Consider the following 125426-nt stretch of genomic DNA (forward strand, 5'->3'; position numbering starts at 1 on the left):
CTTGTGAAGAGTCAACCATCAATATCTTCAAAGGAGTATCAAAACATACCTGTTCTTTCAAACAGATTATACAACAAGTAGCAAAATGCAATTTCAGACCTAACTCTAAAGGAAAGCCTTTACAAGTAACACTGTACATTTAATTCTTGCTTTCCACCCCCTTGCCATATCAATATACATAGATCTTTTTGTCATTGCTTAAATGGTATATCAGTTGTTAAAACAGGTCATGCCTGAAAGAAGAATACCATTCTATGCAAAATATTCATCACAGAAATACTTCACAATAGTGACAATTTTATAATAACAGTCCTTTTTAATTTGATTCCATATCTTAGCATAATTATTTTGAAATAACGTACAATTTAAATTTATTTTAAACCCAAGTATTTTATTATTTTCTCAATCTTAAAATGAATTTTCTCCATCAGTTCTATTGGATCATTTCAATTTTTTTTGTTAACATCTTTATCTTGTGATTATTAATTTTAAAACCTTTAACATGTCAACATCATGTAAAAATATAAACGCAGCTTGTTTTTCATTATACTGCTGAACATCAGGGATCCCCAAACTTGGCAACTTTAAGATTTGTGGACTTCAACTCCTAGAATTGTCCAGCCATCATAGCTGGAGAATTCTGGTAGTTGAAGTCCACACAACTCTTAAAGTTTCCTAGTTTGAAGACCTCTGATCCAAAACATTTCTAATATTCTACTAATTGTCTAATATTAATTATCTTTTTGGTAGGAATTCACATTGATGTTTATAAATAAAGACCTGTAAAATTATCTTCAACTTTTTAATCAAAATCATGCTAATTTTTAATCATGATTCATTAAAGATATTGGTCAATAATCTGTTAAATTTTGTGCCTCTTAACGTACTAATGCTATATTAACCTCTTTCCAGTTATCAGGAATCTTTCCATTCTGTAAAATAATATCCATTGTTTGTTGTAAAGATTTAAAAGCTTATCATCAAAACATTTATAGTAAGACGACAGCAACCCATCTGGAAGAGGTCCTTTCCTATTTTAATATTTTTTAAAAACTTCACACAGTTACCTTGCATAGGTTCATTCAAAATTTGCCTTTGATAATCTATAATTTTTGGAAAAGTCTGTTTATATAAAAATGCATTCACTTTTTGTGAGGTATGTGTTTGACCTTTATATAAAGTCATATGATACAGTTGAAATGTTGTTCACATATTTGCATTATCTGTTATTACAGTATTTCCCTCTTGTAGGTTTAATATTACTTTGTTTTTATAATTTAGATGCAGACCATTTTCCTGGTTTATTTGCAAATGCAAAACTCCTTTGTTTTGCATAGTTCATCTTTAATTACATCTACTTCACTCTTAACATGAATAATTGCCCCTGGAAAAGCTTAATTTGGTGCGTAATAATCATAATCTCTGGGGATTTTTTAAAAAAATCATTGTTCCTTTTTTTACCTCATCCAGGTATTTTCTTTTTAAGTTCAGTATTGCATTGTATAAAATATCCTCTTATGTAAGATATTTGCATCCCAAAAACCATCCTTTCCTCTATACCTTTATTCAGATTAGTCTTTTAAAAAAACCCTTTTATCTTCTTTTTGCAATACTCTGCAATCATTTTCCTTTGTAGCCTCTCATTCAATTTCCACCTAAAAGTTCCGTTTTTCCTTTTAAAAGTTAAAGGCACTGAATTTTGATCTGAAAATGTCTTTGATAAAGTCTTTATTTTATGAATATTAATAGCTGACGTTTTAGAAATCCAAATCATATCCATTGTTGAGAAAGATCAGACTTTCAGAAAAAGAGATATTGCCAAGACTGCCATCCTGCTATATCAGCAATGCTTCACCAGATACCAGTCTGCCATATACAACAGGGGCGAGGTAACTGTGGGGAGGCAAGGATTTGGGATAAGGGGAATTGAAACTATTCATTGTGCTGTCCCAGGAAAGGCGGCAGCATGAGAGCTGGTTACACCATGGAATACAACAATACAATGCCCTTCACTCCTCCACTCGAAACAGAATATCCTACGAAAATAGACTAACAATCCTGGGCCTAGAAAGCCTAGAACTACGGCACCTAAAACATGATTTGAGTATTGCCCACAAGATCATATGCTGCAACGTCCTACCGGTCAATGACTACTTCAGCTTCAACCGCAACAACACAAGAGCATGCAACAGATTCAAACTTAATACGAACCGCTCCAAACTTGACTGTAAAAAATATAATTTCAACAATCGAGTTATCGAAGCATGGAACTCATTACCGGACTCAATTGTGTCAACCCCTAACCCCCAACATTTCTCCCTTAGACTCTCCATGATTGACCTCTCCAGGTTCCTAAGAGGCCAGTAAGGGGCGTACATAAGTGCACTGGTGTGCCTTTCGTCCCCTGTCCAATTGTCTTTCCTTTCTCTCACTTATCATATATATTTTCTTTCTTTCATATATCCTCTCCTCTAAGTTCACTTTACCCTTATATATATTACTACATGTCTATTTTTCTTCCTATGTATTTGTGTATTGGACAAATGAATGAATGAATGAATGAATGAATGAATGAATGAATGAATAAATAAACAAACAAACATCCTCCAGATCGCAAAGACAGGGACTGTTATAAAACACTTTAATGTATTGTAATTAGACAAGGGGAGAGATTGGGGGTGGGGGTGGGGAAGTGGTGGGGAAGAAGGAAAGAGTTAAGCAGATGTTCAGGTGCAAAAACACCAGATTCGGTTTTGCTATGCTGTAACCACTTGGCTTTAGTATAGGGTACTTTCCTGAAGGATGGAATTGAGATTCTTTCTTTTTTTAAATGACCAAGTTGGGACACCTGACAGTTAGTGATGGGCAGCATCCGGTGTGGTCAAATGCTCCGTCCCGGTAGGAAATTCTGGGATGTGTTCTGCAGGGCTCTCTGGTAGAAGCCTCCCGAAAATTCACAGGTACAAATTTCAGACACACACACGTTTGAAAATTCAAAACAATGTCCTTTATCACAAAATTCAAAAGAAACAAAGCACCCTTTTTGTATTGCAAAGAGCACTCTTTCCCAAAACAACCTTGTCGGCTGTACAAGTCCCTTAATCAGTCCTTAAGTACTTAGCTAGTAGCTGTGAAGAAACGTCACAGCCCTCCTTCCCACGAAGTGAAACACACACACACACTTTCCTCTGCTTTGGTGTCAAAGGCGAGAAAAATCCATAAACAAAGTTCAGACACAGCGAGGCACGATCCTGAAGAACTGCGATCAGATAATCTTCCACAACGGCCAAACTAGCACGCTGCTATTTATAGCAGCAGCTCTAATTACTGGCGCCCCACCCAAACACAGGTGGCCTCTCTTATCTCCTGTAATATTTCCTCAATTGGTCTCTTCGATGCATAAGTCTGCGCCTGCGTGGGTCTAATACTTCGTCATCCGAATCGACCAAAGATAATGGAGATTGGCTTCCTGGGCTGTGTGCCTAGCCCCCCTCTTGCAAGTCACCCTCACCTTCTTCATCCGAGGAAACAGCACTCCCTGACTCTGCTGGCAACAAAACAGGCCTAGGACATGTTGATGTTTCCCCTGCCTCCACCTCCACATTCCCTGGGGCAGGAGCTGGGCCAGAGCCAACACAACAGGGATGTGTATGCAGTGGTGCACCCCCGATGCACGCCCCAATGCATCCACGCAAGATTTGGATTCTGTGCATGTGCAGCAGGTGAAATATCACCCAAGCAAGATTTTGGCAATTTTTGCTGATTTTTTTGCTTCTGAGCATGCATGGAAGCAATAATATTGGCAAAAATCGGCAACATCTTGCTCGTACGCATGTCCTCACATGAAATTTTGCTTGCTGAGCATGCGCAGAAGCCAAATCTCATGTCAAAGTGTGTGTGCGCGTCGGCCGGAAGTGTATGCACCCACGACAGCCTTGGAGGGCATACTGGTAGCACCGAAGATGAGCAGCCCTTCAAAAAATTAATTCTTTCAACATGGAATTTTCTTTTATTTAAGTGTGCCTGAAAAAAACATATTTTTTCTTACATGGTATTCTTATCAGAATTTCTCTAAGTACAATTACATCTGTATTATCCATCTTCGATCTATATTAAAATATTGCTGCAAAACCTGATCTCTGTTTTTCTTCCTGATGAAGTGCACAACAATGTTCATTGGAACATTTCTTAATTTGAAAAACATGTATTTATCCCATAAATTTATTTAATTTTTAATTTAATTTAATTACTTCTTTTGAATTTTTTTTAAATTCCTCAAATCCTTCTTCTTATTTCTGTTTTAAAATAATCCAAACAATTGGCAACCGTTGCAATCATTTTTTGCTAAATTCTTCAAACATTTTCTACAATAAATCTAGTGAAAAGCCCTTATCCCTAACTTGTTCTAGTAAATCTTTCCATCCTTCAGCGGCTTTCTTACAGATGCCATTAAAGTGTCCATTCTCGTATTGTATTGCTTCAGAATAATAAATAAGTTTTTCATCCTATTTAAATTCAGAAAAATCAAAGTAACAATCATAGTAAGAAAGGCATAGCTGTAAAGATGCATGCTCTGATTTTGCTTTGTATTGTACACATACTTTATTTCTAATATCACCTGGGATGTATTGATTGGAAGAAGAAATATACTTCTTCCCATCCTGATTACTTTTCTTTGAATGTATATAGTCCAGAGAGAATAACAAGTCAATAGGCTCTCTCTAAATTTACGCTTTGTTAATGCCAGTGTCTCAAAATATTAATAATCCACTCTCTAAAATATACATATTCATAAAATATTTGACTTTTAATTTGAATCAGAGATCAATCCAGGCTTGCAGTAGAACAGCTGGGATGAGTGATGACAAGATAGGGAGAATTCTGTTCTCTTGTCACCTTTTAGTGTTAATATTGTTCTCCTCCTACACACCAGTGTCATGATGGACTAGGATCAGGGGAGACCAAGGTTCACGTTTATCTTCAGCGAAGAAACTCATTGGAGGATTTGGGACCAGTCACTCTATCAACCTGCAAGAGAAGAGCAGGCACAATTGGGAGGCAGAGTTAAACACATCAGTTTAGAATTTGTGTGCTGCTACAAGAGATTTATTATTATTATTATTATTATTATTATTATTATTATTATTAATTAGATTTGTATGCCGCCCCTCTCTGCAGACTCATGGCGGCTCACAGCAATAACAAAATACAATGTACAACAAATCTAATATTTAAAAATATCTAAAAACCCCTATTTTAAAAAAAACAAAACCAGACATACACACAAACATACCATGCATAAACTATATAGGCCTGGGGGAGATGTCTCAATTCCCCCATGCCTGATGGCAGAGGTGGGTTTTAAGGAGTTTACGAAAAGGCAAGGAAGGTGGGAGCAATCCTAATCTCCGGGGGGAGCTGGTTCCAGAGGGTCGGGGCCGCCACAGAGAAGGCTCTTCCCCTGGGTCCTGCCAGATGACATTGTTTAGTTGACGAGACTCGGAGAAGGCCTACTCTGTGGGACCTAACTGGTCGCTGGGATTCATGCGACAGAAGGCGGTCCCTGAGATATTCTGGTCCGGTGCCATGAAGGGCTTTATAGGTCATAACCAACACTTTGAATTGTGACCGGAAACTGATTGGCAATCAATGCAGACTGCAGAGTGTTGGTGTGACATGGGCATACCTAGGGAAGCCCATGATTGCTCTCGCAGCTGCATTCTGCATGATCTGAAGTTTCCAAACACTTTTCAAAGGTAGCCCCATGTAGCCCCATGTAAACCCAGTCCTCCTTGAATTTCATTAACTGCTATTCAGCACCAATTTAGTGCTGCTTGTAAGTTGGCTAGATTCTTCTGTGTAGTAGGGTTCAATGAATCTTCTATATGGCCACTGTACAAACCATCCTGATTCTTTGCACCTGACAGAGCCCACACTTTGGAAAGTAGCAAGGAAGAATTGGAGGAGGAAATGTGTATGCTGTCTTGAGCTCCTGCAGAAAAAGCAGGATCTAAATCTACCCCATAAATAAAATAAAATAAAGCAAGAGTAAAACAGGGAGGTTGTTAAATAAACAGATGCAGCCAATTTTCTCCTGCATATGCTGAGTGCAAGAAAGCAGGCATGTTACCTTGCCTGACAATGATTCCAAAAAAAAATCAAATCTTGCATACTCTTCTGTGTTAATATGTTTGGACCGAATAAAAGTATTTTCCAACTATGGATTTTAATATTTTCTTTCCTCAGGGATCAACACTTAATTTTATTTTTTTCAATAGAGGCGAGGCTTCCTTTGATCATCTGGCAAAGCTCCATGTGCAGGGAAATCCTTCAGGCTATGATTATTTTTGAATTGACAAGTGTGGCTATACACCATCAAAAGATGATTATTCTTTTTCAGAGAGTCAGCCAACAGTCCCCATGTTCTCAGAAACAGTGTAGCTTAGCTGCTTCATGTTATGATCACATTCTAAATGTATCTCTTGACCCCATGGCTAATGTTTTGCTCCTCTGTGATGTAAACATTTGAAGAATAATTTAAGAAAGCGATAAGGAACTTCCTATTTAAAGTTTTTTTATTTGTTTGTTTCATTGGAAGAAGTAAGATTATGATTCTACAAATGGACCATGAACAGATGGGCTCTAAACTTTATTCAATACAATTCAGCAATACAAGAAAGAGATTTCTTTCTTGTATTGCTGAATATTGCTGAAAAGAGACGGGCTACAAGAATGGTGGAAGGTCTTAAGCATAAAACGTATCAGGAAAGACTCAGTGAACTCAATCTGTATAGTCTGGAGGACAGAAGGAAAAAGGGGGACATGATTGAAACATTTAAATATGTTAAAGGGTTAAATAAGGTCCAGGAGGGAAGTGTTTTTAATAGGAAAGTGAACACAAGAACAAGGGGACACAATCTGAGGTTAGTTGGGGGAAAGATCAAAAGCAACATGAGAAAATATTATTTTACTGAAAGAGTAGTAGATCCTTGGAACAAACTTCCAGCAGACGTGGTAGATAAATCCAGAGTAACTGAATTTAAACATGCCTGGGATAAACATATATCCATCCTAAGATAAAATACAGAAAATAGTATAAGGGCAGACTAGATGGACCATGAGGTCTTTTTCTGCCGTCAGACTTCTATGTTTCTATGTTTCTATTTCCAGAGCCTGTCAAAAGTGCTTTGTATATTTGGGGGGAAATGATTTCCCTATTATACATGCTGGGAAAACTAAGCACTAGCTTCCATTATTTCCGTAGAAATACCTCCCACAGGTATTTGCCTACATAAGAAAAACAATTTCCCACGCACCATTCCGATAGTTTACAGTAAGAAGGCGCCTCGAGCAATGCTCCTGCTGCTTTTCCTAATAGGAAGAAAGCATGGGAAATAGCAAAAAAAGTGTGAGATCTTCAGCAACACACTTTGAAGAAGAGATTAGTCTGGGAAAAGACCTACAGGTAAAACTTAAGAAATGTAGGCACGTAGAGCTCATGACATTAACGATGATCACAAAAGCATCAATCAAAAAGAATGATGAACATGTTTTGGAACATTTTTAGATGCCCGGAATTGACCTCAAAATTACTTATTTTTTTTAATCTTTCTAATTTATATAGCTACCCTTCTCATAGCGGGTGACTCTAGATAGCATACAACAAAACATAAACAATGAATATCTAAAATCATTATCATCCGCAGATATTAGAAATGCTTAAAAATTATAATAACAGCTAAACGTTTACCTATCCCCTCAGATCCCCAGATCAGCTGGCATAGCCAGGTTTTGAAGGATCTTCAGATGCTTGGAAGCACTGAATCCATCCTCAACTCGGGGGTGGAGAGCCAGAAGAAGAGATTCCCCAGTGCAGGGGCCACAGCAGAAAAGGTCTACTGATGAGGGTCCGCCAAATGTATCTTCTAGATGACAGAATCCACAACATGCCCATTCTATTCATGGTCCATTGTAAGAGATATTCAAAAAAGGTGTAGATGAAAAAGGATCAAGCAATGAAGCACATTGCACATTTGGGTGGCATGCTGTTACATTTAATAAAACTGAAAAATGTTTTTTTTTTAAATACCCTGTTTCCCCCCCCAAATAAGACATTTCCTGATAATAAGTCCAATTGGTCTTTTGAGTGCATGGCAATAAAGCCAGATCATGCAGAATGCCGCTGCAAGAGCAATCAGGGGCTTCCCTAGGTATGCCCATGTTACACCAACACTCCACAGTCTGCATTGGTTGCCGATCAGTTTCTAGTCCCAATTCAAAGTGTTGGTTATGACTTATAAAGCCCTTCATGGCATCGGACCAGAATATCTCCGAGACCGCGTTCTGCCACACGAATCCCAGCAACCAGTTAAGTCCCACAGAGTTGGCCTTCTCCGGGTCCCATCAACTAAACAATGTTGTTTGGTGGGACCCAGGGGAAGAGCCTTCTCTGTGGCGACCTTGACCCTCTGGAACCAGCTCCCTGCAGAGATTAAAATAGCCCCCACCCTCCTTGCCTTTCGTAAGCTCCTTATAACCCACCTCTGTCGTCAGGCATAGGGGAATTGAGATATTTCTTCCCCCCTGGCCTATACAATTTATGTATGGTATATTTGTGTGCATGTTTGGTTTTTAATAAGGGTTTTTAGTTATTTTAAATATTAGATTTTCTATATGTTGTTTTATTATTGTTGTTAGCCATCCCGAATCTACAGAGAGGGGTGGCATACAAATCTAATAAATATCCCAGGGTTCAAAAAATATAAGACAGGCTCTTATCTTTGGGGAAACACAGTATATATGTTAATGATACCCTCAAACTAACCTCTTGATTTCAAGATTAGTTCAAAGACCATGCCCTGCCCTTGTCTGTCATTTAGCAATGAATGATTTGCATTTAATGAATTTAATCTTCCTCTAAATGTCAGTAAATCTGACGTGGAATTAAGTGCTTGGGCAGGTAATGAAATAGCGTACATGTCATATTGCACATATGTACTTCGATACATATCACAATGTTCCTTTCAAGTGAAGCAATCTTATAGAAGGCATTGAAAAAGGCTAAAAACTTGTAAACCCAAGGGAAAATTTATTCTCTATCACAATGCACTGTTTTATAATGCTTATTCACTTATGTATTTAATCTGTGTTCATTATTTGCTCTATCTCTTGTTTTACCACACATTTATTAAGCATTTTTTGGCCTGGATGTTTAATTTGCAATTGCTCACTTGATTTTTATTGCCAAATATAACTACCTTGTACGTACTTATATGGATATATTAATGTTCATCTTCCGCCTTCTCATTGCATCATTCGACTACCTAACATACTCTAGAAATCATTTGGGTTCTCAGCCAAACCATGGCATAATTGGCATACAAAAGTAAACATCCATATCTTAATCAACATGTCTCTAACATTACCACAACATTGCCTATTCATTCATCCATAAATATATTAGATAATCAAAGGTACATGACACATCCCTTTTCTTATCCTATATTCAGTATTGAATCATTCACCAAGTATTCTCTTTATTTCCCAAACATGCTTTACTTCCATCATAATTTATTTCTCAGTGACATTCTGAAGAGCAAAAAAAAATATGCTCTTTGCACACTCTTTTTGGCATAAAAGGGCACTTTATTTGCCAAATTTTGAACACAGTCACCTCCTGTACCCTTTCAAACTGAATTATAACAAATAATATCTGGGTGTAAATAGAATACAGTGGTACCTCGTCTTACCAACTTAATTCGTTCCATGACGAGGTTTGTAAGGTGAAAAGTTCGTAAGATCAAACAATGTTTCCCATAGGAATCAATGTAAAAGCGAATAATGCGTGCAAACCCAAAACTCACCCCTTTTACATTACGCCGCTGGGAATCCCCGCCTCCAGATTTATGTTGCCAGCTGAATCGCTTGTTCTTGCACTGCTGGGATTCCCCTGAGGCTCCCCTCCCTGGGAAACCCCACCTCCGGACTTCCATGTTCTTGTGATGCTGGGATTCCCCTGAGGCTCCCCTCACTGGGAAACCCCACCTCCGGACTTCCATGTTCTTGTGATGCTGGGATTCCCCTGAGGCTCCCCTCCCTGGGAAACCCCACCTCCGGACTTCCATGTTCTTGTGATGCTGGGATTCCCCTGAGGCTCCCCTCACTGGGAAACCCCACCTCCGGACTTCCGTTGCCAGCAAAGCACAGTAAGCAGATGAAAATGAGGAAAAATCAAGGGCATCAAATGATACAACCAAAGAAAGAAAGGGGTAACATTGAGGAGAGAGGGAAAATTGAAGGGAGAATTGGGCAAGTAAAAAAAGAAAGAAAAAATTTGGAGAAAAGGAAGATGGGGTTATAAATGCTAAAAGAAGAAAAAGGGGGAAAAGAGTTAAGAAAAGTGGGATGGGAATATGAGAATGTATTATTTAATGGAAAAAGGAATTGGTCTTTTTTTTCTGGGCTTGTTTTTCTACTTTTTTCCCTTATCTGTTATAATCTTTTGAGTTACTATTGTTGTAGATGTTGGTTAAAATGTGAATGATTTGGGAATTAGATATAATTCAATCAAATTAGTGAATTAATAACAAGGTGGATATATGCATTTTCTATTCTTTCTTTTACTTTTCCAGATTTTATTTTAGAGTAGATAGAGGGATTTTTATTAAGGGAATTCATGATATAATTGTTGGAAATAAGTATAAACTGCACAGTCAACATGTTTATATATAAAGTCTTTATGATTAGGATTTGAACAATGTTTAAATGTGAAACCACAATGTAAGATGCTATTGCTGTAAATTAAGACATAATAGAACAGTATTACTGCTAATATGAGATCACAAGATAAGTTAAAAATTATATTTTGACTTATTAATGGGTGCATAGAAGTGGTGAAAAAGAACAATAAAAAGGTGAGTCAAGATATTAAAGAATGAGAGGAAATAATGAGGCCTAAAATTAAGAAGCACGAGAAATAATAACTAGCTGTATAACTTAGTTGTAGCAATTAATGCAGAACAAAATTGAATTGGTCGGTGGTAGTCCCAGGAGACGAAACTAGGATAAGGAGGCAGCATGTAGTAAAATACATATACCGATAGTTAAGTTTTAAATATATTGGATAGTAGTTTTGAAAAAAGAAGGATGATTACAATGGGTAAGATCTAGAGGAATATCTTAATCTATTAGGTAATGGATATAAAATTATCCACTTAGGGAAGGAGTTAGAGGGTGGATGGGAAATAGGAAGGGAGAAAAGAAAGAAAGGAGAGAGAATAGAGAAAGAGTAGGAGAAAGGAGGAATGAGAAGGGATGGTAGTAAGGTAGTAGGAGGAGTAAGAAGGAGTAAGAAAGTAGGTAGTAGAGGTGGAATAGCAGCCTGAGATAGAGAAGAGAAAGATGGATACAAAGGAAATAATATAACATAAACCCAAAATATGATTTAGTCTATTGTATTTGAAAAATGATATATGTACGTTAAGACATATTGAAGGTATCTGAAATAGTATGTCGAATATGGAGAAAAATTTTTTAAAACTTTTTTGGGAAAAAAAGATGGTTCCATCTTTTCCTTTACCCAGGGGAACAATAATGCCATTCTTCCAATGGTCAGGCACAGGTGCACTCTTCACTCTTCACATATACATTCAACAAAAAGCCACTCAGTCAAATCACATCCATAGTTTAAACTTTAGCCTGTCCCATTATTTACAGTTGCAGCATTACTATTTTTCAACATTCTTAATAGCATTTATTTTCATCACTGCAGTTTTGGATGCTAACATTTCAATTCTACATTGTTTGCTATCATTCCCATATCTCTGTAATGCTTGTTCCAGCATTCATGCACTTTAGTTTCATCCCAAATTATTTTATCACTTCTATTTTCCCTTTCAGCTCCTGTTTGGGAGGCTCCCGGGTTAACCTTCTTTACTCTTCCTAGATTAACAATTATTTATTTTACTAAAAGATGTTTTGCACTTTCTTAGTTTATTAATGTTAACTATTATTCTCACAGACTCTGTTTTCATTCTGCCCTTAAATCTCTTATGGCACCAGGCTTCAAATTTTGGCCTTGGGCAATCTGGAACTGCGCCCCCTGCAGTCTGATCTATGCATAGTACACAAAATTGTCTGCTACAACGTCTTACCTGTCAATGACCTCTTCAGCTTCAACCTCAATAATATGCAGGTAAACAATCAATAGAAACTCAAGGCAAATCACTCCAAACTCAATCACAATCAAAAAATATGATTTTACAACAGTGGTCAACACCTGGAATGCTCTACCTGACTCCGTTGTTACATCCTCAAACCACCAAAGCTTCAACCTTAAACTGTCTACGTTGGACCTCACCCCACTCCTATGGAGGTATGTGCCTGTCATCCCTGTCCTACAGTCCCCATTTATTTGTATTCATTTTCTTGGTTCATATTCATACCTGCTATCTTGTATATGCTTGACAAACTAACTTTATTTTGCACAAACCTTTCTCTTGCACTTCTTTCTCAACCCCAGTTACTTCCACTTATACATTCTACCAGACATCCTTTTTTTTTATACCACCTACTAGCATAATTTAACACACTTCTATAACATAATTCTTTTAGGTTCTAATCAATTATCACTTTCTCTTTCTTTATATCCACTGAACTTTCTTTTGTTGGAAAAATGATGTGTCTTCTAATAGGTTTTAACACAACAATAATATTTTCTCTTCTTATAATCACTTAACTTTGACTATACTTGTTTTTAAAATCCTTCTTTTCTATCTTAAAAAGGATTCCTTGGCAGTCACAGCCTCTTATTTTGAAATATTTAGAATGTAGACCTGTAGGAGGTCTAAAAGCAAGCCTGCCCTCATCACCTTGAGGCTGGATTACTGTACAATTGTAATGTACAGTAATGTGCTCTACATGGGGCTACCTTTGAAGAACGTTTGGAGACTTCAGCTTATCCAGAATGCAGCCACGCGAGCAGTCATGATGGTGTCACACCCATGTAACACCATCACTCCATGAGCTGCACCAGCTTCTGATGGATCTCCAAATGCAATTCAAAGTGTTGGTTATTATCTATACAGTCCTACATGACTTAGGACCAGATTACTTGAGGGACCTTCTGCCTCACAAATCCCAGTGACCGATCAAAGCCCACAGAGTTCGCCTTCTCCAGGTCCCATCAGCCAAGCAATGTTGGTTGGCAGGGCCGTGGGGAAGGGCCTTCTCTGTGGTGGCTCCATTCCTCTGGAACCAACTCCCCCCGGAGATTCGCATGGTCCCCACCCTCATTGCATTTTAAAAGTCATTAAAAACACAGCTTTGCCGGCAGGCTTGGGGCCGTTGAGCGCTATACTCTACTCCAGCCAGTAGCTATGAATGAATGATGTATGAATGTTTAATACTGGGGTTTTAAATTGTATTTTTATCATTGTATTTTTTATTGTTATATACTGCCCTGAGTCCATTTGCAGAAGGGCGGCCTATAAATTTAACTAACTAACTAACTAACTAACTAACTAACTAACTAACTAACTAACTAACTAACCAACCAACCAACCAACCAACCAACCAACCAACCAACCAACCAACCAACCAACCAACCAACCAACCAACCAACCAACCAACCAACCAACCAACCAACCAACCAACCAAAAATATTCAGTTTCCTTGACTTGCTCTATACATTGGGTGTGCATTCACCCTTTAAAATGTAATATAGTACAAAAACAACCTTAGGGAAATGTGTACCATACTATGGATTTGATAGGGGACGAGGACTGCTGCATCCTAATATCAAAAATCACTGAAAAGCAATTTGACAGGTTGCAGCTCTGGAGGCTAAGCTTTAGCTATAAATGCAAATGGATTATTTGGGAACAACTTGGGAAAGCTTTGGAAGAATTCATCAGTAACCACAAGATGTTATCACAGAAGCCACTGTTGCCAACAATGAGCTCATAATTCATTCTATGACAACTAATCCTGCCTGGAAATTTTCCTTTTCCTTCCCCCCCCAAAAAATTGCTTTCAGTAAATGGAGAGCAAGCCACACCTTTTCTATATGTTTTCCCTCCTGACCTAAGTACCTTCCTAGAACTGATAAGCTTTCCTCCATTAGTTCACTGAATAAAAGATCTATTATTACATAATGTTTTTCCATCTAAAAATTCTTTAATTCATTCATATGCCATTTCCTTTGCCTCTGGGCAGCTCTCAAATTTCACCGCGTGTTCATGTTGTCCAGAACATCTTCTGCAACAGCCAGACATGTTTCTAAGCATCATGAGCTCATGCCCAAAGCTATTGCATATTTTGGAAGGTTCTCTTATTTGCATTTTTGAAACACTAAGGAATCCTTTCCGCTTAGAGATTTCCCCGACACCAGATATGGGCGATCTCCGTAGCATTGGCCACGGTCTCACTCATCAGTCACTGCTGCTGTTTTTCTCCTTTTAGGTATTGTGTACATGATGGCAACCTTCAAATCTTCATGATGAATTCAATAAATTGATTAATTTACTCCATTTGTAAGAAGAGGACGTAGTAGCTATCGCTTGTCTGCTTCAATTTTTTTTAAATGTGTGTGTGGAGGGGTTTTGTTATTTCATTTAATTTCATTCCATTTTATGCCCATCTTGCTGTCACACGACCCTGGATGGTTTACAGTCTGATAAAACAATGTAATGAAAAATTAAAACAATAAATATTACATTAAAATGTAATATCTAAGATGGGGAAGGTATATAATGGAGTAGAAATAGGTTCTGTTTAATTTGTCTACCTTTGGTAATTTTCATGCTGGTTTTTAAACTTTAAAATCTATAGAACAGTGGACAAGATAATTCTTTTGAAAATTGTCAAGGTAGTTAAGAAAGTTTCTGCATTCTTCAAAAGAAAAGATTAGATGATAGATAGATAGATAGATAGACAGACAGACAGACAGACAGACAGACAGACAGACGGATGGAAGATAGATAGATAGATAGATAGATAGATAGATAGACAGACAGACAGACAGATAGACAGACAGACGGATAGAAGATAGATAGATGGATAGATAGATAGATAGATAGATAGATAGATAGATAGATAGATGAAAGGCAGATAGATAGAATACATATGGTGTAACAGCTGTGTTGTGTATCTTCAAGGGCTTCCCCCCCCCCTTTTCATATGGCAGCTAGCAAATATTTATGGAAAAGTGATAAATGAAATTTTTCTTAACTTTGAGATTTAGTAATTATAGCTAATGGCAGATAGTTTATCTGGGAATATATTTAATCAGTCTCAAAAGTAACTTTTGTGGTGTTGAACATGCTTGCCTGTGTGAATTCCAATTCATTTATTTATCTGGTGTATCAGTTGTCCTAAATCATTTCATTTTTTACAGGATCAATATATAATAACAGTAATTATAAGTGATAATTTAAAGCCAGGCACAAAATAATGGAGAATATTTTTAAAAAGCAACCATTAAAAATATGTTTTTCCTTAGGGCCAAAAGTCACAGATAGACCCACAGTGAAATGTCCTGAAAGCTACTACAGTAGTCCCTCACCTATCGCTGGTGTTACGTTCCAGACCCGGCCGCGATAGGTGAAATCCGCGATGGGGAATTTATCGACTGATAGTACTTATTTAAGTATTTATATTGTAATTGTTTGTTAAGTTTTCATTGTTTTAAGTGTTTATAAACCCTTCCCACACAGTATTTATTTTAGATACAGTATTTAAATACAGTATTTACAATTTTAGATATATTTTTTAAAAAAACCTGCCGATCGAGTTCGGCGGGCTGTTTAAATCTGCCGATCGACTTCCTCAGAAACCCGCGAACCAGCGAAGATCCGCGAATGATTTTTCTCATTAATATTTCTTGAAAACCCGCGATGAAGTGAAGCCGCAGTAGGTGAAGCGCGGTATAGCGAGGGACTACTGTACTTGACCTTGTTAGATGAAAGAACCCAGAAGTATTTTTTCATAAACTGACATTTAGTGAAATTCATATACTCCTTAGGTCTAGCCGGTAAGTGACACGTGGAAATTAAGTGCCTTGTACTACACTTAGAAATGTATGGGAAGGCCATAATTGTATTTAAAAAATGATGGGCTATGACTTATATGGTCCTTTTCGATCAAAAGTATAACTGTGCAAGTTTAAGCTAATAGAATTTTTGAAAGTCTTAAAAACAGAAAAAAAACCTAGCATGCCAAACTAATGAAGCTTACAAGTGATCACAATATAACTAAATTATATTCAGCAAGGATTCAAAGATCAGCTGTGAACTTGATCCTCAAGTGATGGAATATATTACTATCTAGAACAGGGGAAACATAATGTAAATCATGTGAAAGATGATTGCAATTTGTAGTAACTATCATGATAAAAATTCTGTGCATGCACACAGGATAAAAGAACCCAAATGGCTGTGTCCGGACAGGTGGGTGGAGCCTCGCGCTCCCTTCACAACCTGCTCTCTGACAACCGATAGGCACAAACCGGGAGCATTTAACCCCCTGACTCCAAGTAACATAACCTCCAAGCAGTACAGTGATACTTTGTCTTATGAACCCCTCATCATACAAACATTTCAAGATACGAACCCAGGGTTTAAAATTTTTTTGCCTCTTCTTCCGAACTATTTTCACTTTACGAACCCACCGCTGCAGCTGGGATGCCCCGCCTCTGGATTTCCATTGCCAGGTGAAGGCTCCCCTTGTTGGGAAACCCCACCTCAGGACCTTCCGTTGCCAGCCGTAGCGCCCGTTTTTGCACTGCTGGGATTCCCCTGAGGCTCCCCTCCATGGGAAAGCCCACCTCCGGACTTCCGTGTTTTTGCGATGCTGCAGGGGAATCCCAGCAGCGCAAAAATGGGCGCTTCTGTGTGCTCTTATCGGTCTCTGGGAGGTATATGGTAAGAGACGGTCCTGTAAATTAAAATAAATTTTATTTTAAATAATTAAATAGAATTGTTACATTGTCCAATAGTGAGTTGTCCTGAGGCAAATTGGCCATGGCATGTTGGCCATAGTGGGTTGTGGTACAGCACATTGGCCATAGTGAGTTGTCCCATTCCCCCTTGAATTACTGCTCTTGCTTTCTGTTCTGTTCGGGTCGTATGTGACCCGAAGCCAAGTTTGAGTCCCTGTAAAAAATGTTCCCTGCATATCTGAAACTTGAAATTTCATGACTTTTCATCATTTCAGGGGTTCTCTCTATGAGAATTTTTTTTTGGGGTGGGGGGTTTCTTTCTTGCTGAAAAAAAAACCTCCCTAATGTTATGTTCCCGGGTCTATTTGACCCGGACTGCAAATTGATCATTTTAGGTACTTATATTTGGTCTTTTTGAAAGCTTTTTTCACCTGGAAACAGGTTTGAACATTTCTGCACACAATGGAATGAAAATTGAAGTGAAAAATTTAATCCTTATTGGTTTATTTTGCACATAAATGTGCCCCCCCCCATTTTTGTGAAAGTTTTTTTCAATTCATGGATAGTTCTGCTTGCAAAATGCATTCTATTTTACTGGAGTTGGTGTGGGATTGGTAGCTTGAACATTTCTGAATATAAGAAAAATATAAAGGAACTGAAAAAAATGATTCTTACTGGTTTTTTAACATCAGAAATAAGCCCCCCCCCCCTCGGCTGCTTGCAACCATTTTCACTTTTTATTTTTCTATGCTCCAAATCCGAAATATTCTTTAAAATCATAGGCATTCATTTACTCAATTTAACAATGCTGATCATCAAAAAATATTTTTGGGGTGGTGGCTAATTGTTTTCTGGGCAAAAAAAAAATCATCACTTCGAGTCTGTTTCTGTTCGTATATGACCGGACCAAAAATAATTTTTTTAGGTACTTGAATTTGATCTTTTTGAAAACTTTTTCAACTGGAAAACTAGTTTGAACATTTATGAACATAATGATATGAAAATTGAACTGGAAAAATTGAGACTTATATTTTTATTTTGATCAAAAAGCCCCTCCCCCATCCTTTCTGAATTTCGTGTCAATTTATATTTTTTAAGGCTACAAATCCCTAAGGAATTTCCCCCCAAAAGGTTTGATATACTAAATTGAACAATCCTGAACATAAGAAAAATATAAATGAACTGAAAAAAATGATTCTTATTGGTTTATTTTTGAATATAAGACCATATTGTTTTATACTCGAGTATAAGCCTACTCGAGTATAAGCCTATTTGAGTATAAGCATGGGGGGCCATTTATGAGCAAAATAAACCAATAAGGATCATTTTTTTCAGTTCAATTTTCATATCATTATGTTCAGAAAGGTTCAAGCTACCAATCCCACACCAACTTTAGTAAAATAGAATGGATTTTGCAAGCAAAACTATCCATAAATTGAAAAAACTTTCACAAAAACGGGGGGGGGGCACATTTATGTGCAAAATAAACCAATAAGGATTAATTTTTTCAGTTCAATTTTCATTCCATTGTGTGCAGAAATGTTCAAACTTGTTTCCAGGTGAAAAAAGCTTTCAAAAAGACCAAATATAAGTACCTAAAATGATCAATTTGCAGTCCGGGTCAAATAGACCCGGGAACATAACATTAGGGAGTTTTTTCGAACAGAACAGCAGGGTTACAATGTTTTAGCCCTCTTTGTCTCTGTCCCATTTGTTGCATAATTCTGTCAAGTTCATCTTCCTTACTCTCTATATCCCTTTGTGTTAATAATTTATTTTTTGCCAAGGTATTCTTTTCTTTGCAATTTTATTTTTAAGATTGCATGCAGGTTGTTAAAGTACGTTAATTGATTCATTGATTGGCTGATAATGTGCCATCAAGTCAGTTTCAATTCTTAGTGACCACATAGATCAAACTTCTTTAGAATGATCCATCTTCAACCTGGCCTTTCAGTCTCCCGGTGATGTACTGGATGTATAGTGATGTACTTCCAGTGATGTACATTGCTGTTGTAATTGAATCCAACTATACTGTTTGCTATAGAGTTGTTCTCTCTTTTGTTCTCTCTCTCTTTTCTGGGATTATGGACTTTTAAAAGGAAAAAGATATTTTGTATCTGCCTCAAGCATGAATTATGAAATTGTTTGTTCAATTTGTTTCATTCTCTTACCTATCCATAGTATTCACAGTAGTCTATTCCAGTGATTTTCAACCTTTTTTGAGCCACGGCACATTTTTTACATTTACGAAACCCTGGGGCACATTGAGCGGGGGGGGGGGGGGGGGGGGGGGGGGCTAAAAAATGTTTGGACAAAAAAATTCTCTCTCTCTCTCTTCCTCCCCTTCGCTCTATTTCTCCCTCCCTCTTTCTCTCCCTTCCTTCCTCTCTTTTTTGCTCTCTTTCTCTCTCCCTCCCTACCTCCCTCTATGTCTTTCTCTCTCTCTCCTTCCCTCCCTCTCATTCTCTCTCTCTCTTGCTCTCTTTCTTTCTCTTGTTCTCTTTCTCTCTCTCTCTCTTTCTCTCTCTCTCTTGTTCTCTCTCTCTCTTGCTTTCTTTCTCTCTTTCTCTCTCTCTTTCTTTCTCTCTTTCTTTCTCTCTTTCTTTCTCTCTCTCTTTCTTTCTCTCTCTCTGAGCTTCGCGGCACACCTGACCATGTCTCGCGGCACACTAGTGTGCCACGGCACAATGGTTGAAAAACACTGGTCTATTCCAACACTAGAAGTCAATAGACCTTCTGTCTTGTTTAATCAGAGTCTCCAGTTTTTTCTTCCTAACAGTATAACAGGAAAACTATTTGCAGCTCTGATCTTTGCAAGTATAGACCTCATAGCATCTGGATATTTTTTTCTAAGGCCTTCATTGCTACCCTGCCTAGTAGCTAGCCTATGGTATATTTCTGGATTGCTGACTCCTTTGCTGTTGAAAGTCAATCCTATAAAGTAGAAACTACCCACCACTTCAACTAATATAGTCGTTATCACTTCTAAAGCTGGTTACACGCTAACAGTAGTTTGGTCTTCTGTATGTTTCATCTTAGTCCCATTTTTTCCACTGTGCTCCTGGACCCTGACTTTCATAACTACATCTTGCAGATCATTTGCATTTTCAGCTATTAGAGCATAGCACTGATTGATGATTCTTCCTCCAACTTTAAAATTCCAACAATCCAGCCTCTTCCCATTTATATTAGGAATGTAAGTTGAATAAAGGATTGAATATATAGCCTTGTTACATTCCTTCGCCATCTTAGAGCCATTGGCCTCATCATGTTCTATCCAGAGTGTGGGTTCCTAGTATATCTATAGGTTTCACATGGGAACAATGAAATGCCATGGATTCCCTGTTTCATAGAAACATAGAAACATAGAAGACTGACGGCACAAAAAGACCTCATGATCCATCTAGTCTGCCCTTATACTATTTCCTGTATTTTATCTTAGGATGGATATGTGTTTATCCCAGGCATGTCTAAATTCAGTTACTGTGGATTTACCAACCACGTCTGCTGGAAGTTTGTTCCAAGGATCTACTACTCTTTCAGTAAAATAATATTTTCTCATGTTGCTTTTAATCTTCCCCCCAACTAACTTCAGATTGTGTCCCCTTGTCCTTGTGTTCACTTTCCTATTAAAAACACTTCCCTCCTGAACCTTATTTAACCCTTTGACATATTTAAATGTTTCAATCATGTCCCCCTTTTTCCTTCTGTCCTCCAGACTATACAGATTAAGTTCATTAAGTCTTTCCTGATACATTTTATGCTTAAGACCTTCCACCATTTTTGTAGCCCGTCTTTGGATCCGTTTCCCAAGGATATTCCATGGTTTGCAATACAATCAAGGCCCTTCCATAAATAGTGAAACCCATATTGACTTCTTTTAAATCTTTTTTTCCAATTATCTATGATAGTCTGTGTCTGAGATAATGTCTCTCAACTTTTTTCTAAAACCATTTTGAACTTTTGGTATCTCCTATGTAAGGTTTAAATCTGCAAGGATGGTCCTAAGCATCATTTTATCATCATGCAAAATTAAGGATATTACGTGATAATCTGCACATTCTGTTAAATTTTTATTCTTTGGTATTGATATGTGAGCTGTAGATATTCCATCAATTGTTGCAGCTTTCTGACTTGGTGAATGACCAGAGCACTGTTCTAAGTGCATCTTCTGGTATTAGAGTATATCGTACATAAAGATTATCTTCCAATATATTTTTGGATGTGACATTTCTACTATATGGAATTTCATTATATTCCTTCCATCTTAGTTTTATTTTCTTTGAACCAGTCATTATCTGTTCATTGCCATCCTTTAGCATACTAATCTGAGGTTGGAACTTTCCAACTTGAGGTTAGAGTTTTGGAAGTCTTTGTATTCCCTTGTCTGTTTCCATCCTCAATGACTTTATACATGTCACTGCAATAGCATCTAGGCTTATATACAATTTACAGTGCTTTACAGCCCTCTCTAAGCAGTTTACAGAGTCAGCATATTGCCCCCAACAATTTGGGTCCTCATTTTACCAACCTCAGAAGGATGGAGCCAGGGTGAGGCAGCAGGTAGAGTGCTGTACTGCAGGCCACTGAAGCTGATTGTAGATGTGTAGGTCAGCGGTTCAAATCTCATCACTGGCTCAAGGTTGACTCAGCCTTCCATCCTTCCGAGGTGGGTAAAATGAGGACCCGAATTGTGGGGGCAATAGCCTAGCTCTGTTAAAAAAGTGCTATTGCTAACATGTTGTAAGCCGCCCTGAGCCTAAGGAGAAGGGCGGCATAAAAATCGAATAAATGAATGAATGAATGAATGAATGGAAGGCCAAGTCAACCTTATGCTCTGCTTGTCTCTTCTACCAGCTCTTTGAAATTCTATAAGCTCCTTTCTGAGATATTTTTTCTTGGTTACCATCCTCTGTTCTTGTTACATATGGACCAATATTGTAAATTTAAATAGCCGCCACTGACTGAACAATATAACGGCGGGAGTTTTAAACTCCTGTCAGTGGCTAGGTGCCTCCAGGGAAGCCCTAAAAGGTAGGGTTCTTGCAGCTTGTTGGCATTCCAAATCTAACAGTTCTTACAAGCAGTTTGATTCTTTTCCCCTGTTTCTTCATCTTTTGCAGTTTCTTTCCACATTTATATTTAACAGTTTCTTTGAATTTATTCCGTAGCTCTCAGCTCCTTATGATTAATGTTCTTCTAGAAAATGGTGGGTATGTGCTCAAAATCATACTGTGGAAACCAGCTGACTGTATTCTCGCATTTTAGCTTAATTTGGGACTTGTATATAAGCAATTTGTAATCTGTTCCACAGCCAAGCCCTGGTCATATACAGTGATACCTCATCTTACGAACGCCTCTACTAGCGAACTTTTTGAGATACAAACCTGGTGTTTAAGATTTTTTTGCCTCTTCTTCTGAACTATTTTCACCTTACGAACCCGAGCTGCCGCCGCTGGGATACCCTGCCTCCGGACTTCCATTGCCAGCCGAAGCACCTATTCTTGCATTGCCAGGATTCCCCTGAGGCTCCCCTCGCTGGGATTCCCTTCATTTTTGCCGGCGCTGCTTTGAATCCCAGCGAGGGGAGCCTCAGGGAAATCCCAGCAATGCAAGAACGGGTACTTCGGCTGGAAACAGAAGTTCAGAGGTGGGGATTCCCAGTGGTGCAAGGCAAAAGAGGTGACTTTTGGGATGGGGTTGCATGCATTATTTAATAATAATAATAATAATAATAATAATAATAATAATAATAATAATAATAATAATTTATTAGATTTGTATGCCGCCCCTATCCGAAGACTCGGGGCAGCTCACAACAACAACAATAACAATGTTACAATGGAAACAAATCTAATATTAAAAAACAGTTAAAAAACCCATCATTTAAAAAAAGACATGCAACACATGCATACCATACATAAAATGTAAAAGCCTGGGGGAGGTGTCTCAGTTCCCCCATGCCTGGCGATACAGGTGGGTCTTAAGTAATTTGCGAAAGACAAGCAGGGTGGGGGTAGTTCTAATCTCTGGGGGGGAGTTGATTCCAGAGGGCTGGGGCCGCCACAGAGAAGGCTCTTCCCCTGGAGCCCGCCAAACGGCATTGTTTAGTCGACGGGACCCGGAGAAGGCCAACTCTGTGGGACCTTATCGGCTGCTGGGATTCATGCGGTAGAAGGCGGTTCCAGAGGTATTCTGGTCCGATGCTATGTAGGGCTTTAAAGGTCATTACCAACACTTTGAATTGTGACCGGAAACTGATCGGCAGCCAATGCAGGCCACAGAGTGTTGGAGAAACATGGGCGAATCTGGGAAGCCCCACGATAGCTCTCGCGACCGCATTCTGCACAATCTGAAGTTTCCGAACACTTTTCAAAGGTAGCCCCATGTAGAGAGCGTTGCAGTAGTCGAACCTCGAGGTGATGAGGGCATGAGTGACTGTGAGCAATGACTCCCTGTCCAAGTTTAAGTTTAAGTTTTATTAGATTTGTATGCCGCCCCTCTCCGAAGACTCCAAATAGGGCCGCAACTGGTGCACCAGACGAACCTGGGCAAATGCCCTCCTCGCCATAGCTGAAAGGTGATGTTCCAATGTTAGCTGTGGATCGAGGAGGACGCCCAAGTTGCGAACCCTCTCTGAGGGGGTCAATAATTCCCCCCCAGGGTAATGGACGGGCAGATGGAATTGTCCTTGGGAGGCAAAACCCACAGCCCCTCCGTCTTGTCAGGGTTGAGTTTGAGCTTGTTGACACCTATCCAGACCCCAACAGTCTCCAGGCACCGGCACATCGCTTCCACTGCTTCCAATGTATTTGCTTTTACATTGATTCCTATGGAGAAAATTGCTTCTTCTTACAAACTTTTCTACTTACAAACCTGGTCATGGAACGAATTAAGTTCATAAGACGAGGTACCACTGTATATTTTTTTGGTTATATCATTGTCCACTTCCTTCTGCTAATAATATAGCCAATTTGATCTCTGTGTGGTCTGCCTGCTGTTGTCCAAGTTTGTAAATACTTTGGCTGTCTTAAGAATGTGTTGGCAAAGAAGAAATTATTGGATTGGCAGAAATTGGTAATTTTTACTTTGCTCCATGTCTCTTTCCTAGGGCATGCAGTCCAACTATGTCTTCTTCTTTCCTATATCTAACTTTGGCATTCCAATCTCCAGCTGCAAGTGGTACATCATGTTTCCTTAGTTGTTGATTCAGATTGAACCTGCTAAGTGGTTGGAGCATAAATGTGGATAACTGTTATGTTAAAGACAGTCCAAAAAGTCTAATAAATATTATTTAATTACTGACTGCAATGAATGCTCTCTTTGTTACATCCTTCATATCTATGAAAGAAATGCTATCCCTTCCCTTTCTTCATGTTTTGAATAGAAAATATTACCATTTTTCTGACTGGGTGTGTAATTTCAATCTGTTCTGATACTCCGTTGCCCAAAATGTTAATATATGGTCACATTGATATTTCACTCTGTTGAGCTTTCCTATTTCCATGTTTCTTATGCTCCACAATGCCACTGCAATTCTTTCTTTGCAGCTTTGTATTTTCTTTCCCTGCGTGACAACATCAGCAACTCAATGTATCAACGGAGAGAATCGACCATCAAGCTGTGGGATTGTGAACACGACGCTGTGACATAAACATGAGAAATGAAACATAAATATTACAAAAGAACCTCAGCTATTTCTCAGTAGCAGATTGAGTGCTGCCTGATCTTAGGAACCCATCATATGACACTACTACAATCAATCATTTTGTATTATCAATTCATGTGACTGTTTGCTAAAATGCTGAAGTGGCTTATCATTGTGGTTACTATTGACAATTAAGAGGTCATCTGCCCCCAGCATTTTCCTCTATTGCTTGATCTAAGGGCCTGCCTGCCATAGCTGGGTAGTTGGGATGACCATCATGCCTTGGGTAACTCTGTTGGGAGTACAGTGTTCCCTCGACTTTTGCGGGGATGCGTTCCGAGACCGCCCGCGAAACTCGAATTTCCGAGAAGTAGAGATGTGGAATTAAATACACACTATTTTGGGCTATGGACAGTATCACAAGCCTTCCCTTAACACTTTAAACCTCTAAATTACAATTTTCCATTCCCTTAGCAACCATTTAGATTATTACTCACCATGTTTATTTATTAAAGTTTATTAAAAAAATTTTTATTAAAAGCTGATGAAAGTTTGGCAATGACATATGACATCATTGGGTGGGAAAAACCATGGTATAGGGGAAAAAACTACGAAATACTTTTAATTAATATTTTTGAAAAACCGTGGTATAGACTTTTCGTGAAGTTCGAACCCGCAAAAATCGAAGGAACACTGTAATGTATTCTTGTCCATCTTTATTTATCTTTCCCACTGACAACATTCCCTCCACCTCAATGCACTGCAGGACTTGTAGAGCGAGGGTAGTGGTGACCATTAAAATACATGGATTACTAATTATGTAGAAGCATAATCAATTGTGCCCTGTCTCATTCCTATTGAAAGCACCAAGGCACTTCCGGGTGCAAAAGATGAGCAAGTGACATGAAAGAAGACTCCAACCCGATGTCCTCCAAGCAATGGGGATGTCACTTGCTCATCTTTTATGCCTGTTTATCTACTTGCATTTGCACACTTTTGAATTGCTAGGTGAATAGGAGCTGAAGCAAATGATGCTTCACCCCATCACACAGCAACACTCGGGTCTAGAATGCATTCTCATCATAGGAGCCACTGTTCTTTATGTACTAATACATAAATTATGTATTAGTATTTTATATAAAATACTCTATCTTTATAGTATTTTATAGTCACAAGCATGCAATACCAATTCTTCTATAATTCCATGCTGTAGGAATAATGTACAGGTTTGTTTGTTTGTTTGTCTGCCTGCCTATCTGCCTATCTGCCTATCTGCCTATCTGCCTATCTGCCTATCTGCCTATCTGCCTATCATCTGCCTATCATCTGCCTATCATCTGCCTATCATCTGCCTATCATCTGCCTATCATCTGCCTATCATCTGCCTATCATCTGCCTATCATCTGCCTATCATCTGCCTATCATCTGCCTATCATCTGCCTATCATCTGCCTATCATCTGCCTATCTGCCTATCTGCCTATCTGCCTATCTGCCTATCTGCCTATATCTGCCTATCTGCCTATCTGCCTATCTGCCTATCTGCCTATCTGCCTATCTGCCTATCTGCCTATCTGCCTATCTGCCTATCTGCCTATCTGCCTATCTGCCTATCTGCCTATCTGCCTATCTGCCTATCTGCCTATCTGCCTATCTATCTATCTATCTATCTATCTATCTATCTATCTATCTATCTATCTATCTATCTATCTATCTATCTATCTATCTATCTTGTCCAATACACAATAATACACAATGGAGGTAATAGAGGACACCTTTGAGGAAATAAAATTAGAGAAAGAATATAGGATAAAATAAATTGATGAGAGAATAGAAGAAAGATATAGGAATAGAAGAGAAGATATATGAGATACAGGACAGGGGATGGAAGGCACACTAGTGCACTTATGCACGCCCCTTACTGACCTCTTAGGAATCTGGAAAGGTCAATCGTGGACAATCTAAGGGTAAAATGTTGGGGGTTAGGGGATGATACTACGGAGTTCCACGCTTTGACAACTCTATTACTAAAGTCGTATTTTTTATAGTCAAGTTTGGAGTGGTTAATATTGAGCTTGAATCTGTTAGGTGCTCTTATGTTGTTGTGGTTGAAGCTGAAGTAGTCGTTGACAGGCAGGATGTTGCAGCATATAATCTTGTGGGCTATACTTAGATCATGTTTAAGGCGTCTTTGTTCTAAGCTTTCTAGGCCCAGGATTGTAAGTGTAGTTTCGTACGGTATTCTGTTACGGGAGGAGGAATGCAGGGCTCTTCTGGTGAAGTATCTCTGGATATTTTTGAGGGTGTTAATGTCAGAGATGCGATATGGGTTCCAAACAGATGAGCTGTATTCTAGGATGGGTCTGGCAAAGGTTTTGTAAGCTCTGGTAAGTATTTCTGTGAAGGAACATATGTGAAAGATAGAGGATGTTAGTCCTACTAAAACTAGGCCATTTAGGCAAAATCTTGCTCAAAATATTCCAATTTATGATGCATATGGAAAAGTACCAGAATGAAGATTTGGGGGAAAAATTCAACAAGTTATCATTCTCATGACACAGCATTATTTTCAAAACAACAGATGTTTGCCAGGCAATTGTATTTGAGTGGAAATATACCAAAAATTATCTGGATAGTGCTCTGTGGAACTAGGCAAACTGTATTAATTAAGTTTTTATGTCACCCAACTCCCAATGATACTAGGGGGTTCTCAAATAAAAACACACAAAAAGAAAAAAACAATAAAAGGTGACAAAGGTGACAAGAATCAGATCGGAATGGGGAAAGAAAAAACAACAACAACCGCGCAATCCAAGGAGTTTTCACTTACCTTGTCTAAAGGCCAGGGAGAAGAATCTTCAAGCCCCTTTGAAACAAAAGGGTGGGCTATCCAAATTTCATGGGGAATCTCATTCCAGAAGACAGACACAATATAGAATGAAACATAATACCTGAATTCAATTGGAACTTAGATCTACTCTGGTTTGTTGGACCAGTATGCATTTGCATAGGTGTAAATGACTGGAAATTTTTAGCTCAGGAAGTAAATAATAACATTGGTAAACCTGCGTTTATTTGTACATTTGAGCGTCTGGATAATAAGTTAAGTACTTTCTGGCCTCCAGTGCAACAAGGACTCCTCTTCACAGCAGTGTTATTGTGCATTCTTTTTGTCCTTGAGTCAGCAGAAAAGTATGTCAGTATGAATTGGTCTACCTTGACAGATGAGCCCTAGTCAGTGATACTTTTCAGTGGATAAGGCCAGTGACCGGTAGATTGGGACAGGTTAAGAAAAGTGACTGGGGGAAGAGGTGAGCTTTGACAAATAGCTATACTTAGAAGTGGGCTGCTAAGGTGGTGTGGTGATGTGTACTTGCCCCTGTGGCTCTGAGTGCTAGCGGAGTCCAGTAGAATTCTGCTACTGCAGCTGTGCAGGTAGCAGAATCGCGCATGGAGATTCAGGTGCGCCTGTGTTTCGGCGAGGCTTTTTGCTTCCATGCACACAAAAATCCGCTCTGAAACACGAGCGCGCTTGCATCTCTGCGCGCGATTCTGCTACCTGCACAGCCGCAGTAGCAGAATTGCGCTGGACTCCGCTAGCACTCAGAGCCACGGAGGTGAGCACACATCACCGTTCAACCTTAGCAGCCCACCTCTGGCTACACATTAGAATTGAGCCATCTGCTATAACCTGGTGCACAGTGTAGGTGGGAGCAATGAACCCAGAGAGGTGAGGCTGTTCTGCTTTACTTCATGGTGAGTTTGCTCGATATAGTAGGATTGCTTTACTTCATGGTAAGTTTGCCCTTCACTCCTCCACTCGAAACAGAATACCCTATGAGACTAGACTTTCAATCCTGGGCCTAGAAAGTTTAGAACTAAGACGCCTTAAACAAGATCTAAGTATTGCCCACAAGATCATATGCTGCAACGTCCTGCCTGTCGGCGACTACTTCAGCTTCAACCACAACAACACAAGAGCACACAACAGATTTAAACTTAATATTAACCGCTCCAAACTTGACTGTAAAAAATATGACTTCAGTAACCGAGTTGTCGAAGCGTGGGACTCATTACCGGACTCCATAGTGTCATCCCCAAATCCCCAACACTTTACCCTTAGATTATCTACGGTTGACCTATCCAGATTCCTAAGAGGTCAGTAAGGGGCGAGTACACGTGCACTAGAGTGCCTTCCGTCCCCTGTCCTATTGCTCTCCTATATCTCCTATACCTTTCTTCTATTCCTATATCTTTTCTTTTATTCTTTCATTGATATGTTCTATTACTTTATCTTCTTTTCTATTATTTCTTAGATATATTTTACTATGAGTATCTCCTCTATAACCTTCATCATGTATTTTATTATGTGTATATAGATATAGACCCACTAAAACCCTCATTGTGTATTGGAAAAAATAAATAAATAAATAAATAAATAAATAAATAAATAAATAAATAAATAAATAAATAAATAAATAAATAAATAAATAAATAGTAGGATTGCTCCTTCCCTGTCTTCTAATTTGTGACTCTCTCCTAACTTGGTTTGAGAGCTACTTCCAAAAAATCAGTTTAGTCAATGGAGAGGCTCTGAGATGATTGTGAAATGTACAGAAAGGGCTGCACTACACCATCCTAACTCATACCTCAGTGGTGCAGTGGTTAGAGTGTAGTACTGCAAGCAACTGCTGCTGATCACCAGATCGAATCTCAGTAGGCTCAAGGTTGACTCAGCCTTCCAAGGTCGGTAAAATGAGGACCCAGATTGTTGGGGGAAATATGCTGACTCTCTGTAAACTGCTTAGGGAGGGCTGTAAAGCATTGTGAAGTGGTATAGAAATGTAAATGCTATTGTTATTGCTATCTGCTCTTTGAGGGGTTACTTTTAAACATGGATTTAGCATTTTTTTCCCAGAAGAGTGGCTAATCTGTGTTTAATAGTAGACTGCCTTTCTCTTGCTATTTCAATGGGCATTGGGGTGTGATGAGCCACCTGTTCAGCTGAGAGGTCTCTGATTGCTGGAAGATTACTGGTGACTTAGCAAGGACAGGGAGAGAGCTAGTTTGGAAGAATTGGACTACCCTGTTTCAAAAGCACAATGCCCTTGGGAAAATAATGCCCATGGATTGGAGGATCATACTCCTAACAACGCGAGGCAAACAAAAAGGAGGCAGATCCTAGCCATTGACTTCATCATCCCCAGCATCATCAGTGAGATTGTTCAGTCAGCAAGATTTGTGCTGAGACACAAATGAGTGAAAGCATTCCTTTTAAACTTCGTAGTGGCAATACAGATAACCAGTGTTATTGCTAGGAGGTTGTTGTGACACTTTTTGATTTATCCGTATTAAGAAAAGTTTAGAAGTTTAGAGTTCATTCTGAGTTAGCCTTGCACTGGCTGCCGATCAGTTTCCGGTCGCAATTCAAAGTGTTGGTAATGACCTTTAAAGCCCTACATGGCATCGGACCAGAATACCTCCGGAACCATCTTTTGCCGCACGAATCCCAGCGGCCGATATGGCCCCACAGAATTGGCCTTTTCCCAGGTCCCATTGACTAAACAATGTCATCTGGTGGGCCCCAGGGGAAGAGCCTTCTCTGTGGTGGCCCTGGCCCTCTGGAATCAACTCCCCCCAGAGATCAGAACTGCCCACACCCTCCTTGTCTTTCGCAAATTACTTAAGACCCACCTGTATCGCCAGGCATGGGGGAATTGAGACATCTCCCCCAGGCTTATATAGTTTTATGTATGATATGCTTGTGTTGCAGCCGCCCCGAGTCTGCGGAGAGGGGCTGCATACAAATCTAATAAATTATTATTATTATTATTATTAGCCTGCTTATTGTTTTTATTCCTGTTTATTGAATAAAAGAGAAGCGTGTCTGTGTTTGTGTGTGTATGTGTATGTGATCTTCGCAAATGTCCAAAGCTTTTCTCACTGTGAAAGTCTCAGACTTTTGATTCCCATCCCAAAGTCATATGTCGCCCTGTTAGGCCTTTCAGTCTCCTGACTTTAGCAGGGCCATGATGTCATGGTACCAGTTTTTGATTAAAAAAACCCCCCAAAAACAAAACCTTGGGGTTGCTGCTATTTGTTGAAAGTTTCTGCATAGAACCTATCACTGAATACTGTAGGAATTGGCCCAGTGAAGGGCTGCAAATTTTTTTTACTACCACACTTGGGTGTGGCTTATTTTGTGGGTGTGGCTTGCTGGCCATGTGACTAGGTGGGAGTTGCTTGATGATCACGTGACTGGGAGGCTGGCTTAAAGGTCATGTGACTGACTTAAAGGTGGCCAACTTGACGTCACTCACATCAAGGGTTTGGGTTAGGGTTAGGGTGCCTGGCCTTTCCTCACCTCAAAGAGATACAATTTCCCTATCTATTTACTTTTAGTGTACATCCAAAATGTACTATTTAATTCTATGTATATATGCCATATATATATATATGCCATATACATATAACAAACAGGCACATAAAATATACATTATCTACCATATAAACTATATGTGTATGTACACACATACACACACATGCACAGCTCTTCTAAAATTATACACATTTAACCGCATTTACTGTGACAGGAAAAACATACCCAGAGCCCAGAAGGGAACAAAAGAAAAAAAATCAAAGCTTTTCTACTGGTACTGAGGACCTGACCAAAATTTTTCTACCGGTTCTGCATACCCGACCGTACCTGTAGGAGCCCATCACTGAACTGGTCACTCTTGAGGTATCTCTGTTATTATTATTATTATTTATTGGATTTGTATGCCGCCCCTCTCCGTGGACTCGTTCCTGCTAACTGGTAATAGATTTGGATATTATCTTGTTCGGTATGTGTGCTTTTTATGTTATGCTTTTAAATCTATTTGCTTGAGCTAATAACAAAGTCCCCTTTATTATCCTTTTTAAAATCCCTTAAAAACCCATTTATTTACTGGAGTGTCCATTGTCTCTGGATCCAAAAGAACAAATTGCCTGGGTACCTGATCACAGCTCTGACACTTGATGAAACAAACTGGAATAGTTAAATGTAACTTAAAAACTGCCTCTGTAATCGGGGAAAGAAAAGGGGGGGAAAAAGGCAAAGTCATGAGGGCAGGCTATTTACAAACAGGGGACAAATATGTGGACGGTGATGAACACAAGGGCAGGGACAAGAATGCATCCCTCGAGGAGATAGCATGTTAAACCTGTTAGATTTGCGCGGCAATGAAGAATCAAGACGTAGGATAGTTCAGCACCTTTTATTGGCTCAGCCTGAGCTGAAAATGGTCGGCCGACAAGCTGCAGGGAAGCCCCTTTTAAGGGCTTTCCTGAAACTGACAGGTCAGTGACAGCAGTTTATTTCTGCCGCCGCTACATTGATCAATCAGCAGCAGCTATGCAAATCCATACTCAATTTTTTTGGGGGAATGATTTCTCAATGGATTTTGGGATCTACTCCCTGCTAGATTTTTAAAAGACAGAACTACTTTGAAGAAGGACCTTCTCTTAAGCTTCTATATTTATTCTTTCTGCTGCTTTTATTATCTCTGGTTTGTGTCAGTTTTGATGGCCCCGTCTTTGGGATTTTCATCAGCTTGCAGATGTTTTAACTTGTTTTATATTCTACGTCAGTTGCGAGAGTCATTTGATTGCAGCACAATAGAAATTTGATAAATAAATGAATGCTTCCTTTTGTCCTGAATCCACTTCATTGAGTCATTCTGAGACCTATGCTTACAAGAAATGAAGAGGAAGGAATAGTCTGTCCATTTCCTTCATACTAATTTTATAAAAATGTGTCAAGAACCCACCCTTTTTAGTCATGTTTTTTTCTTAAACTGAAGAATCTCACACAAACACCCTCAGCTCCTTGGAGGGAATGCATCCCCCCCACCATTTTTATAACCCTTTTTTTTATCGTGCAGATTTTATTTATTTATTTATTTGTTTAACGTATAGCATTGACAGAGGTCATGCAATCACTGATATACAGTGTTCCCTCAATTTTCGCGGGGTATGCGTTCCGAGACCACCCACGAAAGTTGAATTTCCGCGAAGTAGAGATGCGGAAGTAAATACACCATTTTTGGCTATGGACAGTATCACAAGCCATCCCTTAACACTTTAAACTCCTAAATTACCATTTCCCATTCCCTTAACAACCATTTACTCACCATTATTACTGGTACTCACCATTGAATAAGACACTTAGTGATCCTGATATTTATAAACATAATTATTAATTAACAATATATTTTTTTTTTGTTATTTATTTGCAAAAATTATTAGTTTGGTGATGACATATGAAATCATCGTGTGGGAAAAACCGTGGTATAGAAAAAAACCCCGTGAAGTATTTTTTAATTACTGTTTTTTGAAAAACCGTGGTATAGGCTATTTGTGAAGTTTGAACCCGTGAAAATCAAGGGAACACTGTACAGGTAGTTCTCAATTTACAATTGCAATTGAGCCCAAACTTTATGTTGCTAAGTGAAAACTTTGTTAAGTATGTTTTGCCCCATTTTAGGACTTCTCTCACCACATTTGTTAAGTGAATCACTGTGGCTGCTAAAATAATAAAATGGTTGTTAAGTAAACCTGGTTTCCCCCAAAAGGTGATTACATGACCCCGGGACACTGTAATAGTCGTAAGTATGAAACAGTTGACAAACATCTGAATTTTGATGACATGATCTTGGGGAGGCTGCAAAGGTCATAACTGTGATAAATGGCCACAAGTCACTTTTTCAGTGCCGCTGTAACTTTGAATGGTCACTGGTAAACTCTTGTAAGTCGAGGACTACCTGTATGTCAGTGATTGCATGATCTCTGTTGATGCTATATGATAAATAAACAAATGAACAAATGAACAAACTAACAAACAAACAAACAAACAAACAAACAAATAAATAAATAAATAAAATCTTGTGGTATTAATAAAGTACTTAATAAAGAACAATTAGAAATGTATAGGTATATTCCAAATGTAATTGCATTGTGGGTATATACCATCATTTTCATGGCTTTATAATATTCCTCCCTCCTGCCCCATAAATCATCTCACTATGTACAGAGAGCTAGTTAGGTCTAGTAGTTGAGGAACCAGCTTAGAAACTGGGAGCCCCTGAGTTCTAGTCCTATCTTGGGCACTTCTCTCAGTGCTAGAAAGGATAAGGTAGCAAACCAGTTCTGATAACCAAGGGGCCTCAAACTTGGCAACTTTAAGACTTGTGGACTTGAAGACCGCTGTGATAAACCTTTACAAGAAAATTGCAGGGACCCATCCAGGCAGTCATCAGAGTCAACACTGATTGAAGGGTACAGAAGAAGAAGGAGGAGAAGGAGAAGAAGAAGAAGAAGAAGAAGAAGAAGAAGAAGAAGAAGAAGAAGAAGGAGAAGGAGGAGAAGGAGGAGAAGGAGGAGAAGGAGAAGAAGGAGAAGAAGGAGAAGAAGGAGAAGAAGGAGAAGGAGAAGAAGGAGAAGAAGGAGAAGAAGGAGAAGAAGGAGAAGAAGGAGAAGAAGGAGAAGAAGGAGAAGAAGGAGAAGAAGGAGAAGGAGAAGAAGGAGAAGAAGGAGAAGAAGGAGAAGAAGGAGAAGAAGGAGAAGGAGGAGAAGGAGGAGAAGAAGGAAGAGAAGGAGAAGGAGAAGGAGAAGAAGAAGGAGGAGAAGAAGGAGAAGAAGGAGAAGGAGAAGAAGGAGAAGGAGAAGGAGGAGAAGAAGAAGAAGAAGAAGGAGAAGAAGAAGGAGGAGAAGGAGAAGAAGAAGAAGAAGAAGAAGAAGAAGAAGAAGAAGAAGAAGAAGAAGAAGAAGAAGTGCCTGCACAAAGTTCAAAATCATTAGATTTATACATTAACTTAGAGAGGGGTTGGAATTTTTTTTGCATCAAACTGTTTTGTCTGAATTATACAACAATGTGTATTCCAGACTATTGCTAAATAGCTCTTCTGGACCTTCTCTCCAGTTTTAATTCAGAATTGAAGTAATTATCTCAGCAACAACTTTGAGTATTTCTATATCGGAAGCCAGAAATCTGATCTGAAGCTTATCTTTGAAAAAAAAAACCACTTAAAAAAACCCCCAAATTGACCAGTCTTCCAATTTCATTTGGTTACTCTCTCTTGGAGACCATGGATAGGTTGTCATGTCTTGTTCCACTTTGTCTTGCCTCACCCAGAAGTGTCCAAATGTTAAAATCTTTTATCTTTGGTCACATGTTTACTTCTTGTCCATTCCAGTTTCTTTTCTTGGAAACCCAGAATGATGTCAGAATAGGGGTGTGCTCACAAGCAAACAGGTAAGATATAAAGACCCTGGAAGGCAAAAGGTAGAGGGACAATTAAGAAGTGGGAAAGCACCTAACTTGGAGCAGGATGAAGCAGCGTGAGTAGAAGCTGCTGTAGGGCATTGTATGCTCTTCCTCTGAAGTGGAAAGTTGGGTTGTCTGGGTGAGCGACGTCTTAGGTTTAGATAGCTGAGGAAAAGGATTATTCAACCAGCTGGACTTTTAGGAAAGGGGAGATCAAAGACTAAGACTGATTGCTGTAGTGGCTTTGAGATGATCTGCACAGAGATTTGGGGATGATATCTATAGAGACTTTTGCAATGCAAGTTCTGAAGACAAATGTTGCTCAGTGCAATTCACTGCTGAGCTCTCACCAGTGGAAGCAGAGTTGCCAACAACCTCTACTGCTGAGTTGTGCTGAAAATCAGGAATCTTGTTTGGGTGCTGAAGGTTATTATGAAAACCGAGAAGGTTATTTTGTTGTTTTTATCTGTCCAAGATTCTTAATAGCTTCCCTTGCTGACTCAGGGGTGGTTTTTTTTGGTTGAACTTCTGTGGTATGCTTAGTCCACCTAGGAACAGAGGGCAGATGTGTTGATATCCTGTTTTGCCCACTATGGTAAGTAAAGTAAGAGAATGCCTGGGGCTTGCTAAAGTGTCAACAAGGCTGTGCATGCTTAGAATGGGTGAGCCCAGGATTGCCACTTGATTTCGCTTTCCTGGCAGGGCAATGGTAGAATTAAAATAGGTGGTGCTCCCCAACACAAGGATGTAAAACTGTAGGATCTGTGCCAAGAACAAAATGCTGTTCACCTTGCACTAGCAAGAATTTTTGGCATGAGGCAGAAATGAGAGAAACGGGGCATTGGAACTTGATAGTTTGGAGATATGTTTTCATGTCTATTGCTGTTGATTTGCCAAGGTGAAATTCCGAGAAGCCCACCCTTACAGAGCTTTCTTGGTTTAGATTGTTACAGAAGGAAGGGGCACATGTTAGTATTGAGTGTGGGTATGTGGGAGCTGTATGGATGAATTTACCAACAATTCATCATATTGGTTGCATGGAATATCAGTAGCATCCATTTTCAGACAGGTTTGCTTTGACCTTGAAAACAGCCATAAAAGATTTTTTTTTTTGCTTCTTGTAGTCCTGATTTAAATAGCTCATATTCTATTTTCCTTTCCTCCACTGAGTAGCTTGGGCAAGTCCCTTTAAACTCATTCTGCTCCAGGGTATAAATAAACAAAGTTTCCTCTTATTCTCAGGAAAGGAAGTAGCATATCACTCTGACGAGAGTATGTATGTAATCTCACAACCTTGCTGCCTGGCTCAAATTCCTACGGCAGGTGTGTGTGTCCTTCTGCTGCAAGATAGCTATCTCTAATGTCAACGAGGATGTCGAGTGACCAGAGGAAGAGAAAGGATTAATGGAAAGCATAAACAAAAATATGTCCCTATCCTGGCCTCATTCAAAATAACTTTTTAAGAACAAGTTTTAAATGTTTTTTTTAATTATTTCTGACTTTTAAAAATAATAATAAGTCAGAAATAATTTATAATAATAATAATAATAATAATAATAATAATAATAATAATAATTTATTAGATTTGTATGCCGCCCCTCTCCGCAGACTCAGAGTGGCCGACCCCTGCAAAGGTTATTGAATAGGCAAGTTACTAAATGATATGAAAACCCTCTTAACCAGATATTTAAATATGCAAGTAAGTCAAGAGACAAATGATAACCTTTCCTTTGCTAAAAATAAATAAAAAGGGACAACATAGAATGCTATAAAGCAAAGCACCAGTTCCTCCAAAAGAGCCTTAAAAACACCTACAGTATCCTTTTATAAAATAAAATAAAGAAAAATAGCTGCACTGCAGTACTTTCCTTGGAAAAATGGTAAGTTATTCAGAAAAGAATGTGCAATAGGTCCCATCTTGCAAAAAAACCCCAAACCCACTTCAATCTGGAGTATTACTTTTATAGGATGTAGAAAATATGTACCGTAACTGCATGGAAGTTGTTTTGTCAATTTTCTTTTTCTTTATTACAGCTAAGAGCCAGAAATAGAGGGTATAACTAAAAACAATTAAATAAAAGTAGACTAATACAGGCAAGTGTATAGTTCAGCGTTCTCAACCTGTGTGGACCTCTGGGGGCCCATGATATTGTCACAGGGGGTCCAGAAAAGCTTGAAGAAATTTTATGATTTAAAATGATTTGAATTAAGAGTTGAAGGGAAATGATTTGAATTAAGACTTGGATGGATGTTTGTGGCCATAGTTCATGGCCATAAAATGTATTTAAAGGGATCAATGGTGCAGAAAAGGTTAGGAACCACTGGAATAATTGATAGAAAAAGTATGTTACAACTGTGGGAGACTTACTCCAATTGATGTCAGATTTTCAGGGCTGCTGCTCAGTATTTTACTTTGATCTGAGTTACAATTTACAATGTGGGGAAAAAAAAAGATGACGATATAAGAAATGTCAGATTACCGAGGGCACCGATGTAAAAGAGAAGGGATATAGGCATCACAAATATCTCAATAGAAGGCACAATAAAATGACCCATTTTGTATGGCATGTTCCTAAAATAGGAATTTAAGAGTGTCCTCCCTGTAGTAATGCCAAAGGCAAAATATTACGCCTTGTCCAAAAGACGCCTATTCTTAGTTTGGGGGATGTCAAGTTAAGAGAGAGAATTGACTGTTTCCCAAAACCTCTTTGTCATCCAAGTCCTATTTTTCTCAGTGACAAGGTATTTACTCCTGTCTGAAATTCAATGACGTTAAATCTTTGGACAAGTTGTATTTGGTATGGTCATGGCCCAAGGTTCCTAGAGGCTCTGATGATAACCCATAAGTCATTAGGTTTTGTTCCATGATGCTGTTCCAGCTCAAGGGGAAACCATTGATTACTATTAATAGGAGTAGTCTTCAATGTACTAACCTCAATTTTTGGCATCCCTTGTTCTTGACTGAGGAGGGCACTGGAAACCCCACTGCAATTAGAAATCTTACAAAATTTGTTTGGAGCACTTCAGGCAGGACCCATTGGTAACCATTTATCAAGGGCGTCCACACAATTGTTCAATATGTTAAATGTCTTTTGGACTCTCATGTATTCTGAGAGAGCCTATTGGGATGGCAGATACAGCTGTAGCTCATTTTGCAGAGCATTTATTTGATTATCATTTATATTTTAGTCCCACAGCATCTCAAGACATCTAAGGTGGCTTTCAATCATACTAGGCATACTTGTTATTTTAGGAGACTTTGCCTCAGCAGTGAAATCTACTTACCGGTACTTACAAACCTATCAGTTCGGAAGTGCGTGCTTTGCATGTGCCTCTATCACACATGCTTTTTCACCCTGTGCGCATGCGCAGAGGGTTAAAAACAAGAAAATGGTGATGTCTGGGTGGGTGGGTAGAGCATCACATTGCCACTGCTATCAGTTCTCCAAATCATTGACAGAGGGTCAGGATATCTCAGTGCTGCTGGGGAGAGGCAGATATGGCGGGAGCCACGGAGCTAGCCGTTCCAGGGGAAGGAGGAATCGTTGCTTAATAACGATCCCTTGTTCCGGCTCCGTGAGCTCAACCCAGAATACTGGTGATGAGTGTAAGTCTGGCCCTGGGCTCAGGTTGCTGCTACTCAATGCCAGGTCGGTGGTAAATAAAGCTCTCCTCATCCGGGACCTGATCCTGGATGAGGAGGCCGACCTGGCATGTGTAACTGAAACCTGGCTGGGCCCAGAGGGAGGAGTTCCTCTCTCTGAAATTTGCCCAGCCAGGTTTCAGATATGGCACCAACCTCGACCCCGGGGAAGGGGGGGAGGAGTGGCTATTATAGCCAGGGAGAGCCTTTGCCTGCATAGACTCGTTGCTCCGGAGATTGCGGGTTGCGAGTCCCTCCTGGTGAAGTTGGACTTAGGGGTTCAGGTGGGCTTGTTTCTCACGTACCTGCCTCCCAGCTGTGTGGCACAAGCCCTGCCTGTGCTGCTCGAGGAGGTAGCCGGGCTGGCGGTGGGGTTCCCTAGACTTATTGTCTTGGGGGACCTCAACCTGCCGTCACTCGGTGAATCCTCTGGACTGGCACAGGACTCATGAGGTGGGGCACTCACTCGACATGGTATTCCTCTCTGAGCAACTGAGTAATGGTCTGAGACTAAGGGGCTTAGAAGTGTTGACTTTGTCATGGTCAGACCATTTTCTACTGCGGCTCGACTTCCTGGCTCCAATCCTCCCCCGCAGGGAGGCGGAACCAATTAAGATGTTCCGCCCCAGACGCCTGATGGATCCAGATGGTTTTCAGAAGGCGCTTGGGGTTTTTCCAGATACACTCGTCCATAGTTCGGCAGAGTCTCTGGCTGAGGCCTGGAACAAGGCTGCAGCGGAGGCCCTTGACCGAATTGCGCCGCTGCGACCTCTCCGTGGCGCTAGACCCCGTAGAGCTCCATGGTTCAACGAGGAGCTCCGGGAGTTGAAGCGCCAGAAGAGACGTCTAGAGAAGCGATGGAGGAAGAGTAAGTCCGAATCCGATCGAACACTTGTAAGAGCACATGTTAAGACTTAGAAAGTGGCACTCAAGGCGGCAAGATGCGCGTATCATGCCGCCTTGATTGCATCAGCGGAATCCCGCCCGGCCGCTCTGTTTAGGGTAACCCGCTCCCTTCTTAATCAGGGGGGAGTTGGGGAGCCCTTACAGAGTAGTGCCGAGGACTTTAACACGTTTTTCGCTGATAAAATCGCTGATAAAATCGCTCGGATCCGGGCGGACCTCGACTCCAATTGTAAAACAGAGTCGACTGACAACGAGTCAGTCCATCTGTCTGGGAGGAGTTTGACTTGGTGACACCTGATGAAGTGGACAAGGCCATTGGAGCTGTGAGTTCCGCCACCTGTTAACTGGATCCGTGTCCCTCTTGGTTGGTTTCGGCCAGTCGAGAGGTGACACGGAGCTGGGCCCAGGAGATTGTCAGCGCCTCCTTGGGGAGGGGGTCCTTTCCGGCCCTTTATAAGGAGGCACTTATATTACCCCAAAAAATCTTAACTCACTACATATTTCTCACAAAGGAAAGAAAATAATAAACAAACCAAAGCCCGGATTTTAAGTAGTGGGCTAATGTTTGTAGTATCTCCCTTTCCTTCTGGAGGGATTTTTGGATACCTAAAAAGATCTTTGCTCCTAAAATAAGTGAATCAGTTCACTAATTGTTTTAAATAGTGGGAAAAAGAAGCTTCCATAATCCAACTATTTAAAAAGGATAGTTTATTTAATGTATTTCAGTGCAGTAATTTATCAGGCACTTTCACACTTTCACAATTTATACTACTCAATCCCTCAGTTTGATGACAAGCCATATCACAATATTTTCACTTCCATTAACTTCCTGATCCTGAGAATAAAAATGTTTTTTTTTAAAAAAAACCCATTGTTTTAAATTGAATTGCTGCAGGGCCTGGAGAAACATTTCCCCCCCAATTCTTAATTTGCCCCAAAGAAACATGTATTAAATTATATCTCTTCTCACACACTTTTACATCTAATTCTTTATACAGTGATACCTCATCTTACAAACGCCTCGTCATACAAACTTTTCGAGATTTTTTTGCCTCTTCTTACAAACTATTTTCACCTTACAAACCCACCGCTGCCACTGGGATGCCCCCCTCCGGACTTCCGTTGCCAGCGAAGTACCCTTTTTTGCACTGCTGGGATTTCCCTGAGGTCCCCCTCCATGGGAAACTCCACATCTGGACTTCCGTGTTTTTGTGATGCTGCAGGGGAATCCCAGCAGCACAAAAATGGGTGATTCACTGGCAACGGAAGTCCAGAGGTGGGGTTTCCCAGCAAGGGGAGCCTCAGTGAAATCGCAGAATTGCAAAAACACAGAGGTCCGGAGATGTGGTTTCGAGGACTTCAGTGTTTTGCAATGCTGCGATTTCACTGATGTTCCCTTCACTGGGAAACCCCACCCCTGGACTTCCGTTGCCAGCGAAGCACCCATTTTTGCGATGCTGGGATTCCCCTGCAACATCGCAAAAACACAGATGTCCGGAGGTGGGGTTTCCTATGGAGAGGAACCTCAGGGGAATCCCAGCAGCGCAAAACAGGCGCTTCGGCTGGCAAAAGGGGTGAATTGCACCCATTAATCGCTTTTCCATTGATTCCTATGGGAAACACTGTTTCGTCTTACAAACTTTTCACCTTAAGAACCTCATCCCGGAACCAATTAAGTTTGTAAGACAAGGCATCACTGTATATTTGTTTGGTCTAATACAAAAAACCCCAATCTGCACAGTTCAAAAGAGGGTAGCAGGGAAAGTACAAAATTATCAAATTTTCTTTCCTTCAGAAAGATGTGCTTGAGTGGCTGAAGTTGCAGGAGATGGAAAGAGGAAGAGATACCTCAAAATAGGTGCATGAACCTACTACCACTAGAAAGCCTCCATATTGCAAAAAGGGTACTGCCATAGTTTTACCATGGTTCCAAATACATTATGCTAAGGTAGAATAAACCAGCTCAACTCTGTTATGGGTTGATGGCAGTGGTGGGTTTCACTTATCTTTGCTACCGGTTTGGGAATGGGAGCATGTGCTTCTGTGCATGTGCAGAACACCTATGATGATGTCTGGTCGGGTGGGCGGAGTCTCTCCCGGCTGCTGTTACCAGTTTGCCTGAGCCTGGGCGAATTGGTAAAAATCCCCCACTGGATGGTGGCAATCAGTAATTTCAAATTGTGGCAGAATCCTTGTCCCTCAACTAGCAATTCTATGTTGCGTTGTGTTATGACTGCCTCCATCACCCTACTCCTATCTGACAGCCTCTATATCCATTGGGATGAATGGAAAATTGAAGTTCCAATGTATCTAGGATGCCAGTTGAAGAAGACTAATTTTGATGTTGGGCTTTTTTGGTGGAAATGCTACCCTTTGAAAGCAAATCTGGTTGAGTCCATCTAAGGACCAGTACTCATGCAAGAAAGTTCATGTTCTATACTTTAATTAGCTTTAATGGCATCTCTTAATGGTTCAATGCTCACATCCTGTAGGACAGCAAAAATTGGTATTGTTGATGTCATTGATGGCTGTTGGCTGGAGTTTATCTCATGGCTGCCCCATTGGACCTGGACCCACCTGTTTGGAAGAATTGCCCAATGCTATCTCAATCGTCAATCGCTTGAAGAAGAGCCTGAAGGACTTTTACAAGACCTTAGTGGTACGTATAAGAGCTGCTGGTATAAGAGCTTCTTCTCCCATGAATTGTGCCTTCTGCTCGACTAAGGTTCATGTATTATTATTATTATTATTATTATTATTATTATTATTATTATTATTATTATTATTATTATTTGCATTTATATGCTGCTGAACTCGAAAACAGACTCTGAGCAGCTAACAATGGTTATAAATACAATACAGTGGTACCTCTTCTTACGAATGCCTTTTCGAGATACAAATCTGGTGTTTAAGATTTTTTTGCCTCTTCTTCCGAACTATTTTCACCTTACAAACCCAAGCTGCGGCCGCTGGGATGCCCTGCCTCCGGACTTCTGTTGCCAGGCAAAGTGCTGGGATTCCCCTGAGCCTCTCTTCACTGGGAATCTGCGCCTCTGGACTTTCGTTGCCAACTGAAGCGCCCATTCTTGCGTTGCTGGGATTTCCCTGAGGCTCCCCTCGCTGGGATTTCATTCATTTTTGCCGACACTGCTTTGAATCCCAGTGAGGGGAGGCTCAGGGAAATCCCAGCAACGCAAGAATGGATGCTTCGGCTGGCAACAGAAGTTCAGAGGTGGGGTTTCCCAGCGAGGGTAGCCTCAGAGGAATCCCAGCAACGCAAGAACGGGCGCTTCATCTAGCAATAGAAGTCCGGAAGTGGGGATTTCCAGCTCATTTAATTAATTAATTAATTAATTAATTAATTAATTAATTCATCATCATTCATCATTGAGTGATTTCACTAATGTGCATGCTCAGAGTCAGGAATTAGCCCGAAGCACAGTTGAGGAACTGATCAGCTGTGCTTCGGGAAAAGAAATAAAGCTTAGTATTAACCCCGAGGTAGGGGGGAGGGCTCTTTTTCAAGCAGCAGAAGAGGAAAAGCTGTCCACACACAGAGAAATTTGGCAAAAATTCCCCAAAAAAGATGGCAGTGCCCATGGACCAGCCCCATCCTAACCAGATGCGTGATGCCATTGTCGTGTCACCAGCACGTCACTAACGGTTCAGTCGATCCACCCCTGCTACCATCTGATTTACATACCTTTTTTGTTGAATTGTTTGCTTGTGATACAGATATATTGATTTCCCAGAAGATGCTTTCTGATCAAATGCTTGTCTTCCAAGAGATCAGCAATACCCCTGCCTACGATTTCCCTTCCAATTGTGTTTTTTTGCCATTTCCCAACTGGGAGAGCACACAAATGAAGCGGCATAATCAAATGAGAAATTCTGTCAATCTCTGTGGGAGTACTATCTTGACTGGCAGTTATGGATGGGGTTTTTGTTTTGCTTTACAGGGCAGTCCTCGATTTATGACTAACCATTCAGCCCCAAATTTCCATTGCTAGCCAAAAGAGTTAAATGAGCTTTGCTCTATTTTACAAGCTTTCTTGCCACAATTGTTAATTGACTCATTGCAGTTATTGTTCAGGGAATCTGGCTTCCCCACTGATTTTGCTTGTCAGAAGTTTGCAAAAGGTGATCTCGTGTCCACAGGGTCCCTACAAGCATCATAGAATACAAGCCAGTTGCCAAATGTTTGGATTTTGATCATGTGATCATGGGGATGTTGCAGTGATCCTAAGTTTGAAAAACAGTTATAACTCACGTTTTTCAGTGCCGTTGTAACTTTGAATGGCCATTAAATGAATGGCCATTCAAGGACTACCTGTACTCTAGAGCAATGTTTCCCAACCTTGACAACTTGAAGATATTTGGACTTCAACTCCCAGAATTCCCCAGCCAGCATTTGCTGGCTGGGGAACTCTGGGAGTTGAAGTCCAAATATCTTCAAGTTGCCAAGGTTGGGAAACACTGCTCTAGAGCAAGGGTCTCCAACCTTGGCTGCTTTAAGACCTGTGGACTTCAGCTCCCAGAATAGAAAAGCTGGCTGAGGAATTCTGGGAGTTGAAGTCCACAGGTCTTAAAGCGGCCAAGGTTGGAGACCCCTGCTCTAGAGCTATCAGTAGTTCAAGAGAATGACAGTCCCATAGACTTATAGCAAAATAACCACTGTAATAGGAATCATAATAACAGCGATCTTCTGACTGGTTGATTAGACAAGAGCAGGATTTAGATGGAAAGAGACATCCCTCTGCATACCAAGTTCATCCTAAACGGGATAATTAGTTTGTTTGTTTGTTTCAACATAGGAATATTGATCTCTGGCAGATCAATTGTATTTTTGTTAACTCAATCAAGAAATCTAGGTAAATGTCTGGTGGGACGCAACAAGAGCTTGGTCCTGGCACCAGTGATGGGCTCTTACAGGTACAGTCAGGTATGCAGAACTGGTAGAAAAATTTTGGTCAGGTATGCAGAACCAATAGAAAAGTTTCTTCTTTCCCCTTCTGGTCTCTGGGTATGTTTTTCCTATCACAGTAAATGAGGTTGAATGTGTATGATTTTAGAATAGAATAGAATAGAATAGAATAGAATTTTATTGGCCAAGTGTGATTGGACACACAAGGAATTTGTCTTGGTGCATATGCTCTCAGCATACATAAAAGAAAAAGATATGTTTGTCAAGAATCATGTGGTACAACACTTAATGATTGTCATAAGCAATGAAGAAACAATCAATATTAATAAAAAGTCTTAGGAAACAAGCAACAAGTTACAGTCATACAGTCCTAAGTGGGAGGAGAAGGATGATAGGAATGATGAGAAAAACTAGTAGAATAGAAGTGCAGATTTAGTATAATGTCTGACAGTGTTGAGGGAATTGTTTAATAGAGTGATGGCGTTCTGGAAAAAACTGTTCTTGTGTCTAGTTATCTTGGTGTGCAGTGCTCTGTAGCGACGTTTTGAGGGTAGGAGTTGAAACAATTTGTGTCCAGGATGTGAGGGGTCAGTAAATATTTTCCCCGCCCTCTTTTTGACTCGTGCAGTATACAGGTCCTCAATGGAAGGCAGGTTGGCAGCAATTGTTTTTTCTGTAGTTCTGCAGTTAGAAGAGCTTTGTGTGCTTGTCTGTGTGTACATACACATACAGTTTATATAGTAGATAATATATATTTTTGTATGCCTATGTGTAATATGTATATACACACATGGCATATATACATAGAATTAAACAGTATATTTTGGATGTTCATGTATAGTAAATAGATACGGAAATTGTATATCTTTGAGACAAGAAGAGGCCAGACACCCTAACCCTAAACCAAACCCTTGATGTGAGTGATGTCAGGTTGGCCACCTTTAAGCCAGTCATATGACCTTTAAGCCAACCCCTGGTCAAGCCACTTCCACCTTGTCACATGGTGGTCAACCACACCCACAAAATAAGCCACGCCCACAGTGCGGTAGTAAAATTTTTTGCAGGCCTTCGCTGCCTGGCACATATAAAGATCAAAGGGTGTTGCTTTCCTCTTTATTAGGATACTTTAAGTAGAAGGGAACAGGAAGCTAGGGAATCTACCAACAGCTACTCTGAAAATACCCTGCGTTGAATTTGTGAATCAAGCATCACTGACCAGCTTTGTGGTTGAGACACAGTGAAGCTTGGCTGTGTGAGATGTTTGCTAGCTTAATTTTCTGCTGACTCAATAAAGGGAGGAATGCATGGTATCCTTAAAGTGGTGGCGCAGTGTTACAATGCAGTATTGCAAGCTACTTCTGCTGAATCCCGGCTGCCAGCAATTCGGCAGTTTGATTCTCATTGGCTCAAGGATGACTCAGCCTTCCACCCTTGCAAAGCACTATGAACCATAGTTCCCTCTAAGCTGAGCAGTGACCAATCGCTCACTTAAAAATCATCATCAACTCAGAGTTTTCCAAACCTGCCCAGAAGCCGAGAGTGAAAGAGTGAGAGGGAAGGAGAGAGAGAGGAAGAGAGGAAGAGAGAGAAACAGATAGAAAAAAGAGAGGAAGGAAAAGAGAAAGAAAAAGAATGGGAGTAAGGAAGAGAGAAAGAAAATCAAAATCTAGTTTGAAACTAGCTCAACTATTTAAGTGGCATTTTGATATTGATAGAGTTGCCCTATTATGAGCTCACTGTTATAGACACAGAGTACAGTATTTTATTTTGAAATTATCTGAGGCAAAACAGGGTGGGTTTTTTGTTTGTTTGTTTGTTTGTTTGTTTGTTTATTTATTTATTTATTTATTTATTTATTTATTTATTATTTCTGTGCCACCCAGTCCCGAAGGGACTGCCGCTCAGACACTATACTTTTCCGCCCACCCGAAAAAAAAATTAGAGGGAACACTGCTGTGAAGTGGTATATAAGTCAGGAGACTTCCCCCACTTCTGTGTGGATGATACTGTTAGGAATATAAGATCGCTACTAGAAGATTATCTTTATCATGAACCAAAGGAATGAAAAGTATTCATGACTGTTTTACAACCGAAATGATTTAGGACCATTTTTTAAAATCCAGACTTTGTCATTCTTTTTCTAATTTGCAGGATGAAGGCTTTGGAGTTAGAGAGTTAAGAGGACCTGTATGTACTGGTGGTTTCAGAGACCAATCGACGGATATGGTAAGAAGGCATTTGAATAGATGCGAAGAAGCTGCTCCATTAGCCTGAAGGCTGCTTATAGACTTAGTTCAGAATTGTCTCTCCAGACTTCAGCAACTGACTTTGGTCAACACTCAAAAGCAATAAATGACTGAATGCTCATGCAGTTCAGCAGTGTGGAGAAGTTTAAAAACTTAAAAACTACAGTTTGGGCAAAAGAAATAATGAGCTATTTTCAATGTACCTGGGGAAAACCAAGTGCTTTGAGCCAAGTATTGTTGAGGTTCCTGGCATTTGTGAAGTTTGAGGCAGTTTTTTTTTAAAAAAAAAATACTGTATTTTTCTGAATATAAGGTGCATTTGAGTATAAAACACACCTTAGGGGGTTTTTTTGGGGGGGGGGGGGAAGAGGGGGAAAACATCTGCCTGCCAGGCTGTATTTTTCAGAATATAAGGAGCACCTGAGTATAAAACCCACCTTAGGGGTTTTTTTGGGGGGTGAACAGGGGGAAACATCTGCCTGCCAAGCATTCATCTTGCTTGTGTCCTTATTCTGGTGAGTTTTAGCATATAATTTTATCCCCTGGTTAGGGCTTTAAAAAAAACCTTATTTGAAGAGAGTATCAATGAAAAAGCCTGCAAGCTGGTAAGAGTTGGGAAGACTCGTTAGGGCTGGAAAAAAAGCTTTGAAAAGGCTACATTGAGAATATAAAATGCACCCAAATTTTCAGCCTCTTTTAGGGAGGAAAAAGGTGTGTTTTATACTCTGAAAATCACAGTAATCAGCTGAAGATCTGGATGACAGCCCCGTCTGTGAGTTATACAGAGTTCCCTCTCATCCACAGATGCTATTGAAATAAAGCAGTGACAACCTTGGATAGAGTTGCATTGTCACAAGCGAAAAATTTGTATTCTTGCAGCTCCAGAGTAGGACTTTATGTGTTCATGAAGGCCCTGGATTTTCTTCCCATCAAGGACCAAGATTTTTGTTCTGCTTGAAGATGTCAGTAAAACATTTTTCTCTAGTGGCTTTTAGAGTCTTCTATACTGTCATAAACCATCACTGAAAAGCATAAGCCTTGTCCTCATAACTGTTACACACTCACAGTGTTGAGATGACGCTAACAGTAGAATGGAATATAAAATCACAAACGAAGAAATGACCTGAGCCGGTAATGTCTTTGCTTAGTGTCTCTCTCTCCTTCCTCCATTTATATTACACAGGATACACGGTTGTGCCAATATAGCAGATGCTTCCAGCATTTTGCAGGTATTGTTGGAGAGTCCAGGGCACTGCAACCCAGCATTGAATATTGCCGGAAGTACCTCAATCAACTGGAAAATACTATTAAAAAAATGAAGGTAAGAGTGAGTCCTTTGGGCCTTTGGGAGCAATTAGTGGTTTTCCAAAATGAATTTCAAGCTCTGTGTGTTACAAAAGAAGAGCGTAAGAGGGAGATTGTGATCCCGCTGTATAGAGCGCAGTTGAGACCACATTTGGAATACTGTGTTCAGTTCTGGAGACCTCACCTACAAAAAGATATTGACAAAATTGAACGGGTCCAAAGACAGGCTACAAGAATGGTGGAAGGTCTTAAGCATAAAACCTATCAGGAAAGACTTAATGAACTCAATCTGTATAGTCTGGAGGATAGAAGGGAAAGGGGGGACATGATTGAAACATTTAAAGATGTTAAAGGGTTAAATAAGGTTCAGGAGGGAAGTGTTTTTAATAGGAAAGTGAACACAAGAACAAGGGGGCACAATCTGATGTTAGTTGGAAGAAAGATTAGAAGTAACATGAGAAAATATTATTTTACTGAAAGAGTAGTAGATGCTTCGAACAAACTTCCAGCAGACGTGGTTGGTAAACCCACAGTAACTGAATTTAAACATGCCTGGGATGAATATATATCCATCGTAAGATAAAATACAGGAAATAGTATAAGGGCAGACTAGATGGACCGTGAGGTCTTTTCCTGCCGTCAATCTTCTATGTTTCTATGTTTCTAAGAGTGGTCATAGAGCAAAATTTTGGGAAACTTTAGTAAGCTCCACAATGAGATTGCCTAACATTCAGACTTTTAAAAAAAATCACATTAAATAGGATTCCCTCCCACTTCATTTGCATGTATCACTCAACATGCTGAATCTGTATATGTAAATTGGGACAGCTCAATCTTTCTCTTGCACAGGTTAGAACAGTGATGGTGAATTTTTTTTGGTTCGTGTGCCAAAAGGAGTGTGTATGGGCGTGCTAGCATGTGTGCATGTGCTCACACCCCTTCCCTCCTCCCCATGCATATACAACCCCCCTGCGCTGCCCCATGTATGCCCACAATCCTCCCCGTCCCCGCGCATAGGCCTCACTGAAGCCTGGGATGTGAAAAAATGAATATGTTTGATAATAAGCTTGATTTTGTTTTGGAAACTATGTATTGTTTTTTACTTTATGTTGGAGAAGAAAAAAAAATTATGACTGGAAAAAAATGGCCCAATGGGCAAACTGGATGTTTAGAAAACTTAACTTCCGGTTTGCCTGTAGTGCTGTTTTTGGCACTCCGGAGGGTTTAGGGAAGCTTCCTGAAGCCCCGGAGTGCAACAAACAGCACAATGGGCAAACCGGAAGTTCAGAAAACACACTTCTGATTTGCCCGTTGCGCTGTTTTTTGCACTCTGGGGCTTCAGGAAGCTTCCCCGAACCCTCTGGAGTACAAAAAAACCACGCAATGGGCAAAGTGTATTTTCTCAATATTCAGGTTTGTCTGTTAGGCCTTTTTTTTTTTTTTGCATTCCAAGCCTTCAGGGAAGCGTCTGGAGAGCGAAACAACCTTCCCCAAGGTCAAAAATCAGCTGGCCAGCACGCACGTACACGCTGGAGCTGACATAGGGCATATACACTCTGATATGGCTTCATGTGGCACCTGTGGCACAGGTGCCACAGGTTTGCCATCCCTGGTATGGAATATTAAATTAGGACTCAGGAGGACATGAAGTTCATTAGATGATTCTGGGTCATGTGCTCTCTTTCTCAGTCCAACCTACCTCGTAGAGTTGTTATTGGGGGTTAAGATAGATGCTATTTTAAGCGCCTTAGAGCAGTGTTTCCCAACCTTGGCAACTTGAAGATATCTGGACTTCAACTCCCAGAATTCGCTGGCTGGGGAATTCTGGGAGTTGAAGTCCAGATATCTTCAAGTTGCCAACTCCCAGAATTCGCTGGCTGGGGAATTCTGGGAGTTGAAGTCCAGATATCTTCAAGTTGCCAAGGTTGGGAAACACTGCCTTAGAGGAACATTAGATAGTCACGTAATATATTTTTTTTCACTCTTTCTTCAGCCACACCACTCCGCTTTGTGTACCACCTTCTGCAGAATCTCCTGGTCCTCTACGGATTTCCGATGGGAGGACCTCATCAAAGGACCCCACCTGGCCCAGGAATTGCTTGCCTACTTGGAGCAGCTTAACCTTTCTTGTAGCTGAGTTGAGCAGCACTGAATGATTCCCGCCTTAGGTCATGCAGCTGAGATCAAAGTTTTCTTAGGAAAAGTTGACATCATTCGTTTTATACTTTGTTACAGAGAAAAGGCAGTTTTGAATACTGTTGAAGTAGCATTTTATAGAAGCAGAAACGATCTGTGATAGTGCAATACTGTACATATCTTTTTAGGAAGTCAGTCTCGTTGAATTCCAGATCTTTCTCATCTGGAATGGAGTAAATGCTTCAGCAAAGTTGACATAATGTGCAACTTAGAGATAAAAGCAGCTGAATTGATTTTTTTTTGCTATTTGATTATTTATATATAAATACAAATAATAATAATAATTAATAATAATAATAATAATAATATTTTTGTTTGGTTAATCATTATGTCCTTTTGTATTTGTAAGAATAGAATACAAAACTTTAACATTTTTTAAAAAATAAACTTGGATTCTTTTCTAAGTAGTTGACTGCACTGTATTTCTTAAAAGAATAGAAATTTCCTAAGACTGATCTGAACCTTCTTACTGACTATTCTATTCTATTCTATTCTATTCTATTCTATTCTATTCTATTTTTATGCCGCCCTTCTCCTTAGACTCAGGGCAGCTTACAACATGTTAGCAATAGCACTTTTTAACAGAGCCAGCCTATTGCCCCCACAATCCGGGTCCTCATGTTACCCACCTCGGAAGGATTTATTTATTTTATTTATTTATTACTTGGATTTGTATGCTGCCCCTCTCCGAAGACTCGGGGCGGCTCACAGCATGTGATCATAGTAATCAGACAGATTTAAGATATTTAAATATTTAAATATTTAAATATTTTAAAAAAACCCAGATACTAACAGACACACACACAGACACACCATGCATAAGGATGGAAGGCTGAGTCAACCTTGAGCCGGTGATGAGATTTGAACCATTGACCTTCAGATCTACAGTCAGCTTCAGTGGCCTGCAGTACAGCACTCCACCTGCTGCGCCACCCCGACTAGAAAAGTGATGGCGAACCTTTTTCCCCTCGGTGCTGAAAGAGTGTGGGTGCGCGCTATTGTGCATACACGAGTGCCCATACCCATAATTCAATACCTGGGGAGGGTGAAAACAGCTTCCTCTGTCCCCCCGGAGGTCCTCTGGAGGCCAGAAATGGCCTGTTTCCCAACTTCTGGTGGGCCCAGTAGGCTCGTGTTTCATCCTCCCCAGGCTCCAAAGACTTCCCTGGAGCAGGGGGAGGATAAAAACACCCTCCCCCCCAGAAACTCTCTGGAAGTCAAATACACCCTCCCAGAGCCTCTGTGCAAGCCAAAAATCAGCTGGCCAGCACACACATGCATGATGGAGCTGACTTAAGGCAACGGTTCATGTGCCAGCAGATTTGGCTCTGTGTGCCACCTGTGGAACCCATGCTGGACTAGAATAATGTCTGTACATTTCTGTGTGGTCTAATCAGTTGCTTTCAAGTGTGGGCAGCAGGCAGGACGGGGTGGAACGCAGTTCCTCCGGCGGAAATGAAGATGCGTGCACAGCTCCAGCTTATTGGTGGCTGTCACTTCCTGGATTACTGGTCTTGACTCGGCTCTTCTTTTTTCCCCTGCTGCTGCTGCCTCTGTGCTCCATGCTTTTTTCCTCTTTCCTCCTTCCTGGCCTCGGACGAGCTTCCCTCTCTCCTGCCCGGCTCCCCTCCAGCCTCACGCGACCACCTCCCGCCGGAGGTGCAAGAAGAAGGCGTGGGTGGAAGCGGCGCTGGCAGCATTTATGCTTCTGGCAGCACTCATTTGCCTAGCTATCCAGCCTGAGGTGGGGGGGTGACCCAGAAAGGAAAGTGCAGGAAACCTGAAGCAAATTGTCATCCCAGTGAGTGACAATTACAACTAAACAAGGTTGTAAGTCAAGGACTTAACAGTTCACTTGAACAATTATGATTGTTCAAGCCACTCCCACCTGGTCACATGGCCGACAAGCCACTCCTTCCCAGTCACATGACCATTAAGCCACACCCACAAAATAACCCACGCCCGCAGTGCAGCTGTAAAAATTTTGGCTGCCCATTACTGGTTGCTTCCATGTAATTCCATGAGTGATCCCACCTGTTACCTCACCATATAGTTTGATAGGGAAATAACTATTTATTTGGAAGTCTTGAAAGACTCTATTTTGAGGACAGACTCAAAAAACAGAAAGATCTAGACAGATTAACACTATGGGCCCACACTAACAACATTATGTTCAACGTCGACAAGAGCAATGTCCTTCACCTTGGTAAAAGAAACCCTAGACACACATACAGCCTGGGAGAAACCCCACTTAGCAGCAGTAACTGCGAAAGAGATCTTGGAGTCTTGGTGGATAATCAACTAAACATGAGCCAGCAATGTGCAGCAGCGGCCAAAAAAGCCAACATCATCCTAAGCTGCATTAACAGAGGGATACACTCCAAGACCAGGGAAGTATTAATACCACTCTACTACACCCTGGTCAGACCACATCTGAAGTACTGCATCCAGTTCTGGTCACCACACTTCAAAAGAGACATTGAAACTCTGGAGAAGGTGCAGAAAAGAGCAACCAAAATGATTAGGGGACTTGAAACCAAGACTTACGAAGAGAGATTGCGGGAACTGGGCATGGATAGCCTTGAGAAAAGGAGGGCCAGAGGGGACATGATAGCTGTATACAGGTACATGAGGGGTTGCCACAGAGAGGAGGGGGTCACTATTCTCCAGAGCACCAGAGGGCCGAACGAGGAGCAAAGGCTGGAAGCTGACCAAGGAGAGATTCAACCTAGAAGTAAGGAATAACTTCCTGATGGTCAGAGCGATCAACCATTGGAACAACCTGCCTGAGGAGGTTGTGAACTCCCCAACTCTGGACACTTTCAAGAGGAGATTAGACTGCCACTTGGCTGGGGTGATTTAGGATTTATTTATTATTATTATATTTATTTATTATTTAGATTTGTATGCCACCCCTCTCCGCAGACTCGGGGCGGCTCACAGCAAGATACAGCAATCATGACAAATCCAAATAAATTTAAAATATTTAAAAAGATTTAAAAAGAACCCCATTTATTGACAAACACACACACAAACATACCATGCATAAATTGTACATGCCCGGGGGAGGTGTTTCAGTTCCCCCTTGCCTGACGGCAAAGGTGGGTTTTAAGGAGTTTACGGAAGGCAGGGAGAGTAGGGGCAGTTCTAATCTCTGGGGGGAGTTGGTTCCAGAGAGTCGGGGCTGCCACAGAGAAGGCTCTTCCCCTGGGGCCCGCCCACCGACATTGTTTAGTTGACGGGACCTGGAGAAGGCCCACTCTGTGGGACCTAATCAGTCGCTGGGATTCGTGCGGCAGAAGGCGGTCTCGGAGATATTCTGGTCCAGTGCCATGAAGGGCTTTAAAGGTCATAACCAACACTTTGAATTGTGACCAGAAATTGATCGGCAGCCAATGCAGACTGCGGAGTGATGGCGAAACATGGGTATACCTAGGTAAGCCCATGACTGCTCTCACAGCTGCATTCTGCACGATCTGAAGTTTCCGAACACTTTTCAAAGGTAGCCCCATGTAGAGAGCATTACAGTAGTCGAACCTCGAGGTGATGAGGGCATGAGTGACTGTGAGCAATGAGTCCCGGTCCAGATGGGGCCGCAACTGGTGCACCAGGCGAACCTGGGCAAACGCCCCCCTCGCCACAGCTGAAAGATGGTTCTCTAATGTAAGCTGTGGATCGAGGAGGACGCCCAAGTTGCGGACCCTCTCCGAGGGGGTCAATAATTCCCCCTCCAGGGTAATGGACGGACAGATGGAATTGTCCTTGGGAGGCAAAATCCACAGCCACTCTGTCTTATCCGGGTTGAGTTTGAGTCTGTTGACACCCATCCATGCCCCAACAGCCTCCAGACACCGGCACATCACTTCCACTGCTTTGTTGACTGGATATGGGGTGGAGATGTAAAGCTGAGTATCATCAGCGTACTGATGATACCTCACCCCATGCCCTTGGATGATCTCACCCAGCGGTTTCATGTAGATATTAAATAGCAGGAGGGAGAGGACCGACCCCTGAGGCACCCCACAAGGGAGAGACCTCGGAGTCGACCTCTGACCCCCCACTAACACCGACTGCGACCGGCCGGAGAGGTAGGAGGAGAACCACTGAAGAACAGTGCCTCCCACCCCCAACCCCTCTAGCCGGTGCAGAAGGATACCATGGTCGATGGTATCGAAAGCCGTTGAGAGGTCAAGAAGTACCAGGACAGAGGATAAACCCCTGTCCCGGGCCCGCCAGAGATCATCCATCAATACGACCAAAGCAGTTTCCGTGCTATAACCGGGCCTGAAACCCGACTGCTGGGGACCTAGATAATCGGCTTCTTCCAAGGACCGTTGGAGCTGGAGCGCCACCACCTTCTCAACAACCTTCCCCATAAAGGGAAGGTTGGAGACTGGACGATAGTTATTAAGTACGGCTGGGTCCAGGGAAGGATTCCTGCTCAGGCAGGGGGTTGGACTTGATGACCTGCATGGTCCATTTCAACTCTAACAATAAATAAATAAAATAAATAAATAATAGTGTGAATAGTTCACAGAAACTTGCATCTCTCCTTCCATAAGAAAAAAAATAGTAGGAATTCGCTTTATTCAGGTACCTTCATCCTGCTGTGTTATCCTCATATTCATCCACAAATATCAGGCAGACAAGCACTACTTAACGTAGCTAATGCTCTTTCTCAGTAGGATTATGGAAATGATGCTTGCTAAATCTTAAGAAAGCTACATTGGCATAAGTGATAATACTTAAATCAGCCAACTTAGACAGTGTTCAAAATAAAACGAATGCTTTTGGGTTGGAAGATCGCAAATGGCTTTACAGTTTATTTATTTAGAAATAAAAAGGATGCTTTAAAAAAGCCATTGAAAACGTAAGAAACCAAGATTATAGCTAGGTCTCGGGCAGCATTGTTCTCTGATTGTTGCTAATTAATAATACTATATCAACAGTCCATTGCTAACAAGGCCCCAGTGACTCACTGAAATGGGAGAAATTATTATTATTTCCCTAGAAGACCATTCAGCTATACTAATGCCCGTTTGAACTCTAAACAATTTAACCCAGCTTAATCACACCTCCCACTTTTTTGGGTGATAACTAGTTTAGGAACACTTTTATCCAACACTGTTTCCACTCTCCAGTAAACCAATCAGAATGCGCAAACTCATTGTTCAATCAACTCTTTGTCTTCTCAGTTACTCAAGCAGCAATTCTCCTCTCTCTTACTTTGTGCCTTTAACTACAGGTGGGCAACAATGGCCCCTTTATGACCTGTGGATCAGCTTTCAGGAATTTTGGGAATTGAAGTCCACAGATCATAAAGGGACAATAGTCACCCATCTCTGGTCTATAAGGACAATTTTAAAGATGGCAGTACTCTCTGGCCCTCTGCTCTCCCTCCCACACGCTCCATGTTGCTGTGATGAGAGGTTAAGGGCAGTTATTATGGGAAGAGAAATATCTTTCGGCTGTGGCGAGGGGGGTGTTTGCCCAGGTTCGCCTGGTGCATCAGTTGCGGCCCTATTTGGACCAGGAGTCACTGCTCACAGTCACTCATGCCCTCATCACCTCGAGGTTCGACTACTGTAATGCTCTCTACATGGGGCTACCTTTGAAGAGTGTTCGGAAACTTCAGATCATGCAGAATGCAGCTGCGAGAGCAATCATGGGCTTTCCCAAATATGCCCATATAACACCAACACTCCGCAGTCTGCATTAGTTGCCGATCAGTTTCCGGTCACAATTCAAAGTGTTGGTTATGACCTATAAAGCCCTTCATGGCACCGGACCAGATTATCTCAGAGACTGCCTTCTGCTGCACAAATCCCAGTGACCAGTTAGGTCCCACAGAGTGGGCCTTCTCCGGGTCCCTTCAACTAAACAATGTTGTTTGGCGGGGCCCAGGGGAAGAGCCTTCTCTGTGGTAGCCCTGACCCTCTGGAACCAACTCCCCCCAGAGATTAGAATTGCCCCCACCCTCCTTGCCTTTCGTAAGCTCCTTAAAACCCACCTCTGCCACCAGGCATGGGGGAACTTAGATATTCTTTCCCCCTAGGCATTTACAATTTATGCATGGTATGTTTGTTTGTATGTATGATTAGTTTTACAATAAGGTTTTTTTAGTTGTTTTAGTATTGGATTTACATGCTGTTTTTTATTGTTGTTGTTAGCTGCTCCGAGTCTACGGAGAGGGGCGGCATACAAATCAAATCAAATCAAATCAAATCAAATCAAATCAAATCAAATCAAATCAAATCAAATCAAATCAAATCAAATCAAATCAAATCAAATCAAATCAAATCAAATCAAATCAAATCAAATCAAATCAAATCAAATCAAATCAAATCAAATCAAATCAAATCAAATCAAATCAAATCAAATCAAATCAAATCAAATCAAATCAAATCAAATCAAATCAAATCAAATCAAATCAAATCAAATCAAATCAAATCAATAAATAAATTATGAAGTAGTTTTTTTGTCAAAGAGGGTGGTGCTGCCTGATCTGAAGGAGGCCATTGGTGCACCCCTTTCTCAAGAGGTCATCCCTTGACCACACAATATAAGACCAGCTTTGTCCAATCTCCAATCTTCCCTTTTTAGGGAAGATGATTGAGGGTGCGATTGGCACAGAGGTACAAAGGGCCCTGGATAAAATAGATTATCTGGATCCTTTTCAAGCTTGGTTCAGGTTGGGGCACAGCCCTGGAATGGTGTTGGTTGCATTTGTGGATGATCTTGAGTTGGGAGTGTGGTTCAACCATTCTGGCCCTCCTGGAGCAATGACTTTAAAAAAATTCGTTCATTTATTTATCTGCCACCTTTATTTTTATAAACAATTGAAGGTGCTAACATACCCAGATCTTCTTCCTCATCCTATCTTCCCACAACAACAACCAGTGAGGCAGGCTAGGCTGAGTGAGAGCAACTACCCCAAGTCCCAGTATTGTTCTGTGGGGATTCAGAATGGGATGGTGGTTCTCCTTGTTCCTCCTAGGTACTTTCTGAAAAGATCAAGGACTAGGCTACTGCAACATGGGTTGCCTCCAGGCTTGAGCCTTTTGTTGCTCCTTTTAAACATAATGAAACCATTGTGTGGGGTTAACTGTTGATATCGTCCATCTCCTAGATGGACTGTGTTGTGGTTAGCTCTGGCCCAGCTCCTGCCCCAAGGACTGTGGATGTGGGGGAGACATCCACATGCTGCAGGCCTCTTTTTCCCCCGGTGGAATCTGATGATGAAGGCTCCTCTTACCAAGAAGACATAAGTGACAGGGAGGAGAAGAGTGTGGCAGACAGCTCAGAAGGAGATCAATTATCTAGCTCCTCCTTGGATTCAGAACAAGAGTTAATGATACAGCCACGCATGCGGAGAGCGATGCATAGGCAACAACAACTGAGAGATTATTATCAAAGAAAATGAGGCCACCTGTGAGGCTGCTATAAAGAGCAGCCTGTGGGTTTGGCCATTGTGGAGGATTATCTGATCGTGTTTCGTGACTGCTTTACTGACTTTGACCTTTTGTGTGCTGATTTTTCCCGTTTTGAAACTAAACCAGGGCAAAGTGTGTTTCACTTTGTGAAAAAAGAAGGACTGTGAATTACCTCACAGCTGCAAGCTAAGCATCACAGAACTGATAAGGGACTTGTGCAAATTACCAGTTTGTTTGGAGACAAGTGCTCTTTGCTATACCAAAAGAGAGCTTGGTTTAAGTGAATTTTCATTATAAAGAACATTGTTTTGAATTTTCAAACGTGTGTGTGTCTGAAATTGTATCTGTGCATTTTTGGGAGGATTCTACCAGAGAGCTCGACAGAACAGACTGTTGATGGTAGTGTTGGCCAAGGGTCTTGGTGGGGAGGAATTGGCTTTCATACTCAACCCTGGCAAAATAGAGTGGCTCTTGGGTTTGGGTCACTCATGCCCAGATTCATATATTTCATATTTGAACCAGTCCGAATCGGGAGAAACCCACCTCTGGAAGTGTTAGGACTTAGCAGGCAATGGCAAAACAGGGGTTCCCTCCAGTGAGAGCATAAAACATCCACAATCTGCCAACCACAGTGTTTTAGATGAAATTTCAACTTTGCTCCAATTTCAAATTCCGATATTGTTGAGCAAGGAAAAGGCTGATTCAGATCTCCAAATTAGCCAGTGTCATATATAATCATGCACACTGAGAGTTGGTTTTAAGGTTCTGAAGTCATCATGGGTAGACCTTGCTATATGATAATTACTACTGACAAAAATCCTTTACCCCAAATTCTCCCCAGCAAATCTCAGTCTGAGACACAGCAATAAGAGTCCAAGGAGGCAATACAATTATACTTTATTTCTTAGAAGACCAAAAAAGATAGAAGAGGTCAAATATACAGAGCTGGTGGAGCGCCTCTCATTTACTTCATGCCTGGCATAAATGAGATGGATTTCTCCTGGGCTCATAGATGCAAAAGAATATACAAAACAGATATATATATATTTTTTAAAAAAGATAAAAATGAAAATATAAAAGGACCTTTAATGGAAGAGGCTAAATAAATGTGCCCTGTGGAATCACAGTTCCTCAAACCTCTTGATTATATTTTTCAGGTTGAGCTAGCTAGGGCAGTGTTTCCCAACCTTGGCAACTTGAAGATATCTGGACTTCAACTCCCAGAATTCCCCAGCCAGCATTCGCTGGCTGGGGAATTCTGGGAGTTGAAGTCCAAATATCTTCAAGTTGCCAAGGTTGGGAAACACTGAGCTAGAGCAATCTACATTCTGGCTTTGTCCCACTAATAGAAGTTGGGAGGGAATGGAACAGTTATGATTCCAGTGGGTTGGTGACACGTCCCAGGAAGACTGGGAATTTGTGATCCCTCACAAACAAAAAGATGAACGGCTGTTGCACTTCAAAGACTGTGGCCGTACGTGCTAGGTCGATGACTGTTGCGGCAGCTCCTTCTACTCCCTCCTCCGAGATTTGTAGGACTGCCTTGTGCTTGGCACTGGACACGGCTACTGGTCCATTCTGAGTCAGGCCACACAAATCCGGATCATAGAAAAGCCCAAAATCTGAAAGGAAACATTGAAGGGATGGCATAAGAAATGGCTCAACATTTGAAAGAGAAACAGAACTAAAATAGATCTAAATCTGCCAAACACCATGTTCAGGTAATTTACGCATTACCTGCTTATGCATAGCTGAGGTGTGCTGCTTTCGCAGAATTATTCAAAGAAGGATTATGACATTTATTTGTACAACATTATTCTAAAAAACTGACAATGCCCTCCCTCATTGCAAAGTGTTAGATCCTTGCTGGAATGAAGGACTGCACTCTTGTGGTGAGTAACGGTTCTTTATTATCAACGAGTAACGGTTACAGAACTAAGCAAAAGACAACATGGCCGTGCCTGGCAGCTATATATATGCTGGGCTGCCAGGCTGAGCCAACCAATCACCTTGTAGTATTTTCCCGCCCAAAGAATATGGGGCGGGTACAAGGCCTAACTGTCCTCTGGACATAACACAAAGGTCTTTCTGCGACACATATTGGCAAGTCAATCCCATTCTACAATGTCTCCCAGTTAGAACAATTCCTATTTAATTAAACATTAATTAAAGGCTCAATACTATGCTGGCTAGAGAATTCTGGGAGTTGAAGTCCACAAGTCTTACAGTTGCCAACATGGCCGTGCCTGGCAGCTATTTATATCCCTTGCTGCCAGGCTGAGCCAGCCAATCCAAACCCTGTATTTTCCTGCCCAAGGGTAAGGGGCGGGCCACATTTCCTAACCGTCCTCTGGACACAACATCTGCTACATTCAGTCAACATCTATTACCTAATGTTTATGCATGTGATATCTATTTTGTATTTTCTTCTTCTTTTTCTCTTACAACCATTTTTCCAAGTATCCTCTCATAAGGGAGGCTAAAATTAAAACAACCCAAAAAATCTCAAAAGCGTTTTCCTTTCCCCAACTCTAATAATTTTCTATTATTCAAGAGGACTGCACTGAAAACAGAGCCAGAGGGAATGGAGTTTTTTCTATTTCCTCATAGAACCATAGAAGATTGACGGCAGAAAAAGACCTCACGGTCCATCTAGTCTGCCCTTATACTATTTCTTGTATTTTATCTTAGGATGGATATATGTTTATCCCAGGCATGTTTAAATGCTACATTCAGTCAACATCTATTACCTAATGTTTATGCATGTGATATCTATTTTGTATTTTCTTCTTCTTTTTCTCTTACAACCATTTTTCCAAGTATCCTCTCATAAGGGAGGCTAAAATTAAAACAACCCAAAAAATCTCAAAAGCGTTTTCCTTTCCCCAACTCTAATAATTTTTTATTATTCAAGAGGACTGCACTGAAAACAGAGCCAGAGGGAATGGAGTTTTTTCTATTTCCTCATAGAAACATAGAAGATTGATGGCAGAAAAAGACCTCACGGTCCATCTAGTCTGCCCTTATACTATTTCTTGTATTTTATCTTAGGATGGATATATGTTTAACCCAGGCATGTTTAAATTCGGTTACTGTGGATTTACCAACCACGTCTGCTGGAGGTTTGTTCCAAGCATCTACTACTCTTTCAGTAAAATAATATTTTCTCACATTACTTCTAATCTTTCCCCCAACTTATTTATTTATTTATTTATTTAGTAGATTTGTATGCCGCCCCTTTCCGTAGACTCGGGGCGGCTAATCTTAGATTGTGCCCCCTAGGTTCTTGTGTTCACTTTCCTATTGAAAACACTTCCCTCCTGAACCTTATTTAACCTTTTAACACAGTGGTTCTCAACCTTGGGGGTCGAACGACCATTTCACAGGGGTCGCCTAAGACCATGGGAAAAGACAAATTTCCAATGGTGTTAGCAACTAAAGCTTCTATTCTTGCATCTCGGAACATATATTTACAATCCAACCAATCAGGCATTTACAGGGGGGTGTCCCTCTGACCTCTTGCCAATCAGCTTAAAGATCTGTTGGAAGAATTGGCGCTAAACTTATAGTTGGGGGTCACCACAAAATGAGGAACTGTATTAAGGGGTTGTGGCATTGGAAAGGTTGAGAACCACTGCTTTAACATATTTAAATGTTTCGATCATGTTCCCCCTTTCCCTTCTGTCCTCCAGACTATACAGATTGAGTTCATTAAGTCTTTCAAAGTTACAGGAAGTCCTCACGTTACAACCATTTATTTACTGGACCATTTGAAGTTTGCAATAGCACTGAAAAATGTGATTTATGACCAGTGCTCACACTCACGACCACCGTAGCATCTCCATGACCATATAATCAAAATTTGGGTGTTTGATAACCGGAATGTATTTACAATGGTTGCAGTATCCCAGGGTTGTGTGATCACTATTTGCAAACTTCCCAACTGGTTTCCAACAAGAAAAGTCAATGGGGAAGCTGGGTTTGTGATTCAATTACTAACAATATGGATTTGCTTAACAATCAGGGCAAAAACTATCATAAAATCAGGTGTGACTCACTTAACATCTGTTTTGCTTAGCTAGAGAAAATCTACCCACAAATGTGGTCATAAATTGAGGACTACCCAGTGGTGGGTTGCTACCAGTTCACATCGGTTTGGGCAAACTGTTAGCGGCAACAGCGGGAGGCTCCACCCACCTCCCATTCCCGAACTGGTAGCAAAGGTAAGTGGAATCCACTACTGGGACTACCTATAATCCTGGAAGCAGATATGAGATGTGAGCCCTAATTAGTTTGACTTTTTCAAGAAAGAAGGAAATATGAGAAAGAGAGAACAAAATGATTTATTTCCAGTAGGTTTTGAGCAACGCCAGTGCCAAGTATGCTTATTGGGAATATCTGTTTTGGATGATGCCAAAAGACAAAAAGAGATGACGGCTATTTCTTCTCAAAATAAAGCTGTAACACTGAAGTGAATTCAATAGGATTGGCACCGAGAGTGCTTTTTCCTCCCCTCACCATTGACTGAGCCGACTGACTTGAAAGAAGCAAATATATTCTCCTCACCTCTAATGTTCCCACTGATTTAATTTCTTAATTTTTCCTTACCCATTTCTCCAATGATTGCCGCAAGATCCTGAGATGATTCCAGTTTAAATTTTGGTAGAGTTACTATCGTGGACTTCAAAGGCATGGCCTCCACCCTGTTCAGAGCGGACATGACGGCTGTCGCAGTGAGATGTTCCTCTATCACAGAGAGGTTTGAGAACTGGGAGTGAGGGATGAGGATCACCAAACTCAAATTGTTATGCAGCTGAAAACGGCCAACCTGGCAAAACAAATATCCATCAGCCACTAGTCCAGACGGTGTCAAACTCGATTACATCGAGGGCTGTATCAGGGTTGTGTTTGACCTCGGGGACATGCAGGGGGAGAGCATGGGCAGAGTGGTCACAGCCAGCTTGACGTCACTCATTGAGGCTCCATTTTCGGTGGTCCAAGTGGCCTCCTACAACTCTCTGCCAGTGAAAATGGAGCCCAGAAGGGCTGTGCAGATATCTTGAGCTCTGTTTTCACTGGCAAAGGGCTGCAGGAGGCAGTCACAGCTGAAAACGGAGACTGGGAGAGACGTGTGTGGCCCTTCTGAGCTGTGTTTTCACTGGCAGAGGCACTGTGGGCCAGTCCTTCACTGTTCCAGGGCGGGCCTGCGGGCCAGATCTAAGCACCCAATGGGCTGGATCCAGTCCCCAGGCCTTGAATTTGGCACCCCTGTTTGAGTCTGTCTCCCAAATTTCATTCTCTTTGACTTAGAAAAGCATTCATTTTCCTTTCTTTTCACTTTAATGCCTTACATTGTAATTGCTGTTCTCCATGGCTCCTGTTGTCTATGCCAGAGGTCTCCAACGTTGGCAACTTTAAGACTTGTGGACTTCAATTCCCAGAATCCCTCAGCCAGCTTAGGAATTCTGGGCATTGAAGTCCACAAGTCTTAAAGTTGCCAACGTTGGAGACCCCTGGTCTATGCCATTTGGAGAATGACAAGGGGCTTTGTGGGCTCAAAGACTGGAACAAACACAAATAATGCTTCTTTACAGAGAACTGTATTGAATAAGAGTTTAAATATATTGCCAGTTCAGCAGCGGGAATCTTGCATTGAGTAAATGGGCAGTCACAACTTGGTTAACCTGGTGGGAAAACAGTGGAAGGTGATCTCTTATGATTTCGGAGACAGCCTTCCCCTTATCTGGTGCCTTCCTGATGTGATGAAATGGGCAAATAACATGACTAGAAATTAATTCAGTATACTATAGTTTTATGATTGCACTCATTACCAATTTTAGCAGCCATGATTAGAGTGATTCCAAAGATGACAAATAAAGGTTCAAAAATAAGGTGGCTTTTGACTGCCCATCTCATTCCCAGTAAAATGAACCAAGTTCTGGCTAATGCAGAGGAGTGAGAAGATGTGATTATCTAGTTGTATGTTTATCTGTCTATTCAGCCATCCATCTATCTGAATGGCATGGTCAATAGACTATACCCTGTGACAATCATTGTGTTGTTCCTCATGATTCTTGACAAATGTATCTTTTCTTTTATGTAACATGAGAGCATATGCACCAAAGACAAATTCCTTGTTTGTCCAATCACACCTGGCCAATAAAGAATTCTATTCTATTCTATTCTATTCTATTCTATTCTGTTGTTTGAAAGTTCTGGATTAATTCTACCTTTTATGTTTATTGATTTTTTTTTTACTAGTGGTAATTTTTTATGTAACATGAGAGCATATGCACCAAAGACAAATTCCTTGTTTGTCCAATCACACTTGGCCAATAAAGAATTCTATTCTATTCTATTCTATTTTTTGAAAGTTCTGGATTAATTCTACCTTTTATCTTTATGGGTTTTTTTTTCTAGTGGTACAAGAAGGGTCTGCAACCCTTTGCTGCAGCATTTTTTATTCGGGCTTTTAAAATGCTGAAAAAGAAAGATCTCCTGCTTTTACATTAACAATAGACAATATAACCCTTATCTATTGCTGGAGTCAGCATATCTGGATTTCTCAACAATCTGAGTCCTTATTTTACTGACCTTGGAAGGATGGAGGGTTGAGTCAACCTTGAGCTGGTAAAGGATCAAACCCCTGGCAGTCAGGGGTTTGCATTTAAATGTATTGCTTTTGTTGTCCCCACGCTTACTTTTTATTTTTTGTTTTATATTTCTAAGCAGTGAAAATGTATTAAAATTTCAAATGTAACTGAACAATATATATACCTAATGGCAACAGAGAACCACATAAAACATCCAGCAGATGACACATCAATTTCCCAGAACCAATTAACTCCCCAGTTAATTGGGATAATAGCCACTTTTTAAAAGCTTTACAAAATGTCAGCAGGTTGGGACCAGCCAGGGATTCCAGAGAAGTCGTGATAGAAAAATCTTAACTTCCCAGGTCCTTGTTACAACTTATCTGTAGAAGAACTCGTGGAATGTGAATAGAGTCTTGGTAGTGCAGTGGTTATAGGTGCAGTACTGCAAGCTACTTCTGCTGATCACCGGCTGCCAGCAGTTTGAATCTCAGTAGGCTCAAGGTTGACTCAGCCTTCCATCCTTCCGAGGTGGGTAATATGAGGACCCAGATTGTTGGGGGGCAATAGGCTGATTCTGTAAACCACTGAAAGAGGGCTGTAAAAGCACTATGAAGCGGTACATAAGTCGAAACGCTATTGCTATTGCTAATACTTCATCGAAAGCATGGATCAGTTAAAAACGATTTAAAAGAGGCTGTCCCTGTCATGTGCACATTACCTTAGCCTGCAAATTGTAGTCAAAGTAGGAAGCCACTGGATATTTCTTACTGGTCATCATGGGTACCTTGATGGAAGGGAGACCAGGGCGGTAGAATTCTTCAAGGACTGTATTCTTTTTTCTAAATACAGTTTTCCATTTGGCTGAAAAGTTTTAAAAAAACTTGCATAAGAGGGAACGTATGTATGTATGTACTGTATGTATGTGTGTGTGTATGTTTCTGGGTATGCACACACACACACTAGAAGAAAATAGGAAGAGCACTGCTGAGTCTCTCTAAAACTTAACACAGTCTACTATGCAGACATTTTAGCTGCCATTCAGTCACTTCTAAAAAGACTCTGAGCAAGCTGTGTTGTGGTTGTGGCTACACGTTTGGCAACAGAGTCTATAAACCATATACAGTGTTCCCTCGATTTTCGCGGGGGATGTGTTCCGAGACTGCCCGCAAAAGTCGAATTTCTGCAAAGTAGAGATGCGGAAGTAAATACACCATTTTTGGGTATGGACAGTATCACAAGCTTTCCCTTAACACTTTAAGCCCCTAAATTACCATTTCCCATTCCCTTAACACAGTGTTTCCCAACCTTTTTTGAGCCGCGGCACATTATTCATATTTTCAAAATCCTGGGGAACACTGAAAGGGGGCGGGGCGGGGGGGGCGGGCTAAAGAAAAGTTTGGACAAAAAAACCCTCTCTCTTCCTCCCTTTCGCTCTATTTCTCCCTCTTTCTCTCTTTTCCTTCCTTCCCTTCTTTCTCTCTCTCCATCCCTCTTTCTTTCTTTCTTCCTCTCTTTTTTGCTCTCTTTCTCTCTCCCTCCTTCCCTTCCTCTATGTCTTTCTCTCTCCTTTGCTCTCTCTCTCTCTCTGTCTCTCTTGCTATCTCTTTCTTGCTTTTTTCTCTCTCTTGCTCTCTCTCTCTCTTTCACTGTCTTGCTATATGTCTCTTTCTTTCTCTTTGCCTCTCTTGCTATCTCTCTTTCTTTCTCTTTCTCTCTCTCTGTCTCTCTTGCTATGTCTCTCTTTCTTTCTCTCTCTCTCTCTCTCTCTCTGTGCCTCTCTTGCTAAGTCTCTCTTTTTCTCTTGCTATGTCTCTCTTTCTTTTTCTCTCTCTCTGCCTCTCTTGCTATGTCTCTCTTTCTTGCTCTGTCTCTCTTTCTCTGCCTCTCTTTCTTGCTCTGTCTCTCTTTCTCTGCCTCTCTTGCTATGTCTCTCTTTCTCTCTCTCTGCCTCTCTTGCTATGTCTCTCTTTCTCTCTCTCTTTCTCTCTCTCTCTTTCTCTGCCTCTCTTTCTTGCTCTGTCTCTCTTTCTCTGCCTCTCTTTCTTGCTCTGTCTCTCTTTCTCTGCCTCTCTTGCTATGTCTCTCTTTCTCTCTCTCTCTCTGCCTCTCTTGCTATGTCTCTCTTTCTCTCTCTCTTTCTTTCTCTCTCTTTCTCTGCCTCTCTTTCTTGCTCTGTCTCTCTTTCTCTGCCTCTCTTGCTATGTCTCTCTTTCTCTCTCTCTCTGCCTCTCTTATATGTCTCTCTTTCTTTCTCTCTCTCTCTCTCAGCTGACTGCAAGAGGGAGCCCTGATGGCGGCAGCTGGACGTGCTGCTGGCCACCGTATATGCCAGGCCCGCAATGCCAGCATGTACGACGTCTAGCAGCATGTCCAACCGCCACCGTCAGGGCTCCCGCTTGCAGTCAGCTGAGAGAGAGAGAGAGAGCGCTCCCTCTCGCCGCCGCCATCTCCCCGCGACTGCCTGCAGCTGCTGCGGCCGCCCCCCCGCTCCCATCGCCAGTGCCCTCCCGCCGGGCCACAAAGGACACTTGCCGTCGACGCCAGAGAAGCTCCAGCTGGGCGGGGCGCTGCCGGTACTTCCGTCTTGAGGCTCCCGCTCGCAGCTGTCAACCGGCTCCTGCTCGATGCCGCGGTTTTCGGCGCTCTCCTGCTGGGTCCCAAAGAAGGAAGGCGGGGAAAAGGCGCGAAGAATGGAGCTCTCCTTCTTCCTGCCTTCCTTCTTTGGGGCCCAGCAGGAGAGTGCCGAAAACCGCGGCATCGAGCAGGAGCCGGGGGACAGCTGCGAGCGGGAGCCCCAGGACGGAAGTACCAGCAGCGCCCCGCCCAGCTGGAGGTTGGCGGCACACCTGGCCATGTCTCGCGGCACACCAGTGTGCCGCGGCACACCGGTTGGGAAACGCTGCCTTAACAACCCTTTACTCAACATTGTTACTGGTACTCACCATTGAATAAGACACTTAGTGATCCTGATATTTATAAACATAATTATTTATTACCAATAATTATTTTTTTTATTTATTTGCAAAAATTATTAATTTGGCAATGACGTATGATGTCATCGGGCGGGAAAAACTGTGATATAACCCCCCCCGCAAAGTATTTTTTAATTAATATTTTTTGAAAAACCGTGGTATAGGCTATTCGCGAAGTTCGAACCCACGAAAATCGAGGGAACATTGTACGTCGCATAATGAAGAAATATTTCCCCTTGTTTGCTTTGAAATTTTGCTAACAGGTTTTATTAATTAGCGATATGTTAGTTTAAGTATAGGTTTGTGTGTGTGTATGAGAGGGAGAGGGAGTGTGTGTATAAATGTATACATTTCGTAGTATTGAAAACTAGTTTGCATGAACGAACATATGAATGTCAAAATAAATATATAAAATAAATATGCTAGTTTCATCCAAAGCTTAGCTGCTCCAAGATGGAACAAATTGGGAAACAATTCACACCATTATTTGTATAATGCTGTAAAGAAGTCATTTTTTTAAAGTATAAACTGACAGGCTTGGAATATGCATTTTCTTTTTCCAGCTGGGTTCATACATGATGCAGACCCAAGGGTTTGGGTTTTTTTTTTTACAATGGTGTGTTGAACAAAGATACTTTGTTCAGTAGATATTTACATGGAACCACATCAAGAAGGGGTGGAGTGAACTTATGGGGTTTTGTATTGAGGATTTTTAATTTTGTAATCCACCTAGAACAGTGGTTCACAACCTGGGGGTTGGGATCCCCTTGGGGGTCGAACAATCGTTTCACAGGGGTCGTCTAAGACCATGGGAAAAGACAAATTTACATGTATCTACTACATATTCTACAATGAGTGCGTTCACATATCTTGAACCCTAAAGCAAAGTAAGCACATCAACTGATGCTTAAATCTAGCCAATGAAAATTGTGCTGGATGAGTTTCAAGGGTTAGATAGATGCGCTAATTATTAGTAAAAACTGACCTGAAAGCAGGGCAAACAACTTAAATTTGTGGGCAAGCCTACCTTTCAACTCATAATGTTTAAAGTAGTGAATAAACTGAAATTAGGTGAAGTTTATATAAACACATAATATTGAAATAAAGTTTTAAAAAGGTTCTGCAAATGAGCTCAGTTCTTGATAACTTGTTGGTCATCTGGGCTGCTTAAAAAAAAACCCCAAAGCAATTTGTCACTACACTTTTCATTTGTTTTAACTTTTTTAACATTTAAAGTGAGGGGGGAGGGGGGTGTATCCAAAAATATAGATGCAAATATTTAAATGAAATTGTTACTTTCCTTCACCTGCTGTGGAAAGTAGGCATCCCTTGGTGTTTCACTGTTAGAGGGATGAAACATAATAATCTCTTTCCATTTCCTCTTCTACAGAATAATCAACAATTTGAATAAAATTCCATGTTATGTGGAACCACATCAGCAGAGGGTGGAGTGAGCTTATGGGTTTCTGTATTGAGGATTTTTAATTTTTTAATCCACCTAGAACAGTGGTTCTCAACCTGAGGGTTGGGATCCCCTTGGGGGTCGAACGACTATTTCACAGGGGTCTCCTAAGACCATGGGAAAAGACAAATTTCCCATGCTGTTAGGAACTAAAGCTTCTATTCTGATACCTTGGAACATATTTTTACAATCCGACCAATCAGGTGTTTACAGTGGGGGTGTCCCTCTGATCTTCCTGCCAATCAGCTTAAAGCTCTGTTGGGAGACTTATGATTGGGAGTCACCACAACATGAGGAACTGTATTAAGGGGTTGTGGCATTAGAAAGGTTGAGAACCACTGACTAACCACTGACCCATGTATATGTTGGGCAGCCACACAAATTCATTCAATAAATAAAAAGACAGTCCCTAATCTCATCATTCTGAGGAGGTGCAGCATGAATCAATTTTAAGAATGATCTCAAAATGACAGATGACTGCATTATGAAAGGGTTTGGGAACAATTTGTCTGGTAAATCAAATGATTTACTAGACAGATCTTACTTGATTTGTCCTTGGATTGGACTGGACACAGATAAGCATGACAGATATTTGCCCATACTGTCATGAATGTTGCATGATGTAACTTAGAATTTCAGTATGCATAGGAAATCCTTAGTGTCACCTCAATTATACATTAGCCACCAGGAGTAGTTTTCTATGGAATACTGAATGAAAGATTGTAATATTCAAGGATAGTGGCAGCAGTAGAGGGACAGATTTTCAAAAAGTCTTGGAAGGGGGAAAAAAAAAGTCCAAAGAATATCCTGAGGGACCAAGGACTAAAGTTACTTCTAGTATCAGAAAAACTGAAGGGAAATACAGTGATACCTCTACTTAAGAACGCCTCTACTTAAGAACTTTTCTAGATAAGAACCGGGTGTTCAAGATAGTTTTGGCCTCTTCTTAAGAACTACTTTCTACTTAAGAACCCGAACCCAGAAAAATTTCCCAGGAAATTTGAGAGCAGCATGAAGGCCCGGCCAGTTTTCTGCCATTTTTTTAAGCCTTAAAGTTTTTGATTTTTTTGATTCCCCTCACCTCACCGTCTTCCTTCGACAGCAACTCTCCTCCTCCTCTTCTTCCTCCTCCTCCCACCCAAATTCCGAGCTTTTATTTCTTTCCTAATGGGTCTGTTCGCATTATTTGCTTTTACATTGATTCCTATGGGAAAAATTGCTTCTACTTACAAACTTTTCTACTTAAGAACCTGGTCACGGAATGAATTAAGTTCTTAAGTAGAGGTACCACTGTAGTGTGCACAAATGACATTCCAGCATAGAGTCTTGAGAAGACAGTGCAGAAGAATCTGATGTGGTACGTGTGACAAAAGAAATTGCTACTGTTCCTTTGAGTAAAGCATTCTGAAGCCAAGAAGCTGTGTGAACCTTCATGTTTTATGCAAATGTAAACTAGGTAGGAATTAGGTTATAAGGATACAGCTTGGCTTGGCAATATTTAGGACATTCCTTAAAGAATTAAAGGAAGGTAATTAAAACAGCATGGAAAGTAGTATTGTCACAGTCCCCTCCCACCATGTTTCTCTCCTTTTGTTAGAATTTTTGTAAACGTAACTCAACAATGGGTTGTATAAAGCTTCAAATGTTTTCTTTGCTTTGACAAAACTTCACACAGGCCATTCTTTGAGAAGCAACATGCTCTGAGAAGCAATCTTCCTTCTCTGCTTACAAACGAGAAGCTAGGCTAACATTTGCTTCACTTCCTATTGCTCTAGATTTCATTTGGCAGTTTAGCTGCTGGAAGTACCAGATGAATCTTATGCAATACTGGTGAAAAAAGGCTTTTCGGATAATGGAATTGCCATATGAGGCCTTTGGTGTCATGAAGTGTGATATATTGCCTCTGAGTCATGAGGCACCATGCTGTGGCCAGCTACAATCGTCTTGCACAAGCTAACCAACACATGCCAACATCTGAACGTTTAATTTCTATATGTGTTTTAATAATCTAACAACTGTGTAACAATACTGTATTTATTTATTTATTTATTTATTTATTTATTTATTTATTTATTTATTTATTTATTTATTCATTCATTCATTCATTCATTCATTCATTCATTCATTCATTTATTTGATTTTTATGCCGCCCTTCTCCTTAGACTCGGGGCGGCTTACAACATGTTAGCAATAGCACTTTTTAACAGAGCTAGGCTATTGCCCCCACAATCTGGGTCCTCATTTTACCCACCTCGGAAGGATGGAAGGCTGAGTCAACCTTGAGCCAGTGATGAGATTTGAACCGCTGACCTACACATCTACAATCAGCTTCAGTGGCCTGCAGTACAGCACTCTACCTGTTGTGCCACCCCGGCTCATATATAACTGAGTTGTTATACACTGCTCAAAAAAATAAAGGGAACACTTAAACAACAGAATATACTGTAACTCCAAGTCAACCAAACATCTGTGAAATCAAACGGTCCACTTAGGAAGCAACATTGATTGTGTTGCTTTTCACATGCTGTTGTCAGCACATCCAACTTTGTACAGAACAAAGTATTCAATGAGAATATTTCGTTCATTCAGAAATAGGATGTGTTCTTTGAGTGTTCCCTTTATTTTTTGAGCAGTATATTTTTAATCCTTTCATGACTGCCACTGTTAATCCCAGATGCAGCAACACATTATGCACAGTAAAAAGAATACAATTATTTATTTCTCCCACCCCCAGAAAATGATGATGGCAGTGAATTCTAAATTAATTGACCCCCATTCTGTAGCACTTTTCTTCTGCAGGAAATCAGAGAAAGTCAGATGGCAAGGGCAGAATCCCTAGAAATATTTTACTTACAGTGGAAGTAGACAGCGTTGAGCAGCACCAGTTGGGTATCAGGATCTAGGTTATCCAAGAGTTTCTTGATCTTGTTGCCAGTACGTTCACTCACCCATGAGTTGATATCAGTCACTGCCTGTTGAGTGTTATCACTAAGGGGCTTCAGCTTAGTTTGATAGAATGTACTTGTTAGATTATGAAATCCATTGGCCACCTTAAGTGCTGTGTGTCAAAAATGTAGATGAAAAAAAATGAAATAGCAGGCATGCACTGTACCATTTAAGTTTAAGTTTAAGTTTAAGTTTAATCAGATTTGTATGCTGCCCCTCTCCGCAGACTCGGGGCGGCTCACAGCAATAGCAATACAATGTAAAACAAATCCAATATTTAAATTAATTTAAAAAACCCCACAAGTTAAAACCAATCATACACACTAGCGTACCATACATAAATTTTATAAGCCTAGGGAGAAGGAACATGTCAATTCCCCCATGCCTGACAACAGGGGTGGGTTTTAAGGAGCTTACGAAAGGCTAGGAGGGTGGGGGCAACTCTGATATCTGGGGGGAGTTGGTTCCAAAGGGTCGGGGCCGCCACAGAGAAGGCTCTTCCCCTGGGCCCCGCCAACCGACATTGTTTAGTTGACGGGACCCGGAGAAGGCCAACTCTGTGGGACCTAACTGGTCGCTGGGATTCGTGCGGCAGAAGGCGGTCCCGGAGATATTCTGGTCTAGTGCCATGAAGGGCTTTATAGGTCATAACCAACACTTTGAATTGTGACCGGAAACTGATCGGCAACCAGTGCAGACTGCGGAGTGTTGGTGTGACATGGGCGAATTTAGGAACGCCCATGATAGCTCTCGCAGCTGCATTCTGCACGATCTGAAGTTTCCAAACACTTTTCAAAAGTAGCCCCATGTAGAGAGCATTACAGTAGTCGAGCCTCGAGGTGATGAGGGCATGAGTGACTGTGAGCAGTGACTCCCGGTCCAAATAGGGCCGCAACTGGTGCACCAGGCAAACCTGGGCAAACGCCCCCCTCACCACAGCTGAAAGATGTTTCTCTAATGTGAGCTGTGGATTGAGGAGGACGCCCAAGTTGCGAACCCTCTCTGAGGGGGTTAGTGACTCCCCCCCATGTTGATGGACGGAAAGATGGAATTGTCCTTGGGAGGCAAAACCCACAGCCACTCCGTCTTATCCGGGTTGAGCTTGAGTCTGTTGACACCCATCCAGACCCCAACAGCCTCCAGGCACCGGCACATCACTTCCACTGCTTCGCCGACTGGACAAGGGATGGAGATGTAAAGCTGGGTATCATCTGCATACTGATGATACCTCACCCCATGCCCTTGGATGATCTCACCCAGCGGTTTCATGTAGATATTGAATAGTAGGGGGGAGAGGACCGACCCCTGAGGCACCCCACAAGGGAGTAACCTAGAGGTCGACCTCTGACCCCCCACTAACACCGACTGCGACCGACCAGAGAGGTAGGAAGAGAACCACTGAAGGACAGTGCCTCCCACTCCCAACCCCTCCAGCCGGCGCAGAAGGATACCATGGTCGATGGTATCGAAAGCCACTGAGAGGTCAAGAAGCACCAGGACAGAGGATAAACCCCCGTCCCGGGCCTGCCAGAGATCATCCATCAGCGCGACCAAAGCAGTTTCCGTGCTGTAGCCGGGCCTGAATCCTGACTGCTGAGGACCTAGATAATCGGCTTCTTCCAAGGACCTCTGGAGCTGGAGCGCCACCACCTTCTCAACAACCTTCCCCATAAAGGGAAGGTTGGAGACTGGTCGATAGTTGTTGAGAATGGCTGGGTCCAGGGAAGGCTTCTTGAGGAGGGGGCGCACAAGTGCCTCATTGTAGGGATCCGGGAAGGACCCCCTCCCCAAAGAAGCATTGACAATCTCCTGGACCCAGCTCCGTGTCACCTCCCTGCTGGCTGAAACCAGCCAGGAGGGACACGGATCCAGTAAACAGGTGGCGGAACTCACAGCTCCAATGGCCTTGTCCACTTCATCAGGTGTCACCAGATCAAACTCTTCCCAGACAGGTGGACAAGTACGCGCCCCAGTCACCTCAACTGACTCGTTGTCAGTCGACTCTGTATTCCAATTGGAGTCGAGGTCCGCTCGGATCCGAGCGATTTTATCAGCGAAAAACGTGTTAAAATCCTCGGCACTACTCTGCAAGGGCTCCCCAACTCCCCCCTGATTAAGAAGGGAGCGGGTCACCCTAAACAGAGCGGCCGGGCGGGATTCCGCTGCTGCAATCAAGGCGGAATGATACGCGCATCTTGCCGCCTTGAGCGCCACTTTGTAAGTCTTAACATGTGCTCTTACAACTACAGATAATTACAATTCTTGTTTTCTTAAGATTTTACAGTTTGCTATTTATTTAAAAGATAAAGATGGATGGTTGCCAAATGTGGCTCATTTACAGAGAATGTGTTATACTGTCAATAATTCATTTTCTTCAAGGGACCAGAAGAGTGCTTTTTAAGGAGATTCTTATATGAGAATTAAAATATGTCAAAGGGTTGAATAAGGTTCAGGAGGGAAGTGTTTTTAATAGGAAAGTGAACACAAGACCAAGGGGACACAATCTGAAGTTAGTTGGGGGAAAGATCAAAAGCAACATGAGAAAATATTATTTTACTGAGTAGATCCTTGGAACAAACTTCCAGCAGACGTGGTTGGTAAACCCACAGTAACTGAATTTAAACATGCCTGGGATAAACATAGATCCATCCTAAGATAAAATACAGGAAATAGTATAAGGGCAGATTAGATGGACCGTGAGGTCTTTTTCTGCCGTCAATCTTCTATGTTTCTATAATCAATTCCTTTGTAAGCTATAGAATTTCCTTTGGAAGTATCTATCTGGAAAGCATTAACTCATTCGTTGCATCTGTCTTTGTGCAAAAGGAGACAATAGCCCAACCTACCAAAAACAGCATTAAAGGACACAGAACAGAAATGAAACTCAAAACAACGTGGTAACAGAACCCTTATCCAATTAGACAAGCAACTGTGAGAGTCGACCATCACTTAAGTATGAGCTAGTAGTGTGCTACAGCTGCCAAAAAGGCTAAATGGAGCCTAAGTTGCATCAACAGAGGGTTAGTTTCAAGATCACTTGAAGGGATAATACTGCTTCCAATTCTGGTTTTACCACTATACAAAAAGAAAAAAGTTGAGACTTTAGAAAGAGTGCAGAGAAGAACAACAAAAATGATAAGAATGATCAATGCCTGGAATGCACTACCTGACAGTGGTTTCTCCCCCAAACCCCAAAAACTTTAATTTTAGACTATTTACACTCAACCTCACCCCATTCCTAAGAGGCCTGTAAGGGGTGTGCATAAGCGCACCATTGAGCCTACCATCCCTGTCCTACTGTCCTATTGTCCAAAGTTACCTATATCTACTTTGCTTTTGTTTATGTCTACACCACACCTGCTATCTTGTACATGTTTTGACAAATAAATAAAATAAATAAAATGAGTCTGGAGGCTAAACCATACGAGGAATGAACCAGGGAACTAGGTATGCCTAGTCTAACAAAGAGAAGGACTAAGGAGTGATATGATAACATTCTTCCAGTATTTGAGGGGCTATCAAAAGAAAGGGGGAGTCAACTTATTCTACAAAAGAACCTGGAGCCAGGACAAGCAAGAGATGTAAGATCTGAAAAATATTCAACCTAGTACAAGTTTCCTGACAGTGGAGAACACTTAACCAGTGGAATGGCTTGTTTCTGGAAATTGTGGGTGCTCCATCACGGAAGTTTTCAAAAAGAGACTGGACTGTCATTTGTCCGGAATGGGCAGGAGATTGGAATAGAAGACCTTCAAGGTCCCTTCTAACCCCATTGTTCTATGTTCTATGAACTAATATGCTATTTATAGATTAGCACTATGGGAAATGATCTGAATAATCAAATAAATTTGTCCGTCCGTCCGTCCATCCATCCATCCATCCATCCATCTATCTATCTATCTATCTATCTATCTATCTATCTATCTATCTATCTATCCGACTTCTATGCCGCCCAATCCTGAGGGACTATTAGCTCAAATCTATAAATAGCAATTACATATAATCCTGCTTATGGATCCAGGTAAAAAGTAGACTTACAGGTGCTCAAAAAGGAGAAAATCAGTAACAAAAATATTCAGTCATAATAACTCAAAAAATGTCACTAGAAGAAAGCAGAAGCATAATAGTTTATTTTACTGTGCCTTCACTTTTGTTCTGTTGCCATATTTTCTATTTGTATATTTTTAAAAACATGTTAAAATTATTTCTTGGACTAAGTTTATCAAAGGAGGAAAGAAAATTTAGTTACTATAATATTAAAAAGTTCAAAATTTAGAAATGCTTATAACGTACTTACTCACACAAACCTTTTTTGCAGGGCCTTATGAATATATGAATAGTTTTTTTAAAAAGAAATTATTACCAGTAACATTTATTAGCTAAAAATCCAATTATAAGAAGGTTTTTTTTCAAGCTTTAAAAAAACAACTCTGGCCCCAAAGGGCAACAGGTTAGAGTTAAAATAAACCTGCAGTTAAAATAAACCAACTGTTACTCACTTGGTTGGTAAAAAATCGCATTGGCTGAGGTCAGGGCTTCGGACTTGCTAAGTACTTTCAAGGCTCTATGCACACATGCAAATTCTTTAGGATAGGTCAGCAACTCTTCAAAACGATCTTTGGTTTCCCCACAGGCTCCTGAATGGGAAAGATAATGCGTACGGAGGGGGTTATATGTCATGGTGCAAAACCACAGTTTCCCCCCGCTACTTATTTAATCTTTCAATTCCCAAATTCTTGGATTTTATAACCTGCCTTTGTTATGGCAATTACATTGCTGCCAAATATAATTCACAAGCTTGATTCTGAGGTCTAGACAGAGGTCTATCTCTTCATTAATTTTACCCTTCACTTTAATGGACTTTCATGTCACAAAGCCACATTTGAATGTTCACATTGAGTGGATAACACCAGAGCCGGTATTTCTTTTGTTCATCAGGTAAAGGATATATTTTCCAGCTATATTAACACAGTTCTATTTTATTTATCTATTTCTTTATTTTGTCCAATACACAATGAGAGTTTTAGTGGGTATATACAGTGTTCCCTCGCTTTTCGCGGGGGATGCGTTCTGAGACCGCCCGCGCAAGTTGAATTTCCGCAAAGTAGAGATGCGGAAGTAAATACATTATTTTTGGCTATGAACAGTATCACAAGCCTTCCCTTAACACTTTAAACCCCTAAATTGCAATTTTCCATTCCCTTAGCAACCATTCAGATTATTACTCACCATGTTTATTTATTAAAGTTTATTAAAAAAAATATTTATTAAAGGCAGACAAAAGTTTGGCGATGACATATGATGTCATCGGGTGAGAAAAACCATGGTACAGGGAAAAAACCTGTGAAGTATTTTTTAATTAATATTTTTGAAAAACCGTGGTATAGACTTTTCGCGACGTTCGAACCCGCGAAAATCGAGGGAACACTTACAACATCAGCCTGATGATGGTGAATGTGATTTCACTGAAACGTCGCATAGACATGCAAAATATTACACGGAGCAAAACCCGAACTAAGAACAATCTACATACATATACCCGTGAAAATCTACGAAAACAAATATATATATATATATACACACACACATAGTAAAATACATGATGAAGGTTATAGAGGAGATACTCATAGTAAAATATATCTATGAAAGAATCGAAAAGAAGATATAGTAATAGAACATATCAATGAAAGAATAGAAGAAGAGATATAGGAATAGAAGAAAGCTATAAGAGATATAGGAGAGCAATAGGACAGGGGACAGAAGTCACTCTAGTGCACTTGTACTCGCCCCTTACTGACCTCTTAGGAATCTGGATAGGTCAAGTGTGGATAATCTAAGGGTAAAGTGTTGGAGGTTTGGGGATGAGACTATGGAGTCCGGTAATGAGTTCCACGCTTCAACAACTCGGTTACTGAAGTCATATCTTTTACAATCAAGTTTGGAGCGGTTAATATTAAGTTTAAATCAGTTGTGTGCTCTTGTGTTGTTGTGGTTGAAGCTGAAGTAGTCGCCGACAGGCAGGACGTTGCAGCATATGATCTTGTGGGCAATACTTAGATCTTGTTTAAGGCATCTTTGTTCTAGGCTTTCTAGGCCCAGGATTGAAAGTGTAGTCTCGTAGGGTATTCTGTTTTGAGTGGAGGAGTGAAGGGCTCTTCTGGTGAAGTATCTTTGGACATTTTCAAGGGTGTTAATGTCTGAGATGCGATATGGGTTCAAAACAGATGAGCTGTATTCGAGGATGGGTCTGGCAAAAGTTTTGTAAGCTCTTGTAAGCTCAGCAAAAAGAATGTTAAACTTATGCAGCATTGATCACTAACCACTGGATGACCTAGTGTGACCATGCGACCAGTTTCTCAGCTTGTTGCTGCTAGCATTGGAAATGTGGATTAAGTGAAAGTGCAGCAAGTATTTCTTCTGAGATATAGTAAGACTTTCTAGTACCTTTAGATATTTTGATCTTAGCATTATCAGCTCCAGCTGGTATGCCCAAGCCAACAGGCAAAAAATTGTTGGTACTATAGTCCATGATATCTGAGTGATATCTGACTGTTTGTTTTCTGAGGAGCAGAAAACTCCTTAGATCAGAAAACAACAGGTTTTCAACACAGACTTCAGAGGATAATCAGAACTGCAGAAAAAACAATTACTGCCAATCTGCCCTCCATTGAAGACCTGCATACTGCACGAGTCAAAAAGAGGGTGGTGAAAATATTTCCAGACACCTCACATCCTGGACATAAATTGCTTCAACTCCTGCCCTCAAAACGATGCTACAGAGTACTGCACACCAAGACAACTAGACACAAGAATAGTTCTTTCCCAAATGCCATCACTGTGCTAAACAAATAATTCCCTCAACACTATCAAACTCTTCACTAAGGCTGCATTACTATTACTATTAGTCTTCCCAGCGTTCCTATCACTCATCCCCTCCCACTTATGACTGTATGACTGTAACTTGTTGCTTGTATCCTTACGATTTATATTAATATTGTTTCGTGATTACTTATTTGTAGCCTATGACAATCATTAAGTGTTGTACCTTAACAAATGTATCTTTTCTTCTATGTACAGTGAGTGCATAGAATAGAATAGAATAGATTTTTTATTGGCCAAGTGTGATTGGACTCACAAGGAATTTGTCTTGGTGCATATGCTCTCAGAGTACATAAAATAAAATATACATTTGTCAAGAAACATGTGGTACAACACTTAATGATTGTTGAAGTAGACCCAGAGGCAGGGTTTGAGCAATCGGTACTTTTATTCAGCTCAGAGAACAAGTGACAGCTCAGCAAGCAAAGTGACAATTCAGCGAGTACCGACTGACTCTGCCTGGAGAAACCGCTCCTTTTATACATTTGCGGTTCCCGCCAAAGCTAGAGCCGGCCGCGTCTGAGCCAATCAGGAGCGACTTCCTGCTTGGGCTCAGACAGCGCTGGAAAGAGGAACAAGCTATTTACAGAGTTACAAGGTAGCCATTTCAGGATACAACACCCCTCCCCTCATAGTTGGACACATCCATCAAGAAAGCCATGTGACAAAGTCGTCCAATCGGTGGGGCCTCCGAGGAGCTCGCGCTGACCTGCGCAGTTCAATTTCTCCTTCGCCATCGACTGTGGAGGATGGCTCGCCGCTGTTCTCCCGGCGCGGCGGACTTGGCCTGGCGGGCCCAACGAAGGCTTCGGAGGACGAGGATGGCTCGGCGTCGCTGGATGGTTCCCCCTGGCCCGATAAGTCTCTTTGCGTGTTTCTTAGCTCGGGCAATGTACAAAAGTCTGTTGAAGGGGGAGAGTCCATGTCAGCGGTTTGTGGCAATTGATTTTCTGCTCGCTTTCGAATGTGGTCTATGTGTCGTTTCCACAAACGACCATCCTCCAGTTTTACAATATAAGTCTTGGGTGCATTTTGCTTAACAATAATTCCTTTCATCCAGTTTACATTTCCATCAAAGCTTTTTACATATACATTTTGTCCCAAATACATTTCTCTTTCAGGTTTTACACACATTTGGTTATTATTAATACAGAACCTTGGGTTTAGCCTGTCTAGTGGTGACCTCAACTTTCTTCCCATCAATAACTCTGCAGGGCTTACATGTGTGTGTGAGTTAGGGGTAATGTGCTGGGTTAGTAAGAATTGGTCCAAGTTTTGTTGCACATCCCCAGGGCCTGACCTGCGCAATGCCTCCTTTGCCACCCGAACGTAACGTTCTGCCAATCCGTTAGCCCAGGGCGAATAAGGTGAGGTGAGGGCATGCCTGACCCCTAGGCCATCTAAGAACAATTCGAATTGCCTGGCTGTTAGCTGAGGCCCATTGTCAGACACTAAGATATCTGGGCAACCATGGGATGCAAACAGTCTACTCAATACCTTGATGGTGGCACTTGTGGTTATATTGTTCATTGCTATTATTTCCACCCATTTGGAGAAGGCATCAACCGCTATTAAAAAATACTGGGACCCCACCGGGCCAGCAAAATCAATGTGGATTCTAGACCAAGGACCAGCAGGCTGTTCCCACTCAGCCGGAGTTGTTTTGGGGGGACTAGGCCGTGACTCTTGGCACGGGTCACACTTTGAAACCCAATTTTCAATATCAGCATCCAGCCCTGGCCACCATAAATGCCCCCTTGCCAAGCTCTTCATCCTGACAATCCCAGGATGACCCACATGTAACATTTTGAGTACCTTTTCCCTTAGATTTTTTGGGATAATCACTCTATCTCCCCACAACAGACAACCCTTTACATACGATAACTCAAGTCTTTTGTTTTTAAAATCACACAATTCAGGTTTCACAACATCATTTTGCCATCCCTTAAGAACACAGTTCACCACTTGTTTAAGGATTTGATCTTGCTGCGTGTGTGCAGCTACCTCTTTTGCTGTGGTTAGTGGGTTTTCCTCGAGATCTATCATTAACACATCTGTGGAAGGAACAGGGTCTTCCACTAAGTCTGTTATGGGGCACCTGCTGAGGCCGTCTGCGTGATTGATTTCCTTTCCCCCCTTGTGGGTGAGCTCATACTGATACCCTGAGAGGAAAAGAGCCCATCTGATTAGTCTTGGAGACATAAAAGGTGGAGTGGGCTTGTTGGGAGCTAGCAGACCTAGTAGGGGCTTGTGGTCAGTGACTAGCTCAAAACTTCTTCCAAAAATATAATTGTGAAACTTCTTTACCCCTGCCACTAATGCTAGAGCCTCCTTGTCTAACTGGCTATAATTCCTCTCTGTGCTGGTCATGGTTCTTGAAAAAAATGCTATCGGGGCCTCTGTCTTATTAGGTAGAATGTGAGCTAGGACTCCTCCTATGCCGTACGGCGAAGCGTCGCACGTGAGTCTAATGGGTAGCGAAGCACTATATTGGACTACTACGCTTTTAGAAGTTAATAAATTCTTTATTTGAGAAAAAGCTTCACGTTCAGTTTTCCCCCATGTCCAGCGGGCTTCCTTCTGGAGTAAACGATGGAGAGGCTCTGCTACTGTTGCCTTCTGCTTTAAAAAAACGGAATAAAAATTAAGGAGGCCTAAAAATGCCTGCAACTCATTCTTATCTCGTGGCTCTGGGGCTTCTCTAATTGCTCTCAGCTTCTCTGTTGTGGGGTGGATGCCTTCCTTATCTATTTTATATCCTAGGAATTCTATACTGTTGGTTCCCCAGACACATTTATCAGGCTTGATCCTTAAACCTTTGTCCTGCAACCTCTTAAGTACTTCCCTTATTCTTTTGTTTACTTGTTCCTGGTTTTCCCCTGCAATTAAGATGTCATCAAAGTATGGAATGGCCCCATTTACCCCTGACAATAGGCGTTCCATAATGCTCTGGAATATTCCTGGGGCTATGCTTACCCCAAACTGTAACCTCGTGCATTTGAAAGCCCCCCTGTGCGTTACAATTGTCTGAGCGTTTGCTGTTTGTTCATCGACCGGAAGTTGCTGGTAAGCTTGCGCCAGGTCGATCTTTGCGAAACTTTTCCCCTCCCCCAGGGAGTGTAGAAGTTGCTGCACAACTGGGATGGGGTAGGGGTGGTGTTGGAGTGCCTTATTCAGGGTTGATTTGTAATCAGCGCAAACTCTTAAAGAACCATCTGGTTTCAGAGGTGTAACTATTGGAGTTTCCCATGGCCCCTGTTCCACAGGGACCAAGATACCTTGGCTAATGAGTTTATCCAGCTGTATGTCTAGTTTGGGGAGAAGCGGAAGGGGGACCCTGCGAGGTTTTAGTCTGATCGGTGGGACCTTGGGGTCAATAGAGAATGATATAGGGGGCCCCTTGTACAATCCCAAGGTGGGGCTGAACACTTCAGGGAATTCTTTAACAAAGTTAGGCATATTATCACAGTTAACATTATGCACACCCGAAATCTCGATTCCCAACGGTTCCATCCACGCTAAACCCAGAAGAGAGTGCTTGGCCCCCGTTACAATAAGCATTGGAAGGGTACATTTAACATTCTTGAATGCGATAGGTACATTAGCTGTTCCCAGGACCGAGATTACCCCCCCTTGGAAGTCTCTGATTACCAAAGAGGTTTGATTTAGGTCAGTCTTAGACACATTAGGCATATACAGTTTAAATTTTTCCCAGGGCATGATGGTATATCTAGAGCCCGTATCCAGCTCCATTGAGCAAGGCTGGTTATTTAGTAACAATGAGATAACAATTTTAGCCCCCTTTTTAGTTGCCGTGTTATTCACGGAATATTGAGAGTTACCTCTATAGTAGTCGCGGTTAGCGTTTGGGTAGTTCCGTTGACCCGAGTTGCGGAACGGTCTCCTTTCTCGCGATTGGGGGGTCTGGTTTTGTGGTCGCTGGTATTGTGGCGTGGCGAAAGTGTCTTCCGGTGTTGTCGCTCTGCAAGCGATGGCGATGTGGCCTCTCCGGTTGCAGCGGCGGCATGTAGCGTCTCGGAAAAGGCATCGATGGCGCTGGTGATTTCCCCGGCAGCCCGCGCAGGGGGCTGGGTGAGTAGCTCTCAGGTGTCTTGGCTGGTCTTGTACCAGGAGGCAGTTGTCTCCGCTGTGAGTTGGTTGGTTGAGGTCGTCTGATTCCACGGCGCTGGAAGACGCGGAGTCAATTTTGGCAATGAGTTCTCGCCTTCCGTGCTCTTTTAATTCTCTAGCCGCTGCGTCGGCTGCTTCTGCGGTTTGCGCCAGTTTAATCACGGTTTGTAGAGTCGGCTCTTCTTCGGTGAGGAGTTTATTCCTCACTGTGCTGTTTTTCATGCCGAAAACCAAGGCGTCGGTTAGGCGAGCTTCCGGGTCTTTAAACTTGCATTGGGCAAGTACCGTTCGAAGCCGCGTTGTAAATTGGTTGATCGACTCGGTTTCCTTCTGAGCCATCATGGAAAATTGATGCCGAAAAACCATGGCCGGTTTTGTCGGCTTGAAGTGGCTCGCTAGCTTTTCCTGTAGGACGTCCCACGCTACGGTTCTTGCTTGCTCCGGTTCGGTGAGCGTTTGGGCCAGTCCACGGATTTCTGCGCCGCAGTAATTAAGGAAAATAGCCCGTCTGCGATCGGCTTCGGCGTCCTGTATTCCCGCCGCCTCGAGGAAGATCTCGAAGGTGGTCATGTATTCGTCCCAGGTCGTTTTCTCGGGATTGAAGAGTTCCGGAGCCTGGCCGATCTGGACTTTGTTCATTTTTGCACGCGATTCTTCCGTCCGTTCGTCGCCAGTGAAGTAGACCCAGAGGCAGGGTTTGAGCAATCGGTACTTTTATTCAGCTCAGAGAACAAGTGACAGCTCAGCAAGCAAAGTGACAATTCAGCGAGTACCGACTGACTCTGCCTGGAGAAACCGCTCCTTTTATACATTTGCGGTTCCCGCCAAAGCTAGAGCCGGCCGCGTCTGAGCCAATCAGAAGCGACTTCCTGCTTGGGCTCAGACAGCGCTGGAAAGAGGAACAAGCTATTTACAGAGTTACAAGGTAGCCATTTCAGGATACAACAATTGTCATAGGGGTCAAATAAGCAATGAAGAAGCAATATTAATAACAATCTTAGGATATAAGCAACAAGTTACAGCCATACAGTCAACATGGGAGGAAATGGGTGAAAGGAATGATGAGAAAAACTAGTAGAATAGAAGTGCAGATTTAGTAGAAAGTCTGACAGTGTTGAGGGAATTATTTGTTTAGTAGAGTGATGGCGTTCGGAAAAAAACTGTTCTTGTGTCTAGTTGTCTTGGTGTGCAGTGCTCTGTAGCGACGTTTTGAGGGTAGGAGTTGAAACAATTTGTGTCCAGGATGTGAGGGGTCAGTAAATATTTTCCCTGCCCTCTTTTTGACTCGTGCATGTGCACCAAGACAAATTCCTTGTGTGTCCAATTACACTTGGCCAATAAAGAATTCTATTCTATTCTATTCCATTCCATTCCATTCTATCCTATTCTAACAAGAATGAGATTGGAAGATAGAAATGTGTCTACTGTATAAGCAATGCTGTTTGAAATAGTGATACGTATAACAGGACGGGTGTTTCACAACTTCCTGGGGTTTCCTTTTTAGAGAAACAGAATATCTAAGAAATTATGAAAAGATACAAATATCTTTTTATACTGAAATGCAATATGGGAACCTTTGATGAAAAGGAAACATTTCATGAAAACATAAATCAAGAAGCTCACACATTTCTGGACGTCTCATAGCAGGAGATCCAGTCACACTGCACTTCAAAGCAGTGGTGGGTTGCTACCCGTTTGTCCGAACCAGTGCGAACTGGTAGCAGTGGCGGCGGGAGGCTCAGCCCACCCACCTGGATGTAATAAAAACCACTCTGCATGTGCATGAGCTTCTGCGTATGTGCAGAAGTGTTTACATGTGAGCAAAGCACTCTCTCATTCCCAAACCAGTAGCAAAGGTAAGTAAAACCCACTACTGTTTCAGATCCTCTAGGTAAGAGGGAAAAAAACGATGCAGAGGCCCCAGTCATGGTGTATTCTTACCTAAGAGGAGATTGGAAAGCGTTGTTATGATGCTCAGTGGTGAGAAAACCATGTTACCATCATTTTTGGGGACTGCTTTTTTATAGAACTCAAGTGAAAATCTGGATAGAGCCTCAGCCAACGTCTGTTCATCTTCTGGAGTGGATTGAGCACATGTAAGCCATGGTTTCCAGCGCTGTGAGCATGAATCGGGTGGACAAGTGGTCTCAGGCACTGTGGGAATGGGGGTAGTATTTGCTGTGGTTGGTCCTTCTGTTGCAACTTCATCAAATTCGTTTTCGCCATCTGAAAATTCTGGATTGGTTGTCATAGTATCATCTTCTCCATTTTCCTTGTGTATTGGTCTTTGTGTAATCTCATATGAAGCCTCCTACAAAATGTTGATGTTAAGTAATAGTGGGTTACATTTATACACATATGAAGTTGTGATTTTATATATCAGTAAAAGCAAAAATGATTGGCACTTTTTCCTGACTCCAAATATCTAGGTTTTAAATTAAAAATAAGCATATTTGGCAGTATATTGCATAGTAGTCACAATTAAATGTTTTGACATTTTGCAGTTTAGATGGGTTTGACATATAATCAGTTCTGGAAAACATTTCATATAAAATAACTTTAAAAGATTAAACTTCAATATCTTAATCCTTAAAACAAAACAAAATAAATTAGAAGTTTATGTTCAGCACAAGTTAGGTTTTTCAATAGGCTGACAGCCTGCTACATTGCTTTCATTGGTTTCTCCTGGGAAAAGTCGCAGGATAACGGATTTTCAGAATTAGATGATTAAACACTGATTATTGTTATGAGCAGATTAGACATTAAATGCAGGGGCGAAATCCAGCAGTTTGGACACATTTTAGAGAACCAATGATGGAAAATTTGAGTAGTTTGGACAACCAGCAAATACCACCTCTGGCTGGCCCCAGTGTGGGATGGGAATGGAGATTTTGCAATTTATTTATTTATTTTATTAGATTTGTATGCCGCCCCTCTCCGTAGACTCAGGGCGGCTCACAACAGCAATAAAACAATTCATTACAAATCTAATAATTTAAAAACATTTTTAAAAACCCGTTATTAAGCAGACATACACACAAACAAACATACCATACATAAATTGTATAGGCCTGGGGGAGATATCTCAATTCCCCCATGCCTGGCGGCAAAGGTGGGTTTTAAGGAGTTTACGAAAGGCAAGGAGGGTGGGGGCAGTTCTAATCTCCGGGGGGAGCTGGTTCCAGAGAGTCGGGGCCACCACAGAAAAGGCTCTTCCTCTGGGACCCGCCAAATGACATTGTTTATTCGACGGGACCTGGAAAAGGCCAACTCTGTGGGACCTAATCGGTCGCTGGGATTTGTGCGGCAGAAGGTGGTACCGGAGATATTCTGGTCCGATGCCATGAAGGGCTTTATAGGTCATAACCAACACTTTGAATTGTGACCGGAAATTTATCGGCAACCAATGCAGACTGCGGAGTGTTGGTGTAACATGGGCATATTTAGGAAGGCCCATGATAGCTCTCACAGCTGCATTCTTCACGATCTGAAGTTTTCAAACACTTTTCAAAGGTAGCTCCATGTAGAGAGCATTACAGTAGTCGAGCCTCGAGGTGATGAGGGCATGAGTGACTGTGAGCAGTGACTTCCGGTCCAGATAGGGCCGCAACTGGTGCACCAGGCGAACCTGGGCAAAAGTCCCCCTCACCACAGCTGAAAGATGGTTCTCTAATGTGAGATGTGGATCGAGGAGGACGCCCAAGTTGCGGACCCTCTCTGAGGGAGTCAATAATTCCTCCCCCAGGGTTATGGACGGACAGATGGAATTGTCCTTGGGAGGCAAAACCCACAGCCACTCCGTCTTGTCCGGGTTGAGTTTGAGTCTGTTGACACCCATCCAGACCCCAACAACCTCCAGGCACTGGCACATCACTTCCACTGCAATATCCTTCCCCCAGGAGTGGGGAGGGGATGGGTCATTTTGCAAAATCCTTCTTTTGGAATGGGGTGGGAATGGAGTTTTTGTGGTATAATTTCCCTGCCATGCCTATCAGGCCATGCTCACCAAGCTAAGCTATGCCCACCAAGCCATACCCACAGAACTGGTAGTAAAATAATTGGATTGCACCACTGCTTAAACGACTCTTTCTAAATTTTTGATTCTGAGACATAGAAAATACATATCTTCTCCTGCATGCTGACCAGAACACATAAATAAATGTTTTGTTTGATGGTTAATAGTTTTAAAGGTATCAATGTTTCTAAAACAGAATGAAAATGCTGCTGGCTAATAATATCTAAGATAGTAGAATAGCTAAAATTTTAAAATAAATTCACTATTACTTTCAAAAGAAAACTGAGTTAAAAATTCCTCTTTCTGCTCTCCATTAGCCAACACACCTGATTATCCAAGTTGTTCTCCCCAAAGTTGGTACTGGCGGCATCTGATTGTTCATTTCTCTCAGCGTATTGAAAGGGAGTGGGTGTTATAGCATCACTATTATCTTCTTTGATGCAAGGTGTCTTAGAAACACAAAATCTCATTAGATTAAATCAATGTGATCTGCTTCATCATAACAATAGCCGCCCCGAGTCCTGGGAGAGGGGCGGCATATAAATCCAATTACAGTAATAAATAAATAAAATAAATACATATATTTTCTTTCTGATTTAAAAGAGAAGTTAGTTATATTATCTTAATTTTTAGCTCAAACTTTGGAGGAAAAGTTAGTGGACATGCTTTTGAAGAGTTAACAAAATTGTGTTAGTTGATAGAATTAACACAATTGTGACCTGGATTTTGAATCACACCTTCGGTTTCCAAAATTGAAAAAATGACTTGATTTTCTGCCAAAAGGTTTTATCCTTGCATTTGACTTCTTTAGGTTCTTCAGTTCTCTCAACAGCGGTTTCTCTTGTAGATGCAACCTTGATGTAAGGTGTGAAGGAAAAATACATCCCTATTATTTAAATGCATATTCTTTATTTTGAAAATCCTAAATAGTAACCATGCATTTCTTATATCAACTCTTCTTTCTGATTTGGTTAGCAAATTGATAATTCAACTATTTTTAACAGCCAACACTCAAATCTTCAATTCTTGAAGAAAGAATATTATTCCACCCTAATAATTTATCCTGTTAAAAGACAGACTTAGATTTGCCGACAACAGGCTGAGGTTTTCTTGTTCATTCTTCCTTCATGAAGAGGATGGTGTTAAATTCAGACACTCTCCTTTGAGATAAATATTCTATTCTATTCTATTCCATTCCATTCCACTCCACTCCATTCTTCTCTTCTCTTCTATTCTTTTGCACTATCCTGGAAGACATTGAAAATCTGATTTGAACCACGAGATGGCAGTGTCAGGTCACAAAGGACCTGACCTAGGAATCCTATTGGCTTCTTGACTCCTCTCTAGGGAGTTAACTAGGAACTGTTTGTCTTGGGCGTGTTAATGTGCATTTCTCCAGTCTATGACTGGAAGACTGTGCTGGTATAAATGCCCCTGCTCTGATATCTGAGCCCTATTGACTTGCAATGCAAGGCTAGTATGTGTTGCTGCCGTTAGCAGTTTTAATAAAGACAAATTAAGGAAAGCAATTGGTGTTATTTTCCCTACCATTACCTACAATCTGCTAATGGGAGACCATCTAGCAATTGCTCTCTCTAATGTATGGTTGGATGGGTTGTGCAAATAAAGGTGAGTGCTTCGAGCAATGGGATTAGCTAGCTGCCTAGTAGTTTATAAACAACGTCCTTCCTGTCAATGACTACTTCAGCTTCAACCACAACAACACATGAGCACACAACAGATGCAAACTTAAAGAAAACCACTCTAAACTCAATTGCAGGAAATACGACTTTAGTAACTGTTGTGATTCAGTCTGAGGCTCCTCAGGGAACGGCTGGAACTCTGCCGGCTCCATGCTCAGAGGGGGAGGATGAGGAACAGGAGGAGGAGGAGGACCAGGCAGACGGGGAAGAGGAATGTCAGGACGAGGAGGAGGGAGAACAGCCTGAGACCCCCGGGGGGGAGCTCTCCCCAGCGAGTAGCCTGGAATCCTTAGATGAGAACGCACAAGCCATCATCGATATGAGGCAGAGAAGGGCAGCACAACGAAGGGGACAATTAGCCAGGTATTTCCATCCCTAATAGGCAACAGCTGGATTTGGATGTGGTTCTCCCCAGAAAGGTTGAAAAGGCAGGCCCGCCCTTCCTGTATTGTGGAGAGTTATCTTTTGGGAGTCCTGTGACCTTGCTTTGATCCTTGGCGTCTCTGATTCTGGCTTGTGGCCTTGAAGGCTGAAAACTTGGGGGAGGCGTGGGTTTTATTATCTACAGTGGTGTGTGTGCCAGCAAGAAACCTGTTGTATTGTCTGGCCGTCGTGACTCTTCTGTGAAGCTTCATAGCATTCCAGTTTGTAAGAACAGTTTTTGTTCTCTGTGTTTGTTTTCAAAGATATAAAATGACTTTGTTTTTTACCAGCGTGTCTGGATACTCTTTTTAGTTGGTGTTGACGTCTGGGGGAACCCAGACAGAACAGTAACTGAGTTGTTAATGCATGGAACTCACTACCTGACTCTGTAGTAGCATCATCAAACCCCCAAAACTTTACCCTTAGACTATCCACTGTTGAGCTCTCCCAATTCCTAAGAGGTCAGTAAGGAGCTTGCATAAGTGCACCAGAGTGCCTTCCATCCCCTGTCCTAATGTTTCTCTTTTACTAGTATCATGTATATAAATATTGTTATACCTGTGTATACTACCAATATGTACTTGCCAAAATAAATAAATAAAAATAAATAAAATATGCAGATGCCCCTCCAGTTTCATAATGGATACTTCCTTCACATATTCAACCTGTCGTCCAGGCTAGTTTTGGACACGAGTTTAGTGCTCTTTTAAAAGTAATTAGACCTGTGTTTGGAAGAGGTGACAGGCATGGAGGTGGGCTCATGAGAACCATTGGGGGGTCCTTTTCCACTCACCTCACAACTTTTCCCCACAACTTTTGTGGCTTATCAATTAGGCTCGGTGCAGAGGAGATGGAATGGGGAGTGGGGGGAGATGACATTCAAATCAATAATTATTTTTGCAGGAACAAGTGCTGCAAAGCAAATTCAGTGCTGGCAATGAACGATAACGGCATAGGCAAAATAGGCTGCTTAACCCCTTTACGGTTCAGGAAGTGAGATTAGCCTGTGCTCTGGAAAAGAGCTGCAGGGGGACAAAAATGTATCCCACCGCCACTTCCCTTATGCAATCATGCATTCGTTCCCAACTTTGCTCACAAGCTGCCTGTGATAATGGAGCCACACTCTGGTGTTTTCAGGGTGTGCTGATGTGTAGGGGCAGCTTCACCAGGCCCTTCCCTTTCCAAAGCAAATGCTAAGGCATGGGGAGAGGGAATGCATAAGAGGACAAGTGATAACCTAATTGCATACGAACAGGGAAGCAGAGGCAACATCTGGAAACTGGTAGCGATTACAAGCAAGCAGGAGGGTTCAATTGCCAGAATCACAAGCTACATTGGGGCAGAATATCCTGATAAGACTCCTGCCTGGAGCGTGGAACTTTGCTTGGAGTTTAATAGCAACCAGAAATTTAATTTAGTTTAATTTAGTTTAGTTTAGTTTAATTTAATTTAATTTAATTTAATTTAATTTAATTTAATTTAATTTAATTTAATTTAATTTAATTTAATTTAATTTAATTTAATTTAATTTAATTTAATTTAATTTAATTTAATTTAATTTAATTTAATTTAATTTAATTTAATTTAATTTAATTTAATTTAATTTAATTTAATTTAATTTAATTTAATTTAATTTAATTTAATTTAATTTAATTTAATTTAATTTAATTTAATTTAATTTAATTTAATTTAATTTAATTTAATTTAATTTAATTTAATTTAATTTAATTTAATTTAATTTAATTTAATTTAATTTAATTTAATTTAATTTAATTTAATTTAATTTAATTTAATTTAATTTAATTTAATTTAATTTAATTTAATTTAATTTAATTTAATTTAATTTAATTTAATTTAATTTAATTTAATTTAATTTAATTTAATTTAATTTAATTTAATTTAATTTAATTTAATTTAATTTAATTTAATTTAATTTAATTTAATTTAATTTAATTTAATTTAATTTCTTAGATTTATAAGCCACCTTTATCCAATCACACTGAAACAGCACCTTGTCCCAACCACTGCAGAACCTTAAAAAAAAGGTTAAAGGTTGTTTAACTACTTTATACATTTTAAGACTTTTCTTTGAACTGAACAGTATAGGGTTGAGTATTGAAAGACTGAGCATAAAGGATTGAGTGGCGGCAGCAACTTGCAAGTCCTGGAAGGGTAGAGTTGACCCAGAAGCATAGAATAGAATAGAATAGAATAGAATAGAATAATAGCCTGTTGTTGGGGAAAGTGTGCGGTGCATTATGTACGCATTTGATATGCTGTGGCATATCCAGTCCTTGGAAAGCAAAGAACCTTCGCACACTACAAGAACTGATAAACCAGAAAATGGGCATAAGAAGACCTCATAGTCAGAAGAAGACCTCCACCCCCACTCCTGCAAAGTATTTACTGGTGATGGAATCAGCAACACATAGATTTGCCAGAATGCAGTTTTCTCTCCTGTTTCAAACTAACTTCTGAGCACTACAAGGCTAGACCTTTTGTCACTAAAGCTGTGTGTGGGAAGAGCCTATATATAAAAAACCCAACAAGTATTATAAAAGCATTGGCAAAACGTTACATTGGTAAATGCCAGTGACAAAGTCAGGTTCTCTTTGTCTATTCTTTTCTATAGTCCTGCTGAAAAATGGGAATGGATGCTGGTGCTTAGAACGGAGTTTCCTATGCCAGCTTAAGGGGGCAAAAAAGGCAGGGCACATGCCAGCCTCTAACTGCACGATTAACCACATCAGCAGTATTTCATTCCCAGATGTTTGCCCCCAAGACCCTGGCTTTCTCCTGTGTTTGTGATCTCTCTCATTTTATCCCAACAACCAATACTAGGATGCTGCATACCCTTAGAAATCTAATAGAAGTTTAAATCTCCATTGCTCTTAATAAGATAAATAACAGGCACTCACCTGCTGAAGACTTGATACGGTCATAATGGCCAAACACAGAAGGATTAGCCAGGTCTTCATGGTGGCAGAAAGCCTACAAAATAAATGCTTCTCGCTTTTAATCCTGACCAAAGATAGGTAGAGTCCTCTCTCCTATTTCTCAGATCTTCTTCCTTGAAAAGGTATCAAAACAGTTTCTTGCTGGAGGAATTCTGAAGAGCAGCCACTTATTTTTCTCCCTGTCTCAAATAACTCCTTGTTGTTCTTCTCTGGCTGTTGGCAAGTTCCTCTCTCCCATTTTTCGCAATCTCTGATCACGTGATGAGCCCAACTTAGTTTCACTCTCTTTGGGGGAATTCCATCACTCCGGCAAATCTTGCTGAAAAGAAACAATTAGATAAATATGATGAAATAAAGAGATTTTTTTTTTCAAACAGGGCAGAGAAACAAGAAGTTCTCTGAATGGAAGGAAAACAAGAAGCAGCTTACTTTTTGCAAACTTCTGTAGATAATAGAACCAAACAGTTGTGACATGTACTCCCTTACCTTGAGAGAATGGCACAAGAGATAATGAAACCAAAGAACTATGAACAGTCCATTGGTTGGCTATAAACTTAATCAGTTAAAAATTAAAGATGATTGATTCTTCTCTCAATGAGAATTCCCGTAAATCAAGAGGGTGGGGATAAAAGAACAATAGTCATGGGTCAGCCTGTAGAATATTCGAACATGCAGAAAAAGGAAAGATAACATGGATAAACAATAACAAGCTGTGATTGCAAACTGCTTATTGTGTTCTCACAATTTATTTCAAAAAGGTGGCTTAGCCTTAAATTAAGTAAATGCTTTTGCAGAGTGTTCAAAAATTATTGTTCTTAAAAGTTTGTTTGAGAGGGCTCTATGAACTCTTCAGTAAATGACATTTTGCAACTGTAAACTTGATCTGGAAATGCAACCTATAGACTACAGGATTTTATACGGGAACCATTTCTATGAAGAGAAGTATCAGCACAGTTAATACACCCACCCACCCATCCCCGTCTCATAATCATTCAACGGTGTATATCCAGTTTGCACTTTATGATCCTCGGCTGCAAACATGTAACAAAACATCTAGCACCTGATACACATGTGATTTATATTCCCATTCAATTATAGGTATTACTGTAAATCTCTTCTCATGTAGCAAATCCAGCACCAGTTCTTCCTTTGCTTATTTCCCTGTGCAAACATGTCCTTGATCTGAGTTTTCACGTAACTTCCTCTGTTGGATTTCTCAACTTCTCTGCAAAGTCTTGAAGCCCCTTTGTTCTACTTGCACTTAAAATATTCCTGATAGGTACCAGCACCGATATCTATCTATCTATCTATCTATCTATCTATCTATCTATCTATCTATCTATCTATCTATCTATCTATCTATCTATCTATCTATCTATATTATTTATATTATATATTATATATATTATATATATTAGTATATATTTTTTATTTATTTATTTATTTATTTATTTATTTGATTGATTGATTGATTGATTGATTTTATGCCGCCCTTCCCCTTAGACTCAGGATGGCTTACAACATGTTAGCAATAGCACTTCTTTTAACAGAGCCAGCCTATTGCCCCCACAATCCGGGTCCTCATTTTACCCACCTCGGAGGATGGAAGGCTGAGTTAACCTTGAGCCGGTGATGAGATTTGAACCACTGATCTTCAGATCTATAGTCAGCTTCAGTGGCATGCAGTACAGCACTCTACCTGCTGCTCCCGGCTCATATTGTGCACAAAGTGTCAGAAATTATTTCTTTAGCAAGCTTGTGCCAAGAGAAGACAGAAAATGCTACTTTAAAACTGGAATGGCTAAGGAGTGCGTAAGGGAGGAGACAAAGATGAAAATTTAGGAGGACATTTCCTCTAGAAACGGCTAGCAGGTTATCTTGGTGCATTCAAGGCAGGGGTGGGCTACTGCCTGGATGGGGGGCGGGAACTCAATGGGGTAGCAAAAATGGAGCTCCACCCCAGAGCATCCAATTTGCACTGAAAGATGTTGAAAGAAAATGCAGGGCGTCTTGCATAAGCCACACCTACAGTGTGGTAGTAAAAATTTTGGTAGCCCTTCACTGATTCAAGGATGCACGTCATAAAGTGATTGGTTTGGTTTGGCTTTAACATGTTGTATAAATCCAGTCAATTGTGGATTATTAGACCATAAATAATGGTTATATGGCAGCGGTGGATTGCTGCCAATTCAGATGGGTTTGCCTGAACCGGTGATGGAAATTTCCTCCCGCTCAATGAACCAGCAGTAATGGTCAACTGGCTGCGCCCCCAAACTGGTCCTCCGGTTTCCACTCCTTGAAAACTGCTGGCAAAGAATCCTCTGCACATGTGCAAAGGTTTCTGCTCATGCACAGAGGGTTATTTCCCCGATGTGACACAGGGACGCACTTCTGACATGATGTGAACCGATAGGGAAAGTAAGTGGAACCCACCTCTGGGTGGGTTCCTCCCGGTTTGGACCGATTCGCCCGAACTGGTAGCAAACCGCTGGTGACATCACAAGGACATCACAGAACAAGTTCTGTTGCTGCCGGTCTGTGGACGCCACCATTATTGTTGTTGTTTTAAAAAACTACTTTTTAAAAAAAATCCCAGTTTCCCCCCCCCTTTTACACATGCACAGAAGCTGAGTTTCCAGCATTGTGCAAGCATTGTTATCTTGTTTTCAGATTTTTTTGGGGGGGGGATGCATGGTTTTTTAATTTATTTTAGCTAAGTATGTGGTATGAACCTAGCATTCTGCTTTAACCCATGGTTTGTGGTTTAGTATTTCTACTAATCCAACCAGGATTTAGTTTAGTATGATTTATGATTCCAGCCTCAGGTTCCCAGACTTCCATAAATATCTATCCTATATTTTCTGTGATGAATAAAATGCAATCACCTCCTGCTTAGTAAGCCATTGGTATCCAACAGTCCAAATGCCTTGTTTGATTGTTTTTACCTCTGAGTTATTTAATGAAATGATGAAATCATTATGATTCATGAATATGTGAAGAACTTCTTCAAAATCATTTTTTAAAAAAATCCTTATTGCCTATTTGCCTTTTTGTTTTCCATGCTGTAAGATCTGAATAACTGGAAGGACACATGGTTGCCTGGTTCTTCTTTATTAGGAATCGGCCCGTGTAAGGTACAATAAGTAACAAGTGTATACCGTGTTTCCCCGAAAATAAGACACTGTATTATATTAATTTTTGCTCGGAAAGTTGTGCTATGTCTTATTTTCGGGGGGTGCTTATATTTCTCAAATAAGACAAATTCACAGGCAGAAAAGCTGACACCCCCAAAGAAAGTGTACCGTACGGTACACTGATTACGGTACGGTACCTGTCAGTATGGCACCCACACACACAATCGACGGCACTTATATGGTACAACAGTATACTCCCACTATTTCAGCTTCCGGCCATCAGAGGAACTACAGTCTACGCACTGGAGTGGAGACTGTAATGGCGGTGAGACAGCAGCAGACTGTGTCTGCTGTACTGGACAGTACAAAACGATGGAAGGGGCCAGCAGGGGACGCCACATTATTACGGGACCGCTATGAACAGCTTTGAATGGTACCGTATGTTTTTCCACCGTACCGTATGTAAACTTGACTACGCCTTATTTTCGGGGGGGTGCCTTATATTAGCAAATTCTGCAAAACCTCTGACATGCCTTACTTTTGGGGTATGTCTTATTTTCGGGGAAACAGGGTAATTGTGGTTCGCAAACAGGCTCCTCTCTTTTTAAAGGGCTTTTTTCCCGTAGGTGCGGCTTGGACAGCCGCTTGGATTTTCCCACCCGCAGCTCGGCCAATTCGCGGCTGGCATGTAGATGAGCTAGTTTAAAAACGTATTTACACAACCTATTTACATAGATACATAACACATACCTATACTCTGTTTTTGTTAACTGCATTCAACCAAGTTTCTACTTTCTGAAATGATCTTTGAGTGTTTCCATGTGTCTCAGAGTTTTCTTGACATTGCTTATTAAACATGATCTCCTAGACTTCCCTGATTTGCATTATACTTCCTTAGTTCATATTATGTTGATTTAATGTTTCTTCCTCTCTGCTAATTTCCTCATTTTTTTTAAAAAAAAAACTCTTTTGGAACAAAATGTGACTAAAAGGTATTTGAGAAAGTTTTCAACCCTATCGCTGCCTTCTTTTTAACACTTCTGTCATTTCCAACTCACGCTAGGTCACAGGTCTTCAAACTTGGCAACTTTAAGACTTGTGGACTTCAACTCCCAGAATTCTCCAGCCAACATATAGCTGGGAGTTAAAATCCACAAGTCTTAAAGTTGCCAAGTTTGAAGACCTCTGTACTAGGTCATGCACATGACTTCAGGTTATGCACAGAATCGTTTTCCTCGAGGGGATGACCTCTCATCATATGGGGCAGTGTTTCTCAACCACGGCATCTTTAACATATGTGGACTTCAATTCCCAGAATTGCTAGTGTATCCCTTGCATGTCATGGGCTGTTTTTGACATGGCATGAAGATCTACATAGGCCTCTGCCTCGAAAACTACAAATCTTAGTTTATCCACAGGAGCACATTCTATGGAATCGGTAGTAACTTGGTGGTCTGGGTCGCTGGAATTGGCAGCAACCCAGCCTACCCAGCCACCAAACCAGTTCTCTCGTTTTTTGCTTCTGTGTATGTGCAGAACCTGGTTATTTTATTTTATTTATTTTATTTTTATTTATTTATTTATTTTGTCCAATACACAATGAGGATTTTAGTGGGTATATATCTATATACACATAGTAAAATACATGATGAAAGTTATAGAGGAGATACTCATAGTAAAATATATCTAAGAAAGAATAGAAGAGAAGTTATAGGAATAGAACATATCAATGAAAGAATAGAAGAAGAGATATAGGAATAGAAGAAAGGCATAGGAAATGTAGGAGAGCAATAGGACAGGGGACGGAAGGCACTCTAGTGCAGAGGTCCCCAACCTTTTTTGCACCAGGGACCGGCTTTAAGCTAGACCAGTTTTCCATGGCCCGGTGGGGGGGGGGGGCTTTGGTCTTATGGGGGTGGGGTTATGGAGGGGTGGAGCCAGGGCCGCCATCAGGAATTTTGGGGCCCCATACAGCCTAAGTGTCTGGGGCCCCCCCTCCCCGCCATTTTAAAACTACTTTATTTTGCAACATACCAATTATGTATGAAATTTACCTTCTTTGGGGAGGGGTGAAAGGGGAGAGTAAGAGAGGAAGGAGTGAAAGAAGGGAATGAGGGAGGAAAGAAGGGAGGAAGGAAAAGGAAAGCAAGAAATGGAGGGAGGAAAGGAAGGAAAGAAAGAAAGAAAGAAAGAAAGGGGGAAGGGACAGGAACAGAGGAAGGAAGCAAGGAAACTTATGAAAGGGGAGAGTAAGAGAGGAAAGACTGAAGGAAGGGAGGGAGGGAAGAAGGTAGGAAGGAGAAAGAAAAGAAGAAATAGAGGAAGGGAAGGTAAAAGAGAGAAAGAAAAAGAGCAAGAAAGAAAGCAAGAAAGAAAGAGAATGAAAGAGAAATAAAAATAGAGAGGGGGAATGAAAGAAATGGAAGGAGGGAAGGAAGGAGAGAAAGCAAGAGAAAGAAAGAAAGCAAGAGAGAGAAAAAAGAATGAAAGAGCAAGAGAGCAAGAGAGCAAAAGAAAGAGAGAAAGAAAGAGAGAAAGAAAGGCAACTTCAAAGAAAGGCTCACTGAGCATCTCTCACGCTCTTTCTATCCCTCTTTCTTTCTCTCTCTTCCTTTCTATCTCTCCTCTTCCTTTCTCTCCTCTCTCTCTCTCCCTCTCTCTTTCTCTCTCCCCTCTCTCCCTCTCTTGCTATCTCTCCCCCTCTCCCTCTCTCTTTCTCTCTCTCCCTCTCTCTCTTTCTCCCCCTCTCTCCCTCTCTCTTTCTCCCTCTCCCTCTCTTTCTCTCTCTCCCCCTCTCTCCATCTCTCTTTCTCCCTCTCCCTCTTTCTCTCTCCCTCCCCCTCTCTCCCTCTCTTTCTCTCTCTCCCTCTCTTGCTATCTCTTTCTCTCCCCCTCTCTCCCTCTCTCTTTCTCTCTCTCCCTCTCTCCCTCTCTCCCTCTCTTGCTATCTCTTTCTCTCTCTTTCTCCCCCTCTCTCCCTCTCTCTTTCTCCCTCTCCCTCTCTTTCTCTCTCTCTCCCCCCTCTCTTTCTCTCTCTCCCTCTCTTGCTATCTCTTTCTCTCCCCCCTCTCTCCCTATCTCTTTCTCTCTCTCCCTCTCTTGCTATCTCTTTCTCCCCCCTCTCTCCCTCTCTCTTTCTCCCTCTCCCTCTCTTTCTCTCTCTCCCCCCTCTCTCCATCTCTCTTTCTCCCTCTCCCTCTCTTTCTCTCTCTCTCCCCCCTCTCTCCCTCTCTCTTTCTCTCTCTCCCTCTCTTGCTATCTCTTTCTCTCCCCCCTCTCTCCCTCTCTTTCTCTCTCTCCCTCTCTTGCTATTTCTTTCTCTCTCTTTCTCCCCCCTCTCTCCCTCTCTCTTTCTCCCTCTCCCTCTCTTTCTCTCTCTCCCCCCTCTCTCCCTCTCTCTTTCTCTCTCTCCCTCTCTTGCTATCAATTTCTCTCCCCCCTCTCTCCCTATCTCTTTCTCTCTCTCCCTCTCTTGCTATCTCTCTCTCTCTTTCTCCCCCCTCTCTCCCTCTCTCTTTCTCCCTCTCCCTCCACTCACCCATCCTGGGGGTCTTTTTCGGACTTCCCAATCCAAGTCACGCAGCCTTGCGGAGCTCCTGGTGGATGTGTGCGTGCGCCCGGAAGGCGTCCGAACTTTGCCCGGCGGAGCTCTGCAAACACGAGGCAGGGAGGGAGGGAGGCCGTTGCCCGGCCAGCGGGCACCAAACAGGGCAGGGCTCCATGGGAGGGGAGGGGGCACCTCGCGGCTGGGGGCTGCCTGGCTTTGTGATTTTGGCTGGGGGGGGGGGAGTTAGGAAGGTCCTACTTCTCCCCCCCCAGCCAAAAATTCAAAGCCTATCTGCTGGATACGGGCGATGAGTGGGACAGAGCGGCGCGGAAGCCTCTTGCAGCAGCTGCCACAGCCACCGGCTTCGGCGCCGCTCGTCCCGTTCATCGCCCGTATCCAGCAGATAGGCTTTGAGTTTTTGGCTGCGGGGGGGGGGGGGAGAAGTAGGACCTTCCTAACTCCCCCCCAGCCAAAATCACAAAGCCAGGCAGCCCCCAGCCGCCAAAGGAGCCTCCTGATTCTCCCCGCCCTGCCCGACGCCACACCCTGTCCTGCATAATGTCCTCTGCCGGGAGGGCAGCGGCGCCGTGGACCGGCTGGAAAACCCCAATGGCCCGGTCCCGGTCCGCGGACCGGCGGTTGGGGACCTCTGCTCTAGTGCACTTGTACTTGCCCCTTACTGACCTCTTAGGAATCTGGATAGGTCAACCATGGATAATCTAAGGGTAAAGTGTTGGGGGTTTAGGGATGACACTATGGAGTCCGGTAATGAGTTCCACGCTTCGACAACTCGGTTACTGAAGTCATATTTTTTACAGTCAAGTTTGGAGCGGTTAATATTAAGTTTAAATCTGTTGTGTGCTCTTGTGTTGTTGTGGTTGAAGCTGAAGTAGTCGCCGACAGGCAGGACGTTGCAGCATATGATCTTGTGGGCAATACTTAGATCTTGTTTAAGGCATCTTAGTTCTAGGCTTTCTAGGCCCAGGATTGAAAGTCTAGTTTCGTAGGATATTCTGTTTCGAGTGGAGGAGTGAAGGGCTCTTCTGGTGAAGTATCTTTGGACATTTTCAAGGGTGTTAATGTCTGAGATGCGATATGGGTTCCAAACAGATTAGCTATATTCGAGGATGGGTCTGGCAAAAGTTTTGTAGCAGTGCACATGTGTACGTGGGAAGCGCCCGCATGGCTTTTCCCCCCCCCATTTCTGACCTTGCACCTGGTTCATTTCATCAAAAGCAACAAAGTATGTGCAGTATGTACATTGATTCAGGGACATGTTCTTAAATCTCAAGAGTTATCTACAGTTTAATTTTAGTTTTTCTCTTTCTGATCATGGCTGTGCTGAAATATACTGTTTCCTTTTCACAAGGGTCCAAAATTTAACAATGCTTTTATATTACCCTGTTTCCCCGAAAATAAGACAGCGTCTTATATTAATTTTTGCTTCCAAAGATGTGCTACGTCTTATTTTCAGGAGGTGTCTTATTTTTTTTCAATGAAGAAAAATTCATATTTATTGCCGAACAAAAAAAAAAAAGGAACATTTATTATACACTGTACAGTAGTTGTCATCACAAACCAGCATAACCAGACAAACTGGGAATCCTATCAATAATTCCTTACTACTACCGTACCATTATTTCCATGTACAACAATTAACGGTATGGTACATTTACCAATATTTATGGTTTAAACAGAAACGAAATGTCTCCTACGTCTTACTTTCGGGGGATGCCTTATATTAGGCAATTCTACGAAACCTCTACTATGTCTTACTTTCGGGGGTGACTTATTTTCAGGGAAACAGGGTATTTTGCCACCATGACCGGAAAAACTACATGTAGCTTTTCACTAGTTTAGGACTGGGATTTGTCTCTATCAGACCAGAGCGATTCCCCCCCCCCCATTCAGAATCTTTTGCAAACTTGGTCTCTCTGACTCATCTTCTGTTCTTGCAAAAATATGTCAAACATGCAAACCACACTTTGTCCATGCGTATTACTATTATGACATCTCAAACATTATGCAAGCTCTGAAAGAGATATTTTGCAGCCAGATTTCAGAAAAAGAAAGAAGTGCGAGAGGAAAAACTATGGGGTGCAAAAAGTGATATCTTCTATATAAATAATTAGGTAATTTGGAAAATAGATCATTTTCCCTTTGTCCTTCATAATTAAACAATTGAAGCAGGGTTGAAGCATTCTTTTCCAACACCTACTTCTACATAATATTACATATCCAGTTTCACTTTTCTCCCATCAAGAGAGGATAGTTATTTCTCTGCTGTGTATCTGGACTTTTGGACATTGGTAGCTACTAGGTGATTTGATAGTGGCATTCCTATCAATAAACACTTCTGGCCAAAGTACTTTAGAATGCTGGCATTATTACCTACCTGCTTAGGCGCTGTCGGAAAATAAAGTGGTTTGCCTGGATTGAGTTTACAAAAAAAGAGAACCTATAAATATTTTCAATTAATAAATAACAGTGGTTTGCTGGAGTCACTTTATTTCTACACTAATTATTTATTTATATTGTTTATATTGAAGTGATATTTTATTACATTGGTATTTTAATACAACAATGATTGCATTCTAGAAATGTGATAGTGAACCTATGGCACGTTCCCAGAGTGGCACGTGAAGCCATGTCACCAGGCACATGCGGAATCGCCCGTTCCTCTTCCGGGTTTCTGCTGCGCATGTGCAGCCTTCATGAACTGGAAGAGCTGGTCTTCTGTTTTCTGAAGTGAGCATGCTCTCTGTCCAGCTGATCATCACGCATGAATGCATGTTATTAACCAGAAGACTAGCTAGCAGTTCATTTTCTGGTTTGCTCATGCCCACTGGGCATCCCAGGTGAGCACTCGCGCATGTTCCCTTTTTGGCACTCGGTGCTGAAAAAATTCACCATCATTGTTCTAGAACAGAGGTTCTCAACCTGGGGGTCAGGACCCCTTTTGGGGTCAAACAGCTGTTTCACAGGGGTCGCTTAAGACAGCGTTTCCCAACCGGTGTGCCGCGGCACACTAGTGTGCCGCGAGACACGGCCAGGTGTGCCGCGAAAGCTCCAGCTGGGCGGGGCGCTGCTGGTGCCGACCTGGAGCTCCCGCTCGCAGCTGTCCCCCGGCTCCTGCTCGATGCCGCGGTTTTCGGCGCTCTCCTGCTGGGCCCCAAAGAAGGAAGGCAGGAAGAAGGAGAGCTTCATTCTTCGCGCCTTTTTCTTGCCTTCCTTCTTTGGGGCCCAGCAGGAGAGCGCCAGAAACCGCGGCATCAGGCAGGAGCCGAGGGACAGCTGCGAGTGGGAGCCCCAGATCGGAGGCACCGGCAGCGCCCCGCCCAGCTGGAGCTTCTTTGGCATCGGCGGCAAGTGTCCTTTGGGGCCGGCGGGAGGGCACTGGCGGTGGGAGGGTGGTGGTGGTGGCTGCAGCGGCCACAGGCAGTCGCGGGGAGATGGCGGCGGTGAGAGGGAGCTCCAGGCGGCGGCGGCAAGAGGGAGCTCCAGGAGGCGGCGGCGAGAGGGAGCTCCAGGAGGCAGCGAGAGGGAGCTCTCTCTCTCTCAGCTGACTGCAAGCGGGAGCCCTGACAGTGGCGGTTGGACGTGCTTCTGGACGCCGTACATGGTGGCGCTGCGGGCCTGACATATACGGCATCCAGCAGCACGTCCAGCTGCCGCCATCAGGGCTCCCACTTGCAGTCAGCTGAGAGAGAGAGAGAGAGAAAGAAAGAGAGACATATAAGAGAGGCAGAGAGAGAGAGAGAGAGACATAGCAAGAGAGGCAGAGCGAGAAAGAGAGACAGCAAGAGAGGCAGAGAGAGAGAAAGAGCAAAAAAGAGAGGAAGAAAGAAAGAGGGATGGAGAGAGAGAAAGAAGGAAAGGAAGGAAAAGAGAGAAAGAGGGAGAAATAGAGCGAAAGGGAGGAAGAGAGAGGGTTTTTTGTCCAAACTTTTCTTTAGCCCCCCCCCGCCCCCCCCTTTCAATGTTCCCCAGGATTTTGAAAATATGAATAATGTGCTGCGGCTCAAAAAAGGTTGGGAAACACTGGCTTAAGACCAGGGGAAAAGAGAAATTCCCCATGGTGTTTGGAACTAAAGCTTCTATTCTGGCGACTTGGAACATATTTTTACAATCCGACCAATCAGGTGTTTACAGTGGGGGTGTCCCTCTGACCTTCCGGCCAATCAGCTTAAAGCTCTGTTGGGAGAATTGGCGCTAGACTTATGGTTGGGGGTCATCACAACATGAGGAACTGTATTAAGGGGTCGCGGCATTAGAAAGGTTGAGAACCACTCTTCTAGAAGATGTTATAACTCAGTGGTTCTCAACCTTTCTAATGCTGCGACTCCTTAATACAGTTCCTCATGTTGTGGTGACCCCCAACCATGGTTCCTGATTCTCTGCCCTAATGACTGGCTGGATAGGTGTGGCTAGGGGGTCATTTGACTGGGTGGGAGTGAGTGACTTCAAGTTGGACACACCCACCCAGGTTTTCTGGCTCCCTTTTTTCTGTGGGGGAACAGGTCTAAATGGCTATTTGAATGTTTAAAGTCGCAGATCCCGAATTTAATTGTTACCTGGGGTTTTGGTTTTGCAGCTCAGATAGGCTAGCTGTAACCATTGGGCATCCCCCTGTATCAAACAACAGTTCCCATCTTCCTCAACCAGGTTGATGGAAGGCTGACATATAGACCCTGCTCCTGCCCCCCCCCACGAAACTGTTCGAACATTCCTCGAAGACCTTTATGAAAACGAAACACAGAGAAGGCAATTCATATGCAACAACGGAAAATATTTTTGACTTACCCACATCTCACTTTTTACCATGAGAGATTAGCATTTGGTCTCTGAGGAGTTAAAAAAAAAAAAAGGAAAAAGAGGCGGCTCTTATCTTTTCCACACACATTCAGTACAGAAGAAGCAGAGTTAGAAACTGCCTGAGACATAATCTCTTCTGTTTACAGTAGAATGCTTCTTGGGTCTTTCACTTTATTCCTTTTTTAAAGGTTTTATTGTATTGCCCTCAGCAACTGAGAGACTCTTAATATAGGACCCTAGCTGGAATTTAATTGAATCTGGTCTTGCAAGGAAGGACTGTGTTAATGAATGGGCCTGATGGACACTTGCCCATGGGCCTCATGAGCATATGGGCCCCATACTAACCTGTTGTGGTCCGTTCACGTCTGGTGCAATTAGTCAAATTAGTCAAATTAGGACAGTGGAGGTGCAGTACAGGCATCCTGTGTTTCTGGCACCTGAGACTGACAGCGAAGAAGACATGGTGTCAGACCCTGAAGAACAACTAGGGCCTTCTGCACTTCCTGAGATGAGTGACTCAGGAGAATAGGAGGAGCCACTTCTAGATGCTGGGATTCGCAGGGCCTCTAGGGGTCATGAGTGGTTACTCAGGAGATTTACTCATGAGTAGCACTGCTGACTCCTGGGTCACGCCCTCAAGGTATTTAGGAATGAGAACAACGTAGTTCCTTCTAGCATCTAGTTTGTAGCTATTGATTTTTGGTTTGTGATTAAAAAAAAACATTATTGACTTTCTAGGGAGCTCCGGGCTTACAGGTAACTTCTGAGTGTCTACTTGGTAATTATTATCGTGTTTATCTCTTTCTGGGACTCTGGCCAGCTGATAAGACTTTATAATCAGTACAGCGAAGCAATTGATAGAATTTACTTTCCTTTAGAAAAACTTTAAATGCAAATACTTTTTGTACATGGTAAAATCCTTTATTAATTAATCCGGTGGTGTGCATCTGATTCCTGGGAGGATCGACACAGGGACAGAACACTAACCTGCCTGTCCTAGCCCTTCAATGCATCTTGCATCATATAAATTCAGCAACTGTATGGCTTACTGAGTGTTATCTATGGAGAGAGGCGGCATACAAATCTAATTAATAATAATAATAATAATAATAATAATAATAATAATAATAATATTGTATTTTTCAAGCCTCGTGTATTGTTCACATGTTTATTGTGCAATTAGTTGTTGCTGTTTAAGTTTGCCAACCCCTGCCCTGAGGGGAAAGACAGGTTTCTATAGAAAGACCTCTGTAACTGTCCGGTTTGATTCTGCAACCCAACAGGACCGACACAGACTTCAGAGGGTAATCAGAACTTCAGAAAAAACAATTGCTGCCAACCTGCCTTCCATTGAGGACCTGTATACTGCACGAGTCAAAAAGAGGACATGAAAATATTTACTGATCCCTCGCATCCTGGACATAAACTGTTTCAACTCCTACCCTCAAAATGACACTATATAGCAGACCTGGGCAAAGTGCAGCCCATGGGCTGCATCCGGCCCGCCCACTGTCTGTAACTGGCCCGCCAGCTATCTGTGAGTCTCGGTTTTACCTAGCAGCCGGCGACTTAAACGCCGGCTGGACATTATTGGAGCAGCTTGAGAGCATGAGAGAGACAGAGAGAGAGGGAGGGAGGGAGACCTGCAGGCAGCTTGTTCTCCAAAGCGAATGCCACAGAGGAAAAAAGAATTGGGAGGGGCGTGGAACACCCGGTAAGTTTCCCTGCATGGTTTTGGGCAGCGAGTGTGTGTATGTGTGTGTGAAAGAGAGAGAGAAAGAGAGAGAGAGACCTGCAGGTAGCTTGTTCTCCAATGCACTGCTGCGGAGAGTCCAACATGGGTGATACTTCAGCCTGATTGGTTAGGAACTGAGTTAGATTAGCATAATAATTAGCTCCGCCCTGTAGCCACCCCCTTATAGCTCAGTCTTAAAAACTCAGTCGTAGTGATAGGGACTAGAGTTTACTTCTCTGTTAAATTTGTATATATGTTTCATGAGAATCTTTTAAATGTATTAAATGTATTAAATGCATTAATTTCTCCTATTTGTTTTTTCCCCTCTTTTTCTCTTTTTTACAGAAACAGAAGAGGACAAGAGGATTCAGGTGTCTACCCTCCGTGGGTATAACCTGCAACTCATTACCTCCTCAGGGCTCGCACCCTCCGTGGGAGCAGCCCAGAGGTACGGCTCTCCCTGGGCTGGGTCCCTGACCTCCGTGGCCAAACCCCACCATCATGCCCAGTGGTTAATCCCAGAGCCGTTGGAGTTATTTGAGGTCCCTAGCCTCCGAGGCCAAACCTCACCGAGCTCGGAGGGGCGAAGGTACAGCTGCCCCAGTGGCACCCCACCCCCCTCCCTCAACCTTTGGAGCTCACCGCTAGCGTTTTCCAAGCCTAAAGGGGAAATCCCCGAGGCTTCCCTCTTGCGTGCCGCAGGAAAGACCGCCGATTTCGGCGGCAGATTCAAAAAGCCGACTATCAGCTGTTCGTCGGCTTTTTAGGAGCGGCGCGCCTGCAGCTTCGGCGCTGAGGGAAAGAGAAGCAAATAACGCAGCGGGGAATGGGAGAGGCCAGCCAAGACAGCGTTGTCTTCGGAGAGGAGGCTAGGCATTAAAACGGGACGCCTGCCACAGATTCCTCCCGCTTGGTTGCGCCCGCCATTTTGGAGGGCTAGGCGTTAAGAATTAACCAACGCCCACCTGGATTTTCCCGCGCTTGGCTTCGCCCGCCATTTTCAGCAACGGAAATTACCTCACTTCCCAGCATCCCTAGAGGGCGACTTGCCCATTTCCGAGCTCCTTTGCGCCATTTTCTTGCGAATTCGGAGCTAAGTCGGTCTACATTTCTCCAGTTTAGGAGCAATCGAGAAACCAGATTTTTTCACCTTACTTACTGTGAGTAAATTAAAAATTGGGGATGGCTGATCAAGCTTCCAGCGCTCCTACCGAGGCTGCAACTGGGAGGGAGGAGGCCCCGAAGTCAAGCACCAAGGGCCATTCCTCTAGAGCCAAGACCAAAGCTTCCTCATCTTTAAAGGAAGCAGAAAAGAAGATTAAAGCCTTAGAGGCGCAGCTGGAGGCCACCCAAAGGCAGGCCCCGCTGATCCCTTCGCCTCCTGCACTGACTACTTGCCCAACACAGCCAACCTTGCCACAATGGCTTCCTAGCTGCTCCCCAGGGGCACAGAGAGATTCAGTGGCTTCAGTGCACAGCGCAGAATTATCTCCTGACAGACAGGCTTCGCAACTGCTACCTGAACCACAGAGGTCTGACTTTTTGATGCCTCAGACCCAATCATGGTACCAACCTCCTCCACCACGTTATGCGCCCCCTTCTGCAACATTCACCCCTTCAGCAGCGGGGCTTAGGGCCAATGAGACCTGGCAGTCTATGCCACCTGCCTTGCAAGACATGTTAACCACTGCATATACGCATGGCGTGTCCATTGGTTCCCAACAGAAGGATGGACCGCAAAACAGGCCACCTAGGAGGGACCTTTGGTCTGTACCTCATGCCTCCACTTTTCCACAAGAGGCTGAAATGGAGGAGGAGGAGGAGGAGGTGGACACAGATCACGAATGCGAACTGTCGGAGGATGAAGCCCCTCCACCAGATCAGCCTGTTTCAGTGATGCTTTTCAAACCAGCCCTTTACGATGTCCTTTTAAGGAAGGCGAAACTAGTAGCCACTGTGTCAGATGCTTCCAAGCCTCCCGTGGCAGCAGCAGGCTTACAACCAGCTGCGAGACTATTCAACGAACCGCAAAAGGAATCCCACCACATACCATCTTCACAGATATTTGTGGAAAGCGTCAAACGCCCATGGGAACATCCAGCGGCAGCACAGGGGCCTTCCATGATGGATCGTAGATTCTACACATTCGATCCGGAAATTGAGGACTTGCTATCCTTCCCAACCATTGATCAACCAGTTGCGAGTTTAGTCTCCAACGCGATGGTCCCGTCGGACCTGGCTGAAGGGTTAAAGCCGGAGGATAAGAGGGCAGAGACACTCATTCGCAAGACCCACCAGATGGCTTCATGGGCCTTGAGGGCGACTGCAGCCGCCTCCTTCTTCAACAGGACCAGTATCCTCTGGTTACAGGAGATGCAAGCCAGAGTGGGGCCAGAGGATGGACGGCTTAGACAAGACCTAAGCAAACTGGTCTTAGCATCCGAATTCTCAGCGGATGCCACCTTAACCGCAGCCAAATTCGCCTCTAGAGCAATGGCAGCGACCCTGTCGTCTAGGAGATTGCTTTGGCTTAGATCCTGGCAAGCCGACGCTAAGTCTAAATGGCGCCTGGCTTCAGCACCCTTCTATGGGTCAGAACTTTTTGGCCAGTCATTGGACAAGGTCCTTATCGAAGATAAGGACAAGAAAAAGGTCCTTCCAAAATCAGCCAGGCGAGCAGATAGGCGTCAGACTCCCTTCTACCGCCGCCAGCCCTTTCGCCAGGAGCCTGCCACGGCGGGCACACAAAATCCAAGACCTTACTCTGGCGGATACAACCAGAACACGTTCAGGAGTAACAGAGGTGGATACGGCAATAGAGGTAGACAGTATCAGCAATCCAGGAAACCCTTCGGAAACACCAACCAGAGGGGATTCCGTGGGCAGAAATGACTGGGATTTGGAGATCCCTATTGGAGGCCGTCTCCAGGCATTTGCCACAGCATGGAGCGGTACAACTACGGATGCGTGGGCCCTCAATACAGTCTACCAGGGGCTCAGGCTCAAGTTTCTTTACCCACCACCTCAACGTTTTATCCAATGTCCCTGGACCAGCTGCCCCCACAAGAGGGCTCTCTTGCAACAGGAGGTCCTTCACCTACTGGACATTGGGGCTGTAGAACCGGTCCCCCCAGATCAACGGGGGACGGGGTATTATTCGATAGTTTTTGTAGTACCAAAAGCCTCGGGGGGATGCAGGCTGATCTTGAACCTGAAACAGCTCAACCTGTACATCAAATATGTCAGGTTCAAAATGCATTCCCTCCGCACTATTCTTGCCTGCGTAAGAAGAGGCGATTGGATGACCTCCATAGATCTAAAGGAGGCATACCTCCACGTACCAGTGCACGCAAACCACCGGCAATACCTCAGGTTCTGCATCAACGACAATCACTACCAGTACAAGGCAATGCCATTTGGTCTGTCATCCGCACCGCGGGCTTTCACGAAGCTCTTGGACGTCTTAACGGCATCCCTCAGATCCAGTTCAGTGCGCCTGATGGCGTATCTGGACGATATAGTCATCTTATCGAGGGATCCAGAGAGGGCACAGTCAGACCTGCGGGTGACCATTCAAACCCTAAGGGACCATGGCTTCACAATCAACTTCCCCAAAAGCCATCTGACGCCTACTACGTGTATCCCTCACTTGGGAACAGTAATAGACTCCCAAATAGGCAAGGTCTTTCTGTCCCAGGAACGTCGACAGAAGATCAGGGAGATGGTGAATCTTCTTTGTCAACAAAAGCAGGCATCCTTGGCCTTCCTTTCTCAAGTACTCGGGACCTTTGTTTCCTGCATCGAGATTATTCCTTGGGCCCGCCTCCACACCAGGCCCCTACAGTGGTTTCTTCTTCCCTACCAACGAAGTCGATCCAGCCACTCTCATCGCCTAGTGTCAATACCGAGAGCGGTCAGACGCTCCCTCCCATGGTGGCGCTCGTCGGCCCTGCTTCAAGGTTCCACCTTCCTGAGGACAGCGGAACTGGTCATCACCACAGACGCCAGCCTCACGGGCTGGGGAGCACACTCGGAGACGCAAGTGGCGCAGGGGCTGTGGACTCCAGCGGATCTAGAAGACACCAACATCAATCTTCTAGAGCTGAGAGCGGTCTTCCTAGCTCTTCAAGCCTTCCACAAGGAGTGTCAGGCCAATCACATACTGATCCTCACGGACAATGTGGCCACCCGTTCCCACATCAACCATCAGGGGGGAACGAGGTCGGGCAGGCTAATGCAGGAGGCCAACGCCCTCATGTCCTGGGCAGAGTCAAACCTGCTATCCCTCAGAGCGGAGCATATCTCGGGGGTGGACAATGTGCAGGCAGACTGGCTCAGCAGGTCCACCCTACATCCAGGAGAGTGGCACCTGGGGAGGAAGGCGTTCCAGGCCGTGGCAAGGAGATACGGAAAACCGCTAGTGGACCTGTTTGCCACGTCACACAACACTCACCTGCAATGCTTTTTCTCCCGCTTCCCGTCACCGGGAGCCGAGAGGGTCAATGCCCTCAGGAGCCCATGGCCGGAGGGCCTATTGTACGCTTTTCCACCAGTATGTCTTATCCATCGGACAATTGCAAAGCTGATAGCAGAGAGAGCCGAGATAATATTAATTGCTCCTTACTGGCCACGCCGTCCATGGTTTGCGGATCTGATGGACCTGTCAATATCACCACCATGGCGGCTTCCAATCAGCCTTGTCTCCCTCAGCCAGGGGTCAGTCTACCATCCAGACCCCCAGTGGTGGAGGCTTGCCGCGTGGCACTTGAGGGGAACAGGATGAAGGCAGCGTCACTTCCAGAGGACGTAATAGCTACAATTCAGGCAGCCCGGAGACCTTCCACCACGAGGATATACCAGGCTACCTGGTCAGCCTTTTACCAATTCTGCAGGGCTAGAGGAGTGGATCCACAAACAGCATCAGTGGACCACGTGCTGTCCTTCTTACAAGTAGGTCTGGATAAAGGGCTTGCCCCGAATACCCTTCGCAGACAGGTGGCAGCTATCTCCACCATAGTCAAACTTAACGACTGGAGATCCATCTCCCATCATCCCTGGGTGAGAGATTTCCTCAAGGGAGCCTCCAATCTTCGGCCTCCAACAGTACACAGATTTCCATCATGGGACCTTTCCTTCGTCCTGGACACTCTAACAGCGCCTCCTTTCGAGCCGCTCCGTAATGTTTCACTTCAACTATTGTCTTTCAAAACGGCCTTCTTAGTGGCCATCACATCGGCCAGAAGAGTATCCGAACTTACGGCCCTTTCGGTCAGACCAGACTTATGTCGCTTCCACCCCAATAGAGTGGTTTTACGCCTGGACCCAACCTTCCTGACAAAGGTGAACACCTTGTTTCACAGGTCCAACGACATTGTCCTCCCTGACTTCTGCGCACAGGGGAACCATCCGCTGGAACTACGCTGGCACAAGCTAGACGTGCGGAGGGCGGTTAAAATCTACATCCGCCGGACGGCCACATTCCGAAAGACGGAGGCCCTTTTCGTGTCCTTTGCGGCATCCACGATGGGAGCCAAAATATCTCCCACAACGTTTAGTCGCTGGGTGACTTCCTGTATTGCGACTGCATATACGTCAAAATCACGGACAGTACCGGAGAATATTACGGCGCACTCAACCAGGAGTGCGGCAACTTCTGCGGCGTGGTCCACGCAGGCTCCCTTGGAAGACATCTGCCGAGCTGCGACTTGGACCACCCCAAACACATTCATTAGACACTACAAACTGGACTCATTTGGGTCCTCTGATGCGGCCTTTGGCCGAAGAGTGCTGCAGAGGGTGTGTGAATCGCATGCGCCCCTGGTCCAGCCTTCTCCCGCCCTGTTATCTTGATCTTGGGTATATCCCATGTTGGACTCTCCGCAGCAGTGCATTGGAGAAGGACCGTTGAACTTACCTGAACGGTCTTCTCGATGCACTGCGAGGAGAGTCCAATCCCATCCCGGCCATTTGGCCCAGGGGCTCAGTCTAGTTATCTTGTTGAGTTAATAAAGTTGTGTTGATTGCACTACTCCTTCGTGTTTTTTTTTGACTGAGCTATAAGGGGGTGGCTACAGGGCGGAGCTAATTATTATGCTAATCTAACTCAGTTCCTAACCAATCAGGCTGAAGTATCACCCATGTTGGACTCTCCTCGCAGTGCATCGAGAAGACCGTTCAGGTAAGTTCAACGGTCCTTCTCCAAGGCAAAAGTCAGGAAAAAAGTTTGGAGTTTGGAGTGGCTTGTAACACCCATGTTTGCCTGCATGGACTTGGGCAGTGTTCATACGGATGGGAGAGAAAAGAGCTGCAGCTTGCAAAAGCCAGTGGGGGGTGGGGAAGCTTGTTAAAAGCCAATCAGGAAAAAGCTTTGGAAAGGGGAAAAAGAGAAGGGAAAAGAGGGAAGAGAAAGAAAGGGGGGGGGGGGGAGAGAAAGATAAATGATACTACAAAGGTTTTTCTTTTTTATTAGAAGCTCTGTAACGGAAGTCTTCAAACTTGGCAACTTTAAGACTTGTGGACTCCCAGAATTCTCCAGCCAGCATAGCTTGGAGTTGAATTCTGGGAGCTGAAGTCCACAAGTCTTAAAGTTGCCAAGTTTTGAGACCCCACCTTTAGATGTGCTGGCAATATAACAGGACATTCCTTATTTATTAAAATAATTTATATTTCAATTTTCCACAATCAAAATGATTTGCAATAAAATATGAAACTTCCACTTAGAAAAGAAAAGGGAAGGAGGAAAGAAATGAAACAGGGGAAAAGAAAGGAAGGAAAGGAGAAAGGAAGGGAGGAAATTATACAGTATTGGGTAGAGTTGAGTTAATTATATTAGCCTGGCCCTCTAAAACCATCCCAATTTCTCATGTGGCCCCATGGCAAAATTAATTGCCCACCCCTGCTATAGAGCACTGCACACCAAGACAAGTAGACACAAGAACAGTTTTTTCCCCAAACGCCATCACTGTGCGAAACAAATAATTCCCTCAACACTGTCAAAATATTTACTAAGTTTTCACTACTGTTACTACTAGTTTTTTCCTCATCATTCCTATCACCCATCTCCTCCCTGATTGTATGACTGTAACTTATTGCTGTATCCTTAAGATTTTTATCAATATTGATTGCTTCTTTATTGCTTATTTGACCCTTATGACAATCATTCAGTGTTGTTCCTCATGACTCTTGGCAAATGTATCTTTTCCTTTATGTACACTGAGAGCATAGGCAAAGACAAATTTCCTGTGTGTCCAATCATCCTTGGCCAATAAAGAATTATATTCTATTCTACTCTATTCTTTCTACAGTGGAACCCCGACATAAGAGCTGCTCTACTTAAGAGCAACTCGAGATAAGAGCTGGGAGGGGAGAGATATTTTTGTTCTACTTACAAGCCCAAATTCGAGATACAAGCGCCAAGGAGCTGTCTCCTGAAGCCAAACGCTAACTTCCGCGTTCGGCTTCAGGAGACAGCTGCGAAGCGGCACGCGTGTTTTAAAAGGTTGCAGCCGGCCTGGGGGGCTCGGGGGGGGCTTGCAGCTTTCTTTCTTGCTCTTTTTCTTTCTCTCTTTTACCTTCCCTTCCTCTATTTCTTCTTTTCTTTCTCCTTCCCACCTTCTTCCCTCCCTCCCTCCTTTCACTCATTCCTCTCTTACTCTCCCCTTTCATAAGTTTCCTTGCTTCCTTCCTCTGTTCCTGTCCCTTCCCCCTTTCTTTCTTTCTTTCTTGCTTTCTTGCTTTCTTTCTTGCTCTTTTTCTTTCTCTCTTTTACCTTCCCTTCCTCTATTTCTTCTTTTCTTCCCACCCTCCGTCCATTCATTCACCCATTCCTCTCTTGATCGCTTAAAGCCGGTCCCTGGTGCAAAAAGGGTTGGGGACCTCTGTCCTACAGGATTGGGTGGCAGAGAAGTTGAACATATGTAAATTTAAAAGTTTAAGAAAGTTTACAAGTTAAGTGAAAGAAACTTCATTATTCATTTATATGTACATGTACATTTCTTCATTAAAAACATGTCTTTCTGCATAATTTAGACTAACTTTGTGAGTTTTTTGAGGGCTGGAACCAATTAAAATTATTTACATTAATTCCTATGGGGAAAAGTCGTTCGAGATAAGAGCTGCTCGACTTAAGAGCCCAGGTCCGGAACGAATTAAACTCGTATCTCGAGGTACCACTGTATTTCTATTTGGTGGTGGGGTGTGTTTGTCTGGTGATGGGCACTAATCACAAAATACCTGTTTTATGTTGTGTGTGTGTTTATATTTAAAAAAATCAATAAAAATATTATTTAAAAAAAATCTATTTCTATTTCTATTGTGACAAAGTCAGGGCAGCGCAGCAGCAGGAAGGGATCCTTTCGCGGCGCTGTTCCTTTCTCTGCCCGGCGCGTTCGGGGACCGGATCGAAGGAAAATGGCGGCGGCCAACCGGAGGGTGGCGAAGGTAGGCTGATGACGCGAGGATGAGAGACCTTTTGAGGGGCTTCGGGGCCATCTCGAGGAAGGCGAAAGAGGCGGGAAAGGACGGTTGTGCTGGGGAAAATAAATCGCAAGCCATTGAGGTTGATAAGATGCGCCTCTTTTGAGGTGGCAGCGACGGGGTCTCGAGCCCGCCGATCTTGGGGGCAGCCCCTCCAACAGGAAGGAGTAGAGCCACACCGTTCTGGAGGCTTAACCGCGAGGGGGTTGGGCAGCCAGGCAGTAACGAGTCTCCGGCAAGCCGCCCTTTTGACGGGCTTTATTGCGCGTCTTTTATTTTTAGAGAGAATTTTTTTCTCCTTAAATACTTTTAAAACTATTTAAATCCTTCGGTTTTTCAATACAGTACTTCGCTTCAGGTTCGGCTAGGGAGAGGGTAGCTTTAAACGGGATGCTCTCCCGATATACGTGGGTTAGAGGAGCGGCTGTCCGGATTGTCCTAACAATCTCCTCAGACTTCGGTGGTGCCATGAATGTCTCCTTTAGAGCCGGAGAGGGTCATTTTGAGCGGGTCGCCCTATTTGGAAGGAAATTAAGAAAATGCTTGAAATGATAGCGGGCAGAGGAAAAGAGCTCTCTTCGGGGCTTTCGGTTTCGTTTCCTGCTGGCTGGAAAAGCCATCCCTGCAAAGGAGGGAGGAGGAGGAGGAGGAGGAGGAAACGCTGTTTGCAGATACTGTACTGTAATATGAAGTGAGCTGTGACTCCCAAAAGCCATAAAGCAGATCTTTGCGCTGCTAGATATAAACCATTGCGGGTTTTTTGTTTTTACAATGACTTGAAAATGAAAAGAAGGAGACTTGAGTTTCTAGGCTTAGAAAACTTGGAGCTTCGTCATTGCCTTCAACACGAGCTAAGCATAGCCCATAAAATCATCTGCTGCAATGTCCTTCCTGTCAATGACTACTTCAGCTTCAACCACAACAACACATGAGCACATAACAGATACAAACTCAAAGTAAACCGCACCAAATTCGACTAGAAAATATGACTTCAGCAACCGAATTGTTAATGCATGGAACTCACTACCGGACTCTGTAGTATCATCACATAACCCCCAAAACTTTACCTTTAGGCTATCCACTGTTGATCTCTCCTAAGAGGTCAGTAAGAGGCATGCATAAGTGGACCAGCGTGCTTACCATTCCTGTCCTAGGTTTCTCTCTTATTAATATCCATCTCATGTAGAAACATAGAAACAGAAAAAGACCTCAGGGTCCATCTAGTCTGCCCTTATACTATTTCTTGTATTTTATCTTAGGATGGATATATGTTTATCCCAGGCATGTTTAAATTCCGTTACTGTGGATTTACCAACCACATCTGCTGGAAGTTTGTTCCAAGCATCTACTACTCTTTCAGTAAAATAATATTTTCTCATGTTGCTTCTGATCTTTCCCCCAACTAACCTCAGATTGTGCCCCCTTATTCTTGTGTTCACTTTCCTATTAAAAACACTTCCCTCCTGAACCTTATTTAACCCTTTAACATATTTAAATGTTTCGATCAGGTCCCCCCTTTCCCTTCTGTCCTCCAGACTATACAGATTGAGTTCATTAAGTCTTTCCTGATAAGTTTTATGCTTAAGACCTTCCATCATTTTTGTAGCCTGTCTTTGGACATGTTCAATTTTATCAATATCTTTTTGTAGATGAGGTCTCCAGAACTGAACACAGCATTGTTCAGCATATGTATATAAACAGCATATGTATATAAACAGCATTACTGTATATCTATGTATACTACCAATACGTACTTGACAAAATAAAATAAATAAATAAAAGGTTCATTGGATTTCAACTCACACAATTCCTCCTGAAATCCAGGAGGAGAGAATTTAGGTTGGGGGAAGGCTACCATAGAAACTTGCCAGCGTTGCTTGAAATGGGTCTGGCTACTTCAACATTGATCTTGGAACTACTTTGTGGTGTGGTTTTTTTTGTTGTATTCATTCATTCATTCATTCATTCATTCATTCATTCATTCATTCATTCATCCTTCCTCCCTTCCTTCCTTTTTGTCTTTTCAGCAACTTGATGACATTAAAAAATTAAACTTGCAATGCTTTCGGGATATTCAAGCAGATGTGACCAACATTCTCCTTTGGAAAGGACTTTTAATGCCGGTGAGTTCTAAGAGACTGGATAACTACACTGACAGCTGACTACACTGAGATTGACATCTTTCAGGAGATTGCAATGTACTAGTCAGAATAACCTAGCATGCTGTCACTTCAAAAAATGATTTGGGTTATCATGAAAACAACACAAAGAATCAAGAGCCTTTGTTTAAGTGGTGGTGGATTACATTTTCAATTTGGGGTACTAAACGGCCACACATATTCACCATTTGGGAAGGGACTGATATCTTTCATTTTAGTTTGGTCTGCAAGGAAAACTGCATTCCTTAGCCTCCTATGAATCATGATTGTTCCTGTCCTTATACCTAGGATAATCCTCCATACAACAAAGGGGCCTTCTGGATTGAGATAAATTTTCCATATGACTATCCACTCAAGCCTCCTAAAATAAGGTTCAGAACCAAGATCTACCACCCCAATGTGGATGAGAAGGGTGATTTCTGCCTGCCAATCATCAGCGCACAGAACTGGAAGGCTAATACATGGATGGACCAAGGTATGACATGGGCAGGATGGGTAGAGCTGAGGGTGCCAAGTGGCTTTCATTCAATTGCTGCATTGTGTATGTTTTTCTCTGTTTCAACGAAGTGTCACTTTTTATCTTTTCTGCAGTAATCCATGCCTTGGTAGAGCTGGTAAATAATCCTATAAAAGACCCCCCACTGCAACCAGATGTGGCCAAGGAGTTCGAGCAAGACTATGAGACATTTCTGCTAAAGGCAGAAAAGCACACCTGCCAATTCAGTGAGAAGCGGCCAAGCGAGTGACCTGTGCTCACTGACTGGAGTTCACCTTATATGTTGTTTTTTTAGCCTCACAAGTCTTTTTCTACCAATGGGATGGTAGAGAAGAGGGACCAGACACAAAATGTGCATGATGAAAAATTGGACTTTTCTGATTTAAAGCCAGAACTACTCATTTAGGGAACATTTATATGCTTGAATAAGCATAAATTCAAAGTTTAGGTACAGATGCATCTGAATTAAGTTAAAAACCTGTGTCTGTTCATGGAATGCATGAAAACCTGTGCTACTTTCCTCATCCTGGAGCTAATATCTATTACTTGAAAGGATAGTTCTCTCTTTGAAGTCAGTATTGGATTGCAATAAATTTCCAATTGAACTGAAGGGATGACATACCGTAGTTTTCTAAAACAATAATATTTTCCCTCAGAACAGCAGAAAAAATTAAGACTTTTGCAAAGTTAAAGGAATACATCATAGGAATAAAATTAACATTCCACAGAGAAAAAGTACTACCATAAGTTTTAGTACTTTCTAAGCAAAGAGTGATTTATCAGGAACAAACCAATAGGAATACTTCTGGAAAAAAGAATGTTACAGTTGATGCTTTGTTGCATGCCATTCTCTTGCTAGTATATCTTACCTTTGATGAAGAAAATTAACACATTCTTTTTAATTTGTTCTTCATATAAATTTCCACTTTCATAGTGATTCCTTTAGTACTTTAGGATTGTTTCTAAATCTTTCCTTTTCAATTCCAAGTTTACTTTACTTAATGTATTCTAGTGTTTCCCTTTTCTCTTAAAACTTAGTAATTGAATAGGTTGTGTTGCTTTTTAACTTTCCTCCTATCTGTTCTGGTTGTATCGCAGCCAGGTCTTTTGATAACAGACTTTGAGCCAGATGAACTGGGTCTGTTTGGGCATGGTCGGCCTGTGTGGCTGTCAGAGGAGTCAGATAGTGAGAAGCAGGGAGAGAGAGGGTATGAGGTTCTTGCAGAGGTTATAGAACCCCCAACTGGGGCTTTGCCCAAGTCTGATGAAGAAGAGGAGGTGAGGGACCCTATCTTGGATGCAAGAGTGAGAAGGATGCAGGGGAGACAAGAGCAGTTATGCAGACGCAAAAGGAGGACTTGAATACAGTTGTGTGCAGTCTAGAATCCTAAAGTGTATAAAAGGGGAGGAGATTGGAAGGTTCCTTTTGTAGAAAATCAACATTTGATCCTTCGAAGGAAAAGAACACGTTAAGAGTCTTTGCCTTTTGTACAAACCTATCTTTCTGCAGTTCTGAACAAAATAGTATTAAAAAGTCTGTGAATAATTTTGCTTTGGAAATTTTGTTTTGAAACCTTGCTCATCAGTTCTGCCACTTGTTTTGAATTTTGGCAGCTGAAGGACATTTCTTTGTTCTAATTTGTGTTTTTCAACAAACCTGATTGTACAATAAACTACTTCACTTCAAAACCCTGTGTCTGAGCCTTAATTGGAAGTTAATTGCTGCTCGTTTGCCGTGTTAGATAGAACACGATCATCCAGAAATTACCATATTTTTGGTGCATAAGACGCACCAGAGTACAAGACGCACCTAGATTTTAGAGGTGGAAAACAAGGAAAAAAGTATTCTGAACCAAATGGTGTAGTAATATATTATTTAATAAAATACATGTACCATTGTAGCAGAATATTTTTTAGAAACTATACTTTTTACAACCATATACACTTTTTACAAACTTCAAACTTGACAGTTTTAAGACTTGTGGACTTTAACTCCCAGAATTCCCTCCTCTAGTCATGCTGGATGGCGTAATTAGAAGGCAAAAACATCCCAGTTTTTGCAAAAGGTAGGCCATTAAAAATGAAATTGCCCCCCTGTGGGGCATGGGCCTCACATTGGGAACCAATAGTCTAGTTTAAAGAAAAGAATGACTAGGGAAGACATGATAGCAGGGCTCCAGTATTTCAGGGGTTGCCACAAAGAAGAGGGAGTCAAACTATTCTCCAAAGCACCTGAGAGTAGCACAAGACGCAATAGGTGGAATTGGAAACTAAACAAGGAGAAGTAACTTAGAACTAAGGAGAAAATTCCTGACTGTTAGAACAATTAACCAGTGGAACAGTTTGCCTCCAGAAAGTTGTGAATGTTCCAACACTGGAAGTTTTTATGACAATGTTAGATAACCATCTGTCTGAAGTAGTGTAGTGTTTCCTGCCCAAGCAGGGGGTTGGACTAGAAGATCTCCGAGGTCCCTTCCAACTCTTATTGGGAGGGGGCTGCACATGGCCCCTGTACAGCCTGGTTTTGGTCTCCTGCAGCACTTTGCTGGCCAAAATGGGGACACAAGGAAGTGGGGGGTGCATGTAGCCCCTCCTGCACCCTGTTGTGGCTAACATGAAATAACTTCCCCAGGCCTATATTTTTTATGTATGGTGTGTTGTGTGCATGTTTTTAAATTATGGGTTTTTAGTTTAAATTATTAGATTTGTATTACATATTGTTTTGCTACTATTGTTGTGAGCCGCCCCGAGTCTACGGAGAGGGGTGGCATACAAATTTAATTAATAATAATAATAATAATAATAGTAATAATAATAGTAATAATAATAATAATAGTAATAATAATAGTAATAACAATAACAACAACAGGGTGTTGTAGGAGGCTACAGTCCCGTTTGCCACCCCTTCCTGGCTGGCCCACAGAGGAGAACTGCAATGTTGATCCAGCCCTCAAGAAATCCAGTTTGGCACCTCTTTTATAGGGTTTCCTGCTTGAGCAGGGGTTGGACTAGAAGATCTCTAAGAACCCCCTTCCAACTCTTGTTATTCTGCTATTCTGTTTGAGGTGTTAAGAGAAGGTCATATCGTTCAGATTTTGAAATAGCTTAGTTGGGGGTGGCCATAGAAGACAACTATTGGAGCTCTGGTGGCATAGTGATTAGAATGCAGTACTGCAGGGCTAATCCACTACTGACTCCAGGAGTTCGATCCTGTCTGGCTCAAGGTTGACTCAGCCTTCCATCTTTCCGAGGTCAGTAAAATGAGGACCCATATTGTTGTGGGCAATATGCTGATTCTGTAAATGACAGGGCTGTAAAGCCCTGTGAAGCGGTATATAAACCCAAGTGCTATTGCTATTGTACATAATAATAATAATAATAATAATAATAATAATAATAATAATAATAATAATATAATTTATTAGATTTGTATGCTGCCCCTCTCTGGAGACTCGGAGCAGCTCACAACAATCACAACAATATACAAATCCAATATTTTAAAAAAACAAAACATTTTAAAAACCCATCATTAAGAACCATTCAATACAATCATACCATTCATAAAACTATATGTGCTCAGGGTATCTCAGTTACCGCATGCCTGGCGACAAAGGTGGGCCTTAAGTAACTTGCAAAAGGCAAGAAGGGTGGGGGCCGTTCTAATCTCCGGGGGGAGCTGATTCCAGAGGGCCAGGGCCACCACAGAGAAGGCTCTTCCCCTGGGGCCTGCCAGACATCTTGAAAGAGGGCTATTTCGGAGGCAAAGCAGGCCTCATCTCCTGGTCCATAGGCCAGGATACAAGCAGTGATTCTTAGTCAATGCAATGTGTGTGTGTGTGTATCCATGCTGTTATCCAGTTAAATCAGTCTCATAGATCACAATGATGTGCACCAAGAATGTCCAGTGTCTCCAAAGATAGTTATCAATTATTGATATTGCATATCAATCAAGAGTATATAAAAAAGTAGAAGTTAGAAGCATTCAATAGTGCTTGTTTCTCACTTTTTTGGGTGTCTTTAAATAATAAGTAGCGGAAACTCTGGCACTCAGTGCAAAGATTCAAAAAGATGTCTAAAATCCTTTTCCTTATTATTATTAAAATAAGAATAAAATTGTACAGTTAGTGCTCAGTATATCATTGATGAAGAATTACCAGTAACCATGAAAAATATATTTAAATGGTTAATTCTTCATCAATAATATACTGACCCCTAATTGTAGAACTTTTGTAACTTCCTTGTCCACTTACTGATACTATATTTTTGCATCAATTCTGGTTTTTTCTTTTCTATTTTTCACTTGCCCAAGAAAAACAGTTTAAAAACATCCTCTAAAGTTTATACCACTTTAATTTTGTTTTATTTATTTATTTTGTCAAGCGTGCACACACACACACACACACAGAGAGAGAGAGAGAGAGAGAGAGAGAGAGAGAGAGAGAGAGAGGTGGATTCCTACTGGTTCAAACCAGTTCTATAGAACTGATAGTAATTTGACTGCCTGGGTCGCTAGAATTGGCAGCAACCCAGGCCTGCCACACCCCCAAACTGTCTCAGCGCACTGTAGGTGCTGCTATCTTGTTTTTTGCTTCTGTGCATGCACGTGTGCCGTGCGATGCCTCAGGGAGCGAACCAGCAGCGAAGAAGAACCCACCTCTGTTTATAGAAGTACAGTGGAACCCCGACATAAGAGCTGCTCTACTTAAGAGCAACTCGAGATAAGAGCTGGGAGGGGAGAGATATTTTTGTTCTACTTACAAGCCCAAATTCGAGATACAAGCGCCAAGGAGCTGTCTCCTGAAGCCAAACGCTAACTTCCGCGTTCGGCTTCAGGAGACAGCTGCGAAGCGGCGCGCGTGTTTTAAAAGGTTGCAGCCGGCCTGGGGGGCTCGGGGGGGTGCTTGCAGCTTTCTTTCTTGCTCTTTTTCTTTCTCTCTTTTACCTTCCCTTCCTCTATTTCTTCTTTTCTTTCTCCTTCCCACCTTCTTCCCTCCCTCCCTCCTTTCACTCATTCCTCTCTTACTCTCCCCTTTCATAAGTTTCCTTGCTTCCTTCCTCTGTTCCTGTCCCTTCCCCCTTTCTTTCTTTCTTTCTTTCTTTCTTTCTTTCTTTCTTGCTCTTTTTCTTTCTCTCTTTTACCTTCCCTTCCTCTATTTCTTCTTTTCTTTCTCCTTCCCACCTTCTTCCCTCCCTCCCTCCCTTCACTCATTCCTCTCTTACTCTCCCCTTTCATAAGTTTCCTTGCTTCCTTCCTCTGTTCCTGTCCCTTCCCTCTTTCCTTCCTTCCTTGCCACCCTCCGTCTATTCATTCACCCATTCCTCTCTTGATCGCTTAAAGCCGGTCCCTGGTGCAAAAAGGGTTGGGGACCTCTGTCCTACAGGATTGGGTGGCAGAGAAGTTGAACATATGTAAATTTAAAAGTTTAAGAAAGTTTACAAGTTAAGTGAAAGAAACTTCATTATTCATTTATATGTACATGTACATTTCTTCATTAAAAACATGTCTTTCTGCATAATTTAGACTAACTTTGTGAGTTTTTTGAGGGCTGGAACCAATTAAAATTATTTACATTAATTCCTATGGGGAAAAGTCGTTCGAGATAAGAGCTGCTCGACTTAAGAGCCCAGGTCCGGAACGAATTAAACTCGTATCTCGAGGTACCACTGTATAAACATGATTTAAATACATGAAATGAATATGAATAAAAATGAACATTAGGACAGGGATGGTAGGCAGGCTGGTGCACTTATGCAGACCCCATACAAACATCTTAGGAATGGAGTGAGGTCAGGTATGGGCAGCAGGCGGGATGGCATGGAACGTGCCATTTGGATCTGCGTGCGCAACTCCATCACCCCTGGCCGTGAACATGCTGAAATTGATGATTTTTGCCAAAATCCCGCTGTGCAAGGAACCACAATTCACTCGGCTGTCCCAAAGGGGAAGGTTTGGTAGGGAAGGTTTGCCTATTTGCCAATGACTCTAAAGTGTGCAACAGGGTTGATATTCCTGGAGGTGTCTGTAATATGGAAAATGATTTAGCTTTAATAGATAAATGGTCAAAGCAATGGAAACTGCAGTTTAATGTTTCCAAATGTAAAATAATGCACTTGGGGGAAAGGAATCCTCAATCTGAGTATTGTATTGGCAGTTCTGTGTTAACAAAAACTTCACAAGAGAATGATTTAGGGGTAGTGATTTCTGACAGTCTCAAAATGGGTGAACAGTGCAGTCAGGCGGTAGGAAAAGCAAGTAGGATGCTTGGCTGCATAGCTAGAGGTATAACAAGCAGGAAGAAGGAGATTATGATCTCGCTATATAGAGTGCTGATGAGAACACATTTGGAATACTGTGTTCAGTTCTGGAGACCTCACCTACAAAAAGATATTGACAAAATTGAACGGGTCCAAAGACAGGCTACAAGAATGGTGGAAGGTCTTAAGCATAAAACGCATCAGGAAAGACTTAATGAACTCAATCTGTATAGTCTGGAGGACAGAAGGGAAAGGGGGGACATGATCGAAACATTTAAATATGTTAAAGGGTTAAATAAGGTCCAGGAGGAAAGTGTTTTTAATAGGAAAGTGAACACAAGAACAAGGGGGCACAATCTGAAGTTAGTTGGGGGAAAGATCAAAAGCAACTTGAAAAAATATTATTTTACTGAAAGAGTAGTAGATCCTTGGAACAAACTTCCAGCAGACGTGGTTGGTAAATCCACAGTAACTGAATGTAAACATGCCTGGGATAAACATATATCCATTGTAAGATAAAATACAGGAAATAGTATAAGGGCAGACTAGATGGACCATGAGGTCTTTTTCTGCCGTCAATCTTCTATGTTTCTATGTTTCTATCGCGGCGCTGAGAGATGCCTGCTGCAGTGCAAGAGAGTTCAGCCACGCAGCCAGAGCTCGGGCCAGCTGCCGCTGTTGCTGGAGTATCACTTGTCATTTTGTTGCTTCCGCGGCAAAAGCAAGGAAATGCCGAGCGACTGAACAGCGACTGCCAGCCCGAGTTCCAGCCGCGCAGCTATGCTTTCCCATGCCGGAGCAGTGATGGCACGACTCATATTTCCTTGCTTCCGCTACAGAAGCAACGAAATGCCAAGCGATGCTCCAGCTCTGGCCTCATGGCTGTGCTCTCCCACGCTGCAGCAGGCATCTCGGCGTGGCAATAGGCGGCAGAGCAATTCGCCCCATCGCTGCATCAAGAGATGCCTGCTCCGGCATGGGAGAGCACAGCTGCGCGGCTGGAGTTCAGGGCCGCCCGCCGCTGTTCAGTCGTTCGGCATTTCCTTGCTTTTGCTCAGGCACATGCTTATCCCCCGGAGCATTCCAGTAGGGCCGCGAATGGCTGCCCTTAACTGGGTGAGGTCAACAGTAGAGAGTCTAAGGTTAAAATTTGGGGAATTTGGGGATGAAACCACAGAGTCAAGTAGTGCATTCCAGCCATTGACCGCTCTGTTGCTGAAGTCGTATTTTCTGCAGTTGAGCTTGGAGCGGTTCACTTTAACTTCGTATCTTTTGTGTGCTTGTGTGTTGTTGTGGTTGAAGCTGAAGTAGTCATTGACAGGAAGGACACTGTAGCAGATAATTTTATGAATTACACTTAAGTCATACTGAAGGCAGTGAAGTTCTAGAACAGTGGTTCTCAACCTTTCTAATGCCGCGACCCCTTAATACAGTTCCTCATGTTGTGGTGATACTCAACTATAAGTCTAGCGCCAATTCTACGAACAGAGCTTTAAGCTGATTGGCAGGAAGATCAGAGGGACACCCCCACTGTAAGCTCATGATTGGTCGGATCGTAAAAATAATGTTCCAAGGCACCAGAATAGAAGCTTTAGTGCTTAACACCATGGGAAATTTGTTTTGTTGATTGATTGACTGTGTGCCTGTTTTTTATATATACTGTTTTTATGAGATTATTAATTTAAATTGTAACTGGATGGGTGGGCATTGGATTTGGTATTGTGTACTGTACTGTTTTTTATTATTGTTGTGAGCCTCCCCGAGTTTGCGGAGAGGGGCGGCATATAAATCCAATAAACCTAACCTAACCTTTTCCCATGGTCTTAGGTGACCCTTGTGAAACAGTCATTTGACCCCCAAAGGGGTTCGCATCTCCAGGTTGAGCACAATTGTTCTAGATTTTCTAAGCCCAGGATTTTATGTCTGGTGGCATAAAGTATTTTGCTGAGTACATAGTGTATCTCAGCGTTTCCCAACCGGTGTGCCACGGCACACTAGTGTGCCGTGAGACATGGCCAGGTGTGCCGCCAAGCTCCAGCTGGGCGGGGCGCTGCCGGTACTTCCGTCCTGGGGCTCCCGCTCGCAGCTGTCAACCGGCTCCTGCTCGATGCCACGGTTTTCGGCGCTCTCCTGCTGGGCCCCAAAGAAGGAAGGCAGGAAGAAGGAGAGCTCCATTCTTCGTGCCTTTTTCCCGCCTTTCTTCTTTGGGGCCCAGCAGGAGAGCGCCGAAAACCGCGGCATCGAGCAGGAGCCGGTTGACAGCTGCGAGCGGGAGCCCCAGGACGGAAGTACCGGCAGCGCCCCGCCCAGCTGGAGCTTCTCTGGCGTCGACAGCAAGTGTCCTTTGTGGCCCGGCGGGAGGGCACTGGTGATGGGAGCGGGGGGGGTGGCCGCAGCAGCCGCAGGCAGTCGCAGGGAGATGGCGGTGGCGAGAGGGAGCGCTCTCTCTTTCTCTCTCAGCTGACTGCAAGCAGGAGCCTTGACGGTGGCAGTTGGACGTGCTGCTGGACGTCGTACATGCTGGCGCTGCGGGCCTGGCATATACGGTGTCCAGCTGCCGCCATCAGGGCTCCCGCTTGCAGTCAGCTGAGAGAGAGAGAGAAAGAAAGAGAGACATATAAGAGAGGCAGAGAGAGAGAGAAAGAGAGACATAGCAAGAGAGGCAGAGAAAGAGAGACAGAGCAAGAAAGAGAGGCAGAGAAAGAGAGATAGAGAAAGAGAAAGAGAGAGAAAGAGAGACATAGCAAGAGAAAAAGAGAGACTTAGCAAGAGAGGCACAGAGAGAGAGAGAAAGAGAAATAGAAAGAGAAAGAAAGAGAGACATAGCAAGAGAGACAGAGAGAGAGAAAGAAAGAGAGATAGCAAGAGGCAAAGAGAAAGAAAGAGACATATAGCAAGACAGTGAAAGAGAGAGAGAGAGCAAGAGAGAGAGAAAAAAGCAAGAGATAGCCAGAGAGAGAGAGAGAGAGAGCAAGGGAGAGAGAAAGACATAGAGGAAGGGAAGGAGGGAGAGAGAAAGAGAGCAAAAAAGAGAGGAAGAAAGAAAGAAAGAGGGATGGAGAGAGAGAAAGAAGGGAAGGAAGGAAAAGAGAGAAAGAGGGAGAAATAGAGCGAAAGGGAAGAGAGAGGGTTTTTTTGTCCAAACTTTTCTTTAGCCCCCCCCCCGCCCCGCCCCCCCCTTTCAG

The 125426-nt window shown here is 42.3% G+C and overlaps 2 protein-coding genes across 5 annotated transcripts; one reads left to right on the forward strand and one right to left on the reverse strand.

Moving 5' to 3' along the window:
* Positions 1 to 58421: 58421 nt before the first annotated feature.
* SERPING1 (serpin family G member 1) lies at positions 58422 to 92146 on the reverse strand. 4 transcript variants are annotated; one of them, XR_011556814.1, is made up of 10 exons: positions 91587 to 91944; positions 87280 to 87396; positions 86869 to 86991; positions 84469 to 84838; positions 76017 to 76154; positions 71426 to 71629; positions 64856 to 64998; positions 62150 to 62369; positions 58849 to 59163; positions 58422 to 58704 (listed from the first exon to the last, which is right to left on the reverse strand). XR_011556814.1 is itself a non-coding variant. In XM_070727255.1 (10 exons), exons 2-10 carry the CDS (start codon positions 91644 to 91646, stop codon positions 58913 to 58915), a joined length of 1626 nt encoding a protein of 541 aa, XP_070583356.1. In that variant the 5' UTR covers positions 91647 to 91944; positions 92112 to 92146; the 3' UTR covers positions 58422 to 58912. The 4 variants fall into 4 exon arrangements, 3 of the variants coding, with proteins under 3 accessions (XP_070583356.1, XP_070583349.1, XP_070583370.1); XM_070727255.1 differs by adding an exon at positions 92112 to 92146 and having other exon boundaries at positions 58422 to 59163; XM_070727248.1 differs by adding an exon at positions 92055 to 92116 and having other exon boundaries at positions 58422 to 59163.
* Positions 92147 to 104752: 12606 nt separating this feature from the next.
* Positions 104753 to 117675, forward strand: UBE2L6 (ubiquitin conjugating enzyme E2 L6). The gene is made up of 5 exons (XM_070727281.1): positions 104753 to 104835; positions 113179 to 113295; positions 115359 to 115454; positions 115779 to 115965; positions 116082 to 117675. Exons 2-5 carry the CDS (start codon positions 113266 to 113268, stop codon positions 116234 to 116236), a joined length of 468 nt encoding a protein of 155 aa, XP_070583382.1. The 5' UTR covers positions 104753 to 104835; positions 113179 to 113265; the 3' UTR covers positions 116237 to 117675.
* The last annotated feature ends 7751 nt before the right edge of the window (positions 117676 to 125426 follow it).

The sequence above is a fragment of the Erythrolamprus reginae genome, chromosome 1 (genome assembly GCF_031021105.1).
Source record: "Erythrolamprus reginae isolate rEryReg1 chromosome 1, rEryReg1.hap1, whole genome shotgun sequence".
NCBI lineage: Eukaryota > Metazoa > Chordata > Lepidosauria > Squamata > Dipsadidae > Erythrolamprus > Erythrolamprus reginae.

Bases quoted from the DNA above. Each gene is read 5' to 3' on its own strand.
- SERPING1 (XM_070727255.1), bottom strand. From the start codon at position 91,646: ATGAAGACCTGGCTAATCCTTCTGTGTTTGGCCATTATGACCGTATCA. The intron at 71,630-76,016 runs GTGAGTAACAGT...TTTGACACACAG, and splicing joins TGCGATTTTTTACCAACCAA to CACTTAAGGTGGCCAATGGA. The intron at 59,164-62,149 runs GTAAGGAAAAAT...GTTTCCTTTCAG, and splicing joins GGCAATCATTGGAGAAATGG to ATTTTGGGCTTTTCTATGAT.
- UBE2L6 (XM_070727281.1), top strand. From the start codon at position 113,266: ATGGCGGCGGCCAACCGGAGGGTGGCGAAG. The intron at 113,296-115,358 runs GTAGGCTGATGA...TTGTCTTTTCAG, and splicing joins CCAACCGGAGGGTGGCGAAG to CAACTTGATGACATTAAAAA. The intron at 115,966-116,081 runs GTATGACATGGG...TCTTTTCTGCAG, and splicing joins TAATACATGGATGGACCAAG to TAATCCATGCCTTGGTAGAG.